General features: G+C 51.3%; 1 protein-coding gene across 2 annotated transcripts; it reads right to left on the reverse strand.

Moving 5' to 3' along the window:
- Positions 1-12,972: 12,972 nt before the first annotated feature.
- LOC137547437 (vang-like protein 1) lies at positions 12,973-98,876 on the reverse strand. 2 transcript variants are annotated; one of them, XM_068271024.1, is made up of 8 exons: positions 98,802-98,876; positions 69,048-69,108; positions 65,996-66,095; positions 64,033-64,637; positions 55,288-55,406; positions 49,332-49,431; positions 25,519-25,744; positions 12,973-14,777 (listed from the first exon to the last, which is right to left on the reverse strand). In XM_068271024.1, the coding sequence occupies exons 2-8, from the start codon at positions 69,104-69,106 to the stop codon at positions 14,508-14,510; spliced, it is 1,479 nt and encodes a 492-aa protein (XP_068127125.1). In that variant the 5' UTR covers positions 69,107-69,108; positions 98,802-98,876; the 3' UTR covers positions 12,973-14,507. The 2 variants fall into 2 exon arrangements, with proteins under 2 accessions (XP_068127125.1, XP_068127124.1); XM_068271023.1 differs by having other exon boundaries at positions 69,048-69,111; positions 98,802-98,866.
- Between the last annotated feature and the right edge of the window lie 27,569 nt (positions 98,877-126,445).

Raw genomic sequence — 126,445 nt, forward strand, 5'->3', positions numbered from 1 at the left:
TGCTGTCTGATCTCCATGCTCCCATCCAGTGAATAAGCATTACCTTGTACTCATACTGTGCTGCGTGATCTCCATGCTCCATCCAGTGACTAAGCATTACCTTGTACTCATACTGTGCTGTGTGATCTCCATGCTCCCCTCCAGTGACTAAGCATTGCCTTGTACTCATACTGTGCTGTGTGATCTCCACGCTCCCATCCAGTGACTAAGCATTACCTTGTACTCATACTGTGCTGTGTGATCTCCATGCTCCCCTCCAGTGACTAAGCATTACCTTGTACTCATACTGTGCTGTGTGATCTCCATGCTCTATCCAGTGACTAAGCATTACCTTGTACTCATACTGTGCTGTGTGATCTCCATGCTCCCATCCAGTGACTAAGCATTACCTTGTACTCATACTGTGCTGTGTGGTCTCCATGCTCCATCCAGTGACTAAGCATTACCTTGTACTCATACTGTGCTGTGTGATCTCCATGCTCCATCCAGTGACTAAGCATTACCTTGTACACATACTTTGCTGTGTAATCTCCATGCTCCATCCAGTGACTAAGCATTACCTTGTACTCATACTGTGCTGTATGAACTCCATGCTCCATCCAGTGACTAAGCATTACCTTGTACTCATACTGTGCTGTATGATCTCCATGCTCCATCCAGTGACTAAGCATTACCTTGTACTCATACTGTGCTGTGTGATCTCCATGCTCCCCTCCAGTGACTAAGCATTACCTGGTACTCATACTGTGCTGTGTGATCTCCATGCTCCCCTCCAGTGACTAAGCATTACCTTGTACTCATACTATGCTGTGTGATCTCCATGCTCCCATCCAGTGACTGAGCATTACCTTGTACGCATACTGTGCTGTGTGATCTCCATGCTCCCCTCCAGTGACTAAGCATTACCTTGTACTCATACTGTGCTGTCTGATCTCCATGCTCCCATCCAGTGAATAAGCATTACCTTGTACTCATACTGTGCTGCGTGATCTCCATGCTCCATCCAGTGACTAAGCATTACCTTGTACTCCTACTGTGCTGCGTGATCTCCATGCTCCCATCCAGTGACTAAGCATTACCTTGTACTCATACTGTGCTGTGTGATCTCCATGCTCCCATCCAGTGACTAAGCATTACCTTGTACTCATACTGTGCTGTGTGATCTCCATGCTCCCCTCCAGTGACTAAGCATTGCCTTGTACTCATACTGTGCTGTGTGATCTCCACGCTCCCATCCAGTGACTAAGCATTACCTTGTACTCATACTGTGCTGTGTGATCTCCACGCTCCCATCCAGTGACTAAGCATTACCTTGTACTCATACTGTGCTGTGTGGTCTCCATGCTCCATCCAGTGACTAAGCATTACCTTGTACTCATACTGTGCTGTGTGATCTCCATGCTCCATCCAGTGACTAAGCATTACCTTGTACTCATACTGTGCTGTGTGATCTCCATGCTCCCATCCAGTGACTAAGCATTACCTTGTACTCATACTGTGCTGTGTGATCTCCATGCTCCATCCAGTGACTAAGCATTACCTTGTACTCATACTGTGCTGTGTGGTCTCCATGCTCCATCCAGTGACTAAGCATTACCTTGTACTCATACTGTGCTGTATGATCTCCATGCTCCATCCAGTGACTAAGCATTACCTTGTACTCATACTGTGCTGTGTGATCTCCATGCTCCCCTCCAGTGACTAAGCATTACCTGGTACTCATACTGTGCTGTGTGATCTCCATGCTCCCCTCCAGTGACTAAGCATTACCTTGTACTCATACTATGCTGTGTGATCTCCATGCTCCCATCCAGTGACTGAGCATTACCTTGTACGCATACTGTGCTGTGTGATCTCCATGCTCCCCTCCAGTGACTAAGCATTACCTTGTACTCATACTGTGCTGTCTGATCTCCATGCTCCCATCCAGTGAATAAGCATTACCTTGTACTCATACTGTGCTGCGTGATCTCCATGCTCCATCCAGTGACTAAGCATTACCTTGTACTCCTACTGTGCTGCGTGATCTCCATGCTCCCATCCAGTGACTAAGCATTACCTTGTACTCATACTGTGCTGTGTGATCTCCATGCTCCCATCCAGTGACTAAGCATTACCTTGTACTCATACTGTGCTGTGTGATCTCCATGCTCCCCTCCAGTGACTAAGCATTGCCTTGTACTCATACTGTGCTGTGTGATCTCCATGCTCCATCCAGTGACTAAGCATTACCTTGTACTCATACTGTGCTGTGTGATCTCCACGCTCCCATCCAGTGACTAAGCATTACCTTGTACTCATACTGTGCTGTGTGGTCTCCATGCTCCATCCAGTGACTAAGCATTACCTTGTACTCATACTGTGCTGTGTGATCTCCATGCTCCATCCAGTGACTAAGCATTACCTTGTACTCCTACTGTGCTGCGTGATCTCCATGCTCCCATCCAGTGACTAAGCATTACCTTGTACTCATACTGTGCTGTGTGATCTCCATGCTCCCATCCAGTGACTAAGCATTACCTTGTACTCATACTGTGCTGTGTGATCTCCACGCTCCCATCCAGTGACTAAGCATTACCTTGTACTCATACTGTGCTGTGTGGTCTCCATGCTCCATCCAGTGACTAAGCATTACCTTGTACTCATACTGTGCTGTGTGATCTCCATGCTCCATCCAGTGACTAAGCATTACCTTGTACTCATACTGTGCTGTGTGATCTCCATGCTCCCATCCAGTGACTAAGCATTACCTTGTACTCATACTGTGCTGTGTGATCTCCATGCTCCATCCAGTGACTAAGCATTACCTTGTACTCATACTGTGCTGTGTGATCTCCATGCTCCCCTCCAGTGACTAAGCATTACCTTGTACTCATACTGTGCTGTGTGATCTCCATGCTCCCCTCCAGTGACTAAGCATTACCTTGTACTCATACTGTGCTGTGTGATCTCCATGCTCCTATCCAGTGAGTAAGCATTACCTGGTACTCATACTGTGCTGTGTGATCTCCATGCTCCCATCCAGTGACTAAGCATTACCTTGTACTCATACTGTGCTGTGTGATCTCCATACTCCCCTCCAGTGACTAAGCATTATCTTGTACTCATACTGTGCTGTGTGATCTCCATGCTCCATCCAGTAACTAAGCATTACCTTGTACTCATACTGTGCTGTGTGATCTCCATGCTCCCCTCCAGTGACTAAGCATTACCTTGTACTCATACTGTGCTGTGTAATCTCCATGCTCCCCTCCAGTGACTAAGCATTACCTTGTACTCATACTGTGCTGTGTGATCTCCATGCTCCATCCAGTGACTAAGCATTACCTTGTACTCATACTGTGCTGTGTGATCTCCATGCTCCATCCAGTGACTAAGCATTACCTTGTACTCATACTGTGCTGTGTGATCTCCATGCTCCATCCAGTGACTAAGTATTACCTTGTACTCATACTGTGCTGTGTGATCTCCATGCTCCCCTCCAGTGACTAAGCATTACCTTGTACTCATACTGTGCTGTGTGATCTGGTTTTCTTGTATTCCTGTATTGTCATATTGCTGTATGTCACCCCTAAATATTGTCTGTAACCTAAACTAATGTCCAGCGCTGCGTAATATGTTGGCGCTTTATAAATAAAATAAATAAATCTACATTATTAAGGACAAACAATTACCATTAAAGTTTTTGATGACTTTATAACATCCATTTGCAGCTTTTACAGAGTGCTCTATAGATATAGGTGTATGTGTTTCAGTGATCAGGTGTTGCAGCATAGCAGCTGGAAGAGATATTAATAAAATATATACATGTATAGTGATCATTGATTATGACTCAGCTATAGGTGCAGTTGAGTCAGTGATGATTATTTATATATATATATATATATATGTATATATATATATATATATATATATATGTATATATATAGTGGTTTGCAAAAGTATTCCACATTTTGTCGTATTACTGCCACAAACATAAATCAATTTTATTGGAATTCCACGTGAAAGACCAATACAAAGTGGTGCACACGTGAGAAGTGGAACGAAAATCATACAGGATTCCAAACATTAAAAAAAAAAAAAAAACATAACTGCAAAGTGGGGTGTGCGTAATTATGCAGCCCCCTGAGTCAATACTTTGTAGAACCACCTTTTGCTGCAATTCCAGCTGCCAGTCTTTTAGGTTATGTCTCTACCAGCTTTGCACATCTAGAGACTGAAATCCTTGCCTATTCTTCTTTGCAAAACAGCTCCAGCTCAGTCAGATTAGATGGACAGCGTTTGTGAACAGCAGTTTTCAGATCTTGCCACAGATTCTCGATTGGATTTAGATCTGGACTTTGACTGGGCCATTCTAACACATGAATATGTTTTGCTTTAAACCCTTCCGTTGTTGCCCTGGCTTTATGTTTAGGGTCGTTGTCCTGCTGGAAGGTGAACCTCCGCCCCAGTCTCAAGTCTTTTGCAGACTCCAAGTGGTTTTCTTCCAAGTTTGCCCTGTATTTGGCTCCATCCATCTTCCCATCAACTCTGACCAGCTTCCCTGTCCCTGCTGAAGAGATGCACCCCCCGAGCATAATGCTGCCACCACCGTATTTGACAGTCAGGATGGTGTGTTCAGAGTGATGTGCAGTGTTAGTTTTCCGCCACACATAGCGTTTTGCATTCTGGCCAAAAAGTTGCATTTTGGTCTCATCTGACCAGAGCACCTTCTTCCACATGGTTGCTGTGTCCCCCACATGGCTTGTGGCAAACTGCAAACGGGACTTCTTATGCTTTTCTGTTAACAATGGCTTTCTTCTTGCCACTCTTCCATAAAGGCCAACTTTGTACAGTGCATGACTGATAGTTGTCCTACGGACAGATTCCCCCACCTGAGCTGTAGATCTCTGCAGCTCGTCCAGAGTCACCATGGGCCTCTTGACTGCATTTCTGATCAGCGCTCTCCTTGTTTGGCCTGTGAGTTTAGGTGGATGGCCTTGTCTTGGTAGGTTTACAGTTGTGCCATACTCCTTCCATTTCTGAATGATCGCTTGAACAGTGCTCCGTGGGATGTTCAAGGCTTTGGAAATCTTTTTGTAGCCTAAGCCTGCTTTAAATTTCTCAATAACTTGATCCCTGACCTGTCTTGTGTGTTCTTTGGACTTCACGGTGTTGTTGCTCCCAATATTCTCTTAGGGTTGGAACCCAATAGAGCGATTTGTTGAGCATTTAGGGAGCGTGAGAAGTCGCTAGCGATTTCCCTAAACGCTCTGCCAATGTAAATGGATGGTGCAAATTCCACAGAAGCGATCACGTTTAGCAAAATCGCAAGTGCAGGACATGCAGCATTTTGTTAGTGTTTGCGCTTCAATGTAAAGTATATCATCGCTGGCGTAATCGCTCATCTAAGACTTGCACGGAGCGATTATGCTAGCGTTGTAAAGTTACTGCACACTGTAACAAAATTAAAATTAATTGAAAGGACCAATCAGACTTTAAAACGCTAATCGCTAATCGCTACACGACCGCTGGCAAATTGATACACTTTTTTAAAATCACTCCCTAAAACGCTCATTAAACCGCTTACTAACTGCTCATACAAAATGCTAGCGCTTGCGATTAGTGATTGCGTTTTGCAGTGGGTTCCAGGCCTTAGACAACCTCTGAGGCCGTCACAGAGCAGCTGTATTTGTACTGACATTAGATTACACACAGGTGCACTCTATTTAGTCATTAGCACTCATCAGGCAATGTCTATGGGCAACTGACTGCACTCAGACCAAAGGGGGCTGAATGATTACGCACACCCCACTTTGCAGTTATTTATTTGTAAAAAAAAATGTTTGGAATCATGTATGATTTTCGTTCCACTTCTAACATGTACACCACTTTGTGTTGGTCTTTCACGTGGAATTCTAATAAAATTGATTCATGTTTGTGGCAGTAATGTGACAAAATGTGGAAAACTTCAAGGGGGCCGAATACTTTTGCAACCCACTGTGTGTGTGTGTGTGTGTGTATATATATATATGTATATATATATATATATATATATATATATATATATATATATATATATATATATATATATATATACACATACACAGTATATATATGTGAGTACTGGTCAACAAACACTGATGCACACATAGATATATAGAGATTAGTAATGCACCGGTGCAGTGTGAGGATTGGTGAACACACACGGTAATCATACACACACACACACACACACACACACACACACTGTACACACACACACACACTGTACACACACACACACACACACACACACACACACACACTGTACACACACACACACACTGTACACACACACACACACACACACACACACATATATATAGTGATATTAGCAAGCAGGGGCGGAGCAATAACAGCTGCTATGGGGCCCAGGAGCAGAGGGGGCTTAATGTATTCACTATTATCTCCGCCCTCTCTGAGTTTGTATTACTGTCCATGCACTATGTGCTGTTCTGATTGCAGGAGAATGTAAATAGCGCAATGAACTCATATCCATGGGGTAGGGGCAGGCGGCATTGCTCAAGAGTGCCGACATCAGAGGGCCCTATGATCTCTAGCTATGCCACTGTTAGCAAGATACTGGTACCCACTGTACACACACTTATTAGTAAGACATCAGTACAGTGTGCCAGTATTGGTGCACATGTACATACACATACTAGTAAGGTGCTGGTAGCCCAATACACACAGTACACACACACATTACTAAGGCGCTGGTGCAGTGTGTGAGTATTGCTGCTCAGGTACATATACACACATACACACAGTACACACACACATTACTAAGGCGCTGGTGCAGTGTGTGAGTATTGCTGCTCAGGTACATATACACACATACACACAGTACACACACATATTAGTAAGGCGCTGGTGCAGTGTGTGAGTATTGCTGCTCAGGTACATATACACACAGTACACACACATATTAGTAAGCCACTGGTGCAGTGTGTGAGTATTGCTGCTCAGGTACATATACACACATACACACAGTACACACACATATTAGTAAGGCGCTGGTGCAGTGTGTGAGTATTGCTGTTCAGGTACATATACACACAGTACACACACATATTAGTAAGGCACTGGTGCAGTGTGTGAGTATTGCTGCTCAGGTACATATACACACATACACACACATATTAGTAAGGCGCTGGTGCAGTGTGTGAGTATTGCTGCTCTGGTACATATACACACAGTACACACACACATTAGTAAGGCACTGGTGCAGTGTGTGAGTATTGCTGCTCAGGTACATATACACACAGTACATACACATATTAGTAAGGGGCTGGTGCAGTGTGTGAGTATTGCTGCTCAGGTACATATACACACATACACACAGTACACACACATATTAGTAAGGCACTGGTGCAGTGTGTGAGTATTGCTGCTCAGGTACATATACACACAGTACACACACATATTAGTAAGGCGCTGGTGCAGTGTGTGAGTATTGCTGCTCTGGTACATATACACACAGTACACACACATATTAGTAAGGCGCTGGTGCAGTGTGTGAGTATTGCTGCTCAGGTACATATACACACATACACACAGTACACACACATATTAGTAAGGCGCTGGTGCAGTGTGTGAGTATTGCTGCTCTGGTACATATACACACAGTACATACACACATTAGTAAGGCACTGGTGCAGTGTGTGAGTATTGCTGCTCTGGTACATATACACACAGTACACACACATATTAGTAAGCCACTGGTGCAGTGTGTGAGTATTGCTGCTCTGGTACATATACACACATACACACAGTACAGACACATATTAGTAAGGCGCTGGTGCAGTGTGTGAGTATTGCTGCTCAGGTACATATACACACAGTACACACACATATTAGTAAGCCACTGGTGCAGTGTGTGAGTATTGCTGCTCAGGTACATATACACACATACACACAGTACACACACAGATTAGTAAGGCACTGGTGCAGTGTGTGAGTATTGCTGCTCAGGTACATATACACACAGTACACACAGTACACACACATATTAGTAAGGCGCTGGTGCAGTGTGTGAGTATTGCTGCTCAGGTACATATACACACAGTACACACAGTACACACACATATTAGTAAGGCGCTGGTGCAGTGTGTGAGTATTGCTGCTCAGGTACATATACACACAGTACACACAGTACACACACATATTAGTAAGGCGCTGGTGCAGTGTGTGAGTATTGCTGCTCAGGTACATATACACACAGTACACACACACATTAGTAAGGCGCTGGTGCAGTGTGTGAGTATTGCTGCTCAGGTACATATACACACAGTACACACACATATTAGTAAGGCGCTGGTGCAGTGTGTGAGTATTGCTGCTCAGGTACATATACACACAGTACACACAGATTAGTAAGGCGCTGGTGCAGTGTGTGAGTATTGCTGCTCAGGTACATATACACACATACACACAGTACACACACACATTAGTAAGGCGCTGGTGCAGTGTGTGAGTATTCCTGCTCAGGTACATATACACACAGTACACACAGTACACACACATTAGTAAGGCGCTGGTGCAGTGTGTGAGTATTGCTGCTCAGGTACATATACACACAGTACACACAGTACACACACATATTAGTAAGGCGCTGGTGCAGTGTGTGAGTATTGCTGCTCAGGTACATATACACACAGTACACACACACATTAGTAAGGCGCTGGTGCAGTGTGTGAGTATTGCTGCTCAGGTACATATACACACAGTACACACACATATTAGTAAGGCGCTGGTGCAGTGTGTGAGTATTGCTGCTCAGGTACATATACACACATACACACTGTACACACACATATTAGTAAGGCACTGGTGCAGTGTGTGAGTATTGCTGCTCAGGTACATATACACACAGTACACACAGTACACACAGATTAGTAAGGCGCTGGTGCAGTGTGTGAGTATTGCTGCTCAGGTACATATACACACATACACACAGTACACACACACATTAGTAAGGCGCTGGTGCAGTGTGTGAGTATTCCTGCTCAGGTACATATACACACAGTACACACAGTACACACACATATTAGTAAGGCGCTGGTGCAGTGTGTGAGTATTGCTGCTCAGGTACATATACACACATACACACAGTACACACACACATTAGTAAGGCGCTGGTGCAGTGTGTGAGTATTGCTGCTCAGGTACATATACACACATACACACATTACACACACACATTAGTAAGGCACTGGTGCAGTGTGTGAGTATTGCTGCTCAGGTACATATACACACATTACACACACACACATATTAGTAAGCCACTGGTGCAGTGTGTGAGTATTGCTGCTCAGGTACATATACACACATACACACAGTACACACACATATTAGTAAGTCGCTGGTGCAGTGTGTGAGTATTGCTGCTCAGGTACATATACACACATACACACATTACACACACACATTAGTAAGGCGCTGGTGCAGTGTGTGAGTATTGCTGCTCAGGTACATATACACACATTACACACACACACATATTAGTAAGCCACTGGTGCAGTGTGTGAGTATTGCTGCTCAGGTACATATACACACATACACACAGTACACACACATATTAGTAAGGCGCTGGTGCAGTGTGTGAGTATTGCTGCTCAGGTACATATACACACATACACACAGTACACACACATATTAGTAAGCCACTGGTGCAGTGTGTGAGTATTGCTGCTTAGGTACATATACACACAGTACACACACATATTAGTAAGGCGCTGGTGCAGTGTGTGAGTATTGCTGCTCAGGTACATATACACACATACACACAGTACACACACATATTAGTAAGGCGCTGGTGCAGTGTGTGAGTATTGCTGCTCAGGTACATATACACACATACACACATTACACACACACATTAGTAAGGCGCTGGTGCAGTGTGTGAGTATTGCTGCTCTGGTACATATACACACAGTACACACACACATTAGTAAGCCACTGGTGCAGTGTGTGAGTATTGCTGCTCAGGTACATATACACACAGTACACACACATATTAGTAAGACGCTGGTGCAGTGTGTGAGTATTGCTGCTCTGGTACATATACACACAGTACACACACATATTAGTAAGGCACTGGTGCAGTGTGTGAGTATTGCTGCTCAGGTACATATACACACATACACACAGTACACACACATATTAGTAAGGCACTGGTGCTGTGTGTGAGTATTGCTGCTCTGGTACATATACACACATACACACAGTACACACACATATTAGTAAGGCACTGGTGCAGTGTGTGAGTATTGCTGCTCAGGTACATATACACACATACACACACATATTAGTAAGGCGCTGGTGCAGTGTGTGAGTATTGCTGCTCAGGTACATATACACACATACACACAGTACACACACATATTAGTAAGGCACTGGTGCTGTGTGTGAGTATTGCTGCTCTGGTACATATACACACATACACACAGTACACACACATATTAGTAAGGCACTGGTGCAGTGTGTGAGTATTGCTGCTCAGGTACATATACACACATACACACAGTACACACACATATTAGTAAGGCACTGGTGCAGTGTGTGAGTATTGCTGCTCAGGTACATATACGCACATACACACAGTACACACACATATTAGTAAGGCGCTGGTGCAGTGTGTGAGTATTGCTGCTCAGGTACATATACACACATACACACAGTACACACACATATTAGTAAGGCGCTGGTGCAGTGTGTGAGTATTGCTGCTCTGGTACATATACACACAGTACACACAGTACACACACACATTAGTAAGGCGCTGGTGCAGTGTGTGAGTATTGCTGCTCAGGTACATATACACACAGTACACACACATATTAGTAAGGTGCTGGTGCAGTGTGTGAGTATTGCTGCTCAGGTACATATACACACATACACACAGTACACACACACATTAGTAAGGCGCTGGTGCAGTGTGTGAGTATTGCTGCTCAGGTACATATACACACAGTACACACACATATTAGTAAGGCGCTGGTGCAGTGTGTGAGTATTGCTGCTCAGGTACATATACACACATACACACAGTACACACACATATTAGTAAGTCGCTGGTGCAGTGTGTGAGTATTGCTGCTCAGGTACATATACACACATACACACAGTACACACACACATTAGTAAGGCACTGGTGCAGTGTGTGAGTATTGCTGCTCAGGTACATATACACACATACACACAGTACACACACATATTAGTAAGGCGCTGGTGCAGTGTGTGAGTATTGCTGCTCAGGTACATACACACAGTACACACACAGATTAGTAAGGCGCTGGTGCAGTGTGTGAGTATTGCTGCTCAGGTACATACACACAGTACACACACAGATTAGTAAGGCGCTGGTGCAGTGTGTGAGTATTGCTGCTCAGGTACACATACACACAGTACACACACATATTAGTAAGGCACTGGTGCAGTGTGTGAGTATTGCTGCTCAGGTACATATACACACATACACACAGTACATACACATATTAGTAAGTCGCTGGTGCAGTGTGTGAGTATTGCTGCTCAGGTACATATACACACATACACACAGTACACACACATATTAGTAAGGTGCTGGTGCAGTGTGTGAGTATTGCTGCTCAGGTACATATACACACATACACACAGTACACACACATATTAGTAAGGCGCTGGTGCAGTGTGTGAGTATTGCTGCTCTGGTACATATACACACATACACACAGTACACACACATATTAGTAAGTCGCTGGTGCAGTGTGTGAGTATTGCTGCTCAGGTACATACACACAGTACACACACATATTAGTAAGGCGCTGGTGCAGTGTGTGAGTATTGCTGCTCAGGTACATATACACACATACACACAGTACATACACATATTAGTAAGTCGCTGGTGCAGTGTGTGAGTATTGCTGCTCAGGTACATATACACACATATTAGTAAGGTGCTGGTGCAGTGTGTGAGTATTGCTGCTCAGGTACATATACACACAGTACACACAGTACACACACATATTAGTAAGGCGCTGGTGCAGTGTGTGAGTATTGCTGCTCAGGTACATATACACACATACACACAGTACACACACATATTAGTAAGGCACTGGTGCAGTGTGTGAGTATTGCTGCTCAGGTACATATACACACATACACACAGTACACACACATATTAGTAAGCCACTGGTGCAGTGTGTGAGTATTGCTGCTCAGGTACATATACACACATACACACAGTACACACAGATTAGTAAGGCGCTGGTGCAGTGTGTGAGTATTGCTGCTCAGGTACATATACACACATACACACAGTACACACACACATTAGTAAGTCGCTGGTGCAGTGTGTGAGTATTGCTGCTCAGGTACATATACACACATACACACATTACACACACACATTAGTAAGGCACTGGTGCAGTGTGTGAGTATTGCTGCTCAGGTACATATACACACATTACACACACACACATATTAGTAAGCCACTGGTGCAGTGTGTGAGTATTGCTGCTCAGGTACATATACACACATACACACAGTACACACACATATTAGTAAGTCGCTGGTGCAGTGTGTGAGTATTGCTGCTCAGGTACATATACACACATACACACAGTACACACACATATTAGTAAGGCGCTGGTGCAGTGTGTGAGTATTGCTGCTCAGGTACATATACACACATACACACACATATTAGTAAGGCGCTGGTGCAGTGTGTGAGTATTGCTGCTCAGGTACATATACACACATACACACACATATTAGTAAGGCGCTGGTGCAGTGTGTGAGTATTGCTGCTCAGGTACATATACACACATACACACAGTACACACACATATTAGTAAGGCGCTGGTGCAGTGTGTGAGTATTGCTGCTCAGGTACATATACACACATACACACAGTACACACACATATTAGTAAGGCGCTGGTGCAGTGTGTGAGTATTGCTGCTCAGGTACATATACACACAGTACATACACATATTAGTAAGGCGCTGGTGCAGTGTGTGAGTATTGCTGCTCAGGTACATATACACACAGTACACACACACACATTACTAAGGCGCTGGTGCAGTGTGTGAGTATTGCTGCTCTGGTACATATACACACATACACACAGTACACACACATATTAGTAAGGGGCTGGTGCAGTGTGTGAGTATTGCTGCTCTGGTACATATACACACAGTACACACACATATTAGTAAGGGGCTGGTGCAGTGTGTGAGTATTGCTGCTCTGGTACATATACGCACACAGTATACATGCATAAAGCGCTGATGCAGAGTTAGGGTGCGTACATACATCCAATTTTGATTGGCCAATTTTCCCACCTCTATGCAGTATGAGCGTCTACCAATACTGTCTATTCCTAGTATTCAGAATCGGTTGGCCCTCATATTACATGGAGGTGGGAAAATCGGTCTGTGATTGGCCAATCAATAAGGATGTGTATATGCACAAATTGGTCTATGATTGGGCAATCAATAAGGATGTGTATATGCACAAATTGGTCTATGATTGGGCAATCAATAAGGATGTGTATATGCACAAATCGGTCTGTGATTGGCCAATCAATAAGGATGTGTATATGCACAAATCGGTCTGTGATTGGCCAATCAGTAAGGATGTGTATATGCACAAATCGGTCTGTGATTGGCCAATCAGTAAGGATGTGTATATGCACAAATCGGTCTATGATTGGCCAATCAGTAAGGATGTGTATATGCACAAATCGGTCTATGATTGGCCAATCAATAAGGATGTGTATATGCACAAATTGGTCTATGATTGGCCAATCAGTAAGGATGTGTATATGCACAAATCGGTCTGTGATTGGCCAATCAGTAAGGATGTGTATATGCACAAATCGGTCTATGATTGGCCAATCAGTAAGGATGTGTATATGCACAAATTGGTCTATGATTGGCCAATCAATAAGGATGTGTATATGCACAAATTGGTCTATGATTGGCCAATCAGTAAGGATGTGTATATGCACAAATCGGTCTGTGATTGGCCAATCAGTAAGGATGTGTATATGCACAAATCGGTCTGTGATTGGCCAATCAGTAAGGATGTGTAAATGCACAAATCGGTCTGTGATTGGCCAATCAATAAGGATGTGTATATGCACAAATCGGTCTGTGATTGGCCAATCAATAAGGATGTGTATATGCACAAATCGGTCTGTGATTGGCCAATCAATAAGGATGTGTATATGCACAAATCGGTCTATGATTGGCCAATCAGTAAGGAGGTGTATATGCACACTTGCAGCCTGCCGGGTCACATAAACATTTCATACACAGTACAGTCCTGAGGGAACTGTCTGGCCCCTGTGTCACGTGGTATTCCCAGAGGCCACGTCTCAGCGGCCCACGTGTCATGGTGGCTGGGATACACAGAATGGGCGTGGCTCTCAGCACATCCTCTTATTAGGCACATCAGGCCCTGAAGTCTTCCGTCCATGGCGGGTCCATCCTGCGGGGTTACGCCGGGGAGATGGTGTCCAGCACCTGGGGGTAGAGTCTCACCACAAAGCGATGGGAATTGGGAGGGATAAAGCTCTCCCTCAGCGTCAGTCTGGGAATCGCACTCAGACTCACAACCAGCCGAGTGTCAGTTCTGCAGACAAGGAATGTCAGGCCCGAGTGTAAGGATCCTGTGACCGCCTCCTCACACACCAACGTCCACTCGTCATGCTGTGCCCCCGAATACTGACAGAGGGGTCCCGGCTTCAGGTACTGCTCCAGGAAAGCCTGTAATAAACAGACAAGCGTGAGAAGATCCCTGAAACATTCCCCCTCGCTCTACCCAGAATCCTCCTCACTACCCAGAATCCTCCTCACTACCCAGACTCCTCCTCACTACCCACAATCCTCCTGCACTGATAGCAAGACCTGCTGTGTATGGTACACCCCATCCCCCTCACTACCCAGACTCCTCCTCACTACCCAGAATCCTGCACTGACAGCCAGACATGCCATGTATGGTACACCCATCCCCTCACTACCCAGAATCCTCCTGCACTGACAGCAAGGCATGCTGTGTATGGTACACACCATCCCCCTCACTACCCAGAATCACCCTCACAACCCAGAATCCTCCTCACTACCCAGAATCCTCCTGCACTGACAGCAAGGCATGCTGTGTATGGTACACACCATCCCAGTCACTACCCAGAATCCCCCTCACTACCCAGAATCCTCCTCACTACCCAGAATCCTCCTGCACTGACAGCAAGGCATGCTGTGTATGGTACACACCATCCCCCTCACTACCCAGAATCCCCCTCACTACCCAGAATCCTCCTCACTACCCAGAATCCTCCTCACTACCCAGACTCCTCCTCACTACCCAGACTCCTCCTGCACTGATAGCAAGACCTGCTGTGTATGGTACACCCCATCCCCCTCACTACCCAGAATCCTCCTGCGCTGAAGACTACAAGACCCAGAACATTTATATTGCCCTTTTCTCCTGGCGGACTCAGAGCACCAGAGTTTCAGCCACTAGGGGGTGTTCAGGAGGTAGTGTTATGGAGTTTTGCCCAAGGTGTCCTTACTAAATAGGTACTGGCCGATTGAACAGGAAGAGCCGTAATTTGCACCCTGGTCCTGTGTGTCACAGACAACGCCCTTGAAGTATTACGTGGGTCCCATACCTGGGGGTTCCTCCAGCCCCCTTCAGCCGCATCGGTCCCTTGCCGTCCTCCCAGGCTGCCTGGATCCGCTGCCATTTCCTCCAGTAACTCAGCGTGTCAGGGGTAAATGAGCATGCTCGGCTGCGCGCATGCACCATTGCGCTGTCAGCGCTGGGAGCACTCTGCACCTGTGCTGTACTACTGCGCAGAACGCCTCAGTTGATGGGAGAGCGCAGCCAGACTGCACTAACTGGCTGAATTACCGAGCAGAGGATCCCGGCAGCCTGGCAGGGCGGCGGGGGACAGATGAGGCTGACGGGAGCTGGAGGAAGCCCCAGGTATGGATATATTTTTTATTTTCATCTCAGTTACACTTTATCCAGTACACTATCCAGCTACTGAGGATAAAGAGACTCAGCAATGGATAGAGATGAGCTTAGCAACTCCGATATCTGAGATTCTGATCTTAAATCGAAATTACACTGTATGAAACTAAAATTGACATTCCGTTGAATAATGCATTACCGCAACTCGGAAACTTTAGGCCAATCATAGGACTCAGGAGCAATGGGGCCAATCAGAGAGTTCAGAAGTTAACTGCAGCTGTATGCATAATATCTGCATGTATGGGGTGTGTATGTAGCCCCCATTACCTGTGCAGATACACTGTGTGTCAGGCACTGGGTCAGGTGTGTGATGGACAGAGGGGAGCTGTACGTATGGAGTGTGTATGTAGCCCCCATTACCTGTGCAGATACGCTGTGTGTCAGGCACTGGGTCAGGTGTGTGATGGACAGAGGGGAGCTGCATGTATGGGGTGTGTATGTAGCCCCCATTACCTGTGCAGATATGCTGTGTGTCAGGCACTGGGTCAGGTGTGTGATGGACAGAGGGAGCTGTATGTATGGGGTGTGTATGTAGCCCCCATTACCTGTGCAGATACGCTGTGTGTAAGGCACTGGGTCGGTGTGTGATGGACAGAGGGGAGCTGCATGTATGGGGGGTGTATGTAGCCCCCATTACCTGTGCAGATATGCTGTGTGTCAGGCACTGGGTCAGGTGTGTGATGGACAGAGGGAGCTGTATGTATGGGGTGTGTATGTAGCCCCCATTACCTGTGCAGGTATGCTGTGTGTGAGGCACTGGGTCAGGTGTGAGATAGACAGAGGGGAGATGCATGTATGGGGTGTGTATGTAGCCCCATTACCTGTGCAGATATGCTGTGTGTCAGGCACTGCGTCAGGTGTGTGATGGACAGAGGGGAGCTGGGGAGCTGCATGTATGGAGTGTGTATGTAGCCCCATTACCTGTGCAGATACGCTGTGTGTAAGGCACTGGGTCAGGTGTGTGATGGACAGAGGGGAGCTGCATGTATGGGGGGTGTATGTAGCCCCCATTACCTGTGCAGATATGCTGTGTGTCAGGCACTGGGTCAGGTGTGTGATGGACAGAGGGAGCTGTATGTATGGGGTGTGTATGTAGCCCCCATTACCTGTGCAAGTATGCTGTGTGTCAGGCACTGGGTCAGGTGTGAGATGGACAGAGGGGAGATGCATGTATGGGGTGTGTATGTAGCCCCATTACCTGTGCAGATATGCTGTGTGTCAGGCACTGGGTCAGGTGTGTGATGGAGAGGAGAGCTGTATGTATGGGGTGTGTATGTAGCCCCATTACCTGTGCAGATACGCTGTGTGTCAGGCACTGGGTCAAGTGTGTGATGGACAGAGGGGAGATGCATGTATGGGGTGTGTGTGTAGCCCCATTACCTATGCAAATATGCTGTGTGTCAGGCACTGGGTCAGGTGTGTGATGGACAGAGGAGAGCTGCATGTATGGGGTGTGTAGTAGCCCCATTACCTGTGCAGGTATGCTGTGTGTCAGGCACTGGGTCAGGTGTGTGATGGACAGAGTGGAGCTGCATGTATGGGGGGTGTATGTAGCCCCCATTACCTGTGCAGATATGCTGTGTGTCAGGCACTGGGTCAGGTGTGTGATGGGGAGGGGAGCTGCATGTATGGGGTGTGTATGTAACCCCCATTACCTGTGCAGATACGTTGTGTGTCAGGCACTGGGTCAGGTGTGTGATGGACAGAGGAGAGCTGCATGTATGGGGTGTGTATGTAGCCCCCATTACCTGTGCAGATACGCTGTGTGTCAGTCACTGGGTCAGGTGTGTGATGGACAGGGGGGAGCTGCATGTATGTGGTGTGTATGTAGCCCCCATTACCTGTGCAGATACGCTGTGTGTCAGACATTGGTCAGGTGTGTGAGGGACGGAGGGGAGCTGTATGTATGGGGTGTGTATGTAGCCCCCATTACCTGTGCAGATATGCTGTGTGTCAGGCACTGGGTCAGGTGTGTGATGGAGAGGAGAGCTGTATGTATGGGGTGTGTATGTAGCCCCATTACCTGTGCAGATACGCTGTGTGTCAGGCACTGGGTCAGGTGTGTGATGGACAGAGGGGAGCTGCATGTATGGGGTGTGTATGTAGCCCCCATTACCTGTGCAGATACGCTGTGTGTCAGACATTGGTCAGGTGTGTGAGGGACGGAGGGGAGCTGTATGTATGGGGTGTGTGTCACGGACGGTTGTGGGGCCGCGGACGCGTCCTGGAACCGCCCGTGAAGAAAAAGCGATCGCACTCGATTCTCTGCATCTATTGCGCTTCAGATCGATAGAATCTGGATTGATTGTGTAGGAGAACCAGCTTAACTGCAGGATGGCTCTTTTGATATGCTAATGAGCCTGGGCCCTAGCCTGCTGCAGAGAGTCCCTGGCTTCAAGCTGTGCTGATGGCCCATCCATCAGGTATAGGGGACAAGCACCATGACAGAAGCAATCTAGAGTGGGAAAACTCAGACACTCTGGCTCCTTCCCCCAGCAGGGGAGCCGACATGTGGCTTGCTGCTGCCAGCTTCAAAAAGAACCTCACCTAGGGATGACCTGCTGTCAATCCCAGATGTAGATCATATTCCATAAGCTGCTATATGTGTCATATTTTCTGTGTTGCCAGGCTGGCAGACCCTCCAAACTAACAGAGCATGTAGGGCCCTGTCTGGCGCTGGTTCTGAGAACATTTCAGAACATTCTGAGGTAAAGACTGTCAGTTAGGCAGTTCGAAAGTGCCCTGATGATATCACAGGGGTCCCACCCCTCATGTTTGGTATCAGGCTGCTGGGTAAATCGAGGCAGACCTGAAAATATTAGTAAATCTGCCCTGACCTGTACGGTTCTGTGAGATAGAGCTCATATATGGTTAAGATATGATTTCTGGTCCCCAGGACAATGGGAGGACTCATCTCATGTTCTAAGGGGGTGTGTGGCCCTGCCCTCACTCCCTCCTACTGGATCAGGGGCATAAGAATGGCAGAGGAGACAAACTCAGTGTCCTCCACCCTGAAACATCTTGAACTCATCTGTGCCAGCTTGAGGATATGCTGGCATCCACCTGGTCTGAACTCTGAACTTTGATTGAAACCAAGAACTTTATGATTCTTCCCACAAAAAGGACATCTTTCCAGGAACTAAGTATTTTTTCTCCCTTTCTTTTATTTTTCATACTGGCTATTACTGTTTTAATAATTGTTGATTTTAATAATTGTCTGTATATATTAATTATTTATATTGCCGTGAATAAACGACTTTATCAAGTCATTCACTGTCCGCTACCCTGCTTATCAGCCGCACAACTGAACCAGACCTCTGGAGAGACGCTACTACTATTGTATTGTGGTTAACTAGACAGAATAGAGTGTGTTTAACCGTTTTTATTCGCAGGACTAGTCAGTCAGTGGGCTCCTCTGTCCCATGGTAACCGAGGTGGTGGCAGATACCCTGAAATCGTGTAAAGTTGTAATTACCCGTACCTCACAGGCTCCCTTCTGGTTTGTCTGCGGCCAATTCCCAATGGTTCCTACGCATTGACTGCGACCAGAGTTTGCACGATCCGTGCGCTGGCACCATTTGGAAGGCATTTCGCGGTCTGACCACTAGGGCTCCTGTGACAGTGTTTGGCAGCGGTTGGGACCTGTGTTGTGCTGAAAGTATCTAAGATAGCGGTAGCGCTATCCAGAAACGAACTAATTCGTTGGTGTAGCTGGAAGGCAATATATTTTTTATATATACAGAGAGACTGTGTAGCCAGTACCCCTCCCCAAAAGTTTTATTTTATTTGGCATGGAAATGTCCGGGAACTACCAGCAAATGTGCGTGGCCGACCTGCAAACTCTTTGCCAAGCGAGAGGCATTGATGTCGGCCGCAAGAAACACCAGGACCTGATAGCAGACTTGTCCAGATGGGATACCCAGCAACTGCGGGAGCCGGTAATGTCCGCTGAAGTGGATACCAGCCCATCTGACAATCGAGGGGAACCAGAGACTGAGAATCCTGACCGTACAGAGGTTGTGCATCCTGAGGGCCCTGCACTAACGGCTATGCAGGAGACTGTCAGTGTGGTCCCCAATCTCCGGGGTGCTGAAAGTACTCACCCGGAACTGGCCAGTACTGGACTGTCCATGGGTGCTGACCCGGTAATGCAGGCATTGCGAAAGCTGATGGAGACTGACCTGGAAAAGTACATGCAGTACATGGAAGCACGAGAGGAACGGGAGCACCAATCTGCAGAACGCAAGGCTGCTGCTGCTGCTGCAGAACGCCACGCTGAGAGGGATGCCGCTGAGCGAGAACGGGAGCAAAAGTGCATCAGGCCAGCCAGGATTCACCGCCTAGCCTCCCTGCTGAAGGAGCTGCACCACCCGTAAGTGCAAAATTTAAATTTGCTAATATTGAAAAAGACACTGACATTGACTTGTTTCTGCGGTCTTTTGAAAAAGCATGCCATCAGTATCGTCTGTCCCAAGACCAGTGGGCCAGACATCTGACACCTTTGCTGCGCTACAAAGCGCTTGATGCTTTCGCAGAATTGCCTGCGGAGAAAGATAATGATTATGCTGCTATAAAAGACACTATCATTACCAAATACCAGCTGACGCCAGAAGCCTATCGCAAAAAGTTCAGGGCCTGGCAGAAAAAGTCTTCTGATTCGTACCGAGATGTGGTCAGCAGCTTGCTCACCACACTCCGCCAGTGGACTCTAGGCCTCACCAAAGGGTCTTATGATGTCCTGGAGGACTTGATAGTCCTGGAACAATTTCTGAACATTTGCCCTGCTGATGTACGACAGTTTGTGCTGGAGCGCAAGCCTGCGTCAGCAACTGTCGCTGCAGACCTTGCTGAGACCTTTGCAACTACCCGGGTGTCTGATGCCCGCAGAACTGTCCCATCCAGCTGGAGAGGAGGTCAGCCCAATACTCTGGCAGACTCTCCTGCCCCTGTGAGCCGTCAGCCACAGAGGCCACCCAGCGCATCTGCTGCACCCAGGCCTGCAGCGCCTGGAGAGGTCACCTGTCACTACTGCCGCCAGCCCGGACACATGAAATTCGACTGTCCGGAGCGGAGACAGACACCACCAGCACCTGGATCATCTGCATCACCAGTACCTCACCCACAGCAGAGGCAACCCGCCAGCGAACCACAGCCTGGATCATCAGATTTTGTTCTGTTTGCCCGCGGAAAGGAAATCCACGACCGAACCGACCAGCAGCAACTTGTTAGAGTGAACGGCCAAGTTGTCACCGGATTCCGAGACACCGGAGTTGACATCACGTTAGTTCACTCACATCTTGTGCCAAAGGAGAGCATCAGCTCCAGCCGATCCCTTGCCCTTACTGGAGTAGAGGGCACCCTTTTTCACATAGCCCACTCGAGAGTGAAGATGGATTGGGGGGTTGGAATCCAAGAAAGGGTTGTTGGGGTTATGAAGGATCTCCCAGTCCCTGTGTTGCTGGGGACTGATTTGGGCAAGCTTGTGTCCTACTACGAACCTGCCACGACCGCCTTGTCGCTCACGGAAGGAGATGGACTCTCCACCCACCCCCAGGTACTTTATACACTTGGGGAAGCACCAGGGGGAGGTGGGTTGAAGGTGCCCAGTTCAAGGGTACCAGGTTCAATAGTGCCTGCTTCAAAAGCACCTGAGTTTACTGTACAACCTGTCTGTAATGAAACAATGTCTATACCTGTCAATGTCATTAATGCATGCAACGATGATTTGAGTAATGCCTGTCTGTGCCATTCTGAAGGTGTACCTGTGCTAGCAGTACCGTGCAGCTGTACTGCTCAGAACCCGAGCTCAGAACAGGTGGAGGGGGTTCCGGCCTCCTCCCCCTCCTCTGACCGCAGGGATGAGACCTTTCAGCCGCTGGCCTCATGTGACATGAGCCAGTTGGCTGAAACTGACAGCGCTGTACTCACAGCAGCACTACAAAGCGAACCAAGCCTGGAGGCCCTCAGGCAGCAAGCCTCTGAGCCCCTCGCAGACGGGGCTGCTTTCAAGGTGTACTGGGAAGGTGGGAGACTGTACAGCGAGTCTGTACAGCCCCCTACCGGTAGATCACATGTGAATACCAAATGGCTTGTGGTCCCGAGTGCGTTCAGGGGACATGTGCTGAAATCCGCACATGATAATTCCCTGACAGGACACTCTGGTGTCCGCAAGACACTTGCCTGTATTCGGAGACAGTTTTATTGGCCCAGGATGAACAGGGATGTAGCAAACCACTGCAAAGCATGTGCCGTCTGTCAGGAGCTGGGAAGGTCAAGGGATTCCCGCGGGGTTCCCTTAGGTCCACAGCCACTGCCCGTTGGCAGCAGCCCCGGCAGACACCACATCCGACCGCAGTGGCGCAAACACCCTGTCCAGAACGGTCCATGTTGGGTCAAGCCTGAGGGTAGAGGACCGCAACCGGTCCAGGGGAACCGAGCCGCAGGCTCCAATGGGTTTTCCCGCCGTACCGGCAACCCGAGACCCGTCAGCCAGGTTAGCGGCGCCGCCACACAACTTGCGGGTGTGTGCCTAAGCCACAGACAAGAGGGGGGGGCGGTCACAGACGGTTGCGGGGCCGCGGACGCGTCCTGGAACCGCCCGTGAAGAAAAAGCGATCGCACTCGATTCTTTGCATCTATTGTGCTTCAGATCGATAGAATCTGGATTGATTGTGTAGGAGAACCAGCTTAACTGCAGGATGGCTCTTTTGATATGCTAATGAGCCTGGGCCCTAACCTGCTGCAGAGAGTCCCTGGCTTCAAGCTGTGCTGATGGCCCATCCATCAGGTATAGGGGACAAGCACCATGACAGAAGCAATCTAGAGTGGGAAAACTCAGACACTCTGGCTCCTTCCCCCAGCAGGGGAGCCGACATGTGGCTTGCTGCTGCCAGCTTCAAAAAGAACCTCACCTAGGGATGACCTGCTGTCAATCCCAGATGTAGATCATATTCCATAAGCTGCTATGTGTGTCCTATTTTCTGTGTTGCCAGGCTGGCAGACCCTCCAAACTAACAGAGCATGTAGGGCCCTGTCTGGCGCTGGTTCTGAGAACATTTCAGAACATTCTGAGGTAAAGACTGTCAGTTAGGCAGTTCGAAAGTGCCCTGATGATATCACAGGGGTCCCACCCCTCATGTCTGCTGGGTAAATCGAGGCAGACCTGAAAATATTAGTACATCTGCCCTGACCTGTACAGTTCTGTGAGATAGAGCCCATATATGGTTAAAATATGATTTCTGGTCCCCAGGACAAGGGGAGGACTCATCTCATATTCTAAGTGGGTGTGTGGCCCCGCCCTCACTCCCTCCTACTGGATCAGGGGCATAAGAATGGCAGAGGAGACAAACTCAGTGTCCTCCACCCTGAAACATCTTGAACTCATCTGTGCCAGCTTGAGGATATGCTGGCATCCACCTGGTCTGAACTCTGAACTTTGATTGAAACCAAGAACTTTATGATTCTTCCCACAAAAAGGACATCTTTCCAGGAACTAAGTATTTTTTCTCCCTTCTTTTATTTTTCATACTGGCTATTACTGTTTTAATAATTGTTGATTTTAATAATTGTCTGTATATATTAATTATTTATATTGCCGTGAATAAACGACTTTATCAAGTCATTCACTGTTCCGCTACCCTGCTTATCAGCCGCACAACTGAACCAGACCTCTGGAGAGACGCTACTACTATTGTATTGTGGTTAACGAGACAGAATAGAGTGTGTTTAACCGTTTTTATTCGCAGGACTAGTCAGTCAGTGAGCTCCTCGGTCCCATGGTAACCGAGGTGGTGGCAGATACCCTGATATCGTGTAAAGTTGTAATTACCCGTACCTCACAGGCTCCCTTCTGGTTTGTCTGCAGCCAATTCCCAACGGTTCCTACGCATTGACTGCGACCAGAGTTTGCACGATCCGTGCGCTGGCACCGTTTGAAAGGCATTTCGCGGTCTGACCACTAGGGCTCCTGTGACAGTGTGTATGTAGCCCCCATTACCTGTGCAGATATGCTGTGTGTCAGGCACTGGGTCAGGTGTGTGATGGACAGAGAGGAGCTGCATGTGTGGGGTGTGTATGTAGGTTCCATTACCTGTGCGGATACGCTGTGTGTCAGGCACTGGGTCAGGTGTGTGATGGAGAGGGGAGCTGCATGTATGGGGTGTGTATGTAGCCCCCATTACCTGTGCAGATATGCTGTGTGTCAGGCACTGGGTCAGGTGTGTGATGGACAAAGGGGAGCTGTATGTATGGGGTGTGTATATAGCCCCATTACCTGTGCAGATACGCTGTGTGTCAGGCACTGGGTCAGGTGTGTGATGGACAGAGGGGAGCTGCATGTATGGGGTGTGTATGTAGCCCCCATTACCTGTGCAGATATGCTGTGTGTCAGGCACTGGGTCAGGTGTGTGATGGGGAGGGGAGCTGCATGTATGGGGTGTGTATGTAGCCCCCATTACCTGTGCAGATACGCTGTGTGTCAGGCACTGGGTCAGGTGTGTGATGGACAGAGGGGAGCTGCATGTATGGGGTGTGTATGTAGCCCCCATTACCTGTGCAGATACACTGTGTGTCAGGCACTGGGTCAGGTGTGTGATGGACAGAGGGGAGCTGTATGTATGTGGTGTGTATGTAGCCCCATTACCTGTGCAGATATGCTGTGTGTCAGGCACTGGGTCAGGTGTGTGATGGACAGAGGGGAGCTGTATGTATGGGGTGTGTATGTAGCCCCCATTACCTGTGCAGATATGCTGTGTGTCAGGCGCTGGGTCAGGTGTGTGATGGACAGAGGGGAGCTGTATGTATGGGGGGTGTATGTAGCCCCATTACCTGTGCAGATACGCTGTGTGTCAGGCACTGGGTCAGGTGTGTGATGGACAGAGGGGAGCTGTATGTATGGGGTGTGTATGTAGCCCCATTACCTATGCAGATACACTGTGTGTAAGGCACTGGGTCAGGTGTGTGATGGACAGAGGGGAGCTGTATGTATGGGGTGTGTATGTAGCCCCCATTACCTGTGCAGATACACTGTGTGTAAGGCACTGGGTCAGGTGTGTGATGGACAGAGGGGAGCTGTATGTATGGAGTGTGTATGTAACCCCTATTACCTGTGCAGGTATGCTGTGTGTCAGGCACTGGGTCAGGTGTGAGATGGACAGAGGGAGCTGTATGTATGGGGTGTGTATGTAGCCCCCATTACCTGTGCAGATACGCTGTGTGTCAGGCACTGGGTCAGGTGTGTGATGGACAGAGGGGAGCTGCATGTATGGGGTGTGTATGTAGCCCCATTACCTGTGCAGATATGCTGTGTGTCAGGCACTGGGTCAGGTGTGTGATGGAGAGGAGAGCTGTATGTATGGGGTGTGTATGTAGCCCCATTACCTGTGCAGATACGCTGTGTGTCAGGCACAGGGTCAGGTGTGTGATGGACAGATGGGAGAAGCATGTATGGGGTGTGTATGTAGCCCCCATTACCTGTGCAGATATGCTGTGTGTCAGGCACTGGGTCAGGTGTTGGACGATGGCCTCCATGCTGTAAAGGTGGGCTTGCTGTGTTGAGCGCAGATAGCGCTGCAGGCTCTGGGCGATCAGCGGGAAGACGCTCTGCGCTGCTTCTCTGGGTGGCAAAACCTGTGAAGACTTCCCACCATCATCCGGCGGGCTGACCTGAGAGAAGGCGTTGTGCACAGCCACCACCAACCTATGGGAGTACAGGAAACGTGTCAGTGCTCAGCACACAGCCAATCACAATACACACTACAACCAAACCTCACCAATCTCTAACAACGATGTAGTATCTCTATCTACATAAGGAAGCCTTGACACCCAGGATCAGGAAGCCATGACAACAGGGATCACATGACACCTTGGATCAGGAATCCAAGACACCCGAAATCAGGAAGCCATGACACCCGGGATCAGGAAGCCAAGACACCCGGGATCAGGAAGCCAAGACACCCGGGATCAGGAAGCCAAGACACCCGGGAAGGAAGCCATGACACTCGGGATCAGGAAGCCAAGACACCCGGGATCAGGAAGCCAAGACACCCGGGATCAGGAAGCCATGACACCCGGGATCAGGAAGCCATGACACCCGGGATCTGGAAGCCATGACACCCGGGATCAGGAAGACATGACACCCAGGATCAGGAAGCCATGACAACAGGGATCACATGACACCTGGGATCAGGAAGCCAAGACACCCGAAATCAGGAAGCCATGACACCCGGGATCAGGAAGCCATGACACCCGGGATCTGGAAGCCATGACACCCGGGATCTGGAAGCCATGACACCCGGGATCAGGAAGCCAAGACACCCGGGATCAGGAAGCCAAGACACCCGGGATCAGGAAGCCAAGACACCCGGGATCAGGAAGCCATGACACTCGGGATCAGGAAGCCATGACACTCGGGATCAGGAAGCCATGACACTCGGGATCAGGAAGCCATGACACTCGGGATCAGGAAGCCATGACACTCGGGATCAGGAAGCCATGACACTCGGGATCAGGAAGCCATGACACCCGGGATCTGGAAGCCATGACACCCGGGATCAGGAAGCCATGTCACCCGGGATCAGAAAGCCATGACACCCGGGATCAGGAAGCCATGACACCGGGGATCAGGAAGCCATGTCACCCGGGATCAGGAAGCCATGTCACCCGGGATCAGGAAGCCATGACACCGGGGATCAGGAAGCCATGACACCGGGGATCAGGAAGCCATGACCCCTGGGATCAGGAAGCCATGACCCCTGGGATCTGGAAGCCATGACACCCTGGATCAGGAAGCCATGACACCCGGGATCTGGAAGCCATGACACCCGGGATCAGGAAGCCATGACACCCGGGATCAGGAAGCCATGACACCCGGGATCAGGAAGCCATGACACCCGGGATCAGGAAGCCATGACACCCGGGATCAGGAAGCCATGACACCCGGGATAAGGAAGCCATGACACCCGGGATCAGGAAGCCATGACACCCGGGATCTGGAAGCCATGACACCCGGGATCAGGAAGCCATGACACCCGGGATCAGGAAGCCATGACACCCGGGATCAGGAAGCCATGACACCCGGGATCAGGAAGCCATGACACCCGGGATCAGGAAGCCATGACACGCGGGATCAGGAAGCCATGACACCCGGGATCCATGACCCCTGGGATCAGGAAGCCATGACACCCGGGATCAGGAAGCCATGACACCCGGGATCTGGAAGCCATGACACCCGGGATCTGGAAGCCATGACACCCGGGATCTGGAAGCCATGACACCCGGGATCAGGAAGCCATGACACCCGGGATCAGGAAGCCATGACACCCGGGATCAGGAAGCCATGACACCCGGGATCAGGAAGCCATGACACCCGGGATCAGGAAGCCATGACACCCGGGATCAGGAAGCCATGACACCCAAGATCTGGAAGCCATGACACCCGGGATCAGGAAGCCATGACACCCGGGATCAGAAAGCCATGACACCCGGGATCAGGAAGCCATGACACCCGGGATCAGGAAGCCATGACACTCGGGATCAGGAAGCCATGACACCCGGGATCAGGAAGCCATGACACCAGGGATCAGGAAGCCATGACACCAGGGATCAGGAAGCCATGACACCCGGGATCAGGAAGCCATGACACAAGGGATCAGGAAGCCATGACACACGGGATCAGGAAGCCATGACACACGGGATCAGGAAGCCATGACACCCGGGATCAGGAAGCCATGACACCCGGGATCCGGAAGCCATGACACCCGGGATCCGGAAGCCATGACACCCGGGATCCGGAAGCCATGACACCCGGGATCCGGAAGCCATGACACCCGGGATCCGGAAGCCATGACACCCGGGATCCGGAAGCCATGACACCCGGGATCAGGAAGCCATGACACCCGGGATCAGGAAGCCATGACACCCGGGATCAGGAAGCCATGACACCCGGGATCAGAAAGTAGAGTGACCAGACGTCCCGGATTGCCCGGGACACGTCCCGGATTCGGGGTCCGCTGTCCCAGGCTTAATGAGGTCCCGGGAAACGTCCCGCTTTCAGCAGCGGGACGTCCCGGCCTCGGGACTCTGGCCACTCTCTCCTCAATGAACTGGCAGCGGCGTCTATAGACGCCGTGCCAGTTCATTGCCCGCAGCCCCGCTCCAGCCTCCTCTTCCGGTGTCTGTTTCCGACACCGGCAGGCGAGCAGGGCTACGGCAAGATGGCTGCCGAAGCCCTGTACTGGAGACCTATTTGTGTCACTAGTACAGGGCTTCGGGCGCCATCTTGCCGTAGCCCTGTCAGCGCGGGAGAGAAGAGCAGGAGGAGGAAGACGGTCCCGGGACGGAGCAGCGCGCCAGAGGCCGGACACTTCTGCCAGGTGAGTAAATGCTTTCTTTTCCAGGTGAAATGTTTGCCCGCATTGTTTCTTTTCCAGGTGAAATGTTTGCCCGCATTGTTTCTTTTCCAGGTGAAATGTTTGCCCGCATTGTTTCTTTTCCAGGTGAAATGTTTGCCCGCATTGTTTCTTTTCCAGGTGAAATGTTTGCCCGCATTGTTTCTTTTCCAGGTGAAATGTTTGCCCGCATTGTTTCTTTTCCAGGTGAAATGTTTGCCCGCATTGTTTCTTTTCCAGGTGAAATGTTTGCCCGCATTGTTTCTTTTCTGGTGAAATGTTTGCCCGCATTGTTTCTTTTCCAGGTGAAATGTTTGCCCGCATTGTTTCTTTTCTGGTGAAATGTTTGGCCGCAGTGCGTTTCTTTTCTGGTGAAATGTTTGCCCGCAGTGCGTTTCTTTTCTGGCGAAATGTTTGCCCGCAGTGCGTTTCTTTTCTGGCGAAATGTTTGCCCGCATTGCGTTTCTTTTCTGGTGAAATGTTTGGCCGCAGTGCGTTTCTTTTCTGGTGAAATGTTTGCCCGCAGTGCGTTTCTTTTCTGGTGAAATGTTTGGCTGCAGTGCGTTTCTTTTCTGGTGAAATGTTTGGCCGCAGTGCGTTTCTTTTCTGGTGAAATGTTTGCCCGCAGTGCGTTTATTTTGTACTGACATGTTGCCCGCATTGCGTTTATTTTGTACTGACATGTTTGCCCGCATTGCATTTATTTTATACTGACATGTTGCCTATTGCGTTTATTTTCTGGTGTCCGGGGTAACTGTTACTGCATTTATTATTTAATGGTCATAGATGGCTATGTTTGCTGCTTTGTGGTTACGGTATACTATTAGCATCACACAGTTTCTGCACACCCATGATACAAAGTCTCGTTTGTCCACATCATGGCGTAAACACTGCTTTCTTATGCCTCGCTGTTACATCATTACGTTAGCTCCGCCCATACAATGTCATGGCCACGCCCATTTTTCGGCGCGGCGCGCAGCCCCCCTCCCCCAGTCTTCGCCGCTGCGTGCTCCTCACTCCCCACTTTTCGCCGCGGCGCGCTGCGCGCGCCGCCCCCCCCCCCCCCCGCCCCAGGTTGGACCCACAAAAATATGGTCACTCTACAGAAAGCCATGACACCCGGGATCTGGAAGCCATGACACCCGGGATCTGGAAGCCATGACACCCGGGATCTGGAAGCCATGACACCCGGGATCAGGAAGTCATGACAGCCGGGATCAGGAAGCCATGACACCCGGGATCAGGAAGCCATGACACCCGGGATCAGGAAGCCATGACACCCGGGATCAGGAAGCCATGACACCCGGGATCTGGAAGCCATGACACCCGGGATCAGGAAGCCATGACACCCGGGATCTGGAAGCCATGACACCCGGGATCTGGAAGCCATGACACCCGGGATCTGGAAGCCATGACACCCGGTATCAGGAAGCCATGACACCCGAAATCAGGAAGCCATGACACCCGGGATCAGGAAGCCATGACACCCGGGATCAGGAAGCCATGACACCCGGGATCAGGAAGCCATGACACCCGGGATCAGGAAGCCATGACACCCGGGATCTGGAAGCCATGACACCTGGGATCAGGAAGCCATGACACCCGGGATCTGGAAGCCATGACACCCGGGATCAGGAAGCCATGACACCCGGGATCTGGAAGCCATGACACCCGGGATCTGGAAGCCATGACACCCGGGATCTGGAAGCCATGACACCCGGTATCAGGAAGCCATGACACCCGAAATCAGGAAGCCATGACACCCGGGATCTGGAAGCCATGACACCCGGGATCAGGAAGCCATGACACCCGGGATCAGGAAGCCATGACACTCGGGATCAGGAAGCCATGACACCCGGGATCTGGAAGCCATGACACCTGGGATCAGGAAACCAAGACACCCGGGATCAGGAAGCCATGACACCCAGGATCAGGAAGCCATGACACCCGGGATCAGGAAGTCATGACACCTGGGATCTGGAAGCCATGACACCCGGGATCAGGAAGTCAGGACACCCAGGATCAGGATGCTGTGACGTCACCCTCCAATTCCTGTTGCCGCAGTTTACCATTCAGCCTCAGACCCTGAGAGAATCCTGGAGGCAGTCAGCACTGCAGGCAAAGAAACTTTTTGGATTGGTTGGTGACTCCACACATGATACAATTCTGATTGTATGTACAATCTGTATCAGGGATCAGGTAGCTGCCACCAATTCACATTAGCGTGTGAATACGCAAATCCAACTCTAGCTAGTCCTGTAGGAAACGAGGTTAATTCAACAAAATATAACAATATCAATAAAACCAGTTAGTTGTCTTCAGAAAAGCGGGACTCTTTGCAAAGCTATTCAGAACAAGCACTTAGACAAACCATTTTTTAATTGTTTATTTTATAGGAAATAATGCATAAAATGATAACAGAAAATATCTGGGTAAAATGTCTGAGCAGTTTATCAATAGAGATGTCCCGAACGGTTCCTGGCGAACTTCAGTGGTTCGCGTTCTCCTGCCAAAAGTGAACATTCCCGGAAGTTTGATTCGCCCCATAATGCTCTATTGAGCAAAACTTTGACCCTCTACATCACAGTCAGCAGGCATATTGTTGCCAATCAGACTACACTCACTCTTGTAGCCCCACCCCCCCTTATACAAGGCAAGGTCCTTGAGCCATTTGACTCACTCGTCTGCCTACACTAATTAGTTAAGGGACAGCTGCTACACACACTCTGCTAGGGAGAGTTTAATTAGCCTCTTGTAGGCTTCTCCTCCCACCTCCCTCCCTTCTATCCTTCTACCTATTCCCTCCTACCGGAGGGAGGAGGGTCTCATCTGCCAGGGAATTACAGTATTTCAAAAGCCAGCTTACATACCGTGGCTGGGGATTGAACCCAGGTCTCAGTGTATGGTAGGTAACTAACATATCCATTATACCACCAACACTACTAGCTGAAGCTAGCCTAGCATGTACCATTTATGCTCAATCCAAAAGAAAAATTAGACAAGACAAATAACATTTATATCACGCTTTTCTCCTGGCGGACTCAAAGCGCCAGAGCTGCAGCCACTAGCGCACGCTCTATAGGCAGTAGCAGCATTAGGAAGACTTGCCTAAGGTCTCCTACTGAATAGGTGCTGGCTTACTGAACAGACAGAGACGAGATTCAAACCCTGGTCTCCTGTGTCAGAGGCAGAGCCCTTAACCATTACACCATCCAGCCACTGCTTAAGGATTAGTAGCCAGGCATGGCCTTGCCTTTTGTGTTTTGTGTTGCTGGGGGGTGGAGATGGTAATCAGAGATGGGCAGTCTGTGTGGCAAGCAATATAACCCTCTCTGCTGGAGGGTGGAGATGGTAATCAGAGATGGGCAGCCGGTGTGTCCAGCAATATAACCCTCTCTGCTGGAGGATGGAGATGGTAATCAGAGAGGGGCAGTCTGTGTGCCCAGCAATATAACCCTTCCTCTGCTGGGGGGGTGGAGATGGTAATCAGAGAGGGGCAGCCTGTGTGTCCAGCAATATAACTCTCTCTGCTGGAGGGTGGAGATGGTAATCAGAGATGGGCAGCCTGTGTGTCCAGCAATATAACCCTCTCTCTGCTGGAGGGTGGATATGGTAATCAGAGAGGGGCAGCCTGTGTGTTCAGCAATATAACCCTTTCTCTGCTGGAGGGTGGAGATGGTAATCAGAGAGGGGCAGCCTGTGTGTCCAGCAATATAACCCTCTCTGCGCTGGAGGGTGGAGATGGTAATCAGAGATGGGCAGCCTGTGTGTCCAGCAATATAACCCTCTCTCTGCTGGAGGGTGGAGATGGTAATCAGAGATGGGCAGCCTGTGTGTCCAGCAATGTAACCCTCTCTGTGCTGGAGGGTGGAGATGGTAATCAGAGATGGGCAGCCTGTGTGTCCAGCAATGTAACCCTCTCTGATGGAGGGTGGAGATGGTAATCAGAGATGGGCAGCCGGTGTGTCCAGCAATATAACCCTTTATCTGCTGGAGGGTGGAGATGGTAATCAGAGATGGGCAGCCGGTGTGTCCAGCAATATAACCCTTTCTCCACTGGAGGGTGGAGATGGTAATCAGAGATGGGCAGCCGGTGTGTCCAGCAATATAACCCTTTATCTGCTGGAGGGTGGAGATGGTAATCAGAGATGGGCAGCCTGTGTGCCCAGCAGTGTAACCCTCTCTGTGCTGGAGGGTAGAGATGGTAATCAGAGATGGGCAGCCTGTGTGTCCAGCAATATAACCCTCTCTGCGCTGGAGGGTGGAGATGGTAATCAGAGATGGGCAGACTGTGTGTCCAGCAATATAACCCTCTCTCTGCTGGAGGGTGGAGATGGTAATCAGAGATGGGCAGCCTGTGTGTCCAGCAATATAACCCTCTCTCTGCTGGAGGGTGGAGATGGTAATCAGAGATGGGCAGCCTGTGTGTCCAGCAATGTAACCCTTTCTCTGCTGGAGGGTAGAGATGGTAATCAGAGAGGGGCAGCCTGTGTGTCCAGCAATATAACCCTTTCTCTGCTGGAGGGTAGAGATGGTAATCAGAGATGGGCAGTCTGTGTATCCAGCAATATAACCCTCTCTGCGCTGGAGGGTGGAGATGGTAATCAGAGATGGGCAGACTGTGTGTCCAGCAATATAACCCTCTCTCTGCTGGAGGGTGGAGATGGTAATCAGAGATGGGCAGCCTGTGTGTCCAGCAATATAACCCTCTCTCTGCTGGAGGGTGGAGATGGTAATCAGAGATGGGCAGCCTGTGTGTCCAGCAATGTAACCCTTTCTCTGCTGGAGGGTAGAGATGGTAATCAGAGAGGGGCAGCCTGTGTGTCCAGCAATATAACCCTTTCTCTGCTGGAGGGTAGAGATGGTAATCAGAGAGGGGCAGCCTGTGTGTCTAGCAATATAACCCTCTCTGCTGGAGGGTAGAGATGGTAATCAGAGAGGGGCAGCCTGTGTGTCCAGCAATATAACCCTCTCTGCTGGAGGGTGGAGATGGTAATCAGAGATGGGCAGCCGGTGTGTCCAGCAATGTAACCCTCTCTGCTGGAGGGTGGATATGGTAATCAGAGATGGGCAGCCTGTGTGTCCAGCAATATAACCCTTTATCTGCTGGAGGGTGGAGATGGTAATCAGAGATGGGCAGCCTGTGTGACCAGCAATATAACCCTCTCTGCTGGAGGGTGGAGATGGTAATCAGAGATGGGCAGCCTGTGTGTCCAGCAATATAACCCTTTATCTGCTGGAGGGTGGAGATGGTAATCAGAGATGGGCAGCCTGGGTGTCCAGCAATATAACCCTTTCTCTGCTGGAGGGTGGAGATGGTAATCAGAGATGGGCAGCCTGTGTGTCCAGCAATATAACCCTCTCTCTGCTGGAGGGTGGAGATGGTAATCAGAGATGGGCAGCCGGTGTGTCCAGCAATATAACCCTCTCTGCTGGAGGGTGGATATGGTAATCAGAGATGGACAGCCTGTGTGGCCAGCAATATAACCCTTTATCTGCTGGAGGGTGGAGATGGTAATCAGAGATGGACAGCCTGTGTGTCCAGCAATGTAACCCTCTCTCTGCTGGAGGGTGGAGATGGTAATCAGAGATGGGCAGCCGGTGTGTCCAGCAATATAACCCTTTATCTGCTGGAGGGTGGAGATGGTAATCAGAGATGGACAGCCTGTGTGTCCAGCAATATAACCCTTTATCTGCTGGAGGGTGGAGATGGTAATCAGAGAGGGGCAGCCGGTGTGTCCAGCAATATAACCCTTTATCTGCTGGAGGGTGGAGATGGTAATCAGAGATGGACAGCCTGTGTGTCCAGCAATATAACCCTTTATCTGCTGGAGGGTGGAGATGGTAATCAGAGATGGGCAGCCGGTGTGTCCAGCAATATAACCCTTTATCTGCTGGAGGGTGGAGATGGTAATCAGAGATGGGCAGTTTCTTCCCCGTGATTTGGTTTCCTCCCCTCTCATTAGAGGGAAAAAAAGATATAAAATATCTGAAGTGATCATACTGTATCTCTGTGTCAGTTGAACACATAATGTGGAGCATGAGACCTGTGTGTTCCTTGTGTCCTCTGCTGCTCCCAAAGACCAAACACATATGAATGATCATATTTTATTTCTGAGGAAACCGTATCTCTGTTGCAGTAAGTGGTAGGCAAATGCTTTTTGGCTTAAACACCTTGAGATTGGGTTCAGTGCACATCTGCTAGTTCTGACATGGCTGGCATCTACAGAAAGGCTGGTCATTTAATAAGAAGAATATTTGTTTCTTAGCTTAATTATAAGGCATTCCCACTGTCAGGATACATGGAGGAATGTAGCTCTGGCCACCTAGGATATTAGGAGGGGATCTGAAGTTCTCTGGCCTCTCTTTATCGACATCCTTTGGAAACATATCAGAGAATGTATAAGCCAGGTTGGCTGGAAAGTAATGATTTTATGACGGGTCTGTTTTCCTGACTAGCTATGGAGTAGGATAGAGGAATGTGGAATCAGGAGCGGTGATGTTACAGCTGTCACAGGTTACTGGGAGGGAGGAGGAGTCAGAAGATGTGATTTGTGGAAGGGATAATGTCAGCTGGATAACATTTTTTTTAATTGTTTTAGATACTTTTGTTATTTGATCTGAGGAAGCGGACTGCGATTCACGAAACACATTATCATTCAAGAGTCTGGTTTCTATTTAAAATGTTATTAGTTTATTTAGGCTACCCCCTTCTTTTAGAGGTAAGCCTATTTATGTATGTTTTATCCAGCTGACATTATCCATTCCACACATCACATCTTGGGGCGTCTCCTCCCTCCCAGTAATATCCCACACCGGCCCCCTCTGCTTGGGGAGTTGGCCGTGTATGTTGGTTCCTTGGAACCCTTACACCCCTTTTTCTTTTCCTGGAGAACGACCTACATTGACGAAGACCCAGGAACCCGACTGAGGACGGGCTTCCCTCACCAGCTGTTATACTGTGGTTGCCGGGGAGGACAGGCTTTCCTCACCAGCCGTTACACTGTGGTTGCCGGGGAGGACGGGCTTTCCTCACCAGCTGTTACACTGTGGTTGCCGGGGAGGACGGACTTCCCTCACCAGCCGTTACACTGAGGTTGCTGGGGAGGACAGGCTTCCCTCACCAGCCGTTACACTGTGGTTGTCGGGGAGGATGGGCTTTCCTCACCAGCCGTTACACTGTGGTTGCCGGGGAGGACAGGCTTTCCTCACCAGCCATTACACTGTGGTTGTCGGGGAGGACGGGCTTTCCTCACCAGCCGTTACACTGTTTGTTGCCGGGGAGGACGGGCTTTCCTCACCAGCCGTTACACTGTGGTTGCCGGGGAGGATGGGCTTCCCTCACCAGCCGTTACACTGTGGTTGTCGGGGAGGACGGGCTTTCCTCACCAGCTATTACACTGTGGTTGCCGGGGAGGACGGGCTTCCCTCACCAGCCGTTACACTGTGGTTGTCGGGGAGGACAGGCTTCCCTCACCAGCCGTTACACTGAGGTTGCCGGGGAGGACGGGCATTCCTCACCAGCCGTTACACTGTGGTTGCCGGGGAGGACGGGCTTCCCTCACCAGCTGTTACACTGTGGTTGCCGGGGAGGACAGGCTTCCCTCACCAGCCGTTACACTGTGGTTGCCGGGGAGGACAGGCTTCCCTCACCAGCTGTCACACTGTGGTTGCCGGGGAGGACCGCTTCCCTCACCAGCTGTCACACTGAGGTTGCCGGGGAGGACCGCTTCCCTCACCAGCCGTTACACTGTGGTTGCCGGGGAGGACAGGCTTTCCTCACCAGCTGTTACAATGTGGTTGCTGGGGAGGATGGGCTTTCCTCACCAGCCGTTACACTGTGGTTGCCGGGGAGGACGGGCTTCCCTCACCAGCCGTTACACTGTGGTTGCCGGGGAGGACGGGCTTTCCTCACCAGCCGTTACACTGTGGTTGCCGGGGAGGACGGGCTTCCCTCACCAGCTGTTACACTGTGGTTGCCGGGGAGGACGGGCTTCCCTCACCAGCTGTTACACTGTGGTTGTCGGGGAGGACGGGCTTTCCTCACCAGCTGTTACACTGTGGTTGCCGGGGAGGACAGGCTTCCCTCACCAGCTGTTACACTGTGGTTGCCGGGGATGACGGGCAATCCTCACCAGCCGTTACACTGTGGTTGCCGGGGAGGACGGGCTTTCCTCACCAGCCGTTACACTGTGGTTGCCGGGGAGGACGGGCTTCCCTCACCAGCCGTTACACTGTGGTTGCTGGGGAGAACGGGCTTTCCTCACCAGCTGTTACACTGTGGTTGCCGGGGAGGACGGGCTTCCCTCACCAGCCGTTACACTGTGGTTGCCGGGGAGGACAAGCTTCTCTCACCAGCTGTTACACTGTGGTTGCCGGGGAGGACGGGCTTCCCTCACCAGCTGTTACACTGTGGTTGTCGGGGAGGACGGGCTTTCCTCTCCAACCGTTACACTGTGGTTGCAGGGGAGGACAGGCTTCCCTCACCAGCCATTACACTGTGGTTGCCGGTGAGGAAGGGCTTCCCTCACCAGACGTTACACTGTGGTTGCCGGGGAGGATGGGCTTCCCTCACCAGCCGTTACACTGTGGTTGCCGGGGAGGACGGGCTTCCCTCACCAGCCGTTACACTGTGGTTGCCGGGGAGGACGGGCATTCCTCACCAGCCGTTACACTGTGGTTGCCGGGGAGGACGGGCTTCCCTTACCAGCTGTTACACTGTGGTTGCCGGGGAGGACGGGCTTCCCTCACCAGCTGTTACACTGTGGTTGTCGGGGAGGACGGGCTTTCCTCTCCAGCCGTTACACTGTGGTTGCCGGGGAGGACGGGCTTCCCTCACCAGCCATTACACTGTGGTTGCCGGTGAGGACAGACTTCCCTCACCAGCCGTTACACTGTGGTTGCCGGGGAGGACGGGCCTCCCTCACCAGCCGTTATACTGTGGTTGCCGGGGAGGACGGGCTTCCCTCACCAGCTGTTACACTGTGGTTGCCGGGGAGGACGGGCTTCCTCACCAGCTGTTACACTGTGGTTGCCGGGGAGGACGGGCTTCCCTCACCAGCCGTTACACTGTGGTGGCCGGGGAGGACGGGCTTTCCTCACCAGTCGTTACACTGTGGTTGCCGGGGAGGACGGGCTTCCTCACCAGCTGTTACACTGTGGTTGCCGGGGAGGACGGGCTTCCCTCACCAGCCGTTACACTGTGGTTGCCGGGGAGGACGGGCTTTCCTCACCAGTCGTTACACTGTGGTTGCCGGGGAGGATGGGCTTACCTCACCAGCTGTTACACTGTGGTTGCCGGGGAGGACAGGCTTCCCTCACCAGCTGTTACACTGTGGTAGCCGGGGAGGATGGGCTTCCCTCACCAGCTGTTACACTGTGGTTGCCGGGGAGGACGGGCTTCCCTCACCAGCCGTTACACTGTGGTTGCCGGGGAGGACGGGCTTTCCTCACCAGCCGTTACACTGTGGTTGCCGGGGAGGACAGGCTTTCCTCACCAGCTGTTACACTGTGGTTGCCGGGGAGGACGGGCTTCCCTCACCAGCCGTTACACTGTGGTTGCCGGGGAGGACGGGCTTCCCTCACCAGCTGTTACACTGTGGTTGCCGGGGAGGATGGGCTTCCCTCACCAGCCGTTACACTGTGGTTGCCGGGGAGGACGGGCCTCCCTCACCAGCCATTACACTGTGGTTGCCGGGGAGGACAGGCTTTCCTCACCAGCTGTTACGCTGTGGTTGCCGGGGAGGACGGGCTTCCCCCTCCAGCCGTTACACTGTGGTTGCCGGGGAGGACGGGCATTCCTCACCAGCCGTTACACTGTGGTTGCCGGGGAGGACAGGCTTCCCTCACCAGCCGTTACACTGTGGTTGCCGGGGAGGACAGGCTTCCCTCACCAGCTGTTACACTGTGGTTGCCGGGGAGGACCGTTTCCCTCACCAGCTGTTACACTGAGGTTGCCGGGGAGGACCGCTTCCCTCACCAGCCGTTACACTGTGGTTGCCGGGGAGGACAGGCTTTCCTCACCAGCTGTTACACTGTGGTTGCTGGGGAGGATGGGCTTTCCTCACCAGCCGTTACACTGTGGTTGCCGGGGAGGACGGGCTTCCCTCATTAGCCGTTACACTGTGGTTGCCGGGGAGGACGGGCTTTCCTCACCAGCCGTTACACTGTGGTTGCCGGGGAGGACGGGCTTCCCTCACCAGCTGTTACACTGTGGTTGCCGGGGAGGAGGGGCTTCCCTCACCAGCTGTTACACTGTGGTTGTCGGGGAGGACGGGCTTTCCTCACCAGCTGTTACACTGTGGTTGCCGGGGAGGACAGGCTTTCCTCACCAGCCGTTACACTGTGGTTGCCGGGGAGGACAGGCTTCCCTCACCAGCTGTTACACTGTGGTTGCCGGGGAGGACGGGCTTTCCTCACCAGCTGTTACACTGTGGTTGCCGGGGAGGACGGGCTTTCCTCACCAGCTGTTACACTGTGGTTGCCGGGGAGGACGGGCTTTCCTCACCAGCTGTTACACTGTGGTTGCGGGGAGGACGGGCTTTCCTCACCAGCTGTTACACTGTGGTTGCCGGGGAGGACTGGCTTTCCTCACCAGCCGTTACACTGTGGTTGCCGGGGAGGACAGGCTTTCCTCACCAGCTGTTACACTGTGGTTGCCGGGGAGGACAGGCTTTCCTCACCAGCTGTTACACTGTGGTTGCCGGGGAGGACAGGCTTTCCTCACCAGCCGTTACACTGTGGTTGCCGGGGAGGACGGGCTTTCATCACCAGCCGTTACACTGTGGTTGCCGGGGAGGACGGGCTTTCATCACCAGCCGTTACACTGTGGTTGCCGGGGAGGACGGGCTTTCATCACCAGCCGTTACACTGTGGTTGCTGGGGAGGACAGGCTTCCCTCACCAGCCATTACACTGTGGTTGCCGGGAAGGACGGGCTTCCCTCACCAGCCATTACACTGTGGTTGCCGAGGAGAACAGGCTTCCCTCACCAGCCGTTACACTGTGGTTGCCGGGGAGGACGGGCTTCCCTCACCAGCTGTTACACTGTGGTTGCCGGGGAGGACAGGCTTCCCTCACCAGCTGTTACACTGTGGTTGCCGGGGAGGACGGGCTTCCCTCACCAGCCGTTACACTGAGGTTGCCGGGGAGGACGGGCATTCCTCACCAGCCGTTACACTGTGGTTGCCGGGGAGGACGGGCTTCCCTCACCAGCTGTTACACTGTGGTTGCCGGGGAGGACGGGCTTTCCTCACCAGCTATTACACTGTGGTTGCCGGGGAGGACGGGCTTCCCTCACCAGCTGTTACACTGTGGTTGTCGGGGAGGACGGGCTTTCCTCACCAGCTATTACACTGTGGTTGCCGGGGAGGACGGGCTTCCCTCACCAGCCGTTACACTGTGGTTGTCGGGGAGGACAGGCTTCCCTCACCAGCCGTTACACTGAGGTTGCCGGGAAGGACGGGCATTCCTCACCAGCCGATACACTGTGGTTGCCGGGGAGGACGGGCTTCCCTCACCAGCTGTTACACTGTGGTTGCCGGGGAGGACCGCTTCCCTCACCAGCTGTTACACTGAGGTTGCCGGGGAGGACAGGCTTTCCTCACCAGCTGTTACACTGTGGTTGCCGGGGAGGATGGGCTTTCCTCACCAGCCGTTACACTGTGGTTGCCGGGGAGGACGGGCTTCCCTCACCAGCTGTTACACTGTGGTTGCCGGGGAGGACGGGCTTCCCTCACCAGCTGTTACACTGTGGTTGTCGGGGAGGACGGGCTTTCCTCACCAGCCGTTACACTGTGGTTGCCGGGGAGGACAGGCTTCCCTCACCAGCTGTTACACTGTGGTTGCCGGGGAGGACGGGCATTCCTCACCAGCCGTTACACTGTGGTTGCCGGGGAGGACGGGCTTTCCTCACCAGCCGTTACACTGTGGTTGCCGGGGAGGACGGGCTTCCCTCACCAGCCGTTACACTGTGGTTGCCGGGGAGGACGGGCTTCCCTCACCAGCTGTTACACTGTGGTTGCCGGGGAGGACGGGCTTCCCTCACCAGCTGTTACACTGTGGTTGCCGGGGAGGACAGGCTTTCCTCACCAGCCGTTACACTGTGGTTGCCGGGGAGGACAGGCTTCCCTCACCAGCTGTTACACTGTGGTTGCCGGGGAGGACGGGCTTTCCTCACCAGCTGTTACACTGTGGTTGCCGGGGAGGACGGGCTTTCCTCACCAGCTGTTACACTGTGGTTGCCAGGGAGGACTGGCTTTCCTCACCAGCCGTTACACTGTGGTTGCCGGGGAGGACAGGCTTTCCTCACCAGCTGTTACACTGTGGTTGCCGGGGAGGACAGGCTTTCCTCACCAGCTGTTACACTGTGGTTGCCGGGGAGGATAGGCTTTCCTCACCAGCCGTTACACTGTGGTTGCCGGGGAGGACGGGCTTTCATCACCAGCCGTTACACTGTGGTTGCCGGGGAGGACGGGCTTTCATCACCAGCCGTTACACTGTGGTTGCCGGGGAGGACGGGCTTTCATCACCAGCCGTTACACTGTGGTTGCTGGGGAGGACAGGCTTCCCTCACCAGCCATTACACTGTGGTTGCCGGGAAGGACGGGCTTCCCTCACCAGCCATTACACTGTGGTTGCCGAGGAGAACAGGCTTCCCTCACCAGCCGTTACACTGTGGTTGCCGGGGAGGAAGGGCTTCCCTCACCAGCTGTTACACTGTGGTTGCCGGGGAGGACAGGCTTCCCTCACCAGCTGTTACACTGTGGTTGCCGGGGAGGACGGGCTTCCCTCACCAGCCGTTACACTGAGGTTGCCGGGGAGGACGGGCATTCCTCACCAGCCGTTACACTGTAGTTGCCGGGGAGGACGGGCTTCCCTCACCAGCTGTTACACTGTGGTTGCCGGGGAGGACGGGCTTTCCTCACCAGCTATTACACTGTGGTTGCCGGGGAGGACGGGCTTCCCCCACCAGCTGTTACACTGTGGTTGTCGGGGAGGACGGGCTTTCCTCACCAGCTATTACACTGTGGTTGCCGGGGAGGACGGGCTTCCCTCACCAGCCGTTACACTGTGGTTGTCGGGGAGGACAGGCTTCCCTCACCAGCCGTTACACTGAGGTTGCCGGGAAGGACGGGCATTCCTCACCAATCGTTACACTGTGGTTGCCGGGGAGGACGGGCTTCCCTCACCAGCTGTTACACTGTGGTTGCCGGGGAGGACCGCTTCCCTCACCAGCTGTTACACTGAGGTTGCCGGGGAGGACAGGCTTTCCTCACCAGCTGTTACACTGTGGTTGCTGGGGAGGATGGGCTTTCCTCACCAGCCGTTACACTGTGGTTGCCGGGGAGGACGGGCTTCCTTCACCAGCTGTTACACTGTGGTTGCCGGGGAGGACGGGCTTCCCTCACCAGCTGTTACACTGTGGTTGTCGGGGAGGACGGGCTTTCCTCACCAGCTGTTACACTGTGGTTGCCGGGGAGGACAGGCTTCCCTCACCAGCTGTTACACTGTGGTTGCCGGGGAGGACGGGCATTCCTCACCAGCCGTTACACTGTGGTTGCCGGGGAGGATGGGCTTTCCTCACCAGCCGTTACACTGTGGTTGCCGGGGAGGACGGGCTTCCCTCACCAGCCGTTACACTGTGGTTGCCGGGGAGGACGGGCTTCCCTCACCAGCTGTTACACTGTGGTTGCCGGGGAGGACGGGCTTCCCTCACCAGCCGTTACATTGTGGTTGCAGGGGAGGACAGGCTTCCCTCACCAGCTGTTACACTGTGGTTGTCGGGGAGGACGGGCTTTCCTCTCCAGCCGTTACACTGTGGTTGCAGGGGAGGACAGGCTTCCCTCACCAGCCATTACACTGTGGTTGCCGGTGAGGAAGGGCTTCCCTCACCAGCCGTTACACTGTGGTTGCCGGGGAGGATGGGCTTCCCTCACCAGCCGTTACATTGTGGTTGCCGGGGAGGACGGGCTTCCCTCACCAGCCGTTACACTGTGGTTGCCGGGGAGGACGGGCATTCCTCACCAGCCGTTACACTGTGGTTGCCGGGGAGGACTGGCTTTCCTCACCAGCCGTTACACTGTGGTTGCCGGGGAGGACGGGCTTCCCTCACCAGCTGTTACACTGTGGTTGCCGGGGAGGACGGGTTTCCCTCACCAGCTGTTACACTGTGGTTGCCGGGGAGGACGGGCTTCCCTCACCAGCTGTTACACTGTGGGTGCCGGGGAGGACGGGCTTCCCTCACCAGCCATTACACTGTGGTTGCCGGTGAGGAAGGGCTTCCCTCACCAGCCGTTACACTGTGGTTGCCGGGGAGGATGGGCTTCCCTCACCAGCCGTTACACTGTGGTTGCCGGGGAGGACGGGCTTCCCTCACCAGCCGTTACACTGTGGTTGCCGGGGAGGACGGGCATTCCTCACCAGCCGTTACACTGTGGTTGCCGGGGAGGACGGGCTTTCCTCACCAGCCGTTACACTGTGGTTGCCGGGGAGGACAGGCTTCCCTCACCAGCCATTACACTGTGGTTGCCGGGGAGGACGGGCCTCCCTCACCAGCCGTTATACTGTGGTTGCCGGGGAGGACGGGCTTCCCTCACCAGCTGTTACACTGTGGTTGCCGGGGAGGACGGGCTTCCTCACCAGCTGTTACACTGTGATGGCCGGGGAGGACGGGCTTTCCTCACCAGTCGTTACACTCTGGTTGCCGGGGAGGACGGGCTTCCTCACCAGCTGTTACACTGTGGTTGCCGGGGAGGACGGGCTTCCCTCACCAGCCGTTACACTGTGGTTGCCGGGGAGGATGGGCTTACCTCACCAGCTTTTACACTGTGGTTGCCGGGGAGGACAGGCTTCCCTCACCAGCTGTTACACTGTGGTTGCCGGGGAGGATGGGCTTCCCTCACCAGCTGTTACACTGTGGTTGCCGGGGAGGACGGGCTTCCCTCACCAGCTGTTACACTGTGGTTGCCGGGGAGGACGGGCTTTCCTCACCAGCCGTTACACTGTGGTTGCCGGGGAGGACAGGCTTTCCTCACCAGCTGTTACACTGTGGTTGCCGGGGAGGACGGGCTTCCCTCACCAGCCGTTACACTGTGGTTGCCGGGGAGGACGGGCTTCCCTCACCAGCTGTTACACTGTGGTTGCCGGGGAGGATGGGCTTCCCTCACCAGCCGTTACACTGTGGTTGCCGGGGAGGACGGGCCTCCCTCACCAGCCATTACACTGTGGTTGCCGGGGAAGACAGGCTTTCCTCACCAGCTGTTACGCTGTGGTTGCCGGGGAGGACGGGCTTCCCTCTCCAGCCGTTACACTGTGGTTGCCGGGGAGGACGGGCATTCCTCACCAGCCGTTACACTGTGGTTGCCGGGGAGGACGGGCATTCCTCACCAGCCGTTACACTGTGGTTGCCGGGGAGGACGGGCTTCCCTCACCAGCCGTTACACTGTGGTTGCCGGGGAGGACGGGCTTCCCTCACCAGCTGTTACGCTGTGGTTGCCGGGGAGGACGGGCTTCCCTCACAAGTCGTTACACTGTGGTTGCCGGGAAGGACAGGCTTTCCTTACCAGCCGTTACACTGTGGTTGCCGGGGAGGATGGGCTTCCCTCACCAGCTGTTACACTGTGGTTGCCGGGGAGGACAGGCTTTCCTCACCAGCTGTTACACTGTGGTTGCCGGGAAGGACAGGCTTTCCTTACCAGCCGTTACACTGTGGTTGCCGGGAAGGACAGGCTTTCCTTACCAGCCGTTACACTGTGGTTGCCGGGGAGGACAGGCTTCCCTCACCAGCCATTACACTGTGGTTGCCGGGGAGGACAGGCTTTCCTCACCAGCTTTTACACTGTGGTTGCCTGGGAGGACAGGCTTTCCTCACCAGCTGTTACACTGTGGTTGCCGGGGAGGACGGGCTTTCCTCTCCAGCCGTTACACTGTGGTTGCCGGGGAGGACGGGCTTCCCTCACCATCTGTTACACTGTGGTTGCCGGGGAGGACGGGCTTTCCTTACCAGGCGTTACACTGTGGTTGCCGGGGAGGACAGGCTTTCCTCACCAGCCGTTACACTGTGGTTGCCGGGGAGGACAGGCTTTCCTCACCAGCCGTTACACTGTGGTTGCCGCGGAGGACGGGCTTCCCTCACCAGCTGTTACACTGTGGTTGCCGGGTAGGACTGGCTTTCCTCACCAGCTGTTACACTGTGGTTGCCGGGGAGGACGGGCTTTCCTCACCAGCTGTTACACTGTGTTTGCCGGGGAGGACAGGCTTTCCTCACCAGCCGTTACACTGAGGTTGCCGGGGAGGATGGGCTTCCCTCACCAGCCGTTACACTGTGGTTGCCGGGGAGGACGGGCATTCCTCACCAGCCGTTACACTGTGGTTGCCGGGGAGGACGGGCATTCCTCACCAGCTGTTACACTGTGGTTGCCGGGGAGGACGGGCTTTCCTCACCAGCTGTTACACTGTGGTTGCCGGGGAGGATGGGCTTCCCTCACCAGCCGTTACACTGTGGTTGCCGGGGAGGACGGGCTTTCCTCACCAGCCGTTACACTGTGGTTGCCGGGGAGGACAGGCTTCCCTCACCAGGTGTTACACTGTGGTTGCCGGGGAGGACAGGCTTCCCTCACCAGCTGTTACACTGTGGTTGCCGGGGAGGACAGGCTTTCCTCACCAGCCGTTACACTGTGGTTGCCGGGGAGGACAGGCTTCCCTCACCAGCTGTTACACTGTGGTTGCCGGGGAGGACAGGCTTTCCTCACCAGCTGTTACACTGTGGTTGCCGGGGAGGACGGGCTTTCCTCACCAGCTGTTACACTGTGGTTGCCGGGGAGGATGGGCTTCCCTCACCAGCTGTTACACTGTGGTTGCCGGGGAGGACTGGCTTTCCTCACCAGCCGTTACACTGTGGTTGCCGGGGAGGACAGGCTTTCCTCACCAGCCGTTACACTGTGGTTGCCGGGGAGGACGGGCTTCCCTCACCAGCTGTTACACTGTGGTTGCCGGGGAGGACGGGCTTCCCTCACCAGCTGTCACACTGTGGTTGCCGGGGAGGACGGGCTTCCCTCTCCAGCCGTTACACTGTGGTTGCCGGGGAGGATGGGCTTTCCTCACCAGCCGTTACACTGTGGTTGCCGGGGAGGACGGGCATTCCTCACCAGCCGTTACACTGTGGTTGCCGGGGAGGACGGGCTTCCCTCACCAGCCGTTACACTGTGGTTGCCGGGGAGGACGGGCTTCCCTCACCAGCTGTTACGCTGTGGTTGCCCGGGAGGACGGGCTTCCCTCACAAGTCGTTACACTGTGGTTGCCGGGGAGGACAGGCTTTCATCACCAGCCGTTACACTGTGGTTGCCGGGGAGGACAGGCTTTCCTCACCAGCTGTTACACTGTGGTTGCCGGGAAGGACAGGCTTTCCTTACCAGCCGTTACACTGTGGTTGCCGGGGAGGATGGGCTTCCCTCACCAGCTGTTACACTGTGGTTGCCGGGGAGGACAGGCTTTCCTCACCAGCTGTTACACTGTGGTTGCCGGGAAGGACAGGCTTTCCTTACCAGCCGTTACACTGTGGTTGCCGGGGAGGACAGGCTTTCCTCACCAGCTGTTGCACTGTGGTTGCCGGGAAGGACAGGCTTTCCTTACCAGCCGTTACACTGTGGTTGCCGGGGAGGACAGGCTTTCCTCACCAGCCGTTACACCGTGGTTGCCGGGGAGGACGGGCTTTCCTCACCAGCTGTTACACTTTGGTTGCCGGTGAGGACGGGCTTCCCTCACCAGCCGTTACACTGTGGTTGCCGGGGAGGACGGGCTTTCCTCACCAGCTGTTACACTGTGGTTGCCGGGAAGGACGGGCTTCCCTCACCAGCCGTTACACTGTGGTTGCCGGGGAGGATGGGCTTTCCTCACCAGCCGTTACACTGTGGTTGCCGGGGAGGACGGGCATTCCTCACCAGCCGTTACACTGTGGTTGCCGGGGAGGACGGGCTTCCCTCACCAGCCGTTACACTGTGGTTGCCGGGGAGGACGGGCTTCCCTCACCAGCTGTTACGCTGTGGTTGCCCGGGAGGACGGGCTTCCCTCACAAGTCGTTACACTGTGGTTGCCGGGGAGGACAGGCTTTCCTCACCAGCTGTTACACTGTGGTTGCCGGGAAGGACAGGCTTTCCTTACCAGCCGTTACACTGTGGTTGCCGGGGAGGATGGGCTTCCCTCACCAGCTGTTACACTGTGGTTGCCGGGGAGGACAGGCTTTCCTCACCAGATGTTACACTGTGGTTGCCGGGGAGGATGGGCTTCCCTCACCAGCTGTTACACTGTGGTTGCCGGGGAGGACAGGCTTTCCTCACCAGCTGTTACACTGTGGTTGCCGGGAAGGACAGGCTTTCCTTACCAGCCGTTACACTGTGGTTGCCGGGGAGGACAGGCTTTCCTCACCAGCTGTTGCACTGTGGTTGCCGGGAAGGATAGGCTTTCCTTACCAGCCGTTACACTGTGGTTGCCGGGGAGGACAGGCTTTCCTCACCAGCCGTTACACCGTGGTTGCCTGGGAGGACGGGCTTTCCTCACCAGCTGTTACACTTTGGTTGCCGGTGAGGACGGGCTTCCCTCACCAGCCGTTACACTGTGGTTGCCGGGGAGGACGGGCTTTCCTCACCAGCTGTTACACTGTGGTTGCCGGGAAGGACGGGCTTCCCTCACCAGCCGTTACACTGTGGTTGCCGGGGAGGACGGGCTTCCCTCACCAGCCGTTACACTGTGGTTGCCGGGGAGGACAGGCTTTCCTCACCAGCTTTTACACTGTGGTTGCCGAGGAGGACGGGCTTCCCTCACCAGCCGTTACACTGTGGTTGCCGGGGAGGACGGGCTTTCCTCACCAGCCGTTACACTGTGGTTGCCGGGGAGGACGGTCTTTCCTCACCAGCCGTTACACTGTGGTTGCCGGGGAGGATGGGCTTCCCTCACCAGCCGTTACACTGTGGTTGCCGGGGAGGATGGGCTTTCCTCACCAGCCATTACACTGTGGTTGCCGAGGAGGACGGGCTTTCCTTACCAGCCGTTACACTGTGGTTGCCGGGGAGGACGGGCTTCCCTCACCAGCCGTTACACTGTGGTTGCCGGGGAGGACGGGCTTCCCTCACCAGCCGTTACACTGTGGTTGCCGGAGAGGACGGGCTTTTCTCACCAGCTGTTACACTGTGGTTGCCGGGGAGGACGGGCTTCCCTCACCAGCCATTACACTGTGGTTGCCGGGGAGGACGGGCTTTCCTTACCAGCCATTACACTGTGGTTGCCGAGGAGGACAGGCTTTCCTTACCAGCCGTTACACTGTGGTTCCTGGGGAGGAGGGGCTTCCCTCACCAGCCGTTACACTGTGGTTCCTGGGGAGGACAGGCTTTCCTCACCAGCCGTTACACTGTGGTTGCCGGGGAGGACGGGCTTTCCTCACCAGCCGTTACACTGTGGTTGCCGGGGAGGACGGGCTTTCCTCACCAGCTGTTACACTGTGGTTGCCGGGGAGGACAGGCTTTCCTCACCAGCCGTTACACTGTGGTTGCCGGGGAGGACGGGCTTTCCTCACCAGCTGTTACACTGTGGTTGCCGGGGAGGACAGGCTTTCCTCACCAGCCGTTACACTGTGGTTGCCGGGGAGGACAGGCTTTCCTCACCAGCTGTTACACTGTGGTTGCCGGGGAGGACGGGCTTCCCTCACCAGCTGTTACACTGTGGTTGCCGGGGAGGACGGGCTTTCCTCACCAGCCATTACACTGTGGTTGCCGGGGAGGACGGGCTTTCCTCACCAGCTGTTACACTGTGGTTGCCGGGGAGGACGGGCTTTCCACTCCAGCCGTTACACTGTGGTTGCCGGGGAGGACGGGCTTCCCTCACCAGCTGTTAGACTGTGGTTGCCGAGGAGGATGGGCTTTCCTTACCAGCCGTTACACTGTGGTTGCCGAGGAGGACGGGCTTTCCTCATCAGCCGTTACACTGTGGTTGCCGGGGAGGATGGGCTTTCCTCACCAGCCGTTACACTGTGGTTGCCGGGGAGGACGGGCTTTCTTCACCAGCCGTTACACTGTGGTTGCCGGGGAGGATGGGCTTTCCTCACCAGCCGTTACACTGTGAGGAATGGCTGTGGGGCTGTTTGGCCAGTGCAGGGACTGGGAATCTTGTCAAAATTGAGGGACACATGGATTCCACTCAGTATCAGCAGATTCTGGAGACCAATGTCCAGGAATCGGTGACAAAGCTGAAGCTGCGCCGGGGCTGGATCTTTCAACAAGACAACAACCCTAAACACTGCTCAAAATCCACTAAGGCATTCATGCAGAGGAACAAGTACAATGTCCTGGAATGGCCATCTCAGTCCCCAGACCTGAATATAATTGAAAATCTGTGGTGTGAGTTACAGAGAGCTGTCCATGCTCGGAAGCCATCAAACCTGAATGGACTAGAGATGTTTTGTAAAGAGGAATGGTCCAAAATGCCTTCAACCAGAATCCAGACTCTCATTGGAACCTACAGGAAGCGTTTAGCGGTTGTAATTTCTGCAGAAGAAGGATCTACTAAATATTGATTTCATTTCTTTTTTGTAGTGCCCAAATTTATGCACCTGCCTAATTTTGTTTAAACAATTATTGTGAACTTTCTGTAAATCCAATAACCTTCATTTCACTTCTCAAATATCACTGTGTGTGTCTCCTATATGATATATTTAACCGACATTTCTTATCGTAACAACCAACGATTTATACAGGAAAATCATGATGATTAACAAGGTTGCCCAAACTTTAGCATCCCCACTGTATTTCATTGTAAGTCCAAAACGGTATTCAGACAACGTTCAGATCCCACTGTATACATGTAATTCTATAGAGCAATGTGTTATGCATGGAGGGCAGATATACATCACCTGGCACGACGGCGCCGAATTTTGCGGTCATATTCAATATCTTCGTAGTATCTGTCTTTGTAGAGGGAGGAGTTCAGCTGTGATTGGCTGGTTGTGTTGCCTGCAGCAAAAGTAGAAACATTATTATTACTATTATTATTATGTATTTATTTAGCACTGACATCTTCTGCAGCACATTACACTCATACCTCCCAACTTTTTGAGATGAGAAAAAGGGACACTTAAGCCACGCCCCTGCCACACCCCTGATCACACCCCATCACACCCCTAGTCACACATACTATAGTTACATAGTTACATAGTTATTTTGGTTGAAAAAAGACATACGTCCATCGAGTTCAACCAGTACAAAGTACAACTCCAGCCTGCTCCCTCACATATCCCTGTTGATCCAGAGGAAGGCGAAAAAAACCCCACAAGGCATGGTCCAATTAGCCCCAAAAGGGAAAAATTCCTTCCCGACTCCAGATGGCAATCAGATAAAATCCCTGGATCAACATCATTAGGCATAACCTAGTAATTGTAGCCATGGATGTCTTTCAACGCAAGGAAAGCATCTAAGCCCCCTTTAAATGCAGGTATAGAGTTTGCCATAACGACTTCCTGTGGCAATGCATTCCACATCTTAATCACTCTTACTGTAAAGAACCCTTTCCTAAATAAATGGCTAAAACGTTTTTCCTCCATGTGCAGATTATGTCCTCTAGTCCTTTGAAAGGCCTAGGGACAAAAAGCTCATCCGCCAAGCTATTATATTGCCCTCTGATGTATTTATACATGTTAATTAGATCCCCTCTAAGGCGTCTTTTCTCTAGACTAAATAAACCCAGTTTATCTAACCTTTCTTGGTAAGCGAGACCTTCCATCCCACGTATCAATTTTGTTGCTCGTCTCTGCACCTGCTCTAAAACTGCAATATCTTTTTTGTAATGTGGTGCCCAGAACTGAATTCCATATTCCAGATGTGGCCTTACTAGAGAGTTAAACAGGGGCAATATTATGCTAGCATCTCGAGTTTTTATTTCCCTTTTAATGCATCCCAAAATTTTGTTAGCTTTAGCTGCAGCGGCTTGGCATTGAGTACGATTATTTAACTTGTTGTCGATGAGTACTCCTAAGTCCTTCTCCAAGTTTGATGTCCTCAACTGTATCCCATTTATTTTGTATGGTGCTAGACCATTGGTACGACCAAAATGCATGACTTTACATTTGTCAACATTGAATTTCATCTGCCATGTATGTGCCCATATATCCATCCTATCCAGATCCTGTTGCAATATGACACTATCTTCCTGAGAGTTGATGATTCTGCACAATTTTGTATCATCTGCAAAAATAGCAACATTGCTCACTACTCCATCTAGTAGGTCATTAATAAATAAATTGAAGAGCACTGGACCCAGTACAGACCCCTGTGGGACCCCACTGCTAACAGTCTCACATTTTGAGTACGATCCATTGACCACAACTCTTTGTTTTCTGTCCATTAGCCAGTTCCCTATCCATGAACACAGACTCTTCCCCAGTCCTTGCATCCTCAACTTTTGCACCAGACTTTTGTGGGGAACAGTGTCGAAGGCCTTTGCAAAGTCCAAGTATATCACATCTACAGCATTCCCAATATCCATATTAGCATTCACTACCTCATAAAAGCTGAGCATGTTAGTCAAACAGGACCTGTCTTTAGTAAACCCATGTTGATGCTGAGAAATAAGATTATTTTCTACTATGAAGTCATGTATAGTATCTCTTAGTAACCCCTCAAATAGTTTGCATACAACTGATGTTAAGCTTACAGGTCTATAATTTCCTGGCTCTGATTTTTTGCCCTTCTTAAATAATGGGAAAACGTGGGCTGTACGCCAATCCACGGAGACTCTGCCAGTTGAAAGAGAGTCACAAAAGATAAGATAAAGGGGTTTAACTATAACTGAACTTAATTCCCTTAGGACCCGAGGATGCATGCCATCCGGGCCAGGTGCCTTGTCTATCTTTAATTTATTTAGTCTTGCCTTCACTTCTTCCTGCGTTAAGTATTTAATATTACAGTTAGAAGATTGAGACTCTTCTGCCTCTGTAATTTGCAACAGTGCTGTTTCCTTTGTGAAGACAGAAGCAAAGAAAGCATCCTCTGTATGGAATACCACCCGCCCCTCCCATCTCCCAGACACCTTCCTCTGTATGGAATACCACCTGCCCCTCCCATTTCCCAGACACCTTCCTCTGTATGGAATACCACCCGCCCCTCCCATCTCCCAGAGACACCTTCCTCTGTATGGAATAAAACCTGCCCCTCCCATCTCCCAGACACCTTCCTCTGTATGGAATACCACCCGCCCCTCCCATCTCCCAAACACCTTCCTCTGTATGGAATACCACCTGCTCCTCCCATCACCCAGACACCTTCCTCTGTATGGAATACCACCAGCTCCTCCCATCTCCCAGACACCTTCCTCTGTATGAAATACCACCAGCTCCTCCCATCTCCCGGACACCTTCCTCTGTATGGAATACCACCTGCTCCTCCCATCTCCCAGACATCCTACTCTGTATGGAATACCACCTGCCCCTCCCATCTCCCAGACACCTTCCTCTGTATGGAGTACCACCTGCCCCTCCTATCTCCCAGACACCTTCCTCTGTATGGAATACCACCTGCCCCTCCCATCTCCCAAACACCTTCCTCTGTATGGAATACCACCCGCCCCTCCCATCTCCCAGACACCTTCCTCTGTATGGAATACCACCCGCTTCTCCCATCTCCCAGACACCTTCCTCTGTATGGAGTACCACTAGCTCCTCCCATCTCCCGGACACCTTCCTCTGTATGGAATACCACCTGCTCCTCCCATCTCCCAGACATCTTCCTCTGTATGGAATTCCACCCGCCCCTCCCATCTCCAGACACCTTCCTCTGTATGAAATACCGCCCGCTCCTCCCATCTCCCAGACACCTTCTTCTGTATGCAATACCACCCGCCCCTCCCATCTCCCAGACACCTTCCTCTGTATGGAATACCACCCGCCCCTCCCATCTCCCAGACACCTTCCTCTGTATGGAATTCCACCCGCTCCTCCCATCTCCCAGACACCTTCCGCTGTATGGAATTCCACCCGCTCCTCCCATCTCCAGAGACCTTCCTCTGTATGGAATACCACCCGCCCCTCCCATCTCCCAGACACCTTCCTCTGTATGGAGTACCACCAGCTCCTCCCATCTCCCGGACACCTTCCTCTGTATGGAATACCACCCACCCGCTCCCATCTCCCAGACACCTTCCTCTGTATGAAATACCACCAGCTCCTCCCATCTCCCGGACACCTTCCTCTGTATGGAATACCACCTGCTCCTCCCATCTCCCAGACATCCTACTCTGTATGGAATACCACCTGCCCCTCCCATCTCCCAGACACCTTCCTCTGTATGGAGTACCACCTGCCCCTCCTATCTCCCAGACACCTTCCTCTGTATGGAATACCACCCGCTTCTCCCATCTCCCAGACACCTTCCTCTGTATGGAGTACCACTAGCTCCTCCCATCTCCCGGACACCTTCCTCTGTATGGAATACCACCTGCTCCTCCCATCTCCCAGACATCTTCCTCTGTATGGAATTCCACCCGCCCCTCCCATCTCCAGACACCTTCCTCTGTATGAAATACCGCCCGCTCCTCCCATCTCCCAGACACCTTCTTCTGTATGCAATACCACCCGCCCCTCCCATCTCCCAGACACCTTCCTCTGTATGGAATACCACCCGCCCCTCCCATCTCCCAGACACCTTCCTCTGTATGGAATTACCGCCCGCTCCTCCCATCTCCCAGACACCTTCTTCTGTATGCAATACCACCCGCCCCTCCCATCTCCCAGACACCTTCCTCTGTATGGAATACCACCCGCCCCTCCCATCTCCCAGACACCTTCCTCTGTATGGAATTCCACCCGCTCCTCCCATCTCCCAGACACCTTCCGCTGTATGGAATTCCACCCGCTCCTCCCATCTCCAGAGACCTTCCTCTGTATGGAATACCACCCGCTCCTCCCATCTCCCAGACACCTTCCTCTGTATGGAGTACCACCAGCTCCTCCCATCTCCCGGACACCTTCCTCTGTATGGAATTCCACCCGCTCCTCCCATCTCCCAGACACCTTCCTCTGTATGGAGTACCACCAGCTCCTCCCATCTCCCGGACACCTTCCTCTGTATGGAATACCACCCACCCGCTCCCATCTCCCAGACACCTTCCTCTGTATGGAATACCACCCGCCCCTCCCATCTCCCAGACACCTTCCTCTGTATGGCAAACCACCCGCTCCTCCCATCTCCAGACACCTTCCTCTGTATGGAATACCACCCGCCCCTCCCATCTCCCAGACACCTTCCTCTGTATGGAATACCACCCGCCCCTCCCATCTCCCAGACACCTTCCTCTGTATGGAATACCACCCGCCCCTCCCATCTCCCAGACACCTTCCTCTGTATGGAATACCACCAGCTCCTCCCATCTCCCAGACACCTTCCTCTGTATGGAGTACCACCCGCCCCTCCCATCTCCAAGACACCTTCTTCTGTATGCAATACCACACGCCCCTCCCATCTCCAGACACCTTCCTCTGTATGGAATACCACCCACCCCTCCCATCTCCAGACACCTTCCTCTGTATGGAATACCACCCGCCCCTCCCATCTCCCAGACACCTTTCTCTGTATGGAATACCACCCGCCCCTCCCATCTCCCGGACACCTTCCTCTGTATGGAATACCACCCGCCCCTCCCATCTCCCAGACACCTTCCTCTGTATGGAATACCACCCGCCCCTCCCATCTCCCGGACACCTTCCTCTGTATGGAATACCACCCGCCCCTCCCATCTCCCAGACACCTTCCTCTGTATGGAATACCATCCACTCCTCCCATCTCCCAGACACCTTCCTCTGTATGGAATACCACCCGCCCCTCCCATCTCCCAGACACCTTCCTCTGTATGGAATACCACCCGCCCCTCCCATCTCCCAGACACCTTCCTCTGTATGGAATACCACCCGCCCCTCCCATCTCCCAGACACCTTCCTCTGTATGGAATACCACCCGCCCCTCCCATCTCCCAGACACCTTCCTCTGTATGGAATACCACCCACCCCTCCCATCTCCCAGACACCTTCCTCTGTATGGAATACCACCCGCCCCTCCCATCTCCCAGACACCTTCCTCTGTATGGAATACCACCCGCCCCTCCCATCTCCCAGACACCTTCCTCTGTATGGAATACCACCCGCCCCTCCCATCTCCCAGACACCTTTCTCTGTATGGAATACCGCCCGCCCCTCCCATCTCCCGGACACCTTCCTCTGTATGGAATACCACCCGCCCCTCCCATCTCCCAGACACCTTCCTCTGTATGGAATACCACCCGCCCCTCCCATCTCCCGGACACCTTCCTCTGTATGGAATACCACCCGCCCCTCCCATCTCCCAGACACCTTCCTCTGTATGGTATACCACCCGCCCCTCCCATCTCCCAGACACCTTCCTCTGTATGGAATACCACCCGTCCCTCCCATCTCCCAGACACCTTTCTCTGTATGGAATACCGCCCGCCCCTCCCATCTCCCGGACACCTTCCTCTGTATGGAATACCATCCACTCCTCCCATCTCCCAGACACCTTCCTCTGTATGGAATACCACCCGCCCCTCCCATCTCCCAGACACCTTCCTCTGTATGGAGTACCACCTGCCCCTCCTATCTCCCAGACATCTTCCTCTGTATGGAATACCACCAGCCCCTCCCATCTCCCAGACACCTTCCTCTGTATGGAATACCACCCGCCCCTCCCATCTCCCAGACACCTTCCTCTGTATGGAGTACCACCCGCCCCTCCCATCTCCCAGACACCTTCCTCTTTGCCATATGGTCCTTATGGGAACTGGTGTATGAGGACTCCTGCAGTACTCACCATCCACACGCGCACTTTTTCGGGATGGTTTTGCTTGCTTCCTGCCTTGTGGCTCTGGAGTGTAGGCCGGGAAATCCTTGTAGTAATTCTCCAGCACAAACAGAGCCGCTCTCTGTATGCTGCGCACAGGATATAATAATCATTACATATAGCTGCACACATTGTCTGGGACACATATATAATATATACATTGTCTGGGGTACATATATAATATACACATTGTCTGCGGTACATATATAATCTACACATTGTCTGGGGTACATATATAATCTGCACATTGTCTGGGGTACATATATAATCTACACATTGTCTGGAGTACATATATAATCTACACATTGTCTGGGGTACATATATAATATATACACATTGTCTGGGACATTTATCACATATGTGATGGATTCACCTGCACCAGAATGCGCCCCTCACATGAAAGTAATCACACAAGGCGCGCTGCGGAATACCCCTTTACATTTTAGTTTTACTTAAAAAAAGAAAATGTGTCTATAGAAGGTGTTTCCACTTTCCACAGGCAGGGCTGTAACCACTCCCCCTCACAGGGGAAAGCTATAAAGCCATGACTTCTCCTCAGCAGGCCTGGTTCCTCCACATAATGACTCCTCCTCTATAGAAGGTGTTACCACAGGCGGGGCTGTAACCACTCCCCTCACAGGGGAAAGCTATAAAGCCATGACTTCTCCTCAGCAGGCCTGGTTCCTCCACATAATGACTCCTCCTCTATAGAAGGTGTTACCACAGGCAGGGCTGTAACCACTCCCCTCACAGGGGAAAGCTATAAAGCCATGACTTCTCCTCAGCAGGCCTGGTTCCTCCACATAATGACTCCTCCTCTATAGAAGGTGTTACCACAGGCGGGGCTGTAACCAATCCCCTCACAGGGGAAAGCTATAAAGCCATGACTTCTTCTCAGCAGGCCTGGTTCCTCCACATAATGACTCCTCCTCTATAGAAGGTGTTACCACAGGCGGGGCTGTAACCACTCCCCTCACAGGGGAAAGCTATAAAGCCATGACTTCTCCTCAGCAGGCCTGGTTCCTCCACATAATGACTCCTCCTCTATAGAAGGTGTTACCACAGGCAGGGCTGTAACCACTCCCCTCACAGGAGAAAGCTATAAAGCCATGACTTCTCCTCAGCAGGCCTGGTTCCTCCACATAATGACTCCTCCTCTATAGAAGGTGTTACCACAGGTGGGGCTGTAACCACTCCCCTCACAGGGGAAAGCTATAAAGCCATGACTTCTCCTCAGCAGGCCTGGTTCCTCCACATAATGACTCCTCCTCTATAGAAGGTGTTTCCACTTTCCACAGGCAGGGCTGTAACCACTCCCCTCACAGGGGAAAGCTATAAAGCCATGACTTCTCCTCAGCAGGCCTGGTTCCTCCACATAATGACTCCCCCTCTATAGAAGGTGTTACCACAGGCGGGGCTGTAACCACTCCCCTCACAGGGGAAAGCTATAAAGCCATGACTTCTCCTCAGCAGGCCTGGTTCCTCCACATAATGACTCCTCCTCTATAGAAGGTGTTACCACAGGCGGGGCTGTAACCACTCCCCTCACAGGGGAAAGCTATAAAGCCATGACTTCTCCTCAGCAGGCCTGGTTCCTCCACATAATGACTCCTCCTCTATAGAAGGTGTTACCACAGGCGGGGCTGTAACCACTCCCCTCACAGGGGAAAGCTATAAAGCCATGACTTCTCCTCAGCAGGCCTGGTTCCTCCACATAATGACTCCTCCTCTATAGAAGGTGTTACCACAGGCAGGGCTGTAACCACTCCCCTCACAGGGGAAAGCTATAAAGCCATGACTTCTCCTCAGCAGGCCTGGTTCCTCCACATAATGACTCCTCCTCTATAGAAGGTGTTACCACAGGCGGGGCTGTAACCAATCCCCTCACAGGGGAAAGCTATAAAGCCATGACTTCTTCTCAGCAGGCCTGGTTCCTCCACATAATGACTCCTCCTCTATAGAAGGTGTTACCACAGGCGGGGCTGTAACCACTCCCCTCACAGGGGAAAGCTATAAAGCCATGACTTCTCCTCAGCAGGCCTGGTTCCTCCACATAATGACTCCTCCTCTATAGAAGGTGTTACCACAGGCAGGGCTGTAACCACTCCCCTCACAGGAGAAAGCTATAAAGCCATGACTTCTCCTCAGCAGGCCTGGTTCCTCCACATAATGACTCCTCCTCTATAGAAGGTGTTACCACAGGCGGGGCTGTAACCACTCCCCTCACAGGGGAAAGCTATAAAGCCATGACTTCTCCTCAGCAGGCCTGGTTCCTCCACATAATGACTCCTCCTCTATAGAAGGTGTTTCCACTTTCCACAGGCAGGGCTGTAACCACTCCCCTCACAGGGGAAAGCTATAAAGCCATGACTTCTCCTCAGCAGGCCTGGTTCCTCCACATAATGACTCCCCCTCTATAGAAGGTGTTACCACAGGCGGGGCTGTAACCACTCCCCTCACAGGGGAAAGCTATAAAGCCATGACTTCTCCTCAGCAGGCCTGGTTCCTCCACATAATGACTCCTCCTCTATAGAAGGTGTTACCACAGGCGGGGCTGTAACCACTCCCCTCACAGGGGAAAGCTATAAAGCCATGACTTCTCCTCAGCAGGCCTGGTTCCTCCACATAATGACTCCTCCTCTATAGAAGGTGTTACCACAGGCGGGGCTGTAACCACTCCCCTCACAGGGGAAAGCTATAAAGCCATGACTTCTCCTCAGCAGGCCTGGTTCCTCCACATAATGACTCCTCCTCTATAGAAGGTGTTTCCACTTTCCACAGGCAGGGCTGTAACCACTCCTCTCACAGGGGAAAGCTATAAAGCCATGACTTCTCCTCAGCAGGCCTGGTTCCTCCACATAATGACTCCTCCTCAATAGAAGGTGTTACCACAGGCAGGGCTGTAACCACTCCCCTCATGGGGAAAGCTATAAAGCCATGACTTCTTCTCAGCAGGCCTGGTTCCTCCACATAATGACTCCTCCTCTATAGAAGGTGTTACCACAGGCAGGGCTGTAACCACTCCCCTCACAGGGGAAAGCTATAAAGCCATGACTTCTCCTCAGCAGGCCTGGTTCCTCCCCATAATGACTCCTCCTCTATAGAAGGTGTTACCACAGGCAGGGCTGTAACCACTCCCCTCACAGGAGAAAGCCATAAAGCCATGACTTCTCCTCAGCAGGCCTGGTTCCTCCACATAATGACTCCTCCTCTATAGAAGGTGTTTCCACTTTCCACAGGCAGGGCTGTAACCACTCCCCTCACAGGGGGAAAGCTATAAAGCCATGACTTCTCCTCAGCAGGCCTGGTTCCTCCACATAATGACTCCTCCTCTATAGAAGGTGTTACCACAGGCGGGGCTGTAACCAATCCCCTCACAGGGAAAAGCTATAAAGCCATGACTTCTCCTCAGCAGGCCTGGTTCCTCCACATAATGACTCCTCCTCTATAGAAGGTGTTACCACAGGCGGGGCTGTAACCACTCCCCTCACAGGGGAAAGCTATAAAGCCATGACTTCTCCTCAGCAGGCCTGGTTCCTCCACATAATGACTCCTCCTCTATAGAAGGTGTTACCAAAGGCAGGGCTGTAACCACTCCCCTCATGGGGAAAGCTATAAAGCCATGACTTCTTCTCAGCAGGCCTGGTTCCTCCACATAATGACTCCTCCTCTATAGAAGGTGTTACCACAGGCAGGGCTGTAACCACTCCCCTCACAGGGGAAAGCTATAAAGCCATGACTTCTCCTCAGCAGGCCTGGTTCCTCCACATAATGACTCCTCCTCTATAGAAGGTGTTACCACAGGCGGGGCTGTAACCACTCCCCTCACAGGGGAAAGCTATAAAGCCATGACTTCTCCTCAGCAGGCCTGGTTCCTCCACATAATGACTCCTCCTCTATAGAAGGTGTTACCACAGGCAGGGCTGTAACCACTCCCCTCATGGGGAAAGCTATAAAGCCATGACTTCTTCTCAGCAGGCCTGGTTCCTCCACATAATGACTCCTCCTCTATAGAAGGTGTTACCACAGGCAGGGCTGTAACCACTCCCCTCACAGGGGAAAGCTATAAAGCCATGACTTCTCCTCAGCAGGCCTGGTTCCTCCACATAATGACTCCTCCTCTATAGAAGGTGTTACCACAGGCAGGGCTGTAACTATTCCCCTCACAGGGGAAAGCTATAAAGCCATGACTTCTTCTCAGCAGGCCTGGTTCCTCCACATAATGACTCCTCCTCTATAGAAGGTGTTACCACAGGCAGGGCTGTAACCAGTCCCCTCACAGGGGAAAGCTATAAAGCCATGACTTCTCCTCAGCAGGCCTGGTTCCTCCACATAATGACTCCTCCTCTATAGAAGGTGTTTCCACTTTCCACAGGCGGGGCTGTAACCAATCCCCTCACAGGGGAAAGCTATAAAGCCATGACTTCTCCTCAGCAGGCCTGGTTCCTCCACATAATGACTCCTCCTCTATAGAAGGTGTTACCACAGGCAGGGCTGTAACCACTCCCCTCACAGGGGAAAGCTATAAAGCCATTACTTCTCCTCAGCAGGCCTGGTTCCTCCACATAATGACTCCTCCTCTATAGAAGGTGTTACCACAGGCAGGGCTGTAACCACTCCCCTCATGGGGAAAGCTATAAAGCCATGACTTCTCCTCAGCAGGCCTGGTTCCTCCACATAATGACTCCTCCTCTATAGAAGGTGTTACCACAGGCAGGGCTGTAACCACTCCCCTCATGGGGAAAGCTATAAAGCCATGACTTCTTCTCAGCAGGCCTGGTTCCTCCACATAATGACTCCTCCTCTATAGAAAGTGTTACCACAGGCAGGGCTGTAACCACTCCCCTCACAGGGGAAAGCTATAAAGCCATGACTTCTTCTCAGCAGGTCTGGTTCCTCCACATAATGACTCCTCCTCTATAGAAGGTGTTTCCACTTTCCACAGGTGGGGCTGTAACCACTCCCCTCACAGGGGAAAGCTATAAAGCCATGACTTCTTCTCAGCAGGTCTGGTTCCTCCACATAATGACTCCTCCTCTATAGAAGGTGTTTCCACTTTCCACAGGTGGGGCTGTAACCACTCCCCTCACAGGGGAAAGCTATAAAGCCATGACTTCTTCTCAGCAGGCCTGGTTCCTCCACATAATGACTCCTCCTCTATAGAAGGTGTTACCACAGGCAGGGCTGTAACCACTCCCCTCACAGGGGAAAGCTATAAAGCCATGACTTCTTCTCAGCAGGTCTGGTTCCTCCACATAATGACTCCTCCTCTATAGAAGGTGTTTCCACTTTCCACAGGTGGGGCTGTAACCACTCCCCTCACAGGGGAAAGCTATAAAGCCATGACTTCTCCTCAGCAGGCCTGGTTCCTCCACATAATGACTCCTCCTCTATAGAAGGTGTTACCACAGGCAGGGCTGTAACCACTCCCATCACAGGGGAAAGCTATAAAGCCATGATTTCTCCTCAGCAGGCCTGGTTCCTCCACATATTGACTCCTCCTCTATAGAAGGTGTTACCACAGGCAGGGCTGTAACCACTCCCCTCACAGGGGAAAGCTATAAAGCCATGACTTCTTCTCAGCAGGCCTGGTTCCTCCACATAATGACTCCTCCTCTATAGAAGGTGTTACCACAGGCAGGGCTGTAACCACTCCCCTCATGGGGAAAGCTATAAAGCCATGACTTCTTCTCAGCAGGCCTGGTTCCTCCACATAATGACTCCTCCTCTATAGAAGGTGTTACCACAGGCAGGGCTGTAACCAATCCCCTCACAGGGGAAAGCTATAAAGCCATGACTTCTCCTCAGCAGGCCTGGTTCCTCCACATAATGACTCCTCCTCTATAGAAGGTGTTACCACAGGCAGGGCTGTAACCACTCCCCTCACAGGGGAAAGCTATAAAGCCATGACTTCTCCTCAGCAGGCCTGGTTCCTCCACATAATGACTCCTCCTCTATAGAAGGTGTTACCACAGGCGGGGCTGTAACCACTCCCCTCACAGGGGAAAGCTATAAAGCCATGACTTCTCCTCAGCAGGCCTGGTTCCTCCACATGATGACTCCTCCTCTATAGAAGGTGTTACCACTTTCCACAGGCAGGGCTGTAACCACTCCCCTCACAGGGGAAAGCTATAAAGCCATGACTTCTCCTCAGCAGGCCTGGTTCCTCCCCATAATGACTCCTCCTCTATAGTAGGTGTTACCACAGACGGGGCTGTAACCACTCCCCTCACAGGGGAAAGCTATAAAGCCATGACTTCTCCTCAGCAGGCCTGGTTCCTCCACATAATGACTCCTCCTCTATAGAAGGTGTTACCACTGGCAGGGCTGTAACCACTCCCCTCACAGGGGAAAGCTATAAAGCCATGACTTCTCCTCGGCAGGCCTGGTTCCTCCACATAATGACTCCTCCTCTATAGAAGGTGTTACCACAGGCGGGGCTGTAACCACTCCCCTCACAGGAGAAAGCTATAAAGCCATGACTTCTCCTCAGCAGGCCTGGTTCCTCCACATAATGACTCCTCCTCTATAGAAGGTGTTACCACAGGCGGGGCTGTAACCACTCCCCTCACAGGGGAAAGCTATAAAGCCATGACTTCTCCTCAGCAGGCCTGGTTCCTCCACATAATGACTCCTCCTCTATAGAAGGTGTTACCACAGGCAGGGCTGTAACCACTCCCCTCACAGGAGAAAGCTATAAAGCCATGACTTCTCCTCAGCAGGCCTGGTTCCTCCACATAATGACTCCTCCTCTATAGAAGGTGTTACCACAGGCGGGGCTGTAACCACTCCCCTCACAGGAGAAAGCTATAAAGCCATGACTTCTCCTCAGCAGGCCTGGTTCCTCCACATAATGACTCCTCCTCTATAGAAGGTGTTACCACAGGCGGGGCTGTAACCACTCCCCTCACAGGGGAAAGCTATAAAGCCATGACTTCATCTCAGCAGGCCTGGTTCCTCCACATAATGACTCCTCCTCTATAGAAGGTGTTACCACAGGCGGGGCTGTAACCACTCCCCTCACAGGGGAAAGCTATAAAGCCATGACTTCTCCTCAGCAGGCCTGGTTCCTCCACATAATGACTCCTCCTCTATAGAAGGTGTTACCACAGGCAGGGCTGTAACCACTCCCCTCACAGGGGAAAGCTATAAAGCCATGACTTCTCCTCAGCAGGCCTGGTTCCTCCACATAATGACTCCTCCTCTATGGAAGGTGTTACCACAGGCAGGGCTGTAACCACTCCCCTCACAGGGGAAAGCTATAAAGCCATGACTTCTCCTCAGCAGGCCTGGTTCCTCCACATAATGACTCCTCCTCTATAGAAGGTGTTACCACAGGCAGGGCTGTAACCACTCCCCTCACAGGGGAAAGCTATAAAGCCATGACTTCTCCTCAGCAGGCCTGGTTCCTCCACATAATGACTCCTCCTCTATAGAAGGTGTTACCACAGGCGGGGCTGTAACCACTCCCCTCACAGGGGAAAGCTATAAAGCCATGACTTCTCCTCAGCAGGCCTGGTTCCTCCACATAATGACTCCTCCTCTATAGAAGGTGTTACCACAGGCGGGGCTGTAACCACTCCCCTCACAGGGGAAAGCTATAAAGCCATGACTTCTCCTCAGCAGGCCTGGTTCCTCCACATAATGACTCCTCCTCTATAGAAGGTGTTACCACAGGCGGGGCTGTAACCACTCCCCTCACAGGGGAAAGCTATAAAGCCATGACTTCTCCTCAGCAGGCCTGGTTCCTCCACATAATGACTCCCCCTCTATAGAAGGTGTTACCACAGGCAGGGCTGTAACCACTCCCCTCACAGGGGAAAGCTATAAAGCCATGACTTCTCCTCAGCAGGCCTGGTTCCTCCACATAATGACTCCTCCTCTATAGAAGGTGTTACCACAGGCGGGGCTGTAACCACTCCCCTCATGGGGAAAGCTATAAAGCCATGACTTCTCCTCAGCAGGCCTGGTTCCTCCACATAATGACTCCTCCTCTATAGAAGGTGTTACCACAGGCAGGGCTGTAACCACTCCCCTCACAGGAGAAAGCTATAAAGCCATGACTTCTCCTCAGCAGGCCTGGTTCCTCCACATAATGACTCCCCACACATTCTCTGATCCAGAATACTGATAAGGAGGACCGGGAACCAGAAACCAGAACCTGGCCACACCCCTCCACATATGTGGAAACACCTTCTATAGACACATTTTCCTTTTTAAGTAAAACGGAAATGTAAAGGAGTACTCCGCAACACGCCTTGTGCGATTACTTTCATGTGAGGGGCGCATCTGGCGTAGGTGAATCCATCACAATATAGAATGTATACATTGTACACACTTCCCTGCAGTAATTCTTACTTAGTACTGCCAAACCAGATATAAGAGGGCGCCATATTTCTTGGATTTCATCTAAGCCCCACCCCTTCCACCCCTAACCAATCATGAGTGCAGTTTGTGTGGATATCCAGCATTAGAGTGTTAACCAGTCTAAAGATAGGTTGAGCTACAGAAGAGGTGGGACTTAGCTGGATACTGAAGAGTCAGGTATATCTATGGAAGGGTAATGATGATATTAGAATGCAGCACAGTTCCTCCGTCATGCCAGTATCCTCAGTGCAGTCACACTGCTTGACTTAAGGATGGTGCCAGTTACCGAGGGACCTCTGCACTGTTCAGAGAACTCCTGATATCCGGGAGTCATGCTGCCACTTGTACCTGATTGTCCCCAGCGTGTAGAATCGGGTCACCCCATCGCTGCTCCGGGTCACCTGCAGGATGTAGTAGGGCTGCAGTTGTCTCAGCTCCAGAAGCACCACGGCCAGGTAATGGATGAAGATGAAGGCATCCACCATGGAAGCAGCGTACTGGACCACACTGAGCAGGTTCCTCTCCCGGCCACCCAGGACCCTCACCACATAGAAGAGCCAATAGGAGAGAAGAAAGATGCCGAGCAAAAGAAGGAGAAGAGCTCGGAACTCCACCAGACGGGGCAGAACATACCGAGGGGTACGGAGGAAAAGAGCCCAGGAGCCCAACACCATGAAGAGCATCTTGAAGGCCACAGAGATGTAAAGGCCTTCACAGATCACTCCACAAGCTTCCAGCTCGGAATACCACAGCACCTGAGGCAGGGTGATGAAAACTGGGGGAGTCAAGAGCGTCAGAGCCCCCAAAACACAGAATGCATAGAAACCAATCCTCATTCGGGGATCAGGACGGCCTGGCTCCGCTTCTGAGGGGCCCTTTCTCAGAGAGACATCTTCTAGGGAGACGCTCCGCTCCGATGTCACGGCTGTGGTGGTCTCACCCCAATTATCATCCTGTAGATAAAAACGCAGAGACTCAGGGAGGGGTGGTAGCCTGATGGGTGGAGGATGGAAGTGAATGAAACATACACACATATGAACCATAGAGAGAGAGAGAGAGAGAGAGAGAGAGAGACATCCCAATCCACTTTTTCTACTAAGTTTTTCCCAAGGAGATAATTTTCATCTGTTTAACCATTTCAGCCTTTTGGATTTTGCTACTGCGTCTAAAAAAAAATTACAATTTAAAAAGAAAAAAGTTGCCTAAGGGTCTGAACGTTTTTAATATGCGTGTCAAGAGGGTATATTACTAATATTTTTTTTTAAATTCTAAGCTTGTAAATAATGATGGACGCAAAACTGAAAAAAATGCTCCTTTATTTCCAAATAAAGTATTGGCGGCATACATTGTGATAGGGACATAATTTAAATGGTGAAATAACCAGGACAAATGGGCAAATAAAATGTGTGGGTTTTAATGATGGTAGCATGGATTATTTTAAGCTATAATGGCCGAAAACTGAGAAATAATGAATTTTTTACATTTTTCTTAATGTTCCCGTTTAAAATGCATTTAGAAAAAAAAATAATTCTTAGCAAAATGTACCACCCAAAGAAAGCCTAATTGGTGGTGGAAAAAACAAGATCTAGATCATTTCAGTGTGATAATTAGTGATAAAGTTATTGGGGAATGAATGGGAGGTGAAAATTGCTCACTGTATAAGGTGAAAAACGACTGAAGGCTGAACTGGTTATAACACCTTTTCAGCACTCTGCAATTTAAAAAGTACCAAACAGTACCGCTAAAGTTATTCTGATTTTTTTTTTTTTGCTTGCTGGTGGATTAAAAAGTATTTTATTGGTGTGAAATATCACCTAGGAGAAAACATAGTAGAACAAGTGAATGGCATAAGGGTGATAGATAGATAGATAGAGAGATAGATAGATAGATAGATAGATAGATAGATAGATAGATAGATAGATAGATAGAGAGAGAGAGAGAGAGAGAGAGAGAGAGAGAGAGAGAGAGAGAGAGAGAGAGAGATAGATAGAGAGAGAGAGAGAGAGAGAGAGAGAGAGAGAGAGAGAGAGAGAGAGAGAGAGAGAGAGATAGATATAGATATAGATATAGATATAGATATAGATATAGATAGATAGATAGATAGATAGATAGATAGATAGATAGATAGATAGATAGATAGATAGATAGAGATAGATAGATAGATAGATAGAGAGAGAGAGAGAGATAGATAGATAGATAGAGCGATAGATAGAGCGATAGATAGATAGAGTGATAGATAGATATAGTGATAGATAGAGTGATAGATAGATAAATAGATAGATAGATAGATAGATAGATTTTCAGGCCTCACCCTTTCCTCCTCCTCCTCTTCTCGCCCTGTCTCCTCATTGTCCAGGAGTGGTTGGTTAGCCGGAGTCTGAATGGTGACTGACTTCTGAATGTCATGGTAACTGGAGAGAAAGGAATCTGATGTCATTAGTCGTAATGAGCTGGGAAACATTTATAGTTGACATCAATGAGTTCCTTTCAGAAATCACTCTATTTTCAGTGTAAAACAGAAGTTTGCCTTCTTTAAACAGAAGGTATTTGCAATTAATCGGGTTGACGTAAGCTCTGAGCAGGGATGGGTTTTACAGTCCAGACGGACTCGAATTCGGATTTCAAATGAAGTCTAATGACTTCAGGTGTGACCACAGGCAGCTGGGGGATTACTTACCCAGAAGTCTTCGGGGCGTCGGCGTTCCATTACGTGTCCTAGGCATAATAAAAGCCGCATTCTGTGACTCCCTACCGTACTTCCCCTTTTAAGCTGGAAGGAGAAAGCGTTGAAGTGAGTGGTGGAACGTGGCTTTCATTATGCCTATGATGTGTAACGGAACGCCGACGTCCCGAAGACTTCTTGGTAAGTTAACTACCCACTGCCTTTGGTCACTGGTGCCCCAACAATGGAGATCTCTGAGGACCTCCGATACACAGTCACTGGTGCCCCAACAATGGAGATCTCTGAGGACCTCCAATACACGGTCACTGGTGTCCCAACAATGGAGATCTCTGAGGACCTCCGATACACAGTCACTGGTGCCCCAACAATGGAGATCTCTGAGGACCTCTGGTACACAGTCACTGGTGCCCCAACAATGGAGATCTCTGAGGACCTCTGATACACAGTCACTGGTGTCCCAACAATGGAGATCTCTGAGGACCTCCGATACACAGTCACTGATGTCCCAACAATGGAGATCTCTGAGGACCTCTGGTACACAGTCACTGGTGCCCCAACAATGGAGATCTCTGAGGACCTCTGGTACACAGTCACTGGTGCCTCAACAATGGAGATCTCTGAGGACACAGTCTCTGGGTTCCCAATGGAGATCTCTGAGGACCTCTGATACACAGTCACTGGTGCCCCAACAATGGAGATCTCTGAGGACCTCCAATACACGGTCACTGGTGTCCCAACAATGGAGATCTCTGAGGAGTGAGGACCACTGATCCAAAGTCACTGGTGCCCCAACAATGGAGATCTCTGAGGACCTCTGGTACACAGTCACTGATGTCCCAACAATGAAGATCTCTGAGGACCTCTGGTACACAGTCACTGGTGCCCCAATGGAGATCTCTGAGGACCTCTGATACACAGTCACTGGTGTCCCAACAATGGAGATCTCTTAGGACCTCCGATACACAGTCACTGGTGTCCCAACAATGGAGATCTCTGAGGACCTCTGGTACACAGTCACTGGTGCCCCGACAATGGAGATCTCTGAGGACCTCTGATACACAGTCACTGGTGTCCCAACAATGGAGATCTCTGAGTACCTCCGATACACAGTCACTGGGTTCCCAATGGAGATCTCTGAGGACCTCCGATACACAGTCACTGGTGCCCCAACAATGGAGATCTCTGAGGACCTCCAATACACGGTCACTGGTGTCCCAACAGTGGAGATCTCTGAGGACCTCTGATACACAGTCACTGGTGCCCCAACAATGGAGATCTCTGAGGACCACTGATACACAGTCACTGGTGCCCCAACAATGGAGATTTCTGAGGACCTCCGATACACAGTCACTGGTGCCCCAGCAATGGAGATCTCTGAGGACCTCCGATACACAGAGACTTTGTACTGGTTGAACTCGATGGACGTATGTCTTTTTTCAACCAAAATAACTATGTAACAGTCACTGGTGCCCCAACAATGGAGATGTCTGAGGACCACTGATACACACACAGTCACTGGTGTCCCAACAATGGAGATGTCTGAGGACCTCTGATACACAGTCACTGGTGTCCCAACAATGGAGATCTCTGAGGACCTCTGATACACAGTCACTGGTGCCCCAACAATGGACATCTCTGAGGACCTCTGATACGCAGTCACTGGTGGTCCAATAATGGAGATCTCCGAGGACCTCTGATACACAGTCACTGCTGCCCTAACAATGGAGGTCTCTGAGGACCTCTGATACACAGTCACTAGTACTCCAACAATGCAGATCTCTGAGGACCTCTGATACACAGTCACTGGTGCCCCAACAATGGAGATCTCTGAGGACCTCCGATACACAGTCACTGGTACTCCAACAATGGAGATCTCTGAGGACCTCCGATACACAGTCACTGGTGTCCCAACAATGGAGATCTCTGAGGACCTCCGATACACAGTCACTGGTGCCCCAACAATAGAGATCTCTGAGGTCCTCCGATACACAGTCACTGGTGTCCCAACAATGGAGATCTCTGAGGACCTCCGATACACAGTCACTGGTGTCCCAACAATGGAGATCTCTGAGGACCTCCGATACACAGTAACTGGTGATCCAATAATAGAGATCTCTGAGGTCCTCCGATACACAGTCACTGGGGTCCCAACAATGGAGATCTCTGAGGACCTCCGATACACAGTCACTGGTGATCCAATAATAGAGATCTCTGAGGTCCTCCGATACACAGTCACTGGTGCCCCAACAATGGAGATCTCTGAGGACCTCTGATACACAGTCACTGGTGATCCAATAATGGAGATCTCTGAGGACCTCCGATACACAGTCACTGGTAATCCAATAATTGATATCTCTGAGGACCTCCGATACACAGTCACTGGTGGTCCAATAATGGAGATCTCTGAGGACCTCTGATACACAGTCACTGGTGCCCCAACAATGGAGATCTCTGAGGACCTCCGATACACGGTCACTGGTGGTCCAATAATGGAGATCTCTGAGGACCTCTGATACACAGTCACTGGTGGTCCAATAATGGAGATCTCTAAGGACCTCCGATACACAGTCACTGGTGCCCCAACAATGGAGATCTCTATGGAGATAGATTACATACGTGTGTCCTCCAAAGTGATGGCATCATACACGGGTTTTGGAAACACATAGAACTTGGAATTTACCCATCACATCCTGGTCTGCCATGGAAGGAATGCCCAGAATAGACAGATTCTTCCTCCATTCCTGCTGGAAAGAGTAAACCAGGATTAGAAGGAATAGATTTGGCTAATGAAAACAGAAACAGAGGAGGTCAAAGGAAGAGAAAGGTATAAATCTGGGGAACACATACCAGGCACACATTAAGTGACGGGGGAGGGGACAGTATACCAGGCCCACGGGGAGGGGGGGGGGTCAGGAATGGGGCCAGACTCCGCCCCACTGTGGCATAGCTAGACATTATGGGGCCCCATAGCAAAACTTTCATGGGGCCATCAGAAGTAGGCATTCTTGGGAAATGCCACCTACCTCTACCCTATGGATATGAGTTATCTGGGGAATTCGCGTTCTCATGTGATCTGCACTGCATATAGTCCATGGGCACTTAGATAAAATCACAGGGTGGAGGGACACAAGAACGTTGGTGAATACATCAAGTACCACCTGGGACCCCTTTGCCCCTGGGCTTATAGCAGCTGGTATGGCTACTACGCCCTTGCTCCCCCCTCCCTCACCTTAGGCTCCACCCTCCAGGAAGTAGTGCAGTGGCAGTGGGCAGGAAGACACACCTCTTCCTCCAGGCGATGGAGTGTCGCTCCTTTGTGTCTCCAACGCTGCCGATTCTACTTCCTGATTGGCGGAGTGACTCTCTGCCCGCTGCACTCATTTCTAGATGGGGAGCGCTGAAGGGGGGCCCAAGGTGAGGAAGGGGGGAGTCAGGCCCCTCCCTCCCCGCTGCTGTGTGGGCCTGCTGCTCCTCCCTCCTGCGCTGTGCCCCCTCCTGCCCCTAAAAATGTCTGTGGCCAGGCCCAAGAGCCACGGGTGGTATTACATTATATCACGACGCAGGTCACAGAGAAGAGGCAGCCGCTCCCCCATGCGGCTGCATCAATTGTGGGGGTGATTGGTACACCCCTGACTCTCCTCTGTGACCCGTGACGCATGGTATTACGTTATATCGCGACGCATGTCACAGAGAAGAGGCAGCCGGCGGTGGAGGAAGATGGAGGTGCACAGAGGACTGACAGAGGAGCGCGTCTGCCGGGACAGGGGAGACACTAGGCTGTTGAACACTCTGCAGGACCCCCAGGCTTCACCCCCCTCGGCTGCATCCATTGTGAGGGTGTTATGTCCCTGACTCCCATCTGTGACCCCCAACATGCGTATTACGTTACAGTAGTATGCAAAAGTTTGGGCAACCTTGTTAATTGTCATGATTTTCCTGTATAAAATCGGTTGTTACCATAAAAAATGTCAGTGAAATATATCATATAGGAAACACACAAAGTGATATTTGATAAGTGAAATGAAGTTTATTGGATTTACAGAAAGTGTGCAATAATTGTTTAAACATAATTAGACATGTGCATACATTTGGGCATTGTTGTCATTTTATTGATTTCAAAGCCTTTATAACTCATTATTGGAACTCAATTTGGCTTGGTAAGCTCAGTGACCCCTGACCTACATACACAGGTGAATCCAACTATAAGAAAGAGTATTTAAGGGGGTCAATTGTAAGTTTCCCTACTCTTTTAAATTTCTCTAAAGAGTAGCAACATGGGGGTCTCAAAACAACTCTCAAATGAACTGAAGATAAAGATTGTTCACCATCACGGTTTAGGGGAAGGATACAGAAAACTGTCTCAGAGATTTCATCTATCTGTTTTCACAGTTAGGAACATATAGAGGAAATGGAAGACCAAACTCTCAGTTCAAGTTAAGGCTCGAAAGTGGCAGACCAAGAAAAATCTCGGATAAACAGAAGTGACAAATGGTGAGAACAGTCAGAGTCAGCCCACAGACCAGCACCAAAGACCTACAACATCATCTTGCTGCAGATGGAGTCACTGTGCATCGTTCAACCATTCTGCACACTTTACACAAGGAGATGCTGTTAGGGATGGTCGGAAATGCCAGTTTCCAATTCCGTGGTAATTCCGCATTCCGCCATTGCCAAATACCGATTCCGCTTTCCGCTACCAATTTCCGCATTCCAATGCGGAATTTCCGCCGGAAATCGTGGAAATTCCGCCCGACTTTAACATCGATTTTCTCAAAAACTATAAGGTCTTTTTGAAAACTTTTTTTTGCATCTTATTCACAAGATTCAGTTTAATAAACCCTGAAAATTGTGTTTCTAGGACTTACGGGGGCTTTGCTATTAACCACTAAAGTCGGCAGATTTTTACTGTAATGTAAATGCAGAAAATAGGCATCTGCCTATTTTCTGCATTTTACATTACAGTAAAAATCCGCCGACTTTAGCGGTTAATAGCAAAGCCCCCGTAAGTCCTAGAAACACAAAATTTTTAGGGTTTATTAAACAGAATGTTCTGAACAAGATGCAAAAACAATTTTTCAAAAAGACCTTATAGCTTTTGAGAAAATCGATGTTAAAGTCGGGCGGAATTTCCGCGATTTCCGGCGGAAATCCGCCTAACGCACTTGCATTACCGATTTCCGCATTCCGATGTGGAAATGCAATTTCCGATCGGAATTTCGGAAATTGCATTTCCGCGGAATCTGAATGAGCATGCCTAGATGCTGTATGCAGAGGAAGCCTTTTCTCCACCCACAGCACAAACAGAGCCGCTTGAGGTTTACTAAAGCACATTTGGACAAGCCAGCTTCATTTTGGAATAAGGTTCTGTGGACTGATTGGGCATAACAAGGGGTGTTGTGCATGGAGGAAAAACCTAAACACTGCTCAAAATCCACTAAGGCATTCATGCAGAGGAACAAGTACAACGTTCTGGAATGGCCATCTCAGTCTTGAAAATCTGTGGTGTGAGTTACAGAGAGCTGCCCATGCTCGGAGGCCATCAAACCTGCATGAACTAGAGATGTTTTGTAAAGAGGAATGGTCCAAAATACCTTTAACCAGAATCCAGACTCTCATTGGAACCTACAGGAAGCGTTTAGAGGCTGTAATTTCTGCAAAAGGAGGATCTACTAAATATTGATTTCATTTCTTTAAATTTCGTTTCAAGGGTGTTTATTAAAGCAAAAACACAAGAACTGTGTCACGATTGTGGAACTTTCTCCGTGATCAGCGCACAACGCGTGCGCTGATACGGCGGAAATCCTCCACAAGCGTACATTTGCAGGAACCCAGCAAAAGGTGCTACGCACCTGTAGAGGGAAATTCCTGTCGGCAGATGGCGCTGGGGAGTGCAGAGGAACCAATCCTCTGTACCTCCACAAGTGCCAGACAGGAATTGTACGAAGCGCAGAACGCAATCGCAAGAGAGGCGATTGCGAATGAGATGGAGCAAAAGGGATAGGTTGTATGTGTGTGCGCCAATCCAGTCGCCACTCCGCGACCGCGCACACACAACAGCAGATACGAAACAGGAACGCGATCGCGAGAGGTGCGATCGCGAGACGTGACACAAGGCAGAACAGAATAGAATACGAGGGTAGCAAAGGCACAGCAAATACAATAAGGAGATACGGAAAATAACAACCGCTAGCTAACCGCGAACACCGCACTCATTCGCAACAGTGCACGCGGTTATGCGCGCTCTCCATGTGATAAGCACAATAGAGACAAGCACGCCTAACTAACCATAAACAGACAAACATGAAACAGAGGACGCGAGCGCTTGCTTAACGGTTACCTCACCGAGCCTGCAACAAGCATAGCGGACAAGACAGACACACGAAAAACAGGAACTAGGCAGAAAGGATCCACCGCTCTTCCGCCAGAGCAAGTGTGATCCAAGCAGGAACACAGATCAGAAAGATCCACAGCCGCTAACGCTAGCGGCTAGTGCGATCTAAACAAGACAGAGCGATTCGCTATCAACCGCCGCTGGTGACAGCGCAATCGCGACAGACAAGACAGAACAGAAGGATCCCCAGCGCTCGCACAAAGTAGCTAGCGCGATCCCAAGAAACAGAACAGAAGGATCCCCAGCGCTAGCACAAAGTAGCTAGCGCGATCCCAGGAAACAGAACAGAAGAGATAGCTGGTAGCAACCGCTGCACCAGCCATACTCCAAGAACAGAGATCAGAACCATTTCCTGTCAACCACCATAGGGACAGGACAATGGCAAACAGGCAAGACAAGACAGAACAGGCAATACAGATAATACAACCTGACTGGGCTAGAAGGGGAGCCTAAAGCAACCCCCAGGAATTAACTATACTAGATAGCAATGGCTGACACTCCAGCAGTGTCCATCAGGAACAGACCACGGAAGGGAAATGACCAGCAAAGCCTTCTGGGAAACATAAAGCTCTTATAGTGCCAGTCATCAAAGAAGGCAGGTAGGGGATTTGCATAACGAATGTATGCAAATTCCCCAGCAAGAGAACAGAACAGAAACTTGCAATGAAAAGACAGGTCTCTGTTCCAGAGACCTGCAGCCCACAGACTAGAGGAATGGACAAACAGCTGTCTGCCTGTGCAGCCAGCTGAGCGGATCATCACAAACTGGAATTCTTTAAATTTAAACAATTATTGTACACTTTCTGTAAATCCAATAACCTTCATTTCACTTCTCAAATATCACAGTGTGTGTCTCCTATATGATATATTTAACTGACATTTTTTATCGTAACAACCAACATTTTATACAGGAAAATCATGACAATTAACAAGGTTGCCCAAACTTTCGCACCCCACTGTAACGTAATACGCATGTCGGGGGTCACAGATGGGAGTCAGGGACATAACACCCCCACAATGGATGCAGCCGCAGTGTGCCCCCTCCTGCCCCTAAAAATGTCTGTGGCCAGGCCCCAGAGCCACGGGTGGTATTACATTATATCACGACGCAGGTCACAGAGAAGAGGCAGCCGGCGGTGGAGGAAGATGCTGCGGACTGACAGAGGAGCGCGTCTGCCGGAAAGGGGAGACACTAGGCTGCTGAACACTCTGCAGGATCCCCAGGCTCCTCCCCCCGCGGCTGCATCCATTGTATACAGAAAAATCATGACGATTAACAACGTTGCCCAAACTTTCGCATCCTACTGTATATCCTGTCACAGGTCCCTACCTCTCCCTCTAGATTGTAAGCCTTTGGGCAGGGTCCTCCTCCTTTTGTGTCCTACCTGATCATGCACCTCCATTACTGTGCACCCATGCTATGCATCTGAGTGAACCTAACTTGCCTAATCTCCATGCTCCCCTCCAGTGACTAAGCATTACCTTGTACTCATACTGTGCTGTGTGATCTCCATGCTCCATCCAGTGACTAAGCATTACCTTGTACTCATACTGTGCTGTGTGATCTCCATGCTCCATCCAGTGACTAAGCATTACCTTGTACTCATACTGTGCTGTGTGATCTCCATGCTCCCCTCCAGTGACTAAGCATTACCTGGTACTCATACTGTGCTGTGTGATCTCCATGCTCCATCCAGTGACTAAGCATTACCTTGTACTCATACTGTGCTGCGTGATCTCCATGCTCCCCTCCAGTGACTAAGCATTACCTTGTACTCATACTGTGCTGTGTGATCTCCATGCTCCATCCAGTGACTAAGCATTACCTTGTACTCATACTGTGCTGTGTGATCTCCATGCTCCCCTCCAGTGACTAAGCATTACCTGGTACTCATACTGTGCTGTGTGATCTCCATGCTCCATCCAGTGACTAAGCATTACCTTGTACTCATACTGTGCTGCGTGATCTCCATGCTCCCATCCAGTGACTAAGCATTACCTTGTACTCATACTGTGCTGTGTGATCTCCATGCTCCATCCAGTGACTAAGCATTACCTTGTACTCATACTGTGCTGTGTGATCTCCATGCTCCATCCAGTGACTAAGCATTACCTTGTACTCATACTGTGCTGCGTGATCTCCATGCTCCATCCAGTGACTGACTAAGCATTACCTTGTACTCATACTGTGCTGTGTGATCTCCATGCTCCCCTCCAGTGACTAAGCATTACCTTGTACTCATACTGTGCTGTGTGATCTCCATGCTCCATCCAGTGACTAAGCATTACCTTGTACTCATACTGTGCTGCGTGATCTCCATGCTCCCCTCCAGTGACTGAGCATTACCTTGTACTCATACTGTGCTGTGTGATCTCCATGCTCCCCTCCAGTGACTAAGCATTACCTGGTACTCATACTGTGCTGTGTGATCTCCATGCTCCATCCAGTGACTAAGCATTACCTTGTACTCATACTGTGCTGTGTGATCTCCATGCCCCATCCAGTGACTAAGCATTACCGTGTACTCATACTGTGCTGTGTGATCTCCATGCCCCATCCAGTGACTAAGCATTACCTTGTACTCATACTGTGCTGTGTGATCTCCATGCTCCCATCCAGTGACTAAGCATTACCTTGTACTCATACTCTGCTGTGTGATCTCCATGCTCCCCTCCAGTGACTAAGCATTACCTTGTACTCATACTGTGCTGTGTGATCTCCATGCTCCATCCAGTGACTAAGCATTACCTGGTACTCATACTGTGCTGTGTGATCTCTATGCTCCCCTCCAGTGACTAAGCATTACCTGGTACTCATACTGTGCTGCGTGATCTCCATGCTCTCATCCAGTGACTGACTAAGCATTACCTGGTACTCATACTGTGCTGTGTGATCTCCATGCTCCATCCAGTGACTGACTAAGCATTACCTTGTACTCATACTGTGCTGCGTGATCTCCATGCTCCATCCAGTGACTAAGCATTACCTTGTACTCATACTGTGCTGTGTGATCTCCATGCTCCCATCCAGTGACTAAGCATTACCTTGTACTCATACTGTGCTGTGTGATCTCCATGCTCCCCTCCAGTAGTGTTGGGCGAACATCTAGATGTTCGGGTTCGGGCCGAACAGGCCGAACATGGCCGCGATGTTCGGGTGTTCGAGCCGAACTCCGAACATAATGGAAGTCAATGGGGACCCGAACTTTTGTGCTTTGTAAAGCCTCCTTACATGCTACATACCCCAAATTTACAGGGTATGTGCACCTTGGGAGTGGGTACAAGAGGAAAATTTTTTAGCAAAAAGAGCTTATAGTTTTTGAGAAAATCGATATTAAAGTTTCAAAGGGAAAACTGTCTTTTAAATGCGGGAAATGTCTGTTTTCTTTGCACAGGTAACATGCTTTTTGTCGGCATGCAGTCATAAATGTAATACATATAAGAGGTTCCAGGAAAAGGGACCGGTAACGCTAACCCAGCAGCAGCACACGTGATGGAACAGGAGGAGGGTGGCGCAGGAGGAGAAGGCCACGCTTTGAGACACAACAACCCAGGCCTTGCATGAGGACAAGAAGCGTGCGGATAGCAATTTTTGCTATTTGTCGCCATGCAGTCATAAATGTCATACAGATGAGAGGTTCAATAAACAGGGACCGGAAACGCTAACCCATCACAGATGTTCATTGTTCATGTTATTTGGTTGGGGTCCGGGAGTGTTGCGTAGTCGTTTCCAATCCAGGATTGATTCATTTTAATTTGAGTCAGACGGTCTGCATTTTCTGTGGAGAGGCGGATCCGCCGATCTGTGACGATGCCTCCGGCAGCACTGAAACAGCGTTCCGACATAACGCTGGCTGCCGGGCAAGCCAGCACCTCTATTGCGTACATTGCCAGTTTGTGCCAGGTGTCTAGCTTCGATACCCAATAGTTGAAGGGCGCAGATGGATTGTTCAACACAGCTACGCCATCTGACATTAAGTTCTTGACCATCTTCTCCAGGCGATCGGTGTTGGAGGTGGATCTGCACGCTTGCTGTTCTGTGTGCTGCTGCATGGGTGTCAGAAAATTTTCCCACTCCAAGGACACTGCCGATACCATTCCCTTTTGGGCACTAGCTGCGGCTTGTGTTGTTTGCTGCCCTCCTGGTCGTCCTGGGTTTGCGGAAGTCAGTCTGTCGGCGTACAACTGGCTAGAGGAGGGGGAGGATGTCAATCTCCTCTCTAAAGTCTCCACAAGGGCCTGCTGGTATTCTTCCATTTTGACCTGTCTGGCTCTTTCTTCAAGCAGTTTTGGAACATTGTGTTTGTACCGTGGATCCAGAAGGGTATAAACCCAGTAATTGGTGTTGTCCAGAATGCGCACAATGCGTGGGTCGCGTTCAATGCAGTCCTAGGCCGAAGAGGTCATAGCCTAGGGTCACAAAACCTGTTTATTTGGGCAATTTCAATGGTGGCGAGTCTGACGTACATAAATCGCAGCAATGGCCGTTAGCAACGTCTGAATCTCACGAAATGTCTCATGCAGGTAGAAGACATATTGTTAGACTTGGGCTCCAAAGATGGGTTCCCTACATCTCTGCAACCCAGAGTTACAGGGCTCCAAATTTGGTAAAATCCCCCATAGGCTTTCATTGGGCCTCCTATTTACAGTTTCAAAATCTCAGATCTTTTCAAAGGGCAATTGCTCAGCAGTGGCAAATTTTCTAGCATTGTAGGGACCCTTAGGGGGAACATGACTAGTGAGTTTCGGGCCCCTAGGCCGAAGAGGTCATAGCCTAGGGTCACAAAAACCTGTTTATTTGGGCTATTTCAATGGTAATGATGGTGACGTACATAAATCTCAGCCATGGCCGTTAGCAACGTCTGAATTTCACGAAATGTCTCATGCAGGTAGAAGACATATTGTTAGACTTGGATTCCAAAGATGGGGTCCCTACATCTCTGCAAACCAGAGTTACAGGGGTCCAAAATTGGTAAACTCCCCCATAGGCTTTCATTGGGCCTCCTATTTACAGTTCCAAAATCTCACATCTTTTCAAAGGGCAATTGCTCAGCAGTACCAAATTTTCTAGCATTGTAGGGACCCTTAGGGGGAACATGACTGGTGAGTTTCGGGCCCCTAGGCCGAAGAGGTCATAGCCTAGGGTCACAAAAAAACCTGTTTATTTGGGCAATTTCAATGGTAGTGATGGTGACGTCCATAAATCTCAGCCATGGCCGTTAGCAACGTCTGAATTTCACGAAATGTCTCATGCAGGTAGAAGACATATTGTTAGACTTGGATTCCAAAGATGGGGTCCCTACATCTCTGCAAACCAGAGTTACAGGGGTCCAAAATTGGTAAAATCCCCCATAGGCTTTCATTGCCTCCCTATTTCACTTTCCAAAATCTCACATCTTTTCAAAAGGCAATGGCTCAGCAGTACCAAATTTTCTAGCATTGTAGGGACCCTTAGGGGGAACATGACTGGTGAGTTTTGCCACTGCTGAGCCATTGCCCTTTGAAATGGTGTGAGATTTTGGAACGGTAAATAGGAGGCCCAATGAAATCCTATGGGGGATTTTACCAATTTTGGAGCCCTGTAACTCTGGTTTGCAGAGATGTAGGGACCCCATCTTTGGAATCCAAGTCTAACAATATGTCTTCTACCTGCATGAGACATTTCGTGAAATTCAGACGTTGCTAACGGCCATGGCTGAGATTTATGTATGTCACCATCACTACCATTGAAATAGCCCAAATAAACAGGTTTTTGTGACCCTAGGCTATGACCTCTTCGGCCTAGGGGCCCGAAACTCACCAGTCATGTTCCCCCTAAGGGTCCCTACAATGCTAGAAAATTTGGTACTGCTGAGCCATTGCCCTTTGAAAAGATGTGAGATTTTGGAAAGTGAAATAGGGAGGCAATAAAATCCTATGGGGGATTTTACCAATTTTGGACCCCTGTAACTCTGGTTTGCAGAGATGTAGGGACCCCATCTTTGGAATCCAAGTCTAACAATATGTCTTCTACCTGCATGAGACATTTCGTGAGATTCAGACGTTGCTAACGGCCATGGCTGAGATTTATGTACGTCACCATCACTACCATTGAAATAGCCCAAATAAACAGGTTTTTGTGACCCTAGGCTATGACCTCTTCGGCCTAGGGGCCCGAAACTCACCAGTCATGTTCCCCCTAAGGGTCCCTACAATGCTAGAAAATTTGGTACTGCTGAGCCATTGCCCTTTGAAAAGATGTGAGATTTTGGAAAGTGAAATAGGGAGGCAATGAAATCCTATGGGGGATTTTACCAATTTTGGAGCCCTGTAACTCTGGTTTGCAGAGATGTAGGGACCCCATCTTTGGAATCCAAGTCTAACAATATGTCTTCTACCTGCATGAGACATTTCGTGAGATTCAGACGTTGCTAACAGCCATGGCTGAGATTTATGTACGTCACCATCACTACCATTGAAATAGCCCAAATAAACAGGTTTTTGTGACCCTAGGCTATGACCTCTTCGGCCTAGGGGCCCGAAGCTCACCAGTCATGTTCCCCCTAAGGGTCCCTACAATGCTAGAAAATTTGCCACTGCTGAGCAATTGCCCTTTGAAAAGATGTGAGATTTTGGAACTGTAAATAGGAGGCCCAATGAAAGCCTATGGGGGAGTTTACCAATTTTGGACCCCTGTAACTCTGGTTTGCAGAGATGTAGGGACCCCATCTTTGGAATCCAAGTCTAACAATATGTCTTCTACCTGCATGAGACATTTTGTGAAATTCAGACGTTGCTAACGGCCATGGCTGAGATTTATGTACGTCACCATCACTACCATTGAAATAGCCCAAATAAACAGGTTTTTGTGACCCTAGGCTATGACCTCTTCGGCCTAGGGGCCTTAAACTCACCAGTCATGTTCCCCCTAAGGGTCCCTACAATGCTAGAAAATTTGCCACTGCTGAGCAATTGCCCTTTTAAAAGATGTGAGATTTTGGAACTGTAAATAGGAGGCCCAATGAAAGCCTATGGGGGATTTTACCAAATTTGGAGCCCTGTAACTCTGGTTTGCAGAGATGTAGAGAACCCATCTTTGGAGCCCAAGTCTAACAATATTTCTTCTACCTGCATGAGACATTTCGTGAGATTCAGACGTTGCTAACGGCCATTGCTGCGATTTATGTACATCAGACTCGCCACCATTGAAATTGCCCAAATAAACAGGTTTTGTGACCCTAGGCTATGACCTCTTCGGCCTAGGACTGCATTGAACGCGACCCACGCATTGTGCGCATTCTGGACAACACCAATTACTGGGTTTATACCCTTCTGGATCCACGGTACAAACACAATGTTCCAAAACTGCTTGAAGAAAGAGCCAGACAGGTCAAAATGGAAGAATACCAGCAGGCCCTTGTGGAGACTTTAGAGAGGAGATTGACATCCTCCCCCTCCTCTAGCCAGTTGTACGCCGACAGACTGACTTCCGCAAACCCAGGACGACCAGGAGGGCAGCAAACAACACAAGCCGCAGCTAGTGCCCAAAAGCGAATGGTATCGGCAGTGTCCTTGGAGTGGGAAAATTTTCTGACACCCATGCAGCAGCACACAGAACAGCAAGCGTGCAGATCCACCTCCAACACCGATCGCCTGGAGAAGATGGTCAAGGACTACATGTCAGATGGCGTAGCTGTGTCTAACAATCCATCTGCACCCTTCAACTATTGGGTATCGAAGCTAGACACCTGGCACAAACTGGCAATGTACGCAATAGAGGTGCTGGCTTGCCCGGCAGCCAGCGTTATGTCGGAACGCTGTTTCAGTGCTGCCGGAGGCATCGTCACAGATCGGCGGCGTATCCGCCTCTCCACAGAAAATGCAGACCGTCTGACTCAAATTAAAATGAATCAATCCTGGATTGGAAACGACTACGCAACACTCCCGGACCCCAACCAAGTAACATGAACAATGAACATCTGTGATGGGTTAGCGTTTCCGGTCCCTGTTTATTGAACCTCTCATCTGTATGACATTTATGACTGCATGGCGACAAAATGCAAATTGCTATCCGCACGCTTCTTGTCCTCATGCAAGGCCTGGGTTGTTGTGTCTCAAAGCGTGGCCTTCTCCTCCTGCGCCACCCTCCTCCTGTTCCATCACGTGTGCTGCTGCTGGGTTAGCGTTACCGGTCCCTTTTCCTGGAACCTCTTATATGTATTACGATTATGACTGCATGCCGACAAAAAGCATGTTACCTGTGCAAAGAAAACAGACATTTCCCGCATTTAAAAGACAGTTTTCCCTTTGAAACTTTAATATCGATTTTCTCAAAAACTATAAGCTCTTTTTGCTAATTTTGTTTTCCTCTTGTACCCACTCCCAAGGTGCACATACCCTGTAAATTTGGGGTATGTAGCATGTAAGGAGGCTTTACAAAGCACAAAAGTTCGGGTCCCCATTGACTTCCATTATGTTCGGAGTTCGGCTCGAACACCCGAACATCGCGGCTATGTTCGGCCCGAACCCGAACATCTAGATGTTCGCCCAACACTACACGTGACCCGTTCGGCCAATCACAGCGCTAGCCGAACGTTCGGGTAACGTTCGGCCATGCGCTCTTAGTTCGGCCATATGGCCGAACAGTTTGGCCGAACACCATCAGGTGTTAGGCCGAACTCGAACATCACCCGAACAGGGTGATGTTCTGCAGAACCCGAACAGTGGCGAACACTGTTCGCCCAACACTACCCTCCAGTGACTAAGCATTACCTTGTACTCATACTATGCTGTGTGATCTCCATGCTCCATCCAGTGACTGAGCATTACCTTGTACTCATACTGTGCTGTTTGATCTCCATGCTCCATCCAGTGACTAAGCATTACCTTGTACTCATACTGTGCTGTGTGATCCCCATGCTCCCCTCCAGTGACTGACTAAGCATTACCTTGTACTCATACTGTGCTGCGTGATCTCCATGCTCCCCTCCAGTGACTAAGCATTGCCTTGTACTCATACTATGCTGTGTGATCTCCATGCTCCATCCAGTGACTAAGCATTACCTTGTACTCATACTGTGCTGTGTGATCTCCATGCTCCCATCCAGTGACTAAGCATTACCTTGTACTCATACTGTGCTGTGTGATCTCCATGCTCACCTCCAGTGACTAAGCATTACCTTGTACTCATACTGTGCTGTGTGATCTCCATGCTCCCCTCCAGTGACTAAGGATTACCTTGTACTCATACTGTGCTGTGTGATCTCCATGCTCCCCTCCAGTGACTAAGCATTACCTTGTACTCATACTGTGCTGTGTGATCTCCATGCTCCATCCAGTGACTAAGCATTACCTTGTACTCTTACTGTGCTGTGTGATCTCCATGCTCCATCCAGTGACTAAGCATTACCTTGTACTCATACTGCGCTGTGTGATCTCCATGCTCCATCCAGTGACTAAGCATTACCTTGTACTCATACTGCGCTGTGTGATCTCCATGCTCCATCCAGTGACTAAGCATTACCTTGTACTCATACTGGGCTGTGTGATCTCCATGCTCCCATCCAGTGACTGACTAAGCATTACCTTGTACTCATACTGTGCTGTGTGATCTCCATGCCCCATCCAGTGACTAAGCATTACCTGGTACTCATACTGTGCTGTGTGATCTCCATGCTCCCCTCCAGTGACTAAGCATTACCTGGTACTCATACTGTGCTGTGTGATCTCCATGCTCCATCCAGTGACTAAGCATTACCTGGTACTCATACTGTGCTGTGTGATCTCCCTGCTCCCCTCCAGTGACTAAGCATTACCTTGTACTCATACTGTGCTGTGTGATCTCCATGCTCCATCCAGTGACTAAGCATTACCTTGTACTCATACTGTGCTGTGTGATCTCCATGCACCATCCAGTGACTAAGCATTACCTTGTACTCTTACTGTGCTGCGTGATCTCCATGCTCCCATCCAGTGACTAAGCATTACCTTGTACTCATACTGTGCTGCGTGATCTCCATGCTCCCATCCAGTGACTAAGCATTACCTTGTACTCATACTGTGCTGTGTGATCTCCATGCTCCCCTCCAGTGACTAAGCATTACCTTGTACTCATACTGTGCTGTGTGATCTCCATGCTCCCATCCAGTGACTAAGCATTACCTTGTACTCATACTGTGCTGTGTGATCTCCATCCTCCATCCAGTGACTAAGCATTACCTTGTACTCATACTGTGCTGTGTGATCTCCATGCTCCATCCAGTGACTAAGCATTACCTTGTACTCATACTGTGCTGTGTGATCTCCATGCTCCATCCAGTGACTAAGCATTACCTTGTACTCATACTGTGCTGTGTGATCTCCATGCTCCCCTCCAGTGGCTAAGCATTACCTTGTACTCATACTGTGCTGTGTGATCTCCATGCTCCATCCAGTGACTAAGCATTACCTTGTACTCATACTGTGCTGTGTGATCTCCATGCTCCATCCAGTGACTAAGCATTACCTGGTACTCATACTGTGCTGCATGATCTGGTCTTTCTTGTATTCCTGTATTGTCATATTGCTGTATGTCACCCCTAAATATTGTCTGTAACCCTAACTAATGTCCAGCGCTGTGTAATATGTTGGCACTTTATAAATACAATAAATAGCAATAATAATGTCGGGCCTGGTTGTACATTGCTGAGGCTGAGGTCAGTGAGGTCAGGTGAGTCCTCGCCTCATTGGCCAGGATGGATTCCTGAGATTCTCGGCATTCCTGGGAGAGGAGTCAGTTACTCTCCCATCAGCCTGCTCACCCATCCCAGCCGCCTCCATGCCACTCTAGGATTACTATCAATAATATGGGCCATTATCCTCTTCATTATTATTAATATAGCGCCAACATCTTCCATAGCGCTGTACATAGTACAAAACAAATAATGGGGAACAAATCTACATGAGAAATCCAAGACACTGTACTGTCATGACACTGAATGGTAGAAATACAAATACATACATAGTTACTGTGTAGTTGGTATATGGGCATATGTTAAAATTACAGCAGTATGAGAAACACTAGCAGGAGGTCCCTGTCCTTGTGAGCTTACAATCTAGAGGATTATTACCATTATCCAGCTATACCACCTGCATGGGTGAGAAGGAGTTCAGCAGACGTCTTACTTTTATTAGTATTTATACAGCACTGACCTATTCCGCAGCACTTTACGGAATATGAATATATTTACTGTATATATATATATATATATATATATATATATATATATATATATATATATATATATATACTTACTGTATATTTACTGTATATACATACATATAGTTTTAGAGCTCACAATCTAAGCCCTGCCATAGTCAAATCTCCATGGTAATCTATGGGGAAGCTAATTAACTTATTTGTATGTTTTTTGGGATATGGGAGGAAACCGGAGTGCCTGGAGGAATCCCACACATACATGGGGATAAGATTCAAACTCCGTGCCGATAGTGTCCTGGCTTGGAGTGAAGCCAGACACTCAGCGCTGCAAGGCGAGAGCGCTAACCACAACACCACCGTGCTGCCCACCACTACACCACTGTACTGCCCACCACTACACCACGTGCTGCCCACCACTACACCACCGTGCTGCCCACCACTACACCACCGTGCTTCCCACCACTACACCACCGTGCAGCCCACCACTACACCACCCTGCTGCCCACCACTACACCACCGTGCTGCCCACCACTACGCCACCCTGCTGCCCAACACTACGCCACCGTGCTGCCCCCCCACTACACCACCGTGCTGCCCAACACTACGCCATCGTACTGCCCACCACTACACCACCGTGCTGCCCACCACTACACCACCATGCTGCCCACCACTACGCCATCGTGCTGCCCACCACTACGTCACCCTGCTGCCCACCACTACGTCACCCTGCTGCCCACCACTACTCCACTGTGCTGCCCACCACTACACCACCGTGCTGCCCACCACTACACCTCCATGCTACCCACCACTACACCACCGTGCTGCCCACCACTACACCTCCATACTGCCCACCACTACACCACCGTGCTGCCCACCACTATGCCACCGTGCTGCCCACCACTACGCCACCGTGCTGCCCACCACTACACCTTCATACTGCCCACCACTACACCACCGTGCTGCCCACCACTATGCCACCATGCTGCCCACCACTACGCCACTGTGCTGCCCACCACCACACCTCCATACTGCCCGCCACTACACAACCGTGCTGCCCACCACTACGCCACCATGCTGCCCACCACTACACCACCGTGCAGCCCACCACTACACCACCGTGCAGCCCACCACTACACCACCGTGCTGCCCACCACTACACCACCGTGCAGCCCACCACTACACCACCGTGCTACCCACGACTACACCACCATGCTGCCCACCACTACACCACCGTGCTGCCCACCACTACATCACCATACTGCCCACTACTACACCTACATACTGTCCACCACTACATCACCCTGCTGTCCACCACTACACCACCCTGCTGCCCACCACTACGCCACCCTGCTGCCCAACACTACATCACCGTGCTGCCCACCACTACACCTCCATACTGCCCACCACTACGCCACCGTACTGCCCACCACTACGCCACCATACTGCCCACCACTACGCCACCGTGCAGCCCATCACTACGCCACCATGCTGCCCACCACTACACCTCCATACTGTCCACCACTACACCACTGTGCTGCCCACCACTACACCACCGTGCTGCCCACCACTACGCCACCGTACTGCCCACCACTACGCCACCGCGCAGCCCACCACTACGCCACCGTGCAGCCCACCACTACGCCACCGTGCCGCCCACCACTACGCCACCGTGCCGCCCACCACTACGCCACCGTGCTGCCCACCACTACGCCACCGTGCTGCCCACCACTACGCCACCGTCCTGCCCACCACTACGCCACCGTGCTGCTCACCACTACGCCACCGTGCAGCCCACCACTATGCCACCGTGCTGCCCACCACTACCCCTCCATACTGCCCACCACTACACCACCGTGCTGCCCACCACTACACCACCGTGCTGCCCACCACTACACCACCCTGCTGCCCACCACTACACCACCCTGCTGCCCACCACTACACCACCCTGCTGCCCACCACTACACCACCGTGCTGCCCACCACTACATCTTCATACTGCCCACCACTACATCTTCATACTGCCCACCACTACACCACCGTGCTGCCCACCACCACTACGCCACCGTGCTGCCCACCACTACACCACCGTGCTGCCCACCACTACACCTCCATGCTACCCACCACTACACCACCGTGCTGCCCACCACTACACCTCCATACTGCCCACCACTACACCACCGTGCTGCCCACCACTACACCACCGTACTGCCCACCACTACACCACCGTACTGCCCACCACTACACCACCGTGCTGCCCCCCACTACACCACCGTGCTGCCCACCACTACATCTTCATACTGCCCACCACTACACCACCGTGCTGCCCACCACTACACCACCGTACTGCCCACCACTACACCACCGTACTGCCCACCACTACACCACCGTGCTGCCCCCCACTACACCACCGTGCTGCCCACCACTACACCTTCATACTGCCCACCACTACACCACCGTGCTGCCCACCACTACACCACCGTACTGCCCACCACTACGCCACCGTGCTGCCCACCACTACACCACCGTGCTGCCCACCACTACACCTCCATGCTACCCACCACTACACCACCGTGCTGCCCACCACTACACCTCCATACTGCCCACCACTACACCACTGTGCTGCCCACCACTACACCACCGTACTGCCCACCACTACACCACCGTACTGCCCACCACTACACCACCGTGCTGCCCCCCACTACACCACCGTGCTGCCCACCACTACATCTTCATACTGCCCACCACTACACCACCGTGCTGCCCACCACTACACCACCGTGCTGCCCCCCACTACACCACCGTGCTGCCCACCACTACACCTTCATACTGCCCACCACTATGCCACCCTGCTGCCCACCACTACGCCACCCTGCTGCCCACCACTACACCACCGTGCTGCCCACCACTACGCCACTGTAACGATCGGTGAAGCACAGAGAGGATCTGATTACCGGTGATCTGCAGTATCACCGGGAATACAGAAATATACCAGATTATAAGTGATCTGCAGTATAACCGATAATCCGATATACCAGCTAACCTCTGTTCACCTGAGTGGAGTGTTTGGTGTAACAGTAACACTTAGAGGACTAGGCCTCAGTGCAGTAAGGAGTACTGCACGGATTCCTTCCGAAGACCTGAACTCTCCAAGGCGGGAGGAGTCAGGCCGAGAGAGGAAGGATTGTCTGAAAGTGACACTCTGGAGGAAGTGTCACTGACAGGACGGGGAACCGCCTCCAACAGTAAGGTCGGTTCTCGAGGTCGGACAAGCCAGGTTGTAAACACACGGACAGATAAGGTACAGATACAGTAGGCAGAGGCGGAGTCTAAGGTACAGGCAGGGTTCGGCAACAGGGTATCAGATATATCGAGGTACAAGATCAGAGTTCAGGAGGATAGTCAAGCAGGCAAGAGGTCATAACAGATAATCACAATCAAACTAGTACTTTAGACTATCAACAGAATCTAGCATAGTGTAGGATTACAGCTCCAGCTGGTCCCGGCACACTTAAGGATCTGACTAAGGGTTTGAGTGCTCCCACATATGTGATCGCAACGCCAGACACTGGAGAAATGACCAGGCTCCAGTATATATCCACAAGGATCCCTCCAAGTGCTGGACCAATAAGGAGTGGAGCCAGAGTCAGCTGACCAGCCTGGTCAGCTGACTACCTCTGGCTGTCATATAATTCCTGCCTGAGTGCGCGCGCGCGCGTCACTCTGAACCTGGAGGGACTACGTGTCCCAGCCACACAAACACCGTTCTGCGGAGTCTCTGCAGTGGGGTCATGCGCGCTAACCGCCGCGTCCAACGCGGCGGTTTCTCCGCGCACCGCCATGCCTTGCACGGAGACAGCCGCCTCACGCTGAGAGGAGGCGGCTGCCTCCCCGTGCACTGCCCCAGTATGCGTGGAAAGAGCCGCCTCCTGCTGCCTCATGGCGGCGGCTCTTCCGCGCTTCTTAACAGCCACTGTGCTGCCCACCACTACCCCACCCTGCTACCCACCACTACTCCACTGTGCTGCCCACCATTACACCACCGTGCTGCCCACCACTACGCCACCGTGCTGCCCACCACTACACCACCCTGCTGCCCACCACTACACCACCGTGCTTCCCACCACTACACCACCGTGCTGCCCACCACTATGCCACCGTGCTGCCCACCGCTATGCCACCGTGCTGCCCACCACTACACCTCCATACTGCCCACCACTACCCCACCCTGCTGCCCACCACTACACCTCGGTGCTGCCCACCACTACCCCACCCTGCTACCCACCACTACCCCACCCTGCTACCCACCACTACTCCACCGTGCTGCCCACCACTACTCCACTGTGCTGCCCACCATTACACCACCGTGCTGCCCACCACTACGCCACCGTGCTGCCCACCACTACACCACCCTGCTGCCCACCACTACCCCACCCTGCTACCCACCACTACTCCACTGTGCTGCCCACCACTACGCCACCGTGCTGCCCACCACTACCCCACCCTGCTGCCCACCATTACACCACCGTGCTGCCCACCACTACGCCACCGTGCTGCCCACCACTACCCCACCCTGCTGCCCACCACTACACCTCGGTGCTGCCCACCACTACACCTCGGTGCTGCCCACCACTACCCCACCCTGCTGCCCACCACTACACCTCAGTGCTGCCCACCACTACCCCACCCTGCTACCCACCACTACCCCCACCCTGCTACCCACCACTACTCCACTGTGCTGCCCACCACTACGCCACCGTGCTGCCCACCACTACACCACCCTGCTGCCCACCATTACACCACCGTGCTGCCCACCACTACGCCACCGTGCTGCCCACCACTACCCCACCCTGCTGCCCACCACTACACCTCGGTGCTGCCCACCACTACCCCACCCTGCTGCCCACCACTACACCTCGGTGCTGCCCACCACTACCCCACCCTGCTACCCACCACTACCCCACCCTGCTACCCACCACTACTCCACCGTGCTGCCCACCACTACGCCACCGTGCTGCCCACCACTACACCACCGTACTGCCCACCACTACACCACCGTGCAGCCCACCACTACCCCACCCTGCTGCCCACCACTACACCACCGTGCTGCCAAATCCCTACGCCATCGTGCTGCCCACCACTACACCACCGTACTGCCCACTACTACACCACCGTACTGCCCACCACTACACCACCGTGCTGCCTACCACTACACCTCCGTACTGCCCACCACTACACCACCGTGCTGCCCACCACTACACCACCGTACTGCCCACCACTACACCACCGTGCTGCCCACCACTACACCTTCATACTGCCCACCACTACACCACCATGCAGCCCACCACTACACCACCCTGCTGCCCACCACTACACCACCGTGCTGCCCCCCACTACACCACCGTGCAGCCCACCACTACCCCACCCTGCTGCCCACCACTACACCACCGTGCTGCCAAATCCCTACGCCATCGTGCTGCCCACCACTACACCACCGTACTGCCCACTACTACACCACCGTACTGCCCGCCACTACACCACCCTGCTGCCCACCACTACATCACCGTGCTGCCTACCACTGCACCTCCGTACTGCCCACCACTACACCACCGTGCTGCCCACCACTACACCACCGTACTGCCCACCACTACACCACCGTGCTGCCCACCACTACACCTTCATACTGCCCACCACTACACCACCATGCAGCCCACCACTACACCACCCTGCTGCCCACCACTACACCACCGTACTGCCCACCACTACACCACCGTACTGCCCACCACTACACCACCATGCTGCCCACCACTACACCTTCATACTGCCCACCACTACCCCACCCTGCTGCCCACCACTACACCACCATGCTACCCACCACTACACCACCGTACTGCCCACCACTACACCACCGTGCTACCCACCACTACGCCACCGTGCTGCCCACCACTACGCCACCGTGCTGCCCACCACTACACCACCGTACTGTCCACCACTACACCACCGTGCTGCCCAACACTACACCACCCTGCTGCCCAACACTACGCCACCGTGCAGCCCACCACTACACCTCCATACTGCCCACCACTACACCACCGTGCTGCCCACCACTACGCCACTGTACTGCCCACCACTACGCCACCGTACTGCCCACCACTACGCCACCATGCAGCCCACCACTAAGCCACCGTGCTGCCCACCACTACACCTCCATACTGTCCACCACTACACCTCCATACTGTCCACCACTACACCACCGTGCTGCCCACCACTATGCCACTGTACTGCCCACCACTACGCCACCGTGCAGCCCACCACTACGCCAGCGTGCTGCCCACCACTACGCCACCGTGCTGCCCACCACTACGCCACCGTGCTGCCCACCACTACCCAACTGTGCTGCCAACCACTACACCTCCATACTGCCCACCACTACACCACCGTGCTGCCCACCACTACACCACCGTGCATCCCACCACTACACCTTCATACTGCCCACCACTACACCACCATGCAGCCCACCACTACACCACCCTGCTGCCCACCACTACACCACCGTGCTGCCCACCACTACACCACCGTGCTGCCCAACACTACACCACCGTGAAGCCCACCACTACCCCACCGTGCTGCCCACCACTACACCACCCTGCTGCCCACCACTACATCACCGTGCAGCCCACCACTACACCACCCTGCTACCCAACACTACACCACCCTGCTGCCCACCACTAGGCCACCATGCTGCCCATCACTACACCACACTGCTACCCACCACTACACCTCCATACTGCCCACCACTACCCTACCCTGCTACCCACCACTATCCCACCCTGCTACCCACCACTACACCATCCTGCAGCCCACCACTACCCCACCGTGCTGCCCACCACTACCCCACAGTGCTGCCCACCACTACACCACCATGCTGCCCACCACTACATCACCGTGCAGCCCACCACTACACCACCCTGCTACCCAACACTACACCACCCTGCTGCCCACCACTAGGCCACCATGCTGCCCAGCACTACACCACACTGCTACCCACCACTACACCTCCATACTGCCCACCACTACCCCACCCTGCTACCCACCACTACCCCACCCTGCTACCCACCACTACCCCACCCTGCTACCCTCCACTACGCCACCCTACTGCCCACCACTACGCCACGGTGCAGCCCACCACTACGCCACCCTGCTGCCCACCACTACACCACACTGCTACCCACCACTACACCACCGTGCTGCCCACCACTACCCCACCCTGCTACCCACCACTACACCACCCTGCTGCCCACCACTACGCCACCGTGCTGCCCACCACTACGCCACCGTGCTGCCCACCACTACACCACCGTGCTGCAGAGGCGTAGCTAGGGTTTTCAGCGCCCGGGGACAAAGACTATTAATGCGCCCCCTAAGGTGAAGGGTCGTGACCAAATGTGGGCGTGGTTATGGGTGCTCCACATTTGGTCACGCCTCTTCAAATGTACATGGAGGTTAGCAGGCTCGCGCTCACCCACCCTTCCTCAGTATGTACCTTCCAGCATGTTCCAAGACAAATTCAGCAATCATGAGCCCCCCCCCCCCCCCCCCATCAAGACAAATTCCGCAATCATAAGCAAACATGAGGCCCCCAACATGACCAACTCAGCAATCATGAGGCCCCCATCAAGACAAATTTAGCAATCCTGAGGCCCCCAACAAGACAAAGTCAGCAATCATGAGGCCCCTAACAAGACAAATTCAGCAATCATGAGGCCCCTAACAAGACAAATTCATTGATCTTGAGGCCCCCAACAAATCATGAGGCCCCCAACAAGACAAATTCAGTAACCATGAGGCCCCCAACAAGACAAATTCAGCAGTCATGAGGCACATAAATAGACAGCATTTCACATAAATAGGCAGAATGCCCCCTTAATATGTAGACACCTCTCACCTGGCAGCAGTTCCCCAAAATACACTCAATCTGACAGCAGTGCTTCCCCAAAAATAGGTAGCCCCAGGTCTATAGGTGTCCCCAGAATAGGTGGCCAGCAGTATAGATGTCCCCAGAACAGGTAGCCAGGGGTAGAGATGTCCACAGAACAGGTAGCCAGGGGTATATGTGCCCAGTATATGTAGGCAGGGGTATGTGTCCCCAGTATATGTAGCCAGAGGTATATGTGCCCAGTATATGTAGCCAGAGGTATATGTGCCCAGTATATGTAGCCAGAGGTATATGTGCCCAGTATATATAGTCAGGGGTATATGTGCCCAGTATATATAGCCAGGGGTATATGTGCCCAGTATATGTAGCCAGGGGTATATGTGCCCAGTATATGTAGTCAGGGTTATATGTGCCCAGTATATGTAGCCAGAGGTATAATATGTGCCCAGTATATATAGTCAGGGGTATATGTGCCCAGTATATGTATCCAGGGGTATATATGCCCAGTATATGTAGCCAGGGGTATATGTGCCCAGTATATGTAGCCAGGGGTATATGTGCCCAGAGTAGGTAGCCAGGTGTATATGTGCCCAGAGTAGGTAGCCAGGGGTATATGCCCAGTATATGTAGTTAGGGGTATATGTGCCCAATATATGTAGGCAGGGGTATATGTGCCCAGAGTAGGTAGCCAGGGGTATATGTGTCCAGAGTAGGTAGCCAGGGGTATATGCCCAGTATATGTAGTTAGGGGTATATGTGCCCAATATATGTAGGCAGGGGTATATGTGCCCAGAGTAGGTAGCCAGGTGTATATGTGCCCAGAGTAGGTAGCCAGGTGTATATGTGCCCAGAGTAGGTAGCCAGGGGTATATGCCCAGTATATGTAGTTAGGGGTATATGTGCCCAATATATGTAGGCAGGGGTATATGTGCCCAGAGTAGGTAGCCAGGGGTATATGTGTCCAGAGTAGGTAGCCAGGGGTATATGCCCAGTATATGTAGTTAGGGGTATATGTGCCCAATATATGTAGCCAGTGGTATATGTGCCCAGAGTAGGTAGCCAGGGGTATATGTGCCCAGAGTAGGTAGCCAGGTCAGGTGTCCCCCTCCCCAGCAGGAGGGGAGCAGCGCAGAGAAGAGGAAGAGCTGCTCTCCCTTCCTCGCTGTCCCCTCCAATGTCTGTCCGGGTGGCTGGCAGCGGCGGGCGGAACTTACCTCCGTCTCCTCGCAGCGCCGGATGGATTTGCCACTACTCTGGTCTGGTCCAGAGCAGCGGCTGCGCACCCGAACTTCCGGCCGGCGCTGGAGCGAGACGGAGGTGAGTTCCGCCCGCCGCTGCCAACCACCCGGACATTGGAGGGGACAGCGAGGGAGGGAGAGCACCTAAGGTGAGGGAAGGAGGGGGGAGATGGCCCCCCTTCCCCACCGTCCGCACAGCTTTCCCTCCTCTCTGCGCTGCTCCCCTCACCCGCCGCAAAAAAAAAAAAACGAAGCTCAGTTGGGCGCCCTTGGGGACCAGGCGCCCCGGGGCACTTGTCCTACCCCGACCCCCCCAGCTCCGCGCCTGCCGTGCTGCTCACCACTACGCCACCGTGCAGCCCACCACTACACCACTGTGCAGCCCACCACTACGCCACCGTGCTGCCCACCACTACCCAACTGTGCTGCCCACCACTACACCACCCTGCTGCCCACCACTACGCCACCGTGCTGCCCACCACTACGCCACCGTGCTGCCCACCACTACACCACCATGCAGCCGACCACTACACCACCGTGCTGCCCACCACTACACCACCGTACTGCCCACCACTACGCCACCCTGCTGCCCAACACTACGCCACCGTGCTGCCCCCCCACTACACCTTCATACTGCCCACCACTACACCTTCATACTGCCCACCACTACACCACCGTGCTGCCCACCACTACACCACCATGCTGCCCACCACTACACTACCGTGCTGCCCACCACTACACCTTCATACTGCCCACCACTACACCTTCATACTGCCCACCACTACACCACCGTGCTGCCCACCACTACACCACCATGCTGCCCACCACTACACCACCATGCAGCCCACCACTACACCACCGTGCTGCCCACCACTACACCACCGTGCTGCCCACCACTACACCTTCATACTGCCAACCACTACACCACCGTGCTGCCCACCACTACACCTCCATACTGCCCACCACTACACCTCCATACTGCCCACCACTACACCACCGTGCTGCCCACCACTACACCACCGTACTGCCCACCACTACACCACCATGCTGCCCACCACTACACTACCGTGCTGCCCACCACTACACCTCCATACTGCCCACCACTACACCACCGTGCTGCCCACCACTACACCACCGTACTGCCCACCACTACACCACCATGCTGCCCACCACTACACTACCGTGCTGCCCACCACTACACCTTCATACTGCCCACCACTACACCTTCATACTGCCCACCACTACACCACCGTGCTGCCCACCACTACACCTTCATACTGCCCACCACTACACCACCGTGCTGCCCACCACTACACCTCCATACTGCCCACCACTACACCTCCATACTGCCCACCACTACACCACCGTGCTGCCCACCACTACACCACCGTACTGCCCACCACTACACCACCATGCTGCCCACCACTACACTACCGTGCTGCCCACCACTACACCTTCATACTGCCCACCACTACACCTTCATACTGCCCACCACTACACCACCATGCAGCCCACCATTACACCACCCTGCTGCCCACCACTACACCACCCTGCTGCCCACCACTACACCACCGTGCTGCCCACCACTACACCTCCATACTGCCCACCACTATGCCACCGTGCTGCCCACCACTACACCACCCTGCTACCCACCACTACACCACCGTGCTGCTCACACCACTACACCACCGTACTGCCCACCACTACACCACAGTGCTGGCCACCACTACACCACCCTGCTGCCCACCACTACACCACCGTGCTGCCCACCACTACACCTCCATACTGCCCACCACTACACCTTCATACTGCCCACCACTACACCTTCATACTGCCCACCACTACACCACAATGCTGCCCCCCACTACGCCACCGTACTGCCCACCACTACGCCACCGTGCTGCCCACCACTACACCACCGTGCTGCCCACCACTACACCTTCATACTGCCCACCACTACACCATCGTGCTGCCCACCACTACACCACCGTGCTGCCCACCACTACACCACCCTGCTGCCCACCACTACACCACCCTGCTGCCCACCACTACACCACCCTGCTGCCCACCACTACACCACCCTGCTGCCCACCACTACACCTCCATACTGCCCACCACTACACCTTCATACTGCCCACCCACTACACCTTCATACTGCCCACCACTACACCACCATGCTGCCCCCCACTACGCCACCGTACTGCCCACCACTACGCCACCGTGCTGCCCACCACTACACCACCGTGCTGCCCACCACTACACCTTCATACTGCCCACCACTACACCTTCATACTGCCCACCACTACACCACCATGCTGCCCACCACTACACCACCGTGCTGCCCACCACTACACCACCCTGCTGCCCACCACTACACCACCGTGCTGCCCACCACTACGCCACTGTGCTGCCCACCACTACACCACCGTGCTGCCCACCACTACATCACCGTGCAGCCCACCACTATACCACCGTGCTGCCCAACACTACACCACCATGCTGCCCACCACTACACCTCCATACTTCCCACCACTACACCACCGTGCTGCCCACCACTACATCACCATGCAGCCCACCACTATACCACCGTGCTGCCCACCACTACACTACTACAGCAGTACAGCACTACAGTCACTGCTGCTATACAGAGAGGGGTTATTTTGCAGTGCAGGTTATACAGCAAGTGGTTATTATACAGTGTAGGTAATACAGAGTGTGGTTTTTACAATACATGCTGCTATACAGAGAGGGGTGATTATATAGTGCAGGTTATACAGAGAGTGGTTATTATACAGTGTAGGTTATACAGAGAGTGATTATTATACAGTGCAGGTTATACAGACAGTGGTTATAATACAGTGTAGGTGATACAGTGAGTAGTTATTATACAGTGTAGGTTATATAGTGAGTAGTTATTATACAGTGTAGGTGATACTGTGAGTAGTTATTATACAGTGTAGGTTATATAGTGAGTAGTTATTATACAGTGTAGGTGATACAGTGAGTAGTTATTATACAGAGTGCAGGTTATACAGCGACTAGTTATTATACAGTGTAGATTATACAGAGAGTGGTTATTATACAGTGTAGGTGATACAGTGAGTAGTTATTATACAGTGTAGGTGATACAGTGAGTAGTTATTATACAGTGTAGGTTATATAGAGTGTAGTTATTATACAGTGTAGGTGATACAGTGAGTAGTTATTATACAGTGTAGGTTATATAGAGTGTAGTTATTATACAATGTAGGTGATACAGTGAGTAGTTATTATACAGTGTAGGTTATCAGAGAGTGGTTATTATACAGTGTAGGTGATACGGAGAGTAGTTATTATACAGTGTAGGTTATATAGTGAGTAGTTATTATACAGTGTAGGTGATACAGTGAGTAGTTATTATACAGTATAGGTGATACAGTGAGTAGTTATTATACAGTGTAGGTTATATAGTGAGTAGTTATTATATAGTGTAGGTGATACAGAGAGTAGTTATTATACAGTGTAGGTTATATAGTGAGTAGTTATTATACAGTGTAGGTAATACAGTGAGTAGTTATTATACAGTGTAGGTTATATAGAGAGTAGTTATTATACAGTGTAGGTGATACAGTGAGTAGTTATTATACAGTGTAGGTGATACAGTGAGTAGTTATTATACAGTGTAGGTTATCAGAGAGTGAATATTATACAGTTTAGGTTATACAGAGAATGGTTATTATACAGTGTAGGTGATACAGAGAGTGGTTATTACACAGTGCAGGTTATACAGTAACTGGTTATTATACAGTGTAGGTTATACAGAGAGTGGTTATTATACAATGTAGGTGTTACAGAGACTGGTTACTATACAGTGTAGGTTATATAGAGAGTAGTTATTATACAGTGTAGGTTATACAGAGAGTAGTTATTATACAGTGTAGGTTATATACAGAGAGTGGTTATTATACAGAGTGCAGGTTATACAGACAGTGGTTATTATACAGTGTAGGTTATACAGAGAGTGGTTATTATACAGTGTAGGTTATACAGAGACTGGTTACTATACAGTGTAGGTTATATAGAGAGTAGTTATTATACAGTGTAGGTTATACAGAGAGTAGTTATTATACAGTGTAGGTTATATACAGAGAGTGGTTATTATACAGAGTGCAGGTTATACAGTGTAGGTTATACAGAGAGTGGTTATTATACAGTGTAGGTTATACAGAGACTGGTTACTATACAGTGTAGGTTATACAGTGATTAGTTATTATACAGTGTAGGTGATACAGTGAGTAGTTATTATACAGTTATTATACAGTGTAGGTGATACAGTGATTCGTTATTATACAGTGTAGGTGATACAACGAGTAGTTATTATACATTGTAGGTTATAAAGTGAGTAGTTATTATACAGTGTAGGTGATACAGTGAGTAGTTATTATACAGTGTAGGTTATCAGAGAGTGATTATTATACAGTGTAGGTTATACAGCGAATGGTTATTATACAGTGTAGGTTATATAGAGAGTGGTTATTATACAGTGTAGGTGATACAGAGAGTGGTTATTATACAGTGTAGGTTATACAGCAACTGGTTATTATGCAGTGTAGGTTATACAGAGAGTGGTTATTATACAGAGTGTGGTTATTATACAGTGTAGGTTATACAGAGACTGGTTATTATACAGTGTAGGTTATACAGAGAGTGGTTATTATACAGAGTGTAGGTTATACAGAGAGTGGTTATTATACAGTGTAGGTTATACAGAGACTGGTTATTATACAGTGTAGGTTATATAGAGAGTAGTTATTATACAGTGTAGGTTATACAGAGAGTAGTTATTATACAGTGTAGGTTATATACAGAGAGTGGTTATTATACAGTGCAGGTTATACAGAGAGTGGTTATTATACAGTGTAGGTTATATAGAGAGTAGTTATTATACAGTGTAGGTTATACAGAGAGTAGTTATTATACAGTGTAGGTTATATACAGAGTGTAGTTATTATACAGTGCAGGTTATACAGAGAGTGGTTATTATACAGTGTAGGTTATATAGAGAGTAGTTATTATACAGTGTAGGTGATACAGCGACTGGTTATTATACAGTGTAGGTTATCAGAGAGTGATTATTATACAATGTAGTTTTATACAGAGACTGGTTATTATACAGTGTAGGTTATATAGAGAGTAGTTATTACAGAGTGTAGGTGATACAGTGAGTAGTTATTATACAGTGTAGGTGATACAGCGAGTGGTTATTATACAATGTAGGTTATACAGAGACTGGTTATTACACAGTGCAGGTTATATAGAGAGTAGTTATTATACAGTGTAGGTGATACAGTGAGTAGTTATTATACAATGTAGGTCATACAGAGACTGGTTATTATACAGTGTAGGTGATACAGTGAGTGGTTATTACACAGTGCAGGTTATACAGCGACTGGTTATTATACAGTTTAGGTTATACAGAGAGTAGTTATTACACAGTGCAGTTGATACAGTGAGTGGTTATTATACAGTGTAGGTTATACAGGGATACACAGGACACACACAGCAGTTAGAGTTTCTCTCATTACACTGTGGAATGTTTGGTATTCCGTGCACCACACCTGTATAAAAGACTCTATACATCCATACACATATATATATATATATATATATATATACTGCCCAGAGACCCTTCTCCCCCCTCCGCTGATATCAGCTCACCTTGGTCAGTGCAGCCTCCATACACAGAGACCACCCCGGCCCCGGAGTCTCTGGAGACACCTTCACAGCTCTCACCCAACCTGCTCTACCACTCCTACCCTGCAGCATAGGTGCGCCTTCCCCTCCCCCTGCTGACAGGCCTCGCCGATCACTGCTACACACCACTGTGTGACTGCTACACACCACAGGCCTCGCCGATCACTGCTACACACCACTGTGTGACTGCTACACACCACAGGCCTCGCCGATCACTGCTACACACCACTATGTGACTGCTACACACCACAGGCCTCGCCGATCACTGCTACACACCACTGTGTGACTGCTACACACCACAGGCCTCACTGATCACTGCTACACACCACTGTGTGACTGCTGCACACCACTGTGTGACTGCTACACACCACTGTGTGACTGCTACACACCACAGGCCTCACTGATCACTGCTACACACCACTGTGTGACTGCTACACACCACTGTGTGACTGCTACACACCACAGGCCTCACTGATCACTGCTACACACCACTGTGTGACTGCTAAACACCACAGGCCTCACCGTTCACTGCTACACACCACTGTGTGACTGCTACACACCACTGTGTGACTGCTACACACCACAGGCCTCACTGATCACTGCTACACACCACTGTGTGACTGCTACACACCACAGGCCTCGCCGATCACTGCTACACACCACTGTGTGACTGCTACACACCACTGTGTGACTGCTACACACCACAGGCCTCACTGATCACTGCTACACACCACTGTGTGACTGCTACACACCACTGTGTGACTGCTAAACACCACAGGCCTCACCGTTCACTGCTACACACCACAGGCCGCACTGATCACTGCTACACACCACTGTGTGACTGCTACACACCACTGTGTGACTGCTACACACCACTGTGTGACTGCTACACACCACAGGCCTCGCCGATCACTGCTACACACCACTGTGTGACTGCTACACACCACAGGCCTCGCCGATCACTGCTACACACCACTATGTGACTGCTACACACCACAGGCCTCACTGATCACTGCTACACACCACTGTGTGACTGCTACACACCACTGTGTGACTGCTACACACCACAGGCCTCACTGATCACTGCTACACACCACTGTGTGACTGCTAAACACCACAGGCCTCACCGTTCACTGCTACACACCACTGTGTGACTGCTACACACCACAGGCCTCACTGATCACTGCTACACACCACAGTGTGACTGCTACACACCACAGGCCTCACCGTTCACTGCTACACACCACTGTGTGACTGCTGCACACCACAGGCCTCACCGTTCACTGCTACACACCACAGGCCTCACTGATCACTGCTACACACCACTATGTGACTGCTACACACCACTCTGTGACTGCTACACACCACAGGCCTCACTGATCACTGCTACACACCACTGTGTGACTGCTACACACCACTGTGTGACTGCTACACACCACAGGCCTCACTGATCACTGCTACACACCACTGTGTGACTGCTACACACCACTCTGCTACACACCACAGGCCTCACTGATCACTGCTACACACCACAGTGTGACTGCTACACACCACTGTGTGACTGCTAAACACCACAGGCCTTACCGTTCACTGCTACACACCACAGGCCTCACTGATCACTTCTACACACCACTGTGTGACTGCTACACACCACAGGCCTCACCGATCACTGCTACACACCACTGTGTGACTGCTACACACCACTGTGTGACTGCTACACACCACAGGCCTCACTGTTCACTGCTACACACCACTGTGTGACTGCTGCACACCACAGGCCTCACCGTTCACTGCTACACACCACAGGCCTCACTGATCACTGCTACACACCACTATGTGACTGCTACACACCACTGTGTGACTGCTACACACCACAGGCCTCACTGATCACTGCTACACACCACTGTGTGACTGCTACACACCACTGTGTGACTGCTACACACCACAGGCCTCACTGATCACTGCTACACACCACTGTGTGACTGCTACACACCACTCTGCTACACACCACAGGCCTCACTGATCACTGCTACACACCACAGTGTGACTGCTACACACCACTGTGTGACTGCTAAACACCACAGGCCTTACCGTTCACTGCTACACACCACAGGCCTCACTGATCACTTCTACACACCACTCTGTGACTGCTACACACCACAGGCCTCACCGATCACTGCTACACACCACTGTGTGACTGCTACACACCACTGTGTGACTGCTACACACCACAGGCCTCACTGTTCACTGCTACACACCACTGTGTGACTGCTGCACACCACAGGCCTCACCGTTCACTGCTACACACCACAGGCCTCACTGATCACTGCTACACACCACTATGTGACTGCTACACACCACTGTGTGACTGCTACACACCACAGGCCTCACTGATCACTGCTACACACCACTGTGTGACTGCTACACACCACTGTGTGACTGCTAAACACCACAGGCCTCACCGTTCACTGCTACACACCACAGGCCGCACTGATCACTGCTACACACCACTGTGTGACTGCTACACACCACTGTGTGACTGCTACACACCACAGGCCTCGCCGATCACTGCTACACACCACTGTGTGACTGCTACACACCACAGGCCTCGCCGATCACTGCTACACACCACTGTGTGACTACTACACACCACAGGCCTCACTGATCACTGCTACACACCACTGTGTGACTGCTACACACCACAGGCCTCACCGTTTACTGCTACACACCACTGTGTGACTGCTACACACCACAGGCCACTGATCACTGCTACACACCACTGTGTGACTGCTACACACCACAGGCCTCGCCGATCACTGCTACACACCACTGTGTGACTGCTACACACCACAGGCCACTGATCACTGCTACACACCACTGTGTGACTGTTACACACCACAGGCCTCACTGATCACTGCTACACACCACTGTGTGACTGCTACACACCACAGGCCTCGCCGATCACTGCTACACACCACTGTGTGACTGCTACACACCACAGGCCACTGATCACTGCTACACACCACTGTGTGACTGCTACACACCACAGGCCTCACTGATCACTGCTACACACCACTGTGTGACTGCTACACACCACAGGCCACTGATCACTGCTACACACCACTGTGTGACTGTTACACACCACAGGCCTCACTGATCACTGCTACACACCACTGTGTGACTGCTACACACCACAGGCCTCGCCGATCACTGCTACACACCACTGTGTGACTGCTACACACCACAGGCCACTGATCACTGCTACACACCACTGTGTGACTGTTACACACCACAGGCCTCGCCGATCACTGCTACACACCACTGTGTGACTGCTGCACACCACAGGCCTCACTGATCACTGCTACACACCACTGTGTGACTGCTACACACCACAGGCCTCACTGATCACTGCTACACACCACTGTGTGACTGCTACACACCACAGGCCTCGCCGATCACTGCTACACACCACTGTGTGACTGCTGCACACCACAGGCCTCACTGATCACTGCTACACACCACTGTGTGACTGCTACACACCACAGGCCTCACTGATCACTGTTACACACCACTCTGCTACACACCACTGTGTGACTGCTACACACCACAGGCCTCACTGATCACTGCTACACACCACTGTGTGACTGCTACACACCACTGTGTGACTGCTACACACCACAGGCCTCACTGATCACTGTTACACACCACTCTGCTACACACAGTGCAGTTTCTAGGCTAAAATGCACCTAGGGTGAGGGTGTAAAAATTGTGTCCCCCCGGAGCCAGGTTTGGGTGCCCACAGTATAGGTTAGTCAGGTCTAGTTGCGAGGTATGTGCCTCCAGTATAGGTAGCCAGCTATAGGACCCCAGTATAGGTAGCCAGCTTTAGGTAAGCCAGTATAGTTGCCTCCAGTATAGGTTAGCCAGGTAGGTGCCTCCAATATAGGTAGCCAGTATAGTTGCCTCCAGTATAGGTTAGATAGGCAGGCGCCCCCAGTATAAGTTAGATAGGTAGGTGCCCTCAGTACAGGTTAGCTAGGTGGGAGCCTCTAATATAGGTAGCCAGAATAGTTGCCCCCAGCATCGGTTAGATAGGTAGGTGCCCCCAGTATAGGTTAGTTAGGTAGGTGCCCCCAATACAGGTTAGATAAGCAAGTGCCCCCAGTATAGGTTAGATAGGTAGCTGCCCCCCAGTATAGGTTAGGTAGCTGCCCCCCTGTATAGGTTAGATTAGGTAGCTGCCCCTCAGTATAGGTTAGGTAGGTAGATGCCCCCAGTATAGGTTAGATTAGGTAGCTGCCCCCCAGTATAGGTTAGGTAGGTAGATGCCCCCAGTATAGGTTAGATTAGGTAGCTGCCCCCCAGTATAGGTTAGATTAGGTAGCTGCCCCCCAGTATAGGTTAGGTAGGTAGCTGCCCCCCAGTATAGGTTAGGTAGGTAGATGCCCCCAGTATAGGTTAGATTAGGTAGCTGCCCTCCAGTATAGGTTAGGTAGCTGCCCCCCAGTATAGGTTAGGTAGCTGCCCCCCTGTATAGGTTAGATTAGGTAGCTGCCCCCCAGTATAGGTTAGGTAGGTAGGTGCCCCCAATATAGGTTAGATAGGTAGCTGCCCCCCCAGTATAGGTTAGGTAGGTAGATGCCCCCAGTATAGGTTAGATTAGGTAGCTGCCCCCAGTATAGGTTAGATTAGGTAGCTGCCCCCCAGTATAGGTTAGGTAGGTAGATGCCCCCAGTATAGGTTAGATTAGGTAGCTGCCCCCCAGTATAGGTTAGATTAGGTAGCTGCCCCCCAGTATAGGTTAGGTAGGTAGCTGCCCCCCAGTATAGGTTAGGTAGGTAGATGCCCCCAGTATAGGTTAGATTAGGTAGCTGCCCTCCAGTATAGGTTAGGTAGGTAGATGCCCCCCAGTATAGGTTAGATTAGGTAGGTACCCCCAGTATAGGTTAGATAGGTAGCTGCCCCCCAGTATATGTTAGGTAGGTAGGTTCACCCCAGCGGCGATTGGAACCAGGGAGGTGAGTTACTGAATATTTACAGCGTTTCCCTGAGCTCTCACTCTGCAGTCGGACGGGGGAACACAGAGGGCGGGCCGGGGAGAGGAAGGGAGGGAGAGGTCGGGCTGCGGCTCCCCACTCCATTACAGCGCCCCCCTCCAAACAGCGCTCAGGGTAGTAGCACGGGCCACACGGCCCTAGAAACGGGCCTGGCTACACCACATACAGTATATCCGAGGAACAGGACTGGAAGCACAATGAGAGTTTGTTAGGAAGAATTCTCTCCACCCTCTGGCACAAGAGGAATAATGTGTTTTATTATCCTCTATGTTTATATCTCTTTTTGTAATTTACTAGTTTTTCCTTTTTTATTCTTCCTTTTGTGACTAGATTTCCTTTCAGTTTTAGATGTTGAATGATCAAGTTATGATATGTTATATTTCCTGTAGCAGTATAAACTTATACATTGAGATCCATAGATATTGTTACTAGAGATGGCCTGAACAGTTCGGCGGCGGACTGCAAACATTTGGCGTGTTCGACCCGCCCCCATATACATCACCAAGCCAAACTTTGACCCCCTACCTCACAGTCAGCAGTGAGAGCAGGATCAGACTTGCTGCAGATAGGTTGAGAAAGCATTAGCTAGGCCTCTGTTCTTGTTCCTCACTGATTACTTGCTGAAAGCACCCCAAATAGCTCTTTTGAGGGCTAGTACGTTTTTTATTGTGTGTGTGTGTGTGTGTGTGTGTGTGCGTGCGTGCGTGCGTGCGTGCGTGCGTGTGTGTGTGTGACACTCCACAGCCCACTGACACCCACATCTGTGCACACTACTACTGCTGTTGTTGTGGCCACATTAAGTTGCAGGCACAGAACCACTCCAGTGCATTATTTGTAGGAATGTAGTGTAATTTCTGCCCTTTAGGGATTAAAACCCGACTCTGCGTCAAGTCCGTAATTTTTGGCGGGCCTTTTGGCATGGCTCCCCCTCTGCCACGCCCCTGTCCAGGTGTTAGACCCCTTGAAACTAGTTTCCCATGACTTTTGTGGCCAGAAACAGTCCCTGTAGGTTTTACGCCTGCACATTGAAGTCTATGGCGGTTAGCATGTTCACGAACATTTGCGGAACTTTGATGCTCGCGACATCTCCAATTGTCACAGACTTTTTATTGTTAAAATGTGGCCAGTAATTTATTGGTCTGGATGTGTATGACGGATATGATTTATATGCGCCATAATAAAAAGATTTAAAAACAAACAAAAATTCACCCTTGTGTGAAGTGCCCCAGAGATTCAGCCAATGCACCCTATCCCACAGGGACATGGCAAAATAGAAATGGTATTAGTAGTAAGACAATTCATTTCATCTTCGTGCCCTTCGTGGGATGCCTGCACCTAAAGGTCAAAAAAGCCCTTAATTGGAAGAACTACAACTCCCATATATGCCATGAAACAATGTATTCAACTTTATTGAACAAAAATGGATAACTTGTAAAAGATTCTCCAGTTCACACCGATTATAATCAATGCACCTCCAGACCAAATGTATAAATAATCCTCTATAATAAAATCCCTGTGTCCGTGCGCTGTCCCTGTGTAGCGTTGTCCGTGCTGAACCGTTGTGCGCATGTGCGCACTGCACAGCATGGACAACGCTACACAGAGATAGCGTGGGACCAGGGAGCCGAGCCGAGTATATACACACAGTGGCTTGCAAAAGTATTCGGTCCCCTTGAAGTTTTCCACATTTTGTCACGTTACTGCCACAAACATGCATCAATTTCATTGGAATTCCACATGAAAGACCAATACAAAGTGGTGTACATGTGAGAAGTGGAACGAAAATCATACATCATTCCAAACATTTTTTACAAATAAATAACTGCAAAGTGGGGTGTGCGTAATTATTCGGCCCCCTGAGTCAATACTTTGTAGAACCACCTTTTGCTGCAATTACAGCTGCCAGTCTTTTAGGGTATGTCTCTACCAGCTTTGTACATCTAGAGACTGAAATCCTTGCCCATTCTTCTTTGCAAAACAGCTCCAGCTCAGTCAGATTAGATGGACAGCGTTTGTGAACAGCAGTTTTCAGATCTTGCCACAGATTCTCGATTGGATTTAGATCTGGACTTTGACTGGGCCACTCTAACACATGGATATGTTTTGTTTTAAACCATCACTGTCCAACTGGCGGCCCGCGGGCCGCATCCGGCCCGCCAGGCCTCCTGCTGCGGCCCGCTCTTCTCTCTGAGGTGCAGGCATGGCTTGCGCTATGGACGCCATGCCTGCTCCCTCCTATAGTGGCCTTGTCCCCGCTGCCTTTGTCCCCGCTGCCTGTGTCCCCGCTGGCGCTGCCGCTGCTTCACACTCACAGCTCAGACCTCACAGATCGTGGCGACTGAAGCAAGGAGAGTGCGCATGGTACCCGCATACATACGGAGTACGTCACATGCGGAAGTGACATCATTAGTCACTTCCGCATGTGAAGTTCAGCCGCGCGGGTACCATGCGCACTCTCCTTGCTTCAGTCGCCGCGATCTGTGAGGTCTGAGCTGTGAGTGTGAAGCAGCGGCAGCGCCAGCGGGGACACAGGCAGCGGGGACACAGGAGAAGGCAGCACACGGCAGAGGTAACGAGGGTAGGGGGCGCTGGACACCTCTCGCTATGTAACTGGGGGGGGGGGGGGGCGGCACCTGTCACTATCTAACTAGGCTGGGGGGCACCTGTCACTATCTAACTAGGCTGGGGGGCACCTGTCACTATCTAACTAGGCTGGGGGGCACCTGTCACTATCTAACTAGGCTGGGGGGGCACCTGTCACTATCTAACTAGGGGGGCACCTGTCACTAACTAGGCTGGGGGACACCTGTCACTATCTAACTAGGCTGGGGGGCACCTGTCACTAACTAGGGGGGGCACCTGTCACTATCTAACTGGGGGGGCACCTGTCACTATCTAACTAGGGGGGCACCTGTCACTATCTAACTAGGGGGGCACCTGTCACTATCTAACTAGGCTGGGGGCACCTGTCACTATCTAACTAGGCTGGGGGCACCTGTCACTATCTAACTAGGCTGGGGGGCACCTGTCACTATCTAACTAGGCTGGGGGGCACCTGTCACTATCTAACTAGGCTGGGGGGGCACCTGTCACTATCTAACTAGGGGGGCACCTGTCACTAACTAGGCTGGGGGGCACCTGTCACTATCTAACTGGAGGGGGGGGGCACCTGTCACTATCTAACTGGGGGGGGGGGGGGCACCTGTCACTACCTCAACTGGCCACACCACAGCATCACCGCCAGCCAGGCCTTTCAGCTCACACATCATCCCCAATCCAGCCAAAACCAGTATTGCCAGCCAGGCACAGCAGCCAGTAGAGGAGAATTCAGAAGCCAGGTGAGGGGTGTCTACCATATTAAGGGGGCATTCTGCCTATTTATGTGAAATGCTGTCAATTTACGTGCCTCAAGATTGCTGAATTTGTCTTGTTGGGGGCCTCATGATTGCTGAATTTGTCTTGTTGGGGGCCTCATGATTGCTGAATTTGTCTTGTTGGGGGCCTCATGATTTGTTGGGGGCCTCATGATTGCTGAATTTGTCTTGTTGGGGGTCACATGATTGCTAACTGCGAGGCTATGGGAAAAGCTGAATCCTTATCATATGAGACAATAGCCTTAAACCTACTTTTTTAGCTTTTTAAAATGGAAAATAAAACTGGGAGGTTCTAAAAAACAAAATACATTTTTCAGGAGTACGATGGATGAAATTGTTTATCTTCACAGTTTATTTTCAACTTGGATTTTCCATAATGTTCATGTATGAGTTAAAACGTTTGTATGTAGTTTAAATTGCTGTTGCCACCTTGCAATAGATATCAGATAGATAGATAAGGTGACTTTTGGGTTGCAGTTTGGGCACTCGGCCTCCAAAGGTTCGCTACCACTGTCCTAATCTAATGTCCCACATTGCTAAGTTCATGTAAATTTGTCTCCACCCGTGGCCACACCCACATTCTGGTCCATGGCCCACCCATTTTTCACACAACGGAACCCTCGTTTTTTGGCCACACAACTTCACCGAAATCTTGAATTGCATTTTGTGGAAAGTGCTGCCAATCTAATTGTTCTTTAATTGCATTTTTTTTCCCGGGGGGGAGGGGGTGTCTGCGGCTCTAGCAAGAACCTTCGGCCCTCCACCATGGGGTCTGAAAAAAAAATGGCCCTCCATGCCCATGAAGTTGGACAGCACTGTTTTAAACCATTCCATTGTTGCCCTGGCTTTATGTTTAGGGTCATTGTCCTGCTGGAAGGTGAACCTCCTCCCCAGTCTCAAGTCTTTTGCAGTCTCCAAGAGGTTTTCTTCCAAGATTGCCCAGTATTTGGCTCCATCCATCTTCCCATCAACTCTGACCAGCTTCCCTGTCCCTGCTAAAGAGAAGCACCCCCTGAGCATGATACTGCCACCACCATATTTGACAGTGGGGATGGTGTGTTCAGAGTGATGTGCAGTGTTAGTTTTCTGCCACACATAGCGTTTTGCATCTTGGCCAAAAAGTTCCATTTTGGTCTCATCTGACCAGGGCACCTTCTTCCACATGGTTGCTGTGTCCCCCACATGGCTTGCGGCAAACTGCAAACGGGACTTCTTATGCTTTCTGTTAACAATGCCTTTCTTCTTGCCACTCTTCCATAAAGGCCAACTTTGTGCAGTGCACGACTAATAGTTGTCCTATAGACAGATTCCCCCACCTGAGCTGTAGATCTCTGCAGCTCATCCAGAGTCACCATGGGCCTCTTGACTGCATTTCTGATCAGCGCTCTCCTTGTTCGGCCTGTGAGTTTAGGTGGACTGCCTTGTCTTGGTAGGTGTACAGTTGTGCCATACTCCTTCCATTTCTGAATGATCGCTTGAACAGTGCTCCGTGGGATGTTCAAGGCTTTGTAAATCTTTTTGTAGCCTAAGCCTGCTTTACATTTCTCAATAACTTTATCCCTGACCTGTCTGATGTGTTCTTTGGACTTCATGGTGTTGTTGCTCCCAATATTCTCTTAGACAACCTCTGAGGCCATCACAAAGTAGCTGTATTTGTACTGACATTAAGATTACACACAGGTGCACTCTATTTAGTCATTAGCACTCATCAGGCAATGTCTATGGGCAACTGACTGCACTCAGACCAAAGGGGGCTGAATATTTACGCACACCCCACTTTGCAGTTATTTATTTGTAAAAAATGTTTGGAATCATGTATGATTTTCGTTCCACTTCTCACGTGTACACCACTTTGTATTGGTCTTTCATGTGGAATTCCAATAAAATTGATTCATGTTTGTGGCAGTAATGTGACAAAATGTGGAAAAGTGTGTGTGTGTGTGTGTGTGTGTGTGTGTGTGTGTGTGTGTGTGTGTGTGTGTGTGTGTGTGTGTGTGTGTGTGTGTGTAACCTCTGGACACCTTTATAGTGTGAGTGCTTGGTTCAACAGTAATGACTGAGTAAGACCACCCGAGGAGCAGGTGGTCTTTGGCAGTACGGGCGATACCGCCTTTTGGAAGGTACAACAACCTTCCAGCAACCTGAGACCTCCAAAGGGGCGGAGTCTCAGGGTGAAGGTAGGAAGGACCTGTGAGTGAGTGACACCTGAAAGGTGGATGTCACTACCAGGTCTGGAGACTATCTCTTAAGGGAGAGATAGCTCTCTAGGTCGGGCAAGCCAGGTCGGCAACACACAGACAGATAAAGTACAAAGGCAGAAGACTGATTTGGTATCCAAGGCAGGCAGGCTTAGGCAATCAGATATACGTAGGTACCGAATCAGAAAGCAGAGGGATAGTCAGGAATGCAATAGGTCATAACAGATATCAACAATGCCTAGTCTTGGGTGTGAGGGCCGTGGTCTCTACACCCTGGAACTAGTCTGGAGTATAATATGATGGTACAGAGTATTCCTAGACTTGAGTGTGAGGTCCGTGGTCGACACCCTGGAACTAGTCTGGAGCATAAAAGAATGATAACACAGAGTTCCTAATCTTGGCTGTGAGGTCCGTGGTCTCGACACCCTGGAACTAGTCTGAAGTATAACAGAATGATAACACAGAGTCCCTAATCTTGGGTGCGAGGTCCGTGGTCTCGACACCCTGGAACTAGTCTGAAGTATAACAGAAGGATAACACAGAGTCCCTAATCTTGGGTGTGAGGTCCGTGGTCTCGACACCCTGGAACTAGTCTGAAGTATAACACAATAATACACAGAAGTAATCTGGTTCAGTGTGAATTCCCAGGTCCTCCTGGTTCTAACACACTGTTGGATCTGACTATGGTCTGAGTGCTTCCACATAAGTGTTCGCAACAGCAGACAACCTGAGACTGCCCAGCAGTGACTATATATAGAGCAGCGCTCTCCGGCGCCACCCATCAGCGATCAACCAATAGCCACTTGCCTTGAGGTCAGCTGATCCCTCCTTGTTTGTCATAAAGGTTCTGCGTCTCATTCCTCAACCTGTGTGAACTAACAGACCCAGCCACACCAGACGCACGCTGCTGCGGACAAACCGCCGCACTGGACGCGGAATCAGCCACCTTGCTGCCAGTACACGCGGCGGCTCTTCCGCGTTCTCTCACAGTACCCTTCCCCCCCCCAGACGATCTTTGTTTAGAGATGAAGACCGCTCACCTATGATATTGACTAACCCCAGGCGGCAGCATTCTTCTGGGCCTTTAGCACCATATAAACCACTTTTCCTTGGCCTTCTGCGACTTTCTTTCACTTGACTCAGCCCTGAATACCCGATTTGCATCGGCTCGTCTGGGGGTGATGAAGATCGAGAAGAGTTGTATAAGACAGACCTTCTAGCATTTCTACCACGAACCTGTTTCTGGTAGCGCAAACGGCGATCTATCTGCACGGCCAAAGAAATTGCCTCATCTACAGATTTGGGTTCAGGATGTCCAATCATCACATCATGAATTGCATCCGACAACCCTGCCAAAAAACAATCCAAAAGTGCAAATGGCCCCCATCTCGCAGATACTGCCCATTTCCTGAACTCAGCTGCGTAATTTTCAACCGAATCCTTGCCCTGCCGCAACGTCTTGAGCTTCCGCTCAGCGGTCGAGGCAATGTCCGGGTCATCATAAATTATAGCCATTGCTTTAAAAAAATCCTCAACCGAGGCTAGGGCCTCATGCCCTGGCTGGAGATTATATGCCCAGGTCTGGGAATCCCCCGACAACAGAGTCTTAATAAACGTAATTCTCTGTGCCACGGTTTCAGATGAATAGGCCTCAACTCAAAGTATGATAACACTCTATTTCTAAAATTCTGAAAGTCAGATCTGTGGCCAGAAAACCTTTCAGGTACGGACATACGAATGTCCGTGACTGGAGGAGATCGCACTGAGTTTATAGCTGATTGAAGTTCCTGAATAGCCACAAATAGCTGGCTGATCTGGGTCTGTTGGTTCAAAATTGCCCCGGAAAGATTGTTTACCGCGGCGGTCAGGACTTCAACATGACTATACAGTGCGACCATTTGGTTTTGGTCTGCCGTTCTGTAACGATCGGTGTCAGCACACAGAGAGAATCTGATTATTGGCGATCTGCAGTATCACCAAGAATACAGATTATACCTGATTATTGATGATCTGCAGAATCACCGATAATCCAAGTATAACTAACCTCTGGACACCTTTATAGTGTGAGTGTTTGGTGCAACAGTAATGACTTTGAGTAAGACCACCCGAGGAGCAGGTGGTCTTTGGCAGTACGGGCGATACCGCCTTTTGGAAGGTACAACAACCTTCCAGCAACCTGAGACCTCCAAAGGGGCGGAGTCTCAGGGTGAAGGTAGGAAGGACCTGTGAGTGAGTGACACCTGAAAGGTGGATGTCACTACCAGGTCTAGAGACTATCTCTTAAGGGAGAGATAGCTCTCTAGGTCGGGCAAGCCAGGTCGGCAACACACAGACAGATAAAGTACAAAGGCAGAAGACTGATTCGGTATCCAAGGCAGGGAGGGTTAGGCAACAGGTAATCAGATATACGTAGGTACCAAATCAGAAAGCAGAAGGATAGTCAGGAATGCAATAGGTCATAACAGATATCAACAATGCCTAGTCTTGGGTGTGAAGGCCGTGGTCTCTACACCCTGGAACTAGTCTGGAGTATAATATGATGGTACAGAGTATTCCTAGACTTGGGTGTAAGGTCCGTGGTCTCGACACCCTGGAACTAGTCTGAAGTATAACAGAATAATAACACAGAGTCCCTAATCTTGGGTGTGAGGTCCGTGGTCTCGACACCCTGGAACTATTCTGAAGTATAACAGAATGATAACACAGAGTCCCTAGTCTTGGGTGTGAGGTCCGTGGTCTCGACACCCTGGAACTAGTCTGAAGTATAACACAATAATACACAGAGGTAATCTGGTTCAGTGTGAATTCCCAGGTCCTCCTCGTTCTAACACACTGTTGGATCTGACTATGGTCTGAGTGCTTCCACATAAGTGTTCGCAACGGCAGACAACCTGAGACTGGCCAGCAGTGACTATATATAGAGCAGCGCTCTCCGGCGCCACCCATCAGCGATCAACCAATAGCCACTTGCCTTGAGGTCAGCTGACCAACCTGGTCAGCTGATCCCTCCTTGTTTGTCATAAAGGTTCTGCCTCTCAGCGCGCGCGCACGTATTCCTCAACCTGTGTGAACTAACAGACCCAGCCACACCAGACGCACGCTGCTGCGGACAAACCGCCGCGCTGGACGCGGAATCAGCCGCCTTGCCGCCAGTACACGCGGTGGCTTTTCCGCGTTCTCTCACATCCTGCCATTCTTACACTGTTTATGGCAGAGGCTTCAGACTTGCTACAGTCGGTCATTGGGTGACTGGGGTTCAAATTCAGTAAAGGGGCGGAGCTAAAAACAGCCAATCAGATTTCCTTGGTGGATAACCTGCTTCCATTCACACATTTTTGATGCCAGGACCCTGAAAGCTCACAAACTTGGTCATTGAGTGACTGTGTGTCAAGGTTACAAAAAGTGGGCGGAGCCAAAAACAAATTTTACTGGAAAAATATAAACTGCAGCCATTCTTACACTGTTAATGGCAGGGCTCTCAAACTTTGCCCAGATGGTCACTGGATGATTGAGATTAATATTCAGGAAAGTGGGTGGAGCCTTCAACAGCCAATCAAAATTCACCTGTTTATTTTCAAGGGGTATATGTGTGACGAACAGCCCCGCAATCTCGTCTAACTTACTCCAGTACCATCAGGGATTAATCGCCTCCAATGGCCTGAAAGACTGTGAGCAAGTTGACGTTAAAATAGCGGTTGCTGGGTCGTCAGGTAATAATGCGACAACGCGCGCCAATCTTGATCAAATCTGACACCGTTACCATTCAGGGAATAGACACATCCGATGGTTTGTAATAGGGTGAACAGAGTGACGCCAAAAGGATAAAAGGAAGCTAAATGAGCTTAAAAACCAAATTCTTGGTAAATAGAGGAGGTAGTGGTGGACTTACCTCCTCCAAGTAGACACACAACGACTGTAGTAAACACAGTCAATATATTTTATTTATGAACTCCAAATATGCAACACGTTTCGCAGGTTTGATGCCGCTTCCTCAGGCAATAACAACGGAGCAATAGCATATGTGGTCAGTAGAAGAGCCAGGCACCTCTGAGGCCAAAGAGTAAAACTACATCTAAAAGTAAAAAAAAAATTACACTACACAAATATTTCCCTAAATAAAACACTATTTACTTCCCACCCTCCCAAAAATACCCACATAAAATGTTTAATAAAAAAAAAAACCAAGAAAATTACAATAAAAAAAAAACAAAAAAAAAAACACATAAATATTTACCTAAGGGTCTAAACTAATTAAATATCTATGTAAAGATGAAATATTTCTATTTTTTTTTTTATAAGCTTGTAAATGGTGATGGATGCAAAACTGAAAAAATGCTCTTTAATTTCCAAATAAAATACTGTCGCCATACATTGTGATAGGGATATAATTTAAACGGTGAAATAACCGTGACAAATGGGCAAATACAATACGTAAGTTTTAATTATGGAGTCATGTATTATTTTAAAACTATAATGGCCGAAAACTGAGAAATCATAATTTTTTTCCGTTTTTTTCTTATTCTTACTGTTAAAATGCATTTACAGTAAGGTAGCTCTTAGCAAAATGTACCACCCCAAAGAAAGCCTAATTAGTGGCGGAAAAAACAAGATATAGATCAGTTCATTGTGATAAGTAGTGATAAAGTTATAGGCTAATGAATGGGAGGTGAACATTGCTCGGATGCATAAAGTGAAAACGACTGAGAGCTTAAGTGGTTAAATAATTACGGGCAGAAAGATGCTTGGGGCCTAATCCAAGCCCGAAGTTACCTGCATAAAATACAATCAAAATCTACTAAAACTAGGAAAGACCTGAATTATCTGGAAAAACACATCCTTCTTAATAAAAAAAATGGACAAAACTTTATCTCAACTAAATAGACTTATTGGCCCAGGAGAGAACGGCAATTCTACTCCAACCTACCGTACAAAATGGGAAAGAGCCCTCAGTCCCGCTCTCAGTTGCAAATGGCCTAAGATATGGCATAGTAACTGGACTATACAGGATGCAGGACTACAACTTATCCAGTACAAGACCACTGCTAAATGGTATATTACCCCGACACGTATCCAGAGATTCTCCAGCCAGAGAGGCCTGTTGGAGGTGCAGGCAGGAGGACGGGACAGCAGTGGCCCAAACCGTCCCGTTTTCATCGGGACGGTCCCGTTTGGGGAGCCCCTCCAGCCATCCCGCGCTACCCCCCCTTCTGTCCCGGCCGCTGGGCAAGGGGAAAAAAAACCTGATCGAGGCACCAGCCCCGGGGATGCCGTATGCTATGCGGGATGGGTGGCCACTATTTCTCCCTCTCTCCCTCCCAATTTGCCCCCCAGTGTCCCCCCTGCCTGCAGAGTTAAATGCGCATCGGAGCAGGCTGTCATTAATCTTAGCATTGCCTCTCCGCACCGGGATATCATCTGGTCTTCTCGGCTTTCTGCTTCCTGTGACGTCACAGGAAGCAGGAAGCCTAGAAGAGCCAGATCCCGGTGCGGAGAGGCAATGCTAAGATTAATGTCAGCCCGCTCCGCTTTGCATTTAACTCTGCAGGCAGGGGGGACACTGGGGGGCACATTAGGAGGGAGGGAGGGAGGAATAGCGGCCACCCATCCCGCATAGCATACGGCATCCCCAGGGCTGGTGCCCCGATCAGTTTTTTTTCCCCTCCTCCCCACCCACGGGCACCCAAGGGCCCCCCCCCCCCCCCTTTCGGGAGTAATATTAATTAATAATAAAATAAAAATATTTCTTTTTTTAAAAATTGGTGGGCGTGACTAGGGGGTGTGGTTAGGGGGTGTGACCTAAGTGTCCCGTTTTCTGAAATTAAAATGTTGGGAGGTATGGGACAGAGCTACACATGTGGTGGACATGCCCCATAGTTAAAGTCTTTTGGGATGGAATAATCCATTTCAGTAGAGAATTACTGGAAGGTACTTTTGATCTCTCTGCAGAAGAAGCTATTTTTGGCTTTGCTGACACAGGTGGGAGTAAAAGTAGTACTTTAATTAAAGAAGTAGGTACCAAGGTTGCACAAAAAATGATAGTAGATAAGTGGAAAGAACCAATCCCCCCGAGCTTGGATGAATGGGTCTGCAGAATGGAGCAGCTGTGTGGTGGCAGTACTCTGGCAGTTCAAGATATGGAGGACCAGGAAATGGATTGTGTTGGATGTGAATGGGTAAGACCATATAGTAAGACCTGGCGACAGTGGCGAGTAATCACAGAGAGGTGTTTTTTTAAACATAAATATATACACAACTTGGGGCTAAAGGGATGCGGGGCATGATGTGGGGAGGTAATCCACGAAAGAGACTGGTAACAGGATAGTGGGTTTCGGTGTGATTTGTGAGTCTGAGGGGGAAGATTGTTGAATGGATGAGGGCTGAATGTGCATACGTATGTGTGGAAGCCAGATTTATAGCTGGAATCCCTGCCCATCGTCCTAAGGTAGGCGAGTTGGGACAATTGAAACAGTGCGGCCATTTCGCAGAAGGGAGGATTGGGCGCTGGAAGGCTGATTGTAAGACACAGTAAATTTACATAGAAATTCATAAGCGCAACAAGAAAAATGACATAAATTTTATATAAACGATGATGATGGCATTGCCCAGCGATGGCATTACCAGCGATGGCGTTACCCAGCGATGGCGTTACCCAGCGATGGCGTTACCCAGCGATGGCATACAGCCACTTAAGGCTGATAGGCCTCTAGCTGACAAGCTTTCCGCATTTGGTGTGCATCTGAGTTGGAAAAAAAAAAAAAAACGCAAACACAATCGCTGCACAAAGCAATTTTGTGAGCGTTTTTCCTATACCTTCCATTCAGGGCAAATTGCCCCAATGAGAACTATTTGAATTGGAAAGCATAGCGTAAGCGCTTATAGGGTGATTTGTACAAATCGCCTCCGCTTAAAAAAATCCAAAAAGCGCCTCTAGTGTGTAAACGGGCCCTCAAAGTAAGTTGTTCCTGATTAACTTCAATTCAATATTACTTTTCTTACCTTAATTATATTTTTGCTCTTTGGGAGCTTAACATGTTAAAGCAGCAGGATTAGCCATACTATGCCAGGGAAAACACATATATATGTAGACAAACACTTGGTCTACTTACATAACACATGTATTATACTGTACATGTTTAATTCAGTGAATTTTATATAGTAAATGCAGAGAATTGTGTTCCTGGTGGGAGCCATGTCTTTTGTCCACAGTTTGAGGCTAAATCCTGATGTAATTTCTTCCCTTAACTTTTTTTTCGTTTCTCCTCCAATCGCTGAGTCACCTCAGCCTTGCTTGTAAACACAAGTGAGCAGAGGATCAGGTTTCAGCTAGGCAGCTAGGAAGGGAAACAAATGGAAGAGGAATATATTATAGATAAAAAAGAACCCCCAGCATGCAACTGAATGGTAATGGCAATTAAAGGGCCAGTGCTCCTTAAATATGTGATAACTCCAAACCATAACAGCAGAAACAGTTTTGAAAGTTTTGAATGCAGGATTAGCATCTTTATCACTTAGTACACTCAGACCAGTTGCTGTTGAAATTACATTTATATGGTGACAATCCCGCATTAAAGGGAACCAGAGAGGAATGTTGTTAAAAAATAGAACAGGCTTTTATACATACCTGGGGCTTCTACCAGCCCCATAAGCCTGAATCGCTCCCACGCCGCCATCCTCCACTTCCTGTATCGGCGGTACCAGGTCCCGTCACGTCCGGCGGACGCAGCCAATAGTCCGCATCACAGGGGCTCCCTCCATACCCGTACGTATGAGGCTGCGCAGTAGGCGCCATGTCCCCATGTGTCGTCCTGTGCCCCCATGTGTGCCTGGCTTCCCCCTCTTTCCTCTCCTCCTTCCCCCTTGTGTCTTCGGGCCACCCTCATGCGAGCAGCGGCAGCTAGCTTACCTTATCCAACATGACCGCAGAGATTGCAGACATCTGTCTTCTCTGTACAGCTTCCTCTAGTGCCGGCTTCTAATGACACATCTTCAGGAGACACAAGAAGGTGGTAGGAGAGGTATGCGGGGGGCGGGGAGACACAAGGTGGAGGGAGGAGAGGTATGCAGGGGGCTCCTCCTCCCTCCATTCACCTGACTCCTTGGTAAGCACCTAGCAGCCTCCTCTGAAGCAGACATATCTGCCAGTGTGTAGGGCCAGGCTCCTCCTCCCTTCATTCACCTGACACCATGGTAAGCACCTAGCAGCCTCCTCTGAAGCAGACATATCTGTGAGTGTGTAGGGCCAGGCTCCTCCTCCCTCCATTCACCTGACACCATGGTAAGCACCTAGCAGCCTCCTCTGAAGCAGATGTATCTGCCAGTGTGTAGGGCCAGATTCCTCCTCCCTCCATACACCTGACACCATGGTAAGCAGCACCTAGCAGCCTCCTCTGAAGCAGACATATCTGCCAGTGTGTAGGGCCAGGCTCCTCCTCCCTTCATTCACCTGACACCATAGTAAGCACCTAGCAGCCTCCTCTAAAGCAGACATATCTGTGAGTGTGTAGGGCCAGGCTCCTCCTCCCTCCATTCACCTGACACCATGGTAAGCACCTAGCAGCCTCCTCTGAAGCAGATGTATCTGCCAGTGTGTAGGGCCAGATTCCTCCTCCCTCCATACACCTGACTCCATGGTAAGCACCTAGCAGCCTCCTCTGAAGCAGACGTATCTGCCAGTGTGTAGGGCCAGATTCCTCCTCCCTCCATTCACCTGACTCCATGGCAAGCACCTAGCAGCCTCCTCTGAAGCAGACGTATCTGCCAGTTTGTAGGGCCAGATTCCTCCTCCCTCCATTCACCTGACTCCATGGTAAGCACCTAGCAGCCTCCTCTGAAGCAGACATATCTGCCAGTGTGTAGGGCCAGATTCCTCCTCCCTCCATACACCTGACTCCATGGTAAGCACCTAGCAGCCTCCTCTGAAGCAGACGTATCTGCCAGTGTGTAGGGCCAGATTCCTCCTCCCTCCATTCACCTGACTCCATGGCAAGCACCTAGCAGCCTCCTCTGAAGCAGACGTATCTGCCAGTTTGTAGGGCCAGATTCCTCCTCCCTCCATTCACCTGACTCCATGGTAAGCACCTAGCAGCCTCCTCTGAAGCAGACATATCTGGGAGAGTGTAGGGCCAGGCTCCTCTTCCCTTCATTCACATGACTCCATGGTAAGCACCTAGCAGCCTCCTCTGAAGCAGACGTATCTGCCAGTGTGTAGGGCGAGGCTCCTCCTCCCTCCATTCACCTGACTCCATGGTAAGCACCTAGCAGCCTCCTCTGAAGCAGACATATCTGGGAGAGTGTAGGGCCAGATTCCTCATCCCTCTATTCACCTGACTCCTTGGTAAGCACCTAGCAGCCTCCTCTGAAGCAGACGTATCTGCCAGTGTGTAGGGCCAGACTCCTCCCTCCATTCACCTGACACCATGGTAAGCACCTAGCAGCCTCCTCTGAAGCAGACGTATCTGCGAGTGTGTACGGCCCGACTCCTCCCTCCATTCACCTGACTCCATGGTAAGCACCTAGCAGCCTCCTCTGAAGCACACGTATCTGCGAGTGTGTAGGGCCAGACTCATCCCTCCATTCACCTGACTTCATGGTAAGCACCTAGCAGCCTCCTCTGAAGCAGACGTATCTGCCAGTGTGTAGGGTCAGGCTCCTCCTCCCTCCATTCACCTGACTCCATGGTAAGCACCTAGCAGCCTCCTCTGAAGCAGACCTATTTGCCAGTGTGTAGGGCCAGATTCCTCCTCCCTCCATTCACCTGACTCCATGGTAAGCACCTAGCAGCCTTCTCTGAAGCAGACGTATCTGCCAGTGTGTAGGGCCAGACTCCTCCTCCCTCCATTCACCTGACTCCATGGTAAGCAGCACCTAGCAGCCTCCTCTGAAGCAGATGTATCTGCCGGTGTGTAGGGCCAGACTCCTCCTCCATCCATTCACCTGACTCCTTGGTAAGCACCTAGCAGCCTCCTCTGAAGCAGACATATCTGGGAGAGTGTAGGGCCAGGCTCCTCCTCCCTCCATTCACCTGACTCCATGGTAAGCAGCACCTAGCAGCCTCCTCTGAAGCAGACGTATCTGCCAGTGTGTAGGGCCAGATTCCTCCTCCCTCCATTCACCTGACTCCATGGTAAGCAGCACCTAGCAGCCTCCTCTGAAGCAGACATATCTGCCAGTGTGTAGGGCCAGATTCCTCCTCCCTCCATTCACCGGACTCCATGGTAAGCAGCACCTAGCAGCCTCCTCTGAAGCAGACGTATCTGCCAGTGTGTAGGGCCAGACTCCTCCTCCCTCCACTCACCTGACTCCATGGTAAGCACCTAGCAGCCTCCTCTGAAGCAGACGTATCTGCCAGTGTGTAGGGTCAGGCTCCTCCTCCCTCCATTCGCCTGACTCCATGGTAAGTACCTAGCAGCCTCCTCTGAAGCAGACGTATTTGCAGTGTGTAGGGCCAGATTCCTCCTCCCTCCATTCACCTGACTCCATGGTAAGCACCTAGCAGCCTTCTCTGAAGCAGACGAATCTGCCAGTGTGTAGGGCCAGAATCCTCCTCCCTCCATTCACCTGACTCCATGGTAAGCAGCACCTAGCAGCCTCCTCTGAAGCAGACATATCTGCCAGTGTGTAGGGCCAGATTCCTCCTCCCTCCATTCACCTGACTCCATGGTAAGCAGCACCTAGCAGCCTCCTCTGAAGCAGACGTATCTACCAGTGTGTAGGGCCAGATTCCTCCTCCCTCCATTCACCTGACTCCATGGTAAGCAGCACCTAGCAGCCTCCTCTGAAGCAGACGTATCTGCCAGTGTGTAGGGCTAGACTCCTCTCCCTCCACTCACCTGACTCCATGGTAAGCACCTAGCAGCCTCCTCTGAAGCAGACGTATCTGCCAGTGTGTAGGGCCAGATTCCTCCTCCCTCCATTCACCTGACTCCATGGTAAGCAGCACCTAGCAGCCTCCTCTGAAGCAGACGTATCTACCAGTGTGTAGGGCCAGATTCCTCCTCCCTCCATTCACCTGACTCCATGGTAAGCAGCACCTAGCAGCCTCCTCTGAAGCAGACGTATCTGCCAGTGTGTAGGGCCAGACTCCTCTCCCTCCACTCACCTGACTCCATGGTAAGCACCTAGCAGCCTCCTCTGAAGCAGACATATCTGGGAGAGTGTAGGGCCAGGCTCCTCCTCCCTCCATTCACCTGACTCCTTGGTAAGCACCTAGCAGCCTCCTCTGAAGCAGACGTATCTGCCAGTGTGTAGGGCCAGGCTCCTCCTCCCTCCATTCACATGACTTCATGGTAAGCACCTAGCAGCCTCCTCTGAAGCAGACGTATCTGCCAGTGTGTAGGGCCAGACTCCTCCCTCCATTCACCTGACACCATGGTAAGCACCTAGCAGCCTCCTCTGAAGCAGACGTATCTGCGAGTGTGTAGGGCCAGATTCCTCCTCCCTCCATTCACCGGACTCCATGGTAAGCAGCACCTAGCAGCCTCCTCTGAAGCAGACGTATCTGCCAGTGTGTAGGGCCAGACTCCTCCTCCCTCCACTCACCTGACTCCATGGTAAGCACCTAGCAGCCTCCTCTGAAGCAGACATATCTGCCAGTGTGTAGGGCCAGATTCCTCCTCCCTCCATTCACCTGACTCCATGGTAAGCAGCACCTAGCAGCCTCCTCTGAAGCAGACGTATCTGCCAGTGTGTAAGGCCAGATTCCTCCTCCCTCCATTCACCTGACTCCATGGTAAGCAGCACCAAGCAGCCTCCTCTGAAGCAGACGTATCTGCCAGTGTGTAGGGCCAGATTCCTCCTCCCTCCATTCACCTCACTCCATGGTAAGCAGCACCTAGCAGCCTCCTCTGAAGCAGACATATCTGCCAGTGTGTAGGGCCAGATTCCTCCTCCCTCCATTCACCGGACTCCATGGTAAGCAGCACCTAGCACCCTCCTCTGAAGCAGACGTATCTGCCAGTGTGTAGGGCCAGACTCCTCTCCCTCCACTCACCTGACTCCATGGTAAGCACCTAGCAGCCTCCTCTGAAGCAGACGTATCTGCCAGTGTGTAGGGCCAGATTCCTCCTCCCTCCATTCACCTGACTCCATGGCAAGCACCTAGCAGCCTCCTCTGAAGCAGACATATCTGGGAGAGTGTAGGGCCAGGCTCCTCCTCCCTCCATTCACCTGACTCCTTGGTAAGCACCTAGCAGCCTCCTCTGAAGCAGACGTATCTGCCAGTGTGTAGGGCCAGACTCCTCCTCCCTCCACTCACCTGACTCCATGGTAAGCACCTAGCAGCCTCCTCTGAAGCAGACGTATCTGCCAGTGTGTAGGGCCAGATTCCTCCTCCCTCCATTCACCTGACTCCATGGCAAGCACCTAGCAGCCTCCTCTGAAGCAGACATATCTGGGAGAGTGTAGGGCCAGGCTACTCCTCCCTCCATTCACCTGACTCCTTGGTAAGCACCTAGCAGCCTCCTCTGAAGCAGACGTATCTGCCAGTGTGTAGGGCCAGATTCCTCCTCCCTCCATTCACCTGACTCCATGGCAAGCACCTAGCAGCCTCCTCTGAAGCAGACATATATAGGAGAGTGTAGGGCCAGGCTCCTCCTCCCTCCATTCATCTGACTCCATGGCAAGCACCTAGCAGCCTCCTCTGAAGCAGACGTATCTGCCAGTGTAAAGGGCCAGGCTCCTGCCTCCATTCACCTGACACCATGGTAAGCACCTAGCAGCCTCCTCTGAAGCAGACGTATCTGCAAGTGTGTAGGGCCAGATTCCGCCTCCCTCCATTCACCGGACTCCATGGTAAGCACCTAGCAGCCTCCTCTGAAGCAGATATATCTGCCAGTGTGTAGGGCCAGATTCCTCCTCCCTCCATTCACCTGACTCCATGGTAAGCAGCACCTAGCAGCCTCCTCTGAAGCAGACGTATCTGCCAGTATGTAAGGCCAGATTCCTCCTCCCTCCATTCACCTGACTCCATGGTAAGCAGCACCAAGCAGCCTCCTCTGAAGCAGACATATCTGCCAGTGTGTAGGGCCAGATTCCTCCTCCCTCCATTCACCGGACTCCATGGTAAGCAGCACCTAGCAGCCTCCTCTGAAGCAGACGTATCTGCCAGTGTGTAGGGCCAGACTCCTCTCCCTCCACTCACCTGACTCCATGGTAAGCACCTAGCAGCCTCCTCTGAAGCAGACGTATCTGCCAGTGTGTAGGGCCAGATTCCTCCTCCCTGCATTCACCTGACACCTTGGTAAGCACCTAGCAGCCTCCTCTGAAGCAGACATATCTGGGAGAGTGTAGGGCCAGGCTCCTCCTCCCTCCATTCACCTGACTCCTTGGTAAGCACCTAGCAGCCTCCTCTGAAGCAGACGTATCTGCCAGTGTGTAGGGCCAGGCTCCTCCTCCCTCCATTCACATGACTTCATGGTAAGCACCTAGCAGCCTCCTCTGAAGCAGACGTATCTGCCAGTGTGTAGGGCCAGACTCCTCCCTCCATTCACCTGACACCATAGTAAGCACCTAGCAGCCTCCTCTGAAGCAGACATATCTGCCAGTGTGTAGGGCCAGATTCCTCCTCCCTCCACTCACCTGACTCCATGGTAAGCACCTAGCAGCCTCCTCTGAAGCAGACGTATCTGCCAGTGTGTAGGGCCAGATTCCTCCTCCCTCCATTCACCTGACTCCATGGTAAGCACCTAGCAGCCTCCTCTGAAGCAGACATATCTGGGAGAGTGTAGGGCCAGGCTCCTCCTCCCTCCATTCACATGACTTCATGGTAAGCACCTAGCAGCCTCCTCTGAAGCAGACTTATCTGCCAGTGTGTAGGGCCAGACTCCTCCCTCCATTCACCTGACACCATGGTAAGCACCTAGCAGCCTCCTCTGAAGCAGACGTATCTGCGAGTGTGTAGGGCCAGATTCCTCCTCCCTCCATTCACCGGACTCCATGGTAAGCAGCACCTAGCAGCCTCCTCTGAAGCAGACGTATCTGCCAGTGTGTAGGGCCAGACTCCTCCTCCCTCCACTCACTCCATGGTAAGCACCTAGCAGCCTCCTCTGAAGCAGACGTATCTGGGAGAGTGTAGGGCAAGGCTCCTCCTCCCTCCATTCACCTGACTCCTTGGTAAGCACCTAGCAGCCTCCTCTGAAGCAGACGTATCTGCCAGTGTGTAGGGCCAGATTCCTCCTCCCTCCATTCACCTGACTCCATGGCAAGCACCTAGCAGCCTCCTCTGAAGCAGACATATCTGGGAGAGTGTAGGGCCAGGCTCCTCCTCCCTCCATTCACCTGACTCCTTGGTAAGCACCTAGCAGCCTCCTCTGAAGCAGACGTATCTGCCAGTGTGTAGGGCCAGGCTCCTCCTCCCTCCATTCACATGACTTCATGGTAAGCACCTAGCAGCCTCCTCTGAAGCAGACGTATCTGCCAGTGTGTAGGGCCAGACTCCTCCCTCCATTCACCTGACACCATGGTAAGCACCTAGCAGCCTCCTCTGAAGCAGACATATCTGCCAGTGTGTAGGGCCAGATTCCTCCTCCCTCCATTCACCGGACTCCATGGTAAGCAGCACCTAGCAGCCTCCTCTGAAGCAGACGTATCTGCCAGTGTGTAGGGCCAGACTCCTCCTCCCTCCACTCACCTGACTCCATGGTAAGCACCTAGCAGCCTCCTCTGAAGCAGACGTATCTGGGAGAGTGTAGGGCCAGGCTCCTCCTCCCTCCATTCACCTGACTCCTTGGTAAGCACCTAGCAGCCTCCTCTGAAGCAGACGTATCTGCCAGTGTGTAGGGCCAGGCTCCTCCTCCCTCCATTCACATGACTTCATGGTAAGCACCTAGCAGCCTCCTCTGAAGCAGACGTATCTGCCAGTGTGTAGGGCCAGACTCCTCCCTCCATTCACCTGACACCATGGTAAGCACCTAGCAGCCTCCTCTGAAGCAGACGTATCTGCCAGTGTGTAGGGCCAGACTCCTCCTCCCTCCACTCACCTGACTCCATGGTAAGCACCTAGCAGCCTCCTCTGAAGCAGACATATCTGCCAGTGTGTAGGGTCAGGCTCCTCCTCCCTCCATTCACCTGACTCCATGGTAAGCACCTAGCAGCCTCCTCTGAAGCAGACATATCTGGGAGAGTGTAGGGTCAGGCTCCTCCTCCCTCCATTCACCTGACTCCTTGGTAAGCACCTAGCAGCCTTCTCTGAAGCAGACGTATCTGCCAGTGTGTAGGGCCAGGCTCCTCCTCCCTCCATTCACCTGACTCCTTGGTAAGCACCTAGCAGCCTCCTCTGAAGCAGACGTATCTGCCAGTGTGTAGGGCCAGGCTCCTCCTCCCTCCATTCACATGACTTCATGGTAAGCACCTAGCAGCCTCCTCTGAAGCAGACGTATCTGCCAGTGTGTAGGGCCAGACTCCTCCCTCCATTCACCGGACTCCATGGTAAGCAGCACCTAGCAGCCTCCTCTGAAGCAGACGTATCTGCCAGTGTGTAGAGCCAGACTCCTCCTCCCTCCACTCACCTGACTCCATGGTAAGCAGCACCTAGCAGCCTCCTCTGAAGCAGACGTATCTGCCAGTGTGTAGAGCCAGACTCCTCCTCCCTCCACTCACCTGACTCCATGGTAAGCACCTAGCAGCCTCCTCTGAAGCAGACATATCTGGGAGAGTGTAGGGCCAGATTCCTCCTCCCTCCATTCACCTGACTCCATGGTAAGCACCTAGCAGCCTCCTCTGAAGCAGACATATCTGGGAGAGTGTAGGGCCAGGCTCCTCCTCCCTCCATTCACCTGACTCCTTGGTAAGCACCTAGCAGCCTCCTCTGAAGCAGACGTATCTGCCAGTGTGTAGGGCCAGATTCCTCCTCCCTCCATTCACCGGACTCCATGGTAAGCAGCACCTAGCAGCCTCCTCTGAAGCAGACATATCTGCCAGTGTGTAGGGCCAGATTCCTCCTCCCTCCATTCACCGGACTCCATGGTAAGCAGCACCTAGCAGCCTCCTCTGAAGCAGACATATCTGGGAGAGTGTAGGGCCAGATTCCTCCTCCTTCCATTCACCGGACTCCATGGTAAGCAGCACCTAGCAGCCTCCTCTGAAGCAGATATATCTGTGAGTGTGTAGGGCCAGACTCCTCTCCCTCCACTCACCTGACTCCATGGTAAGCACCTAGCAGCCTCCTCTGAAGCAGATATATCTGTGAGTGTGTAGGGTCAGGCTCCTCCTCCCTCCATTCACCTGACTCCTTGGTAAGCACCTAGCAGCCTCCTCTGAAGCAGACGTATCTGCCAGTGTGTAGGGCCAGGCTCCTTCTCCCTCCATTCACCTGACTCCATGGTAAGCACCTAGCAGCCTCCTCTGAAGCAGACCTATCTGCCAGTGTGTAGGGCCAGGCTCCTCCTCCCTCCATTCACTTGACTTCATGGTAAGCACCTAGCAGCCTCCTCTGAAGCAGACATATCTGCCAGTGTGTAGGGCCAGACTCCTCCCTCCATTCACCTGACTCCATGGTAAGCAGCACCTAGCAGCCTCCTCTGAAGCAGACGTATCTGTGACTGTGTAGGGCCAGACTCCTCCCTCCATTCACCTGACTCCTTGGTAAGCACCTAGCACTTCTTACATGCACGCTATAGAACTTTAATAACTTATCTAAGTACTAGCTGACTTTTTGGCAATGGAGTCGGGGTTGTTGCTCCGTTTGTGAGTACCACGCTCTACTTAAATCAGTCGACTCTTTGTTGTGATTTACTACACTATTGGGGCTCCAGTGTTCTTCTCCGTGCTTTTTCTCTCAAGGTGTCCCTCTTTGATCACTGTACACAGCCACACCTTCCATGTACTGTCACTCCAGCCCCCCCCCCCTGCGATACCACTCTTGACTCTTCCCTGGGCCCGGGCGCTACTGCTCTGGTCCCTTTACTTTGCCACCACTCCCGCTCTGGCCCCTTCCACCCCAACCCCTTCCTTATGCCACCAACCCCGCTCTGGCCCCTCCCACC

The sequence above is a fragment of the Hyperolius riggenbachi genome, chromosome 2 (assembly GCF_040937935.1).
Source record: "Hyperolius riggenbachi isolate aHypRig1 chromosome 2, aHypRig1.pri, whole genome shotgun sequence".
Taxonomy (NCBI): Eukaryota; Metazoa; Chordata; class Amphibia; order Anura; family Hyperoliidae; genus Hyperolius; species Hyperolius riggenbachi.

Excerpts from the sequence above, each read along its gene's own strand:
- LOC137547437 (XM_068271024.1), bottom strand. The coding sequence starts at position 69,106 with ATGGAGGAAGAATCTGTCTATTCTGGGCATTCCTTCCATGGCAGACCA. Across the intron at positions 49,432-55,287 it reads AAAAAGTGCGCGTGTGGATG|GCAACACAACCAGCCAATCA; the intron begins GTGAGTACTGCA and ends CTTTTGCTGCAG. Across the intron at positions 25,745-49,331 it reads ATTCGGCGCCGTCGTGCCAG|GTTGGTGGTGGCTGTGCACA; the intron begins GTGATGTATATC and ends GTACTCCCATAG.